Source organism: Anabas testudineus, chromosome 24 (assembly GCF_900324465.2).
Source record: "Anabas testudineus chromosome 24, fAnaTes1.2, whole genome shotgun sequence".
In the NCBI taxonomy this organism is placed as follows: Eukaryota; Metazoa; Chordata; class Actinopteri; order Anabantiformes; family Anabantidae; genus Anabas; species Anabas testudineus.
This window is the reverse complement of record NC_046632.1, coordinates 17811632-17925539: the sequence shown is the minus strand read 5'-3', so window position 1 is coordinate 17925539 and position 113908 is coordinate 17811632. Positions and strand designations below refer to the sequence as shown.

Here is a 113908-nt window from a genome sequence, read left to right as displayed (position 1 = left end):
TACACACTGGAAACTACGGTTTGGATTATGAATTGAAGCCAAATGAGCTCCTCACAATCCCATTATTTATTAGATATTTGTAATAAATTTCACCAAAAGCGAGAAATCGACAATAAACAATAGAGATGTGGTGTTTTCTCAAGTGCAAATCCAAAGAATTTAATTTAAATTGAAAAGTTTCCAGGTGAATTTTGAAAATATGAAGAACTGAGCGTTATTCTCTCAGATAATGTGAATTTTTCTAAACTTACAGCTACTTAGGTGGAAATAAAAGAGGAAACGCTTATGTTAACAGACTTAAATCCCCCACAAGGTTATTTTATTTTGATGCCTCAGCTCTTGTTGTTAAATCAACAAATCTACTGTAGTAGCTGTAACAGCACTTATAATAAAAAGTGTCGCCTAAACATTAAAACATCTCCTTTTGTGGACAAACAAAAGCTTCTTTGAGTGAGCGAGAAAAATAAAAGTGAAAAGCAGAAAACTTTTATTTGTAAAACTAAGAAAATCAACAAAGCAACAGGAGGTAAGTTGAGAAACGTACCATTAACATGCTGCTGAAAAGAGGCCGCGCTGCATTAAATGTCACTGCGTACATCTGCTTTCTGTGCTTCCAAATGACTATTGATTGTGAGCCTGACACATTCAGGCCCAAACTCCTTTATTTACAGGTTTTGGTTTTCAAGCTGTTTTTAGTGTGATAACGCTTCGAGTGCTGAGGACAAACAAAAGCTGAGCGGAGCCGTCGCTGCTGCTGCTGTTGGCTCGCCACTTGTTTTTGTGAATCCCTCCACAACAATCGCCGGTATCCGGGCAGATATGTACAGTCTCCCTGCCCGTCTCATTTCAATTGGCCTCCATCTGTTTTGTCTATCCATGAAAAGGTCTATTATGATCCTCTGCTCTTTGTACAAATGGACTACTAAGCGGATAGGGACCACCACCGCCACCCCCTCTCCATCAGCACCCCCTTCCTGAAACATTAGCCTTGGATTCCAAGGAGCTCGTCCTGCCACTGCTTTAATTATCCAGCAGCAGAGGGATCTTAATTGTAACGAGTTTTGAAATGCTCCGTCTCTAGATTTGCTGCAGAAAAGAAGCAGAGGGGTGGAGGGAGGGTTAGCTTGCTCTTTATTAACCCTACAGTGACTAGCTAATGTGATTGAAGTGGTACCACCTGGCAGGGGGAACTGTATAGTCAGCTGCCGCTGAAGACCGGCGAATGGGGAGGACCAGGTGCTGCGCTGCAGCCTCTTAATTGTTGCCATGTAATAGCTTGCTTCAGTGCACAGTACGGCTTGGGGCTAGGATTAAAAAAAGCTGTTGCTGCTAGCAAACACACAGAAGTCCGTTTTCTTTCAGTGCACCCCCCCACCCCCTCTTTGCCCCTCCCTTTACACTTCAACACACACAGGCAGACACTCCTTCAGTCCTAATGAAAGAAAAAGGGAAGGAGTCAGGGAGGAGGGGATGAAACAGGCCAGGAGGGCTGTTTTTATTTGGTTACGTGGCCGGAGGAGGTGATCTGAGGTGAACAGCCGTCCTGTTGTGGATTTGATGTGTGTCTGTCTGAGGGTGATGACGACGCTGGAGAGCTGCTGGAACGAAACCCAACGAACCGGACCGAACCAAACCGAACCAAACCAAACCAAACCGAACCAAACCAAACCAAACTGAACCAAACCGAACCAAACCAAACCAAACTGAACCAAACCAAACCAAACCAAACCGAACCAAACCAAACCAAACTGAACCGAACCCACTTTGCACTAGGTTGCACAGGATGCACTTTATGTGGCTAGGACAACTTAGCAGTCCTCAGCCCCATGTTTGTCTTGTTGCCGTTTTATGTAGCACCATGGTTCTGGAGAAACGTTGTCTCATTTCACTATGTACTGCTTCAGCTATATGTGGTTGGAACGACAATAAAGCTTCTTGACTTGACTTGACTTGACCAAACTAAACCAAACTGAACCAACCAAACCAAACCGAACGAACCAAACCGAACCAAACCGAACCAACCAAACCAAACCAAACTGAACCGAACTGAACCGAACTGAACCGAACCCAACAAAACTAAACGGAACCAAACCAAACCAAACCAAACTGAACCGAACTGAACCGAACTGAACCGAACCCAACAAAACTAAACGGAACCGAACCAAACCAAACCAAACTAAACCAAACCGAACCAAACCAAACCAAACCAACCAAACTGAACCGAACCCAACAAAACCAAACCGAACCAAACCAAACCAAACCAAACCGAACCAAACCCAACTGAACCAAACCAAACCAAACCCAACTGAACCAAACCAAACCGAACCAAACCAAACCAAACTGAACCAAACCAAACCAAACCGAACCAAACCAAACCAAACTGAACCAAACCAAACCAAACCAAACCGAACCAAACCAAACCAAACCGAACCAAACCAAACCAAACTGAACCAAACCAAACCAAACCAAACCAAACCAAACCAAACCAAACCAAACCAAACCGAACCAAACCAAACCAAACTGAACCAAACCAAACCTCTGAGGTTGTTCAGCTAAAGAAAGAAGTGAAGCTGCCACAGTAAAATATCATCAACACAAACTTTTTAAAGATTCCTGTTCCTGGATCCGACCCTGTTTTCAGACGTGCACTAGAACCTCGAGCTCATGTGAGAACTCAAAGCAGCCGGATCAGCTCCAGACGAGTCTGTGTAACATCTGATTGACCTGTGAATGTTTGACGTGTCGCAGCAACGTCTCCACCACCAGATCCTGTGACAGTCGGTACCGGTGCTGAACTGGATCTGCTCACTGACTCTGACCCCGTGAATCAGTAAAATCTCAGTGCTTCACTTTGGAAAATAGTGGAAACGTGAACAAGAAGAACAAAAGAACTGGAGCTCTCAAACACAGAATTCATGGTTTGAATCCACCAGAACTAATAAAAGTCTTTCAGTCAGTTTAGTTCAGCCTGTGGTCATGAGGTGTTGGTTCCCGTCTCCTGTTCAACCCACTTTGAACGTGAGAGTAGACTGAGAACTGAAGCAGGTCCTTGATACCACATTCTGGCTTCCACTGCTCGATAATAGATACCTGTACTAGATATATTTAATGTATACGTGGGCAGGATTTCTGATCTGCTGGTGATGTTTCGACAAAAGTGGAACATCAGCAGATGACAGAGAGCTGCTGGAGACTGAACCAGAACCAGGAGCAGTGAGAGGACAATCATCCAAAATGATATTTCTTCTAAATGGATCAACGTTCAGCTTGATATTGTGATTCTTCATCATTGTTTTGCAACATTTGGGTTTCTAGCATGTCTTCCTGTCCAGATTTAATGTGCACCTCCTCCACTAACGTTAAAACAAGTATTACCTCTACTTCTGATTAACTGAAATGCTGAATGCACAATTTAAGTATGTGAACAGTTTAGTCTGTGGACCACTGGGTGTTTTGAAGACTCAAGGTGCTTTCAGCCACTTTCATTTTGTCAAATTAGCTCTCAGAGGAAATGAGGCGGTGATTGTTCTGCAGCAGCAGCAGCACCTTGTGATTCACCGTTTCCCAGTTGGAGCTTTTGTCTTTTTGTATATTCGTGTTATTTTGTCACTTCCACTGTCGAAGCCAGAGCACATTTTCCTCTTTAACTTTTAATCCTACAGTCAGTGTTGTGACGGCTCAGATGTGACATAATCTCCCGGAGTGTGACGGTGGCCGCAGATGGAGCTAATGCAGAGAGGAGGATCAGTGGGAGGAGGCTGAGTGCTGTGTTCAGGGACCTTCAGCCTCCCCGCTGCACCGGCTGCCAGGTAACCGTCCACCGGGCCTGACCGCCTGATCTCCTCCGGGACACGGGGGTCGGGAGGAGCCGACAGGCAGCAGGAGCCCGGCTGGGACTGAAGCAGCAGCAGCAGAAGGATTATTCTACTTCCAGAACAACAGAACAACATGGTGAACCTGTGGGAGGGTCGAGAAGAGCTTTTCACTGTAAAAGAGTGTTTTCTACTTCATCATGCCCTAAATAGAAAAGTCAAAACACACTGGATTCATCTCAAGAGTGCAAAGTAATCAGTTACCTTCATATTCTGATTAGTAAGATTTTCAGTGTCTGTTCTAAAACATTGTAAAACTTGTTATTCAGCTTGAACTGTTGTCTGTTAAATAGACATAATAATGTGAATTATATTAAAACCAAAATAACAGCAAATTATCAAATTTGAGCCAGAAAATAACTAAATAACTTAATGATGAAAGTGATCAATTAAATCTGCTTAAAGGAACAGTACGTGATTTTAAAAGTAGTTTCTCAGTAGAAACAGGCTCCGTGGTTTATCTAAATGATGTTGAAGTGAGACGCTGCCTGTACGTCATGTTCTGACACTTTACACAGATGGATAAGACGGTTTTATCTGTTGGTATTTAACATGTTGTGTGGATTGATCTCAGACGTCGTGCTACAGCTACCTTGAATCCCAAAAGTTCCATATTGTAGCTTTAAATAACGAATGGTTTAAGGATTAAGTCACATTAAATTAATATATTATTAGTAAAAAGTAAAGCTGTCAATCACATTAGACAGTGGAAATGCAAATAAAATGCAATGCTTACATTTTAATATTATTATTAAAATTAAAGCTGCTGACTTGTGTGTTGTATCTTGACCGTGATCCAGTTTGGGTTTGGGTTTAAGCACTTGTTGCTCTGAAGTCAGTTCCACATAAATTCTCCTGTTAAATCACACAAACTATCTAAACTGGATAAATCTGTACAAAGAACCGGACCCAGGTTTGAACGTGGCTCCAAAAGAGCAACACAAAGATTCAATTCAAATATTCTTTGAGGAACTAAACACAGCTACATTTCACTGTGAATCCCTGTCTGAGATTTCCTGCAGCTCCCTTTCTAATAAACATTTGCAGATTTCCAATCTGCTGAAATTTTAAGTGCCCTCCAAAGCACTCCTGTCGTGTTGCGGAAAGTGTAATAAGGAATTCATTTCCTCGCCTTCTGTATGTGACACACATGAAAGCATTTAATCAGAGAGTGCAGGGAAAACCCAGGAGAGGGGAGAAAATAAAGAAACATCAACAAAGCACAATAACTAGAATGAAATTGAAACTTCAGATTCTCTCGTCCGACCTTTGAGGTGCCCGTCACTCATACACGTGCATGTTTACAAATGGGTGGATGGAACATTTGCAGCATTAATGCTCCCTGAGCCCGCTTCATCCTGCTGGTGCTCAGCTGCCTTTGAGGAGGATGTATCTATAAAATATCTCAGGGAGTCGTCTCTCCATTTGACAGCCCTTCGGGAGAACAAAGGCTCAGCACTAATGCAGCACGGATCAACCGCCTGCTTTTCTATTGAGCAAGGTGCCAAGATGCACAGGCTTTTAATGCCGGAGAGCTCGACGCTGGCCGCAAGGGACCGTCTTCAAAGCCTAATGCAAAGTGAGTCATCCACCACCCGTCTCATAATAGGTCCCCCTTTAATTCAGCCCCCTTTGGTTAATTATTTGCTATTGTGCTTTACCCATCTGAGCCTGTGTCAACAATCAAAAAATTTGTTTAAAAAGATCGGTTTAGTGAGCGGGGACGACCTAAAAGCACAGCAGCCCAGAAAAATGTGGGACGGTTTGGGGGTGGTGCAGCCATCTGTGACCCCTGCAGCTAGCAGGTTCCATATGGCCGCCCGGGTTCTGCCGGGTGTCACCCTCTTGTTGCTATTTTGTAGTTGTTATTTATTTACAGAAACAGTCAGATGAGATGAGTGAGGAGGGAGCGTCGCCTCGGGTGCCAGAAGCAGCCGGGGAGTCGACGGAGGAGAGGCTTTTTTGTGGAGATGATTTGGCACCGATGTGGCACCGAGCAGAAAGTCGGTCCAGCCAGTGGACAGAGGGAGAGCGGGGCCGGGGCCATCTGTGGGACAGACATGGTAGACGTCCCCCAGCTTGTCTGTTTCTGTCTCAAATGGTGCCAGAAAGTGATGGCACGGAGGCTGATTTTGATCTCAGCCAGATCCACGTTTAGTCACACGTTTGTTCGCACCTACTCATCATTAAAGAATCTCAGAGACCAGGAGACATCTCGCTCACCACCGTCTTAAACAAACAAGAATCTTCATTAGGTCCTTTGATTTAAGTGGATTGTTCCTTTTTGCCTTGTGCAGAGGGACAGTTTCTGTAGCTATTAGCTGCAAAGTTAAATAACTTTTTAGCTTTTTTCTGTTTTAATAAAACTTTTGGCCTCTTGGACGCAGAAAGCTGGAAACACATCAATGTAGTGAACTTGTCAACATGTTAACAAACACTTGCCAATTAACACATTCAGTAGACAGAGCAACGTTAGCATTTCTTCAACACTCCTCAGAGTATTATCTGACTCGTCAGCTGGTAAATTCTGCACGGTGTTCACCAGATTGAGCTTGTGGCTAAATCTATCTTCCATTTTGTGGTTCGCAGCCAGTGAACAGTTCACAGGACCTGGAAACAACACGGGCACCGAACCAAAATGAAATCATGTTAATTCGTCTTTAATGCCGAAACAAAAAGCTGAAAGACACTAGGTTTGCTCATTTATCTTTTTCTACCTTAATTTAAATTTGGAGATTTTGTGAATAGTTCATTGGCACATTTCATCATCTGGTGTCCTTTTTTAAGCTTTAGCTATTTTCCATTGAAATAAATGAGCAACATCTGGGCGGTTGCAGACATACAAAGTGCAGGACCATGAGTCTAGAGACCAGACTTCACCTCCCATGTCACTCCTGTGGTTAGGTTTAGACAACAAAAACACTGATTAAAGTTTTGGAAAGATAGTATTGGATAAATTTAGATGATGTTGATTGATAAGGTTCAGTTTCCTGTTGGAAGTCACAGTGACTGTTTCTGTATTAAATCAGACTTAAATCTGATTTTGATCTTTGCCAAAGTGCTTTTGTTGCCTAAAGAAAAACACAACATGTTGAATAAACCCGTTCAATGTGCAGAAAACAGCAAAGATCAGGACACAGATCTTCAAAATCAAGATGAGCCCCTCCCCATAAACAACACAGTGCCTTTGTCCCTGCACATTAAGCAGTCCCTGAGCAGCAGCAGCAGTATGAAACAGTGAGTAACTTTGGGAGAACAGAATGCTGATGTAGAGTGAGAGAATGTCCCCAAGGTTCAATTACCAAGCTGCCACAGGTCCTCTCAGCCTTCGTTAGCTGCCTGCTGGAGCACACACTCCTTCCACAGACCCAGTGTGGTTGCTGTAATGTTCCAAACCTCGGGGAGATGCCTTTCTCTCCTCTCTGCTCTCTAATGATCACACGGAAAGCTTTCTCAGAACTCGCTGCTGTGTGCTGTTATGTGGTTTGTTAATACAGTGGGGAGGGTCTCATCAGCCACCTCTGCGTCCTCCTGCCACCTCGGCACACACTGTTCCCGGCGTTCCCACCAGTACCATTAACTAGACGCCCGGGTGTTGGCATGCCCAGACAGGGTGGAGGATGATCAGCGCTCACACATGCACACTTTAGATTTTAGCTTCGGCCTTTGTTTCTGCAGAACGTAGTCCGTTCATTCCTGCTGGGTGTTACTTTGCAACTTTGAGAGTTTGTTGGCAACAGGGTGATGAAGAAAATGTATTGTGGTAGTATAGTAGTAGCTGAAATGACGTGATGTTATCAAGTGTGGAACTGTTCTTCAGTGTTTTTGTCTTGATGCTCAAGCCGATCTATAAAACTGTCTGTAGGCTTTGATCTGATCCAGAGCTGTGAGTCACTTTCTATACAAAACATATGATGACCGAACAGTGGAAGAGGATCAAACAGCCCCCAGCACGAGCACAGGGAAAATTGTGCTGGTGGTGAGTAGATGTTAAGATGTTAAGTGTCTAAACTTATGTTACACATTGTCATAAAATTACTTTATGAAGATGAGCTGCTGACGATCTACAAACACTAATATTATCAAATTAGTCTGTGTCTCAGCGGCTATAATTATATGCTGAAATTCAAGGCATCTACTGTTTTTGTAGAAGATGAAAAACTAGTGTTAAAATGGACAGTCTCAGAACGAGAAGAACAGTCCAGGGCAGATTTTCAGTCCCACTCCGCCCCCGGATACAAGTATAAAAGTTTTTGTTTATGTTTCAATAATAACTATAGTAGAATTACTAAACTGGAGTTGTATCTCTCAACCAAGTTGTAGTTTCCATGCATGTCTGCTTCTGTGGATGATTCTGTCAAATTTCAAGAAATCCCCTCAACAGGTTCCTGAGATGTCGCGTTTCTAAGAACGATACAGACAACTTATAATGATTCTATGAAATATAAAGTTCAAAACAAAGGACTCACTTTGTTCATCTATATCTTTGGTTATTAGAAAAGAATTTACAGGGAAATGTGAAATTTTCATTTACACTTTGTTCTTGAGGCTCAGCCAAAATTCATTATCTTCTCATTTTCAACTTTCAAAGATAGTTTCATCGTTGAACTCAGCTTTCCTTCAGAAGAATAATATAATGAAGCACTTTATGGAAAAGATTCCTAATTTTCACCATCACTGAATATCATCCATGAGAAACGTAGCACTGACAATCACATTTAGCAGCAATCAAGCCTCATCTCTGTAACAGCGCCATCTTAATTTCCTAAACCCTGGATGCAGATGAAAATTTAATCTGCTCACTTATTTGGGTAATGGAGATGGAAATTAGATTATGCCGTATCTCAGCGCCGAGCCATCTGGGACAAGACTAATGCCGCTGAGTTTTCTAGATGCAGGAGATTAAGAAAGATAAGAAACAGATTTTAAACCTTCACTATAGATCAAGTCCAGCTTGATGAGTGGCCATTTTCCTACTCACTGTGTGTTTACATCCAGATTTCTCACTGATATCCAGGTAGACTGACTCAGGCAGGAAGCGATGTGAGCTCTGCCTGTCGGTGGCTGTGCGCCTCCATAGCTGCATCACACTGAGCCCCCTGTGAATGGCTTCATATTTACAGGCCAATTATCTCTCCGAGGGAGGGTTGGTGTGACCGTGGGCCTCTCAAGCATGTTACAGGAAGGTCAGTACTGTTGATGGGGGCTAATTAAGCAACCGTTGCTCAAGAGGCAGTCGAGTGTGAGTCACCCAGTCCTTTGCCCATCAGAGGAATGTTTCATTCCTTCGACTCAAGGACGTATCTGTTTCTGAAAGCAGAGACAGTTTCCTGGAGCGTGCTTGACCCGGTTTGCAAACACTTCAAAATGCCCCTGGCGGAATCTCTTCCTTGTTTAGAATCAGTTCTTCTTATTCACGTTGGTGGTTAAAAGTGTGCTGGACAGAGTTCAGCATAATTCAAGGGTAAAGAAAACAGAAGCACGACTCCAGCCATCGGATGCTTGTCTCAAACACTGCTGCAGGATAATGACCTGTCAAAGACCAGGAGACATGGTGTCTTTACATCATCTTTGAGGTGGGGGACTTCTCGTCATGGTCTGCCATCGCAATAATCCTCTCGCCTGCAGCTCCATTAGGCAATGAAACAAGTTGTCCAACTGTGGTTGGGAGGGGGTTAATCCAGCAGAAGCTGCTCTGTAAAAGGCCTCAGCTGCCACCGCCCAAACCTTTTGAAACCTCTGTCAGTTTATGGGGACTTCAGACGACCAATTCTCTCTGACCCTTATTGATTCAGGTCTGCACTGCACCCTCTTCAACTCCTCAACCACCCACACACACACACAGATGCTGTCTCCAAAGAGCGCAGGCCCTCGAGCTACAGCACTGGGGTGCCATAATGTTTCAATTACTGATGCCTGCCATTGTCCTGACGTGGCAGGAGAGAAGCATTTGAACTGTGTGGCCAATTTTGAAGAGAAAAATCATTCATGAAGTCTTAAAGATTCCACCTACAATAATCAATATTTCTTTCAATACTGAACCAAATGATCCTGTGAAACGTGATCTTGCTGTTTCCATCCATCCATTAAGAAAAGTGAGACAATGGAAAGACATTTAGTGAATTCAGTACAAGAATATGACTGAAGAGATCTGTGTATTTCATGCATTAGTTGCTAAAATTAGTACTTTAGAATTAGTGTTGTGCTGTTTATTTTGATGAATCAATATTTACACCATGTGCATTAGTTCATATTTAATTTAGTACATTTTCTAGAAATGTGGTCACATTTACTGTGCAGTTCACATTTAAACGTTCAGCTCTCAACAGCCTTGCTGTGGCAGGACCTTTCTCATCAAATGTGTTCTGATAAACCTGCTGTAATTTACCTGCACAGCATCAGAGAGCTGACAGGCACAAATATAAACAAGCTAGTGAAGAAAAGACCGATGATGCTCTGTGTTTTTAGCACTGTTTCCCGCGGCCACACTGTGCGACACGGATCGAATAAACTGGGGTTTGACATCAGCTTTCATGTAAGTGGACAATGATGAACACCCACTGAGCTTAATATAAAAAAATAAAACGTCTTCACTTCAGCGTACATGATCCACTGCTTGATGAAGTGCCATAGGACTTTTTTAGGCCAGACTGGAAGTTATTGTCAGGATTTCGTCCAAATACGTTTTGTCAACAACGTTGTGAGTCCAGTGTTTGTAATGTTTTTTATGGTTGGGTTTAGGCTCCCACAGAACTGGGTTATGACCAGGGAAACTGTGGTCTGGCTTAACAGACAACATTTCTCTAACCTTAACCAAATTGCTTTTCCTGCCTAAACCCAATATCAACCTGGGTCTGTGGTTTGTCATTGTCTGCCCATCATACTGCCTTTGGGTGGGGTTACTTCTTCTTTTCCTACATACTGCATCAAAACAAAATACAATGGCAGTTGCAATTTAGTATATAGAATATAGTTATAATCATCATCATCCATCTAAGACAAACATGTCTCCACTCATCTCTGCAGAGCAGGTGGAGTTTCACTGTTTGCTCAACAACACTTGTCTGGACCTCAGATAGAAAATAAAAACAATTGGTCATGAGATCATTACCTTCACCGTCTCTTCACCTGCTCAAAATGGTCCATTCAAAAACTCAAAATATTGTGTGTGACTTGAATTTATCAGTCTCCGATCATTACTCGCCCACGGGCACGCTGCAGGTCTCCTGTAACTGACCGGCTGCTCATCCATCAGTGGCTCATATTTGTGAAACTGAATCTGAAAAGCTCCGTTCCTATGGTGATCGAGGACCTGGACTGGTCCTGGTGGTAGACAGAAAAAACAGCAGTTACATGCAGGCATTTGGCAAAATTGTTTTGCTAATTGAAGTCTATGTGTTGTTATTTTAAAAACAGATGGTTTAATACTGAAAATTGTACTTTCTTTTTTTAAGCAAAGCTCTTACGATGACTCAGAACATAAAAGTAATCCCATCATTTGTGCCTGTTTAATGCCAGCAATCATTTTGTTTAGAGTGGGTGTCAGTGTTTGAAAATGGTAGCAGGTAAAGTCCTCATTTAGGCTTTTTATATAATTGCCATTGAACACTGAGATACTGTACAGGGGGGGAGGGGAGGTTTTTGTGATGAGGCTGTGGTGCTGTAACAGCTGGACTGGTGATGCTCTGGTATCACTGAGAAATCCAAAGCCACAGACGACGAATCTGACTGAAGTGGGATTTTGTGTCTCTGAAGTGATGATATATTAGATTTACTCTGATGTTTAGAGTCATTGTCCTGCAGCTTCCCGAGCTTCTACTGTGGGATACCTTGATTCATTTTCCCTCCATGATGACAAACTGCAGCCCCAGATCAGGATGCTCCCTCCACCACGCTTCACATGTGGGTTTGCGGTTCCTGTTTTACACTCTACACAGTGTTCATCTCCAAAAATACATCGCAGTACATGTGAAGTTTCCTAAATTCCACTCTGACACTTCATGGTGCTGCTTGAGGACAGATGAAACCAAGGTTAAATAGTTTAAGGTTGAATAGTTTGCCACAGGGGGTAAAGTTAACATGAGACTAAAACTACAGCCCAGTAAACCTACAATGGACGTTAGGAGGAGCTCATCAGTGACAATGTGTTAAAGCATCTGCCTTTGTACATTTTGGTTTCATCATGTCCTGAAGTTGGGACCAACAGAACGTTTTGGACCCCGCCCTCAGCTCGGTGGCTCAGGTGTTCCACTGCGCGGCCTTGTGGAGGTTTCTTTCAGCGATTCGTCATGCCTCAGCCGGGCTGCTGCGTCAGCACGTGCCAGCTCACTGAAGACGGCCTGTCCTGCTCGCCAGACGGACGCTCGGCCCAACAGCCTGTCGCTGTCAGCAGGGGCCCAGGAGTCACCGTCAGCCTTGGCAACCAGTCCCCCAGCCCCGCCCCTCCAGAGACAAGAATAGGCAACGAACCTCCCCGCACCTCCTTCCTCTCTGCAGGCTTTTCATTAGCTGCAGTCATCAGGAGGTTAGAGCTGAATGAGACGAGTGGAGGGGCTTCAGCACACACACAAACAAACCTTCACCACAACCATCACAACGAAATGTCTAACCCCCACCCCAAACTGAAACCTAAATCCAGGTCCCAGCCCTCACACAGGTCCCTGAACGTCAAAATGTCTTCACAACTAAAATACCAAACTCAGATTTGTCCACACAGACAAGTGTCAAGTTGACAGAGAATATTATATTTCTACTTTGTTTTTGCTTCTTTTTTGCCTATTTTATATTAAATAAGTCAAAAAGTGACTCCGATGTTTTATTAATTATGGGATAAAAACTGAATGTTACAACATTACATACACTCCGTTATCGTTTTAGAGACTTTTTACTGTTGCTTTGAGATTTAGCAGGATGTGATCAAATGACGTCATGAAATCTTTTAAAGTCACAAAATGCTTAAATGAAACTGCAGCTATTATTATTGTTGTTGTTATCGTAGCAGATGTACTGGTGTTAGTTACCCTTGATGTTTTTTTATTAACTATTTATTATTTATTGTTGACAGATGAACAATGTGTGGTAAAATAAAAGAAACTGTGTGTGTCTGTGTGTGTCCAGCAGACTGGCGGCAGCAGCAGACGAGGTCCAGGTTAATTTGCATAATTAAAGCTCCTGTTTCCTGCAGTGGAGAGGAGCTGCTGTGACCCTCGATGACCTTTCTGACACTAAAACACCTTCACAGCCAAAAACTACAACCAGAGCAGCTAACAGTCCGGTGATTTGATTGTGCATGATGTCAGTAGAGCAGCACAGCAGTAGAAAAGTTCCTGCAGTAGAAGCTGACGTGTCCTAATATTAACTCTGTTTTAGGTCTTTACCAACTGTTTTAGCTGCTACACGTTAACTGATGAGGCAGAAAAGTGTTTTCACATCATTTGATATGTTTAATTAGTGGTTATGGCCACAGATTTTAAACCTTTAAATGTGAGAGCTGTGACTTTAATTTTAAAATTATTTTTTCAACAAATATTAAAACTGTTAAAATTCCTGTTTCTTTCTAAACATTTGTCCACCCCCCCACCCCCCTCAGTGTGGCTGCATCCTGCTCACCTGTAGTTTACCCAGTACTATCCATCTCTGCATCAATGCCAGACGAGCATGTTTGTTTCATGGGATTTCTGCTGAACCAGATTCAGGTTTCCAGTGGCGAGAGGCTTCAGAGTGCTCATTAGAAATTCATTCTGAACAGCTTGTTATTATCTTTGGCCTCTGGATGTGTGAATAGATTTACAAGCATTAGGGCCGGGGCATTGTGTGCTGCATGTGTGGAGGAGGTCCTGGCCCCTTTGTGTTTGGCAGGGCCCTCAAATCAGCTGTCCCCCTCCCCACCAAACACACATACAAAGCACATATCACCCCCCCTGCCCCACCCATTACCTCAACCCTCTGAACAAAAGCTTACAGAACACATTGATGTTTTGCAGGATTTTAGAAATTACAGAACAGACGTGTGCTTTCAGCCGCAGCAGATGTAAAAAGATGCTCCACAGCTTCCAGCACAGACCGAGTGGAAACACTGAACCTGCGTCGTTACAAACCCAACATCTAATAATGCAGCTGATCTCTTAACAAGTTAAACATGTACAGGCTCGCTAGGTGGGGTGGCTAGTTTTTGCATGGTACCTAAGGAAGTCAGCATATTACCAACTGCTGCAATAAAGACTTAATAATGTGATGGAGTAATATTATCTGTGGCATCAGTAAAGATGCACTGATTTAAACAGTTTACAGTCGACAGTAGTTGTGTTTATTTCCCATTCTACAAACACATGCTGCTTTTCTGAAGTTTCCACATTGAAAGTGCTGCTGACCTGTTTAGCTGCTTTTATCCAAAGCGACATACAAGGTACAAGGCAAAGGCAGGGTAGGCGTAAGGAGGTCTTAACTAAGGGCCCCTACTGTAGGTAGGTCACAGCCAGTTTCAGACCACGGCCTCCCACATGGAGGGCAGCGATGTTACTACACTATCCAGTCACTATGTGCAGAACAAAAAGGAGCAGCTGCTCAAACAGGCTTCAGCAGACTTGCTCACAGCAGAAATTTACTGGATAAAAGCAGTTTTCATTGAGGCTCAGCAGGAAAGTATCAGTCATGCTTTCATGTATGGATCCCAGAAAGCTCACAGTGACACTGGAAGTCAGATCAGTCCACAGAGAGCAGTAGGAGTGTTTGGACCACACAAAGAAAATAACGAAGGTTTATACGATATAGATAGCTGCACGTTGATGGAAAGGATGTGAGAAAGAATGGATCTAAAATACTTTCAGTGGGGACTGACCTCAGATAAAGGACATTTCATTTAATGTAAAGTTCCAGACAGGAACTTTACTCGCTCTGAATTGTTTTGGTTCTTCTGGGTTTACACAGAATTTGAACCATTTACGTTTTTAAACATCTTTTCTTTGATATATAACAGTAAAATGGAAACACAGTTCATTTTACAGCTACTGGAAATATAAACTACAATAAAAATCCTCAAAGGTTAAAATCCCCCCTTATCTCTCTGGGCTGCTGGGTAGAGTTAATTAGCTTTCCCACTTTGAGAGTCTTTAGTCAACAAGGCGATTAAGGTTTTACTTGAGCCCTGCTAATCAGAGGAGAGATGGGTATCACAGCCAGCTGTATCTTGGTCTGTAAAGCTGATCAGCACTCGTCTGTAGACCCTGACCTTGAAACTGATGCCACCAGCTGGATGTACTGACACTGTTGTCTGTGTTACACAGAATTGAAATGGTGCTATCAAGAGGAAACAGGACACGTTACATCACTCTTCAGATCTCTGCACTGGCTTCATGTAGCTGCTGCATCAGGTTCAAAGCTCTGACTCTTACCTACAGAGTGGTCAACTCAACAGCACCGGCCGACCTAAACTCCCTCATCCAGGTCTACAATCCCTCTCGCTCACTGCACTCTGTAAGCAAACGACGTCTTATGGTCCCCTGACCTTAAAGCTCCCAGGCAAAACTGTTCAGCTCAGTGGTTCCACGATGGTGGAACGACGGGCCCATCTCTGCAAGCTCAGCAACTTTACTCCCAAATTTCGAAGATCTGCTGAAAACAGAACTCTTCCACAACTTTCTCTAAAGCTAAATATTAAAACAACTTGCACTTCCACCTTGTGAAATAGAAACAGTTCTTCCTAGAGCACTTAAGCCACACCTTGGCTTAGAGAGTTTGCCTTGTACCTCACTTGTAAGTCGCTTTAGATAAAAGCATCTGATAAATGACTAAATGTAAATGTATTTGTGCCACTGACATCAGCATTGTCATCCCCATTTACGACAAAATTGGGCAATCTTAGAACCCCCCCTAAAGCCCATGCTTAAGGTTACTCAGGTCAGCGGTGATCAGTAACGGTCTCTCCCTTGATGCAGCTATGGATATATAATGAGTCTCAGGCAATTTCCAGTTCACGAGCAGCAGGACAGAGGAATGCAGCACCCTAAAAACACCCACTCTGTTCCCATTGGCAGGAGGTCTGTGGAGACTTTAGTGCAAAAACACTTCAACACTAAATGGCGAGAGTGAACTGTACAAGCACAAAGATTTACCACATGTGAACTGAACAAAAGTCAGCTCAGGCAGCAAACGCTCCACAAGCAGCAGCAGCTAAATCTGCACTTAAAACACACTCTTCCTGTGTTTGTGTTCGCCTCTCGCTGATTGTTTCTCTCCACTTGTTGACTCTCGATGCCACGCTCGCCTGCCTCTGACACCAACACCTGCCGTCCTGGAAAATGACTCCGAGGTTTGTTTGACTTACCTCAGCCTACGCACAGAGCCAACAAGGCCATGTTTGCTCTGTCTGCTCCTACTTCTCGCTTTCTTTTTTTCTCCTCTTTGTTTGAGGTTGCAGGAGATAAGAGGAGATGCGTGCAGGGAGGCAGCAGCTCAGAGAGGGCAGCCATGATAGAGGCAGAGCAGAGGAGGAGGTGGAAAGGTAAAAGGTGATGCAGGAGCAGACTTTATAACCTGAGGGAGCTGGTGTGATGTAATTCACCACAAACGCCTACTCATCAGGAATTTACATTTGAACTCATGCCTTTGTGTCTGTTCTGTGATAGTTACTAGATATGTTTGAATTATCTGTCAGAGAATGTTCCTCCTCTGTTCAGGTCTGATTTTGACCCTGATTGGACAGACCTCATTAATGATAAGCATTCTGGGAAAGATGGGTGGTGAGACAAACATTAGCATTGGTGGATGAATGATGTCTCAGTAAACGGACATTCTGATGATGGATAAATCAGTGCAAGGACAAGTTGATTAACAGAAGGATGAAAACCAAATGGAATTATTGTACTGTATGGATGACTGACAGAGTGGTGATGGGTGGATGAATAGTTTGAAAGGTGGGTGAGGTGTATGATGGGTGGGTGAAAAGATGATGGATGAATGAATTGACAAGTCAGTTATGGGTCATGGATGGATGAATGGATAGATTGATAAAGGTGGGTAGACTGGATGGATGGATTGTTTCTTGGCTGGTTGGCAGGTTGATTGGTTAGGTGGAGTGGCCGTTGGTGGGACGAGTGGATTAATGGTTGGCTGGTTAATGGATGCAAGGATGGGTCGTGAATGGATGAATGGGTGGTTGGTTGAATTAACAGTTGATGGTTTGTTGGCTCATTGATGGAGGGATTAGTAAATTGGTGATTATTTGTAGAGACTGAAGGTTGGATGAGTGAAATAATGTTGAGCAGATGGAGTCAGATTAATGGATGGTTGGTTGGTTGGTTGGTTGGATTGATAGATGGGAAGGAATGACTACAGCAGATGGAGAAAGAGATTTAAAAACAGCAAAGATGGGTGGATGACCTGGTGGCGGTACTGGTGGGATTTGTAGTCGTACTGCTGAGAATCATGAGCACCAACACTGTGACTCTGACAAAGTGTTAATGTCACCAGAGTAAAAACAGAAGCTTAAAGTCTACAAATGATGCTGCTTGTTCGTTTTCATGTATGTGGACATGTTGCAGATCAACACACACACAGAGGGTGAAACATAACTCCCTGTCCTGGACTAACAGCGTTACACAGCAGCGGCTGTGTGATTAAACCAGACAAATTGAATCACATCGTGTCACTTTCATGTCTGATAAGTCGTCGCGTGACGTGAACAAAACACACAGCAGCAAGAAGAAAGGAGCAAAACCAGCAACAGCACATCTGAAGATTGAGATCAGAGTAACAGTGAGTGACAGCAGAGCGTCACATGTGGTTAAAGAAATAATCTGAAACAGTCCTGTGAACACAAACGTCTGGTTTTCACTTTTGATCCAAGCTGTTTTTCATACAGTTGGGAAGACGAAGAACCTAAAATGAAATTTAATCCATCCTCAAAGAATCTAATCGTTCATCATTCAGCTCCAAACAGACCTGATCCCAATAATATTCTACACAGATTAAAACAACCATGTTCAATGATCCTCTGAGCTACAAACAACACGTTGTGTTACTGCTTTATTTTTGATTCACGAAGTTTAAGAGATTTGTGTTTTTTAATGAAAACTGCAGGTGTTGGAGTTTTATAAGCCGAGCGCCCTGCAGGATTCCTCACAAGCTGCACGGAGCCAATACAACATGGATAAATCCACAGTAAATTCCTGCCTCACAGTCTCCAACACTACGCCAACCAAAACATAATCACAGTTTAGTTTCATAGAAAGAGTATGTGCCAAACTGGGAGGACTTCCCTTAAGGTGTTGCTGTGATGTGTGACAGTGAACTCAGCGTGGAGCCTCTCCTATCTGGACGATGAAGTCGGACACTGTTTAGTGTTTTTTAAAAGAGTTGATTAAAATGAAACAAAAAGTAAAAACCAGGAGGAGAAATGTGTTTTGAAAAGTGAGGGAACCCCAGTGGAAACTACCCCTTCACTGCACATCACTAGTGTCTCACTTTTAAAACGTCATTTAACAGAAGCAGAGTATTTACCTGCTGTACTCGGCTGTAGCAGATGTGACAGCTGCTGCTTTCTGCTGTGTTCTCTGGAATAAAGTGCTGTGGTCCATTATGACAGAGTGCTGTGTGTGTTATCTGTAGCTGTTATCTACAGTCTGCTCCCCAGCTGGCTTACACCTGTCAGAGCCACACAAGGAGGCTGCTGGTGTGTGTGCAGCGAAAGCTAGAGACAAGGAGAAAGTGCCAGAGTGTGTGTCATGGTAGGGTTAATGAGAGGTGAGGTTTCCGTTCAGATGATCAGAACATTCTCAGCAGTCTTCCAAGAAATGAAAAAGGGATTCATGTATGAATCAGGAGTCAAAGTTCATTCATGAAGAAAACTGTCGGAGCAGCAGATTAGTTTGTCAGCAGCTTCAAAAACGAAGCAGAAGTGAAAGAGTAGTGGAGCTAGTGCCCTGAACATCCACCGACACTTCCACGAAGACCATGTGATACAAGCTCAGGTTGGCAGTTCTTCATTTTCAGCAGAGACACATGTCAAAGTGTCCCTGGACTAGACACTGAACCCTGCGTATCCAGAAGAATTTCCCCAAGAGGATAAATCAATAAATCTTTAATTAATTATAATCTATTTGAACATATCTTATTACATCTGATGAAGAACACTGTAAATGGATTGAAAGCAGCAGAAGGACACAGTCAGATGTTTTTATCGACTGGTTTTAAAAGTACTTACTGGTGCTAGTTTTAGTGTAAACAGACAAAATAATGGCATCTCTGTCTGAAAAGTTCCAGCGTCTACATCTGTTTATCCAGTAAAAGCTAAAGGGAAATTCAGGTTTGCTGAAAAAGTTTCTGTTTGAGTTTAAGTGACTAAATAAATTTGAGCATTAAGGTTTGAAACTTAAACAAAGCCTCTCTCTCGCATCTCTAACTGACTTTATGACCGTGAGCTTTTCACCGTTGACTGTAACGCACAGCAGAATGTGTGTGTGTGTGTGTGTGTGTGTGTGTGTGTGTGTGTGTGTGTGTGTGTTACAGTCAACTCGTTGCTGCCACACAGGAGAACTGTGCAGACGGCAGCTGGGTTCTAGGTTTTAGAAAAGCTGCAAGAGAAGAAATAGCTGGAGTCGTCAGAGGAGGGGTGGAGGTGCAGGAATGTCTTTCAAATGCAGAAATGTGTGTGTGTGTTGTCCTGCAGATGACCTCTGATCTCTGCGACACACAGTACCTCTATTAAACTGTTCGTGTACAGTTAGTGAGACATAAATAAAATATTAGTAAACTTTATTTATTAGTGTGAATACCTTCACATCTGTAGCTGCTGTTAAGGTTGTTTAACTGTCACTGAGCCTGAAGAAGTATTTAAATACTTAGTAAGTAGATAGAGTACCACCACAGTGTACCAGATACTCTGTACAGATACTCTGTTGAACTACAAGTTTATTATGAAGACACAGAAGCAAAGAGCAGAAAATTTTCAGCAGGATGAGAGAAGAGAATTCAAACTGTTTTTTCTTTTAATGATGCATCAAATTGTAATTTCTCAGACTTTTAGTGCTGTAGAAGAAAACAAAGAGAGATGAAATGGAAATGATCGAGTATGTAGAATTAGTTTGTACTGACTAAATGTACATGGTACATTCCATTGCATGCTAGTTTTTGGGGCTTGTTCTGGTTCTTTTTGATAATAACTTGGGACTGAAAGCTACATTAAACTCTTAAGACAGCATCTTTTAAGGAGATCAGATGTTAATTTTTCATATAATATTTGTATTATGCAGAAATAAAGATGGAAAACAAAACCCATGTCTCATTTTTGGTTTTTATTATATTTGGACATTTAGCAAAATACTGCAGAAACATCCAAAGCAGTATAAGAGCGAAGGTTTACAAAGAAACCAAAACATAAAGGAAACATTTAAATTATGATTGCATTGAGTTATTATTCAAGAGCGGCTGATAAAACTCATTGATTGCTATAATCACTTGAACACACCGTCCTCACACCGTTTCCAAATAAATTAAAAGGAAATAAAACCATTTTGGCTACATCATGAAAAAACACAGTAACAAATCACAGGTTTGACCACACAGAGCAATAATTTACACAAATAATTTAATAAATACATAAATAAATAGAAACAAATCAGCTGAATATACTGTATAGTGGTAATACAGAAGGCTCTGTAGAAAACAACAATCATATCATACCCAGCCAGTGATAAATAAGTGATCAAAAAACAATCAGATCAGTTTAAGGCAGTTTTACAGCAGGAGTTTCTAATCCAAAGGCATTACCGGCTACACTAGTTTTTACTCTTTTGTGTTTTTAGGCAACAGCTACTGATCCACAGATCCACGAGCTATGTTAAAGCTAATCAGAGTGATGAGATAAGGTCTGTTCAGGCCTGTGAAGTCTGGTTCTTAACGGCTACAGGTCGTCCCCTCTCTTAGGTCTAGAAGCTAATAGCACTTGTGCAGAGATGCTAGAAAAATAAATTAACAGTCTAACGCTTTTTAAGTGTTTCCAACATGACGTCAAAGATCCTTTTTAAGGGGAGGGGTTCAAACACACACACCCAGAACCTGCTGAAGTGTCCTCAAGCAAGGCACTGAATCCCGGCCTGCTGCAGGTGAGCGGCTGGCCTCTGATGGATGCATGTGAATCATTACATTTTCCTGTTTGCTGAAGGAGTGACACTGCAAAACATCCTTTATTTCCTGTTTTCACCTAAACGTTTCTCTTTTTGATGAGCCCACTGCACCTCCAGAATAAGACAGAATATCACAAGATGATGGTTGAGTAATTTAAACTTCAGTCTGAGAGTTACAGCCTCTCACCAAACTGCACTTTAACTTTAAATCTACTTTGACTTGATTTATTCAAGTTGGATTTCAGGAGCCCAAACTTTAAAGTTTTACTACTGTAGATAATTTTGCAGTGTGACCCTTCAGTCTTCTCAGAAACTGGACCGTGCATCTGGTCTAAAGTCCTGGATCAGCAGGCGGGGCGGAGCGGCATCTGCAGCAGGATCACCTGCCGGTTTTCGGACGGGTGGCATTTGTTGATGTGTCTGGTGAGTCCCGGTGAGCTGTAGAAGATGGCGGGGCAGTACTTGCACGGGTAGACCTGTGAGGAGTGCAGCAGGCGGACGTGCCGCTCCTGGCTGCCCCTGTTGCTAAAGTTCTCCCCGCAGATCGGACACAGGTGACAGTTGGAGGAGCTCAGGTTAAGCGGAGCTGCGCTCTGGTCGCAGGCCGGCGCGTCCTCCTCCTCCTCTGCCGGTTTCGGGGAGCCGTGCTGTGACGCCAGGTGCTTCCGCAGGTACGCTTGGCGTTTGAACTTTTTCCCACAGTGATTACAATCATACAGCCCTTCCTCTGAGCCGGACTCGGACGGTCCAGGGCTGGGTGTGTCCCTGTCACTAGAATCCTTCGCCTCGTCCGGAGCCGTTTTACCGGACGCGGACACCTTGTCGCTCTCCACATTTTGCGCACCGCTCTGTTGCTTCGGTTTGTGCCACCGCCGGTGAGAGGCGAGGTTGGCCGGGCAGCTGAACACCTTGTCACACTCAGGACACCTGTACTCAACCCGGACTATCCTGGAGCACTTGTGCTGCGCCAGAGCGAACGGGTCTGCGTACGCCTCCCGGCACAGCTGGCAGACGAACTCACCCAGCGGGTGGTTGTCCCCTCCGGTCGGTTGCGGTCTGGGAGGCTTCTGGTCCACCGGGGCCTCTTTAATCTTAAGCCCGAGAACTGGAGACGTGGTGACATCATCCTCAAAGTGCAGTTTCCGGATAGCTTTGGTTTTCTTGGATGGGGGTTTGCCTTTGCGCTCAGTGTCGCTCGAAGGCCGTTTGGTCCCGGCGGTGGGGAGCGTCCCGGTGGATGTGGCGCTGGTATCGGTGCGGCTGCTGTTACTGGAGCCGATTTTCAGGTCAACCGGGGCGAAGAGATGGTCCAAGGCGGTGAGTGCTGCTGGTGTGGGGAAAGACTCGGCGGAAATCGGGGATCCGAGGTTGAAGCGTCTCTCGAAGTAGGAGCGGTCGTGGTCCTGGCTGACGGGGCGGGTGGGGCTGTAGAGCGCCTGGTACACCGCCTCCGGGTTCCCGAATTGCACGGGTTTTGCGTCCTGTTCAGGAGCCGTGGCCACCGCCCCGCAGGTGGGCGTCGGCGTCTGTGCGCGCACTGGAACGGAGGCGAGCTGCGAGGAGGAGGACGGTGGTGGCGGCGGAGCATCAGCCGCTGTCTGCTCCGTTTCCACCTCGTCAGACCGAACCCGGTAAGACACCGGGTTGGCTTTCTTGTTCCTTTTCACCAAAAACCCTCTCGGCATGTTCGCGCTGGACGGAGAGCTGAAGGCACTTTAGACGCTGCTGCTGCTGCTGCGGGGAGAACAAATCCACTTTCAGCTGGTCGCGGACACAAACATCTGATGCGCCTTTTTTTGTTTGTTTCCTCCTGCTACTGATCCTCTGTTGTCGTCCCGAGGTGCTTTCCCCACAACATAGCTGCACTCTTTTTAAGGCGACATGATGACATTGTTCCCGTCCCCCCTTGTTGCCTCATCCCCGACCAATCAGAAGGCGCCGAGGACCCTGTGGATTTGGGGAGTGGGTGTGTGAGGATGGAGAGGCTGATGGAGAGAAGGAGGGAGGATTTGCAGATTGCAAAGCAGATGTACCTGAGGGTTTTATTGTGTTTCACCCCCATCCCACACACACACACACACACACACTCTCTCTCTCTCCTCCGCCTCCTCCTCGTCTCGACCCGGGCACACGCCAGGAGCCTCCTGCTTTTACGGTCTGATGAGTTTGTATAGAAATCTACACGTGCCTCGGCTTTCTGTGTCTCTGTCCTTTGGGCGGAGGGGGCTTTGATTTGTCCAAAAAGGAGACATCCGTCCACATAACGGTGTCAAGACGAGATGACAGCAAAAACCAACATTGATGACAAGTGTGAGTCAAGACTGAGCAGGTTGAGCTTATTTTGAGTTATAAACATTTAAACACGTTAAAATTAACAGTTTGTTCATTTAGGAGCCGTCACACGCACAAAAAAAAGTGAAAAAGAAGTTGGATTTATTTCAGATTTTCCTGGAGCACCAGCTCCAAACCGGAGTTTAAATCAAAAAGTGGTGACTGCCCAGTTTTCAGGCCGCAGCATGTGCGCTGGCGTGACAGTTAACTCCGGACATATGAATCCGTCATTTTACGCATACATAATTAATAGCGAGAGGAGGGTTTCCTGCTTTGCATCACAATGGCAGCGCTTGTGCAAGCTCTAGACCCGCGGTGATTGAAAAGGAAATTGCACAGTTGAAAAAAAAGTGGGGGAGAAGAAGTGGGGGCCCCCAGAAGCAATCTGGCCCCCAGATACTGTCGGCGCGTGCTGTGCGTAATCAGTGCGCTCTTTCTGTCTCGAAATGGGGCAAACCGAGATTATCTGCGAGTTAAAACACACCAAACCCAATTCCTGGAGGTCAGCTCTGACCCGGTCACTCGGATATGAGTCTGTCCTCCGCCCTGAGGGACAACGAGATGTCAGATGGGTCGGTGCTGAGCTCCAGGAGCCAAATTAAATAAGAATAATTAAGAAGCAGGGTGGAGGCTCTGTGCACTTGCAGAAGTCAGAGGGTGGAGGTTAGAGATGTTTGAAAAGCAGCAGGTTTCAGTTAATGTGCGGCCGAGCTCAGGATCAGATTTATCGATCTGGTCATTTCTGACTGATGATGTGAACTGAGAGCAGATATCTGATCAATAACCGTTTCAATGCGGCTCCTAACGGCCTCCAATATTATTTTCTTTCATCTGTCATGTGTTGGTGGATTAATGTCCATCCTGTCAGGTCCCTGTTGTCCATTATTTAGAATTTATTTTTCTTAAAACAAGTGAAAAGATCATTTTAGGAGTTTTTTTCTTGGTGTTATTTCTTGAAATTCAGGAAGTAAATTATAGAAAATTCCAGAAGCATGATATGTAAAAAATATAAATCACAATATATTAAAAGGATATGTCATTTGTTAAATAAAATGTTAGATAAACTGTTAAAATAGACAAAAACAATAACTGTGTTATTACTAAATAGTTTTGAAGCAGAAAGTGGAGAAAATGAAATGTGGTGCAGCTACAAAAGGTTAAACACAAAGAAACTCTCTGTCCTCATGTAAAGTGTTAAATATGCAACATATAAAAAGGAAAATGAAACAAAACATTATAAACCTACCAAGGACACGAGACAAAGCAACAACATAATAACGTTATAGAAAATGTGATTAAAATATCTGTACGTGCTGAATAACTACAAGTGAATGCAACTTATCACACATGAATCTGTACTTGGTGTTTTCTCAGCCTGTGGGTCGTCTGTAGGTGCGGACATATGCTGTTGTGTGCGGTTATTTTCCCTGCAGGCTTCAGCTCAGCCTCATTAGCATACAGCTGTAAAGTGACACTCTCCTCCCTCTCCTCCTCCTCCTCCTCCTCCTGCTGCTGCTGCTGCTCCTCCAACACATCCACTTTCATCTACAGCCCCTATACGGTCTGTGTGATTGGTCATGCTGCTGCAGAGTCACTGAGCAGAGAGTTCATGCTCACAGTTACAGTCAATTAGTTAAATAATCTATTTGTAGGTTAACATCTAGTTAGAGGAGATTCGTTGATTCAAAAGTCCATTAACTCTATGTTTGCATATAAAAATTAATAAATGTGTGAAAGACGGGTGAAGTTTAGCTCCTGGAAAGGTCCCTTAATTTCATCCAAAGACAAATCAAAATGATTTTAAAGAACTTTCCAATTAATTCATCAGAAATGTCTTAATTCAAAGAGTTGTTCAGTTCAGTTTACATAGTTGATTTATCATTAAACCTTCATGACTGTCAGATTCAAGATGGAAACTTTTAAATTAAGAATCAAATTGTTCCACAGACTAAAACCAGGCACTGGCTTCAACCACAATGCGACGTGTCCACCCGTATGTCATTTGGAGGTTTGAATGAAAGCTGAATGCTTTGTTCTCATTTGGTCTCTTACAGTGGGAGTTTCACACACCTGTGTCTTTGTACGATACACGTGGAACTACTAGTGGTGGTAACATGCAAAGAGGCATAGCAATAGAATAAGAGGGAAAGAAGACTGCTGGTAAGTACCGATGAAAATAACAAGAGACTGAAACAACTAAAGCACTGAAAATGTTTTATAAGGAATAAAATAGAACGACACACACAGTGGTGAAAACCACAAATGTCAATCTAACTTTGTTTTTACTCCACAGGGAACCTTTGGGTTTCAGTTAAACTTCACTTTGCAGTTTAATCACCTCGACTAACGTGTACTGAATGTGTACTGTACTGTGCTGACAGTAGTACGGTGAATACTTCCTAACTTGGTGATGTCACTTGTGCCACAGTTGTCCGGGGCAGGCGAACATGGGCAGCAGGTTTCGGTTATAGATCAGGTATTTCACAGCACTGCTTCTCAGAGCTGCTCGACTCTCAGCATCCTTCAGCGTGTCCTTTTCAGGGAGGACATCCGAGTTGTTGTCGTTGTCCATTTTGTCCTGCCTCGACTCATTGTCCTGTACAGAAATAGAAGTAGATAAGTACACAAAACATTTTGTTTATTCATTAATATTCAACAAAATAGGAAGAAATAAAGAACAAACCTTGAGATTAGTGGAGGTGATCTGAAGAAGCTCCTGCTCAAAGTCGGAGAATCTGTCGTGGTAAATGGCCAAACACCAGCGCTGTCTGAAGAAGCTGCAGGAGAACGACAGTCTGTTCTGCATTCATTCATCCAACTTCACCACAACCTGAATCCTACACAGCTTAAATCCACAGGAACTGTTTTCTTACAGCCAACACTTTTCCACTTTTCCAAACCTTTGACAACTCTTTAAGAACCTCACTTGTCTTTGTAGGAGGAGTACAAGATTTCAAACCGTTCTGCAGCCTCTCTTTCTTTGCTGAGTTTTCATTTCATCATATAAGAAAAACCTGAAAACTTAATTTAGATCGCCAAACACTGGTGAAGGTTCCCAGTATCCAGGTGTGGTTATATGTAGGTAGAGTTATGTCAACTGGACTTTCTCTAAGTCGTTGGCCTGTTTGTGGGTCCAGCCTGAAAATAACCATTATTTTGTGTTTATAATAATAATATAATATTCGCATGGTGATTTTCTATATTTTTGTTATTTTACCAAAACACAAAGAGTCACAGCGTTACGCTGGAAGCCACGTTTCTGTAATTTGGGTGAACTCAGCCTTTAAATAAAGCTGAGTATCAGTGCAACATTAAAATTAACCAAGCACACACACACAAAAGAAGCTGCACTAGCTGTGGGGGGGTTGCTGAATACCCCCCTTCTCCAGAAGCCACACGGTCAATCAATTATTTTAACGGCTCATGCTGCTCCGTCAGCACCAACAATGACTTTATGAGTCAGCTGAGTGAGCGGCGTGACCAGGAATCAGCCTCTGCAGCAGGGAGGCTTCTGGCTTTGTCTCGTATTCGACCGGCCACAAAGACAGATTGAGGAGCTGCATAAACAGATTAGGAGGCAGGGGACAATAGCCGGTCATGTCTGGGGGTCATTTGTGTTGAAACCTCAGAAGCAGGTCACCCACTGTTTGACTAACACACACACACACACACACACACACACAACACTACAAAGTCACACCAGCAAACACAGAAAGCTTGAGGACAAAAACCACTAAAGGCCCAAATCTCTCTGGCCTCTTACGTGTTACACTGACATGAGAGGTGATTAGTCAACAGATGAACGATGAGAAGCGTCACTATCTGAAGCTTCATGAAAACTTTTCCCTTCTCTGACGCAAAGAGGCTCAGAAACTGTTCAAGTGTTTTGTGTGTACAGAATTTGGTTATGAAAACAGCTACTTTTAAAAGTCCGACCGCCTGCTGTCTGTTTTGGCACCAAAATGAGACACGGTAAAACAGCAACATGTATTCTTGTGCAATGAGTGACAGTGCATAAATCCAATGATCCTCCCACATGGGCGAGACAAAATAACAGAAACATCGTACAAAACACATTAACGGTGCAGAAAATACCAGTTTGGTGAAGCTTTTTGTTGTCAAACTACAAGCTTCACCAAACTGCTTATTTCTGTGGCTCTATTGTGGTGCAAGTCATCATTTTGTTGTTTACCTCATGCGTAATTTGGATGCTAATAAGAGATATGTTTTCAAGTGTGAGACTGATTCAGCAGGTAGTTCTTCTAATGAAGAAGTGTAAATCATATTTATGACCTGATTCCACTGTGCTTGGAGATTTATTATGTTGTATGACAATTAAAGAATAATTCAGGCACATGTCAACTTATTTTCATAAGCTGCAGGTTGGAAAACAAACATCTTGATTAGACCAATGTATTTAGAAGGTAAATTATTATCCAGACTGACTTCCTGCTTCAAGTAGAACCCATGTTGAGCCAAATCCTCTGGCCCTGCACAAATCGTGATGTAATAGAGCTGATTTTGACGACTGTTAGATGCAGTATCTTTTGTTGTTTGATGTTTTTGACTGTGACATCTGTTGTCAGGGAAGCTAACAGCATATTTCTTATTTCTTTCTTAATCAGTTGATTTTAAAATGCCCATTACTGACTAATTCCTTTAGATGACCTAGTTAAATGATCAACTGTAGCTTTCTACCATCCTGTTTATGTGTCTGTGTCTGGGCTTTTGGTGTTTGACTAAAACCTCGACTCCTCTGTGTGGTTTGTAGTAAACTATTTATCTGTACTGCACTAGCAGTCTTGGTCCCACCTGTACAAGTCATGAATCAGGCCCTGGTGGTACCGGGTCAACAGCTGGCCCAGCAGCTGCTGGTGTTTCCCGAAGAGACTCAGATAATTAGAGACGGGGAGGGGCTTGAGGGAGAAGCAGGTGAGAGTCTCCACCAGTTCGTTTGAGTCGAGATGCAAACAGAAGTAGTTCCCCGTCTCCACTCGTCCGGTCGTGATCCCTCTGTCCTGCAACTTTACATGGACAAAGACACAATTTAGATTTTGTTTTCAGAATAAAATGGAATAAGAATAAAAATAAAGCTGCATTATTCTAGACTTTTTAGTGTAAAACATTAGCACAATTATGACAGTTCACAAATATTCTGTATGTAAATGTATATTTTTAAAAATGAATTGGGCAGCGACTAGAATGAGGTTTTTATCTATACCAATCACAAAGGAAAACATTTGTTTTGTTCATTTGCTTAAACACATTAGAAGAGTTAACAGTTAACTGATCGCACTAGTCAGTTTAAACTAAAACAGTCAGCATGTCACTATTTGAATTCAATTATTTTGTATTATATAACGAAAATGAACCCTGCTGTTTTCTGCACCTGTTGAAATACTGTAAAAAAAATTCTAGGAACATTTTCTTTATTAAATTTAATGTATTTTGTATTACAGTAAGCAGCTAGACTAGACACATTTCAACATCTTACATGGCGGCATTTCTGCTGTTTTCTTTCTTTCACCCAAAATCTGACTTTTTACTGTTTTGAATCAGATTGAGTTTCTATACATAACTACTGTAAATACTATTTTATATAGTTACTATATTATAGAGTAAAATACAAATTCACACTAAGCCAATTCATATTAAATCTATTTGATCCGTGTTTGCAAACAGCAATACAGAAAAATGCACTGATCTTTCTGTAAATATTTGTGAAACGTACGTATTTTACAGAAGGGCCTGTCAAGTTGGTAGCACAGGGTTTGGTAACATGCAGGTAGTTATATCCTCCAGGCAGCTTTCCACCTGAGGAGAGGTGGAAAAACAAATAGAGAAGGTTAAGATGTGACGTGGTTCATATAATTAACATTGCAGTAAAACCTGTCATTTAAAATATATAAACAAATCCTAATTTATGAAGAAAATGTTTCACTATTTTCTGACTTTTGTGGATTAAGTATTTTTTAGTTGCAAAACTGATGCACAGAAAATCTGAAGTTAATATAATATCTTAATACAAAGTCTAATCACGGGGTCAATGTTAAGAGAAGTTGCAGTTAGTGAAGTAAATATGCGCTAAAACTAAATCAGAAACAACAAAACATGGATTTCACTGTTAGAATCCACCTACAAGGGAAAACAGAGCTGAGACAATGAACTCAGGTAGCAGGCTGTGATATGGCATCTCTGCTCTCCCTGAACAATACAATCCCTCTGAAAAGTTCATGTATGTTTCATCTCTGTGAGAAGGCCGAAGCCGAGTGGCTGTTGTGTTTGTGTAACCTGTGGAGTGGCCTTGGTTGCTCTGTGAATACACTGCAGCACAATGCGGTATTGTTAAGCCCGGCTATGGTTTGAGTGTCGGCCACAATAACATCAGCAGTGGGCGGGTGGGTGAAAGATTGAAAAATATTTCAGAAAAGCATAATGAAAAAAATACTGGCAGTGTGAATTATCTGAGATAAAAGCAGCGAAAACACAGACGGACATGAAGGACACAGGAGAGGACTGAGATAACACTGAGAGCCAGAAAATGTATGGAAACCTGAGGTCTGCTGAGGAATGTGGAGGAATTTGGCAAAAAGAAAAATCTACTAAATGTTTAAAAGAAAGCTCACATGGTGGTGAAGCGGAAAGTTTTTTTTATACAGACAACTTCACTGTATGTGACTCACTTCACATCTTACAAATGAAACTAACTGAACTTGGTGCTGGAAAGTTTGATTCGTTTTTTGCTCATACTTTTACCAGACCTCTAAAAAGTACTAAAGAAAGTACTACTGTGTTACACACAGCTTTCAAAACAAAAGAGTTTACAACAGGACACCAAGTGGAAATGAAACAATACACATCATTACCTTAAATATTAAGGTACCAGCTACAAAATCCTAATAATTAATAAAAACATGGCGAGTTTCATCTTATTAACAAATTAGGACTCACATTTACAGGTATTTGTTGAAAATGAAGTCAGTAAATGAATTCCACATTATTAAAAGCAGTTCCTGTTGTAGAACTTATTAAGTATATTTTTACAGACTAAACCACAACATGAAATCAGACCTTGAATCCTGGCCTGTTTGTACAGCGGTACGAGACGATCCAGTTCAGGCAGAGGCTCGGCTGGGGGCTCCAGTGTTGGGTCAAAGAGGGGGAGCAAGATGGCCGCCAGTTCTTGGCCCACTTCCTTGGAGTTGAAGTTGGCGTGTGACCATTCGTCTGTGTGGTAACAGCGGGAGAATTTGGTGAGAGGCCCCGCACCGTAAATGGCTGAGTCGCTGGTGTGGAAAGTGGCGTTGATGACGAGTCTGCCATCGAAGACCAGGAAGGACTTGTTGATGCTCTTGAAGGCGTCATAGTCGACTCCTTTATTGGAGAGGTTAATAAACACCTAGAAGCAGAAAATGACCGTTGTTTTAAGATGCTCTTGAAAAGCTGTGAACCTGTTCTTTATTAGCTCATTTATTGACACACATAGGGGATTAAAAATGAAATGCTTAGTCTGTACAAGAAACAAGGCGTTTGAGAGTTTTACTTGTTTTTTTCATCTATAACTTTGTTTTTATACTTCAGTTTTGTACGGATTAAACATGTTAATTACGCCATAAAAAGCCTATGTCCTAAACTGTATACATTATTTAAATACAGACTAAGACATAACCAGATAGGAGAATCCATTACTGTCTGAAACAATGAAAATGGGAAACACACCAAAATCATTTTGTGCTTGACAAACACAGTTTGTTTCCAGTAGGTTAATTAACATCCAACCATCGAACAGTGACAAGCTGGTGAATTCAGCCAGTCAAGCCTTTACAGCTCCACCGGACACTCTTGCCAGTAAACCACCATTGTTGGAGAACATGTTTTGTAAAAACGAATAACTGGCTGTGTGGATGTAAGAAGACTTACTCCACACTGCAGATGGAGAGGTTCTGCGTCTGTGGTGAAAGACACTAATGTGAGAGGATCAGGGTTTTCACCATTGTTCATCTGGGCCAGCAGACAGTTGTGGTGGACCTTGACCTCAGCCTTCTCCATGACTGCTGCCACAGCTTTCTCCACAGTGGAGTCACTGAAGCAGGGGACACCTGGGTCGGGAGGTGGATGAACTAGGTGGATACGAGATCCTTGGACGCCAAGGCTGAGTAAAGTCTCCACTGTGGTGTAGACATCGATGCTGTTTCCATAGACAACAGCGTTATCTGGAGAAGAGGATGATAAGCGTTTTATAGTGTTTGAGTGCCTTTAATATTTACCTAAAATGTTAATGTTAACCTGATGATGCTGCTAAATGAAAAGTTGATGGACCATCTAAATCTCCTAAGTTCTGTATAACATCTAGAACTGACAAATGACCATCAACAGTGGCGATTAAATCAAAGTCATACATCTTACTTTTTAAATGGTGCTGCTCAAACAGCAGCAGCTGTTATACTGGTTGATAAATAACAGATGGGAAACATCCTGACTACAGAAGGATTTAGACTCTGTCATGCACTAAAAAGATAAGAAAAATATCCAGCACACTGATGACATGTTAGCTGAAAAGGATCAATTTTAGATTTGTCTTTCTCGGCGTCAGTACTTGTGATTGTCAGCACAGCAGATGTTTATCTCACATAATGACAAACACAAAACTCACAATTTGGAGGATCTGCACAGTGACTGACGCATTGCAACAAACAAACCAAAAGAGCTCTTGGTTTTCACCATACAGGCATTATTCGAATCATTTCCCATTCCTGATCAAAGATTTTCCAACAAACAACATCCCGAACCATGAAACAGAAATAAGAAATGTGTATGTGTAAATCTGAGCATGTTTTGATTGATACTGTTCAGAGAAGACTCACAGAACATACAGACTCTTGTATAATGAGTGACAGTATGTATTCATCACCTCTCACTGGTTATATTAAATTTAAAGAACAGTGCCATGAGCATCGTCCACGGGTCTGCTAGAAGAAGATAAACTGAGATTTAATATGGGCTTGAATTCATTCGTTCTGTTTTTTTTCTAATCGCAGGGACATGTTCATAATGGTTTTTAAAACAGATCATTTTATCTCTGTCTCACACTATCCTGCATAAACACATAAAGGTAGAAAAATCTGAATTTTTACTCACAATTTCTCTTAAAATATTCAGATTTAAAAATATTTATAGCAAATGTCAAATTTTATCCACAGTAATCTGAATTATGGGCATGGTCCCAGCTTAAAGGACAGCAGTAAGTCTTTTGGTAGTTTGGCACATATGGTAAATAAGTTTCAGAGAAAACTGACACCTGTGGCACACACCATTAATACTTTCATACATCGCTCAGTGAAAGCAATAACCAGAAATCCCGTCCTGGTACTGCCAACATAACGCCTGATACTACTGTAAGTTTTTTTAATTGATATTACAGAAATTCATGAAAGCAAAGCTAGAATACAGGTTAGATTTTCTGTCTACTGAGCTATAAAATATATAAATCTAAAATGCATTAATGCCTAATTCTAATGTAATTTTACTGTAATAAATAGCAATAAATAAAATCTAATTCAGGTAATGACTAAGACCTTATTGTTATGTACTGAACTTTAACTTAAATCACAGGGAATATTTTGCCTACTGTAAGACCTGAAAGCTGCTATAACGAAGTTGTACAATTAGGTGTAAACACACAAACTCAACATGTTTCTTTTTACACAAGAAACATTTATTATTAAATCAACATAATAAAATATGGTGAGTAGGTGATGACCAATTTTCTTCAACTGCTGTTCAGTGTCTCTGTCCATGGTCCTGAACAAGAGACTCACTGCTGCCACAGAACCATGATGACATAAAGATTTGATCAACAATGTAGTGAAGGTAAAGTAATAATTTAATTACTTCAAAGTAATGTGGCTTACATTTAATAACTTTTCCAAAGGCTTAAAAATATTTTTTTTAACCCAGTAGTGTACGTCTGTAACCAGGTTGCTTCATCTTTTTACTCCTACGGCTCCTGTTCCCACTAGAACTACCCATGGAATCATACTTGCAATGTTCACATAAAGAGAACAAAGTCACAAAAGGTAAAGTTTTATAATACTCCATAAAGGTGTTTTGTATAATTCTAAAATAGGCTCTGACAGAAATATGCCCTTAAACCATAAAACTGTATTTTTAGTTTGAAATGTTTAAATATGTAAGTGTATATTTTCCACGAAAGCTCCAAATCTGTTGTGTCATGAACTGTAAACTACACCGTCCAGCTGTTTTATATAATTACTGAACCTTTTAAGCTTAAGCTTTTTTAAAAGCCATTTTAAAGATTCACATCTTCAGTGGAAAGCAGTGCAGTTTAGCTGAGTAGTTAACTCAGGACGGTCTGAGGAATGAATGATTACTGGATTTTGTATTTTCATTTGTTGTCAGTCAGAAAAACATCATTTAAGCCCTTTGCTAAGAAACAGAAGCAGCTGCACTCAGCTTTTGCCTGATGTTAAAATTAACATTCACTTTCTATTTCCTTTTGGTGGTGTTATTAAAATATGGAAATAAACACGTATCTGCAGGAGTCTGCCATTGCAATTTGCATTTATTAATGGTTTTCCTTTATGATTAGAATCAACTAATTAGTATGTATAAAAGCTTCACTCTAGATCGCTGCACAATTCCTTCAGAGAGCAGATTAATTTTGCTTAATGACACTGTATTTTTTCCTGTTCTGAAAAGCCTGGCTCTCAGAAAGTGATATGATAATGGAAAATGGATGGAAGAGGCTGACCTGATTCACAGAGATGAAAGATTTCTCTGCAGCTAATTAGCTGCTAATTATACTGGGGCACTTCAGCGCTGACTGGCTGAGTAATGACATACTACTACAGATTAATTTTAGGTTCTGTGAGTGTGTATGGGGGAGGTGTTCACTTACCGTCCAGCTCCACAAAGTTGGCGCACAGCCAGAGGCGAGCGGTCAAGCAGTCATGGAGGTCGTTGAGGGTGAAGAGGTTGGAGGGGACAGGCCCAGTGTATCTGCGGGGAGAGGTCTGAGCCTGCAGCTGGCTGTTTGTGACAGGCTGGCTCAGATCCACACCAGTGGGGCATGGTACCTACAGCACCACGTGACACAGGCAGACCAGCTACATCAAATTTAATACACAGAGAACAGAGAGAGAACAACAACAAGCCACACCTGTCCATCAAGCTCCAGTTTACACACTAATGCTTGAACACCTGCTGCCTTTCCCCTCATTTATATCTCGAGTAAATCCTGTGCACCAGTAGCTACATGTTGGAAGTTATACATACATGCTGGACAAATAGGGCACAGAGGAATATTGATTGCGTGCCAATGACACTGTACATGACAGTGCATGTTCAAGTATTCTCCACGAGCGTAACATTAGGCACAATACGTACTGTATGTGCCCAGTGCTACCAGTGACACAGTTAAAGAACAAAACTGAATAATGGAGTGAAAGTGGATCTGAACACAGCTGTTGTGTTTCGTGCTGGTGTACTGTACATCAGTGTGAAGAGGCAGCCGTTCACTGTGTGCTATGCATCTGGTGCATGTGGAATCAGTTTAAGTGTGAATATTGACAGGAGCAAATTTGCTGTCCTCCAGCTTTTGGAGGGCTCTGGAGACAACATCTGGCACCTTGTTTACAAAGTGTGACACATTTGCATATTTCAAAAATGGTCGGTTAGGGCAGGGTACATCACAAACAAATGTTTTTCAGTCACCCAGGATTACAACTTAAATTGTGTTTTGAAAAAAGCCCATGTTCTCTGTCAGCAATATGTGAGCTTTTCTCACCTGGTACTGCAGGCCTGTACAGAGGATGAGGTGATCATAGGGCACCTTCCCAAAACCAGACACCAGGATGTGCTTGGCCTTCCTGTTGATGCCCACCATCTTCCCAGTCACCACATTGATGCAGGAATGCAGGGGCAGCTGGGCCAAGTCTCTGCTGCTGTATGCGTGACTGCAGGAAGCAGAGATGAAGACACCTGGATAAGCAACCACTTGTCTTTGTCATCTCTGAAGACCTTGTTCAAATGTTTCTGATGAGCACTTTGGTGTTTTAAGTTCTACACTATCATATGTTGCCTCTCTTAGTTTAATTTACAGAGTAGCTGAAATCACTTCACATGTGTAACATAATATTTCATAGTTTGTAAAGGAGGCAGAAGAGAAGTAAACCTGGTGTTTCACCTTATTTCAAAAGTACTTGCTCCAAAAATGGTTCTGACCATGAGCTGCAATTCTTTATTTAAACCTTGTTTAATTAAGACAACAAATTAACATATTTTGGTCCTAATATGTAGAAAAACATTTTATGTTTTTTCTTATTTTCACATTTTCACAATTGGATAAATACATTAAAAACAATGGGATCCTGTATAATGTCAATGTCAACATTATTTACATCACGTCTTTGGTGCATTGGGGTAAATGAATGTAGTAGTAATAATCACATTATTTGGATTTTTTTTTACAAACATTCTCATGGTAAGTATATATCTAAAATCAATGTCAGATGCCAAAACATGATTCCTTTTGTCACGTCTGACGCTGTCCCATTCGCTCACCTTGTGGACAGAAATCCGATGTCCTCGTGGTTGTAGTCACCAGGGAAACCATGTGTAGAGATGAGGGTCAGGTTGTTGAACCTCAGGTGAGGGCTATGAGAGAACAAACAACACTGCATGAGTGCTTTTCCACAGAATACAGTGAATACATACAGGACACAGTGTAAGAGGAATGTTTTCTGGGGAAGGACAACTTTCATTTCTGCAGTGATATTCTTCATCCAGAGATATGTAACAGCATTTAGAAAGCCTGAGCAATGTCAGCCATGTCAACAGAAGAATAGACAACACAGATGTATGTATCCTTTACAAAGATATGTACTGTCTATACAGTGACATTTCTGCAAAGATGTTTGGCCATGAAACATTATCTTTTACTAATGTTATCAGCGTTAGAATAAAAACAGAATATATGCTCATATAAAAACCTTAAGCGAGAAGCTTATTAAGACCAAGGATTGGTTCTTATCTACTCTTCATATGGGCACAACAAATGTCCTTCATGGAGAGGTGTTTAGCAGCTTTCCAAGTGTGAGTATGAGTTTAACCTTCTAAATGTGGCCTGGCCAAGTGTCTTGGTAACAAAAATGAACAAAACACAGTCAAACACAAAAGGTGAAAGGTCAGGGCCATAACAATTGTTAGTGACACAACAGTACAGATCTTAGGCAAAATGGATAACAGAGTTAGTCTCGTCATTGGCAAGTTTGAAAGCCCTGTACACCTGTTGCAGACCCACACGGGTGATATCACTCCTTGAGTTTGCGTGGATGTGTACAAACTGCTTGCTTGACATCTCCCTTGTTATGCTGTTAGCTCTTTGCCAAATTGATGGTTCTGAATTTGTTCTTAAATTTAAGTTAGTCACGCTCGTGATGGGCCTAGAGCCAAACACTTGCCAAACAACTGTCACGACTTGTTTACAGAGCACAGGCAGGTAGGATCCAAATGCAGGAAGGCAGGTGCAGCGAAGTAACTTTACTAATGAAAATGACAAGCAAACAGGCTGACAGGCACAAAAATACTGAATTGATAGGAGCAAAAGTGAGGATCAGGTGACTGGGAATCGAGGGAAGGTTCTGGTGGAATCTGGTGGTTGGATGGAGAATCAGAGGCAGAATGGCCAAAAGTAAACAGCAGCTGAAGACTGAGCTAAGGCAGAAATGCAATACACTGATGACCACAAGATCCTAGACAGTCAGAGCTGCTGTTCACACAGTATTAACAATTTATATTTTCATAATTCTACTGTGGTTAAGGAGTTATGTTAATAAGTTTTAAATTACTGTTAGCCTAGACAATCCATTCATTACATTTGCATTATATGGCCCCACATCTTATCCTAGTTAAGTAAGTAACCATGTACTCTACGTCTCAAATGTTGAATCCATGTTTAAAATCTTCTCAGGTAGAAGTTCTCCAGGCTGCTGATGTATCTGTGGTTCCTGAGTCGTCCTAACTCTTGTGCGTTTACTATGTACAATAACAAAAGCATTTGTTGTGATGCAAATGACTTCTTTTGTGGTGGCCCACAGGACATTACACAGCTGATAAGAGCAGCTCCGACAGCTTCTGTGTTCAGTGAATAGAAGAGTCTGTACCTCACAGTGTCCAGCTTTATCACTCTGACCTCTCTTATCACCTGCAGCTCTGTTCTTATCTCAGCTTCCTGCTAAATTAACGCCCACTGGCACTGATCTACAACAGCAGACACCAAATTATGGGCAAACTGACTGCATAGGTTGGATGATTGTTGTGTTAGATTACTTACTGAGAGAATCAGGCAACATATGAGCAAAATGCCATGAAATGATATAAATTTGTTTGGTCTGCTTATTCTGTTGTACAAATTGAACAATATAAATGTATTGATATGACAGTACAGAATTATATGCAGGAATATGATGTTGACGCAATAAGCTCAAATTATTATTATTTTTTCCAACACTAAAAAGACATTTAAATGCTTCATTTGGTAAAACTAAACTAATTATTCAATCATCATTTCTTAGCTATGCATCAGAGGGTCAAAGCGTGATTTCAGTGCGAACACACAAATTGTAATAATCAGAATCCTAATAAGAATCAGACAATGAGTGCAGTCAAACTTTCCTTGTTAATCTGTGCCAGAAGGTGGATTTATGTGCAGCACTGGGGCATTAAGGCCCATTATTGTTGTGTGAATGATACTGAATCAGGGGCTCTGGATTTTCTCTGTTATCAGCCGGTGACAGACGGCCGTGGTGACCCTGCAGCCTGACCACAGCAAGCAGAGGGCCGAGCTGCCACAGAGCTCTTTATCTGTCTGACCCCGTCCCAGCCTGTAATGGAGTTGGGAGGGTGCTGCTGGTGCTGCTGGGCTGGATTCAATGAGAAACTGTGTTGGGGTGGAGGACTTAATGGGGGGCTGGACGTTTGGGCAGGGCTGATAAGGGTGGACCCCAGCAGGCCGAAACTGACCCATGCTTCACCTTCTCAATGTGTTACTGCCTCACCATTAGTTCAGCAGACACTAACTGCCTCATTAGTCAACTCATTAGTGACAGCAAACACAGATCGCTGCAGCAGATCCCTGACGGGGGGAAACAGTGGAGTGGCTAATTAAAGGGGGGCCGGTGCTGAATGCCAGGCCTCAGACAGCTGCGTGCGCCCGCCCCAGCCCCGCCGCTGTGCCAGCCTCAACAGCTCCGTGAGCTGCGAGATCTCACTCGCACAAAACAACAACCCTGGTTGCCTGGCAGCTATCGCCTGGTTCTGAATCAGCAGCTCTGAGCTTCTTCTTATTTGCTGGAGCAGTTAATCTCACAAAGCGAGGGCGAAGGCAAACATGCAAGACGTCCGACCCAGAGTCAAGTGACATTTCCAGAGATTGGATTCCTGGAATAAAAGACGATAAATAACTGAAAGAGTAGAGAAGCTGCTTCGCTGCTCTTCTTAGGTTCAGGGGTTCTGGGAACACAGTGGAGTATTTCTCTGCAGACACAGAATCAGTGATAAACACAATCATGTGAATATTTTGTTATTGTAACAGCTGCCAGCCACATATTATGTTGCTGGAATCTTCTCTGTGCTCCTCATCCTTTGTGCTCACATAAACCTGTAAACCTACTCATCTGTGTTTATTGGCACTGATCGCCCTTCTGTTACCTGCCTATTTTAGACATAAAGACACTAACTGACAGATTCAGACCCACCGTACTGATGACAGAAGTTCTACCCATTTGTGTATTTATGTATAAATGAAGTTTGAATGTGTGTTCAGTTTCATTAACTCTATTGTGCTGCTCTGAATTCTCAGTGTCTGCACTCGGACTGACAGACTTTAGTTTTTGGTATTTAATTAAATTGCAGATTTGTTGAGAAAACTACCTTTACCTTTTACGTTTTTGAATTATATACCATAAAACATCAGAAGTAGCACATCTTTTCATCTTTCTTAGTGCAAGCAAAGTCAAATTATTTTACTGTTTCACATGGATGCTAGGAATATTTAACTGTAATTCTATGATTTTAGGATTTATACTGAGAATGTTTTAGGTATAGCTTTATAAAATACATTATTTTATTGTGTCATATTGTATGAAACAGTACCGTTTGCTTCTTTGGAACTTTGTGCTGTCCCCTTGTATTTTATAATTCTATGTGCTCAGGCACCACAATTTATGAAGACATAATGTAATTTTTTAAAAACTGAAACTGGAGAAAACAGTGAATTTATTGGAGGCTATATTGAGTGTAAGTGTTCATAGTAATGAAGGAACATGTCAGCGCATCAGTGTGGTTTGTTGATGTGCATTTAAGTCCTTTGGGACAATGATGGAGCTCTATGACACAGAGGAACTAGATATATCACACTGTGTTGAAACTATTAACACTCACTGAAAACCTTAGGACCCGATAGTTTATGTCTAGTTTAGTACTGATTCTTTCTTGGCAAATAACAACCTTGATATTTGGAGTCTGCTGTGTGCACTCTCCTTTGTGGGAACTTGATATGTTACATACACACTGCACAGATGGTAAGAGTTTTGCAGGAGTGGGGTTAATAGGGGATTGAGGGCACATTCTTGCCCCTGGGCCCCCTAACAGGTTAATCTGTCCCTGTTAAATGCAGCAGAGGAATCACTGTGACGTTATTAGTCACTGCTGCTACTAATTCAAACAAAAAGGCCACTATACACACAATTAGCTACATGTCTTGGGGGAAAAAATGACCAAGAGGATCTCATTTTAAATCAGACTCACCAGAAACAAAGCACCTCGAGGAAAGATAAACCCGTGTCTGATGCCCCCACCACCACTATCCTGGCATTGACGGTGACCTTTGGTTCCATGGTTAACTTTCTGCTGATCAGACTGAGAGCAAACGGTGCCTGAGAGAGAGAGAGAGAGACAGAGGACAGTCAGGCATAAACTGGTTTTATTGCATCAAATACATTTACTGTTAATAATTACCCCACTAAAAGCATTGCATAATGATGTGTCTAATTTTACTCTTTCAATTTCACAGAATAAAGCAGGACCCAGCATTTATCAATGCACTTAATGTGCATCCAGCCGTCAGACAAAAACATTTATAATCTGTAACATCTCAACAATCTGTGCACAGTGAAACTTACTGAATACCAACGACTATCTCTTTATAGGTGGCTGGACTTGTAGTCAGATTTGGGTTTTCCAGAAAGCAGAGGACTTTACAAAAGCTAGAAACGATCCACTGATGAAGCAAACACACTCAAGGGACCAGATTTGACTGTTTTACTTAGACAATACAGACAAAAGGAAATGAAGAATGACATCCAAACCAGGGACACACTGCGTCATAGGCCACGAGTGTGTGTTTTTTGAGTGAAAGAATTGAAATGGAATTAAAATCAAATCTCTGTGTCTGATTATCATACAGGTTTTGCAAGAGAATGGACTGGAGCACACTAAACGTTTAAACAAACTAACACTAAATAACACTTGGTTTGACTTGAAAATGTTTTCTCTGCTGTTTCACAGGGAAGAACTTCCACTAAACATACTCCAGACCTACTTTTCCTTCAAAATGTATTTGATAAAATAAATCACTACTATTTCATGTAACTTTAAAATTTTCAAAACACAATTTTACTGAATTAAAAAAGGCCATGAACTCTTTGTTGTCTCTGTGTAAGGCAGGTGTTACAGCATCATGAATTAGAGAAGCTTGGGTACTTGCTTTCATGGTTTTTTAATTATCTATGAGTCAAAAAATGTGTGCCTATTACTACATTTACTAAGTAGACATAGTACTAGGCACTTTTATTGTACACCTATCACACCAGGGTACTCTTCTACTTCGTTTTTGTAGCTCCAGTCCTGCCTGTGTAGTAATCAAGTGTTTACTCTACATTTACATGTTCTTAAACTAATAAACACAGCTAGCAAAAAAGACACTTGCAGTTACTGCAGCTGCAGATTCTAGTGAGATGGAAAAACAGGGATCAAACGTGTGACCTGAGAGTTAAGGAACACTTTTCAACAATAATTACAAAAGACTCCCATGGGAATTAGTAGAACACAGCGTCCTAATTTCCCAATTCTTCCATCGCCAAGCATCTCTGGTCCACGCATTGCGAATCCGAGGCAGCTAATGGCTCCTTCATCATCTATAATTAGGCAGATTGGCCCCACAATGCACCTTGTTGGATGAAAACAGCATTGAGTGAATAAGGGGGAAACCCAAGGGTGGAATTAACCTTTGTATAATATTCAAATAATTTCCACGAGGGCCTGTGTGCCAAACATCTGTTACATACAGAGAGAGTCTTTGGCTCTGGGTCACACTATAGCAGGAAAATAAAGGCGTCTATGGTTTCTATATGACAAATAATATATGTATGCACGCATCAGCAAAATAAATCATAAGCAACCTCATGTGTAGTTTCAATGCTAGGGAACAAATAAGTGAACAGAAGCCACTAACTACAGAACCACAAAACTTTACATTCAGCATTAAAACTAAATTTTCGCTGTCTAAACTTTTAAAAGTAACTTATAATGATTTAGGAAACGTTTTGGACAGATTTTTTTTGCCTGATGAGATACTGTACCTGGTATCTTCACTGGATCTGTAATGTTAGGGACATTTCAGTAAGTACCATTCATTTTCTGAACACAGAAAATGTAATAAATCTCAGGCTTGTGGCCTTTATAAACAGTAGGTTAGACATTAGCTACACCCAAAGAGCATTTTGCTAAGAGACCAATCACAGAACAAAGTGTGAGCTGTAGCTAAAGATTACATGAACTCCAAATAACCAGCAGATGAAGTTAAAAAATATATAGTTTTGTTAACAGAACAGCCCTAAAGGGAAAAGATAGACTTGATCACCACTAGGTATCTGCAGCCGAATCTGAACACCAGCAGACCCTGCAAAAGGTGTGTGGTGTAATGCAGTATTCTGCATTTTGAAATTTACTGAAAATGACTTAAATATCTAAAAACTGTACATCTGTTGGCAAATTAAATGCCTGCATGCATCCATCTGAATACTGCAGGAATTAAACAGATGAAGTAATCAGAGGAACAAAGCTCAAGGTCTCATCTGCATGTGCAGTGGAGCAGGTGCAGCAGCTCTTATCACGCAAGAGATGCCTCGTCTTTACCTACTCACACAATGGCCACAGCTCTGTGTAATATGATCCTGTATTGACAGAGAGGGAACAGGTGCTTTAGATTTGATTAATCATCCTGAGGCTAACATCAGGAGGGAGAGACAAAGCTCAGAGGCGAAGCTCTTATCTGCACGGTAGCCTGGAAATCATGACTGCCCTGTTACCCAGGCGAAGGGAGCAGACTGGGTTTGATGGAGTGAAATGAACATGTGAGTGTACACAGTGACGCCTCGGGTCTAAAGGTAAATATTTAAGGTACAGGACATTAAAATAAATCACGGTCACATTAAGATCAGCCATGCTCAAGAGATATAAGATAAAAAAATGTTACTAGTTCATATTACAGGTCATCTGAGCACGTTGGTGTTCATAGATGTTAGAAACTGCCCCGATGTGTTGCAGCAAGCCTGCTGTCATAGAGAGAAACACTTATCATTCAAATCATTGAAAGGAATAGTGGCCGATTCTTTGGGACAGTCTCTTCTTAAAGACATTTATGGAGTGAACTTATGGATTGCCATTGAGAACGATAAAGCTTCATGACCCTCTATTGTTACTCTTCATAGCAAATATGTGAAGAACAACACATGATTTCAAAATATGTGAAATTGTTGATTAAAACTACAAAATATCCAGATTTTCCGTGTAGGAGACGTGGTTTCTTGATGAGGACACAGTCGTCAGGGATACTCAGAGTTAAACAAACCATAATTCACACCTGAGTCAGACATATTCTTTCCTAAAACTCCTTTCATCAATTACTGTACATTTTACAGCACCTTGTTCAGTGCTTGATTTTCGTGTAGTTCAAATTCTTTCAGTACTACAACTTCAAGTCAATGTGAGGTACTTTAACTTTCTGTTACTGTCAAAAATAATTTTTAATAAAAGTACTAACATTTCAACACACTCATTCCATCATACTGGGTTTTACATGCTTCTGTGATGGAGTTTTCCATCCATACCTTTATGTGAACCACATTCTGTAGCTCTAAAGCTTTTATCTTTTGAAACAGCTCCGACTAGTGGTCATGTTGACACCCTGCTGCTGTGATCCTTCTATCAGCAGCTAGCATACAGTCCCTGGCAGGATGCTCCCTGTCAGCCAGCTGCTTCTGTACCCACCTGCTCCTCTGTGAGCCGCCTGGCCGGGGCGTTGATGCCAAGTTCCTCCAGCGGGTAGATGATCTGGCAACGGGGGCGAACAGGGACAGCGCAGTTGAGGACAAAATGCAGATGGTGGACGCAGGAATTCTGAGTGCAGAAGAAAAGGGCACAGTGTCAGTGAGCTCAGTGAGAGAAAATCTCCTATTATCAGTGAGAGGGCTCTGTAGGCAAAGCGATAATGAGCTCCGATGAACAGGTTAGATGATGCAAAGTTTACACCAGTGATATAAGCTGATTATGACTGGAAAACATCACCCAAAGCTTCACCTACTGCCTGAACAGAGCTAATTCTCTGGTTATCTTCTGCCATTATTCTATTTGCACATCATCATCTCCCAATCTGGTGCTTGTTTGTGGAAGGTAATTAGCAGAGGAAGTGGAGGCCTCTACACGTTGAGGAAATGTCTTATTATAGGCTGGAGAGGTGGAGCTGGCAGCACGGTCGGCACCTGCTGCCCCGACCCCGGGGACAGCAGTGTGCTGAGGGCCACACTCTGCAAAAGATGAGCTACTTAGACCTACATCATTTTTACATAAGCAAATCCATCTGTCGCATCTATGAACACAGCATCTGCAAACTCTGCTGCAGAGTTGTTCTCTTTGCACAATTAAAGGAAATCTTAAAAAAAAAAGAAAATTTGCTTTTCTAATAACCTCATTCATATTTCCATTCATACTGATTTTACTCAGCAGAACGAGAATTCAGCAGCACAGCTCACCTAAACTTTACATCACTGTCCATACACTTTAGCTAAACTGGACTTTAAAATATGTCCAGTTTAGTACCGTCTGTGCCTGTTAATCTGTCAAACATATAGCAACATGTAGCTCAGTTGGTAGAGCAGTTGTGTATAAATCCCAGGGTCAGTGGTTTGACTCCCAGTTCCTACTGGACACCCAACAGAGCTGTCATCTACTGCAGCTGTCCAAACAACATCTTCCCCAAGGGGATCAATAAAGTATATTATTATTATATAGGTGTTCTGAGAATCTCCAGTACAGTTCTTTAGGAAAAAAATGTGAAACTAATCTTTAACGTTAGTGAATAATCATTATTATTATCATCTTTGGCTATTAAATTATCATAAATTAAATGTTTCTTTCTTTTCTAAATACATGAATATGCCTCAATTGTCCCAAAATTTCCTGGAACAGTCACATCTGTCCTGATTGATTTTCAATTTCAGTGCCTTATGACTTATGACTGAGATTTTTTGCAGTGTATGGACTGAAGATCATTAGACTAATGACACTGTGTATCTGAGCAGACATGCTCACAGGCTGGAAGGTACCCAGTGATGAGGGCCACTAAGGGCCTGAAGGTCCCCCTACACCCACCTCCTGGCTATGGTAGGGTGGGTAGATTCTGTGGTAGAGGCAGGATCTGTGAGCCAGCCGGAGGACCTCTTTAAACAAGTGTTTGGTGAAGTGCTGGAAGGATGGTTTGAGGACAAAGTGGCGAATCTGAGCGTGCTCTTCGTGGCGGTGATGGCTGAAATAGATGAAGTTCTCAATGTTGTAGTGGGCGCGGATGTACTCGATGTCCTGACAAAGACAGATTCACGTCAGTAGTGAACTCCACAACAGAAACATTTTTTATTTTCCTATTTTCATTTAATTTTGTAAAAAAGACCTGTTTTTTTGTTTGTTTTTTTTAATAAGGAGTGAAACTAGGGGCATTTTCAAACCTGTAGCTTATCTGACCGCATCCAGGTTTGTGTTTTGGTCCATACCCTCTATCAACAGTGTTCACACCTGCCCAACCACGAAGATTGAACCAGAATTCGGCCAAGCCAGACTAAACAGAGCAGGTTTTATAACATTTTAAGATGCCAACACAAGGTTCTTTAACTAAAATAAAGCTCATAAGACCCTCTCAAACACACTGAACTTTATCTAAACTTTTCTCAAGGCCCCAATGTTTGTATGTGTCAGGCTGAAAAATGAAGTATAATGTTAAAGATTGGATGCTGAACAAGACAACGCCGAAATATTTAGGATTTAAACGTTTAAAAAGGGAAATTAATTAAACTTTAATTGTGCAGTGAGAGGTTTTTGTGGTGTTATTCTCCTTAGAAGTCTTTGGACTTTTAGAGTCCAAATTGTTTCGACTGTACCACACTGCTCTAAGATTCTCCTGAGGACTAGAGAACTGCACATACCTGCTCATCTCTGATGATCAGTATCCCGACAATCTGGCTGTTCACCTGAGCCACGAAGGCCTGCAGTGGCACCCCGCCCTGAAAAACAAGAAAGTGAACAAACTTTGTATGATTTTACATGTGTGTATTCAAGTGAAAACCAGCTCAATGCACCTTCTTGAGTCCAGTGCCATGAATTCACATGAAGTGGCTGCATTCTCATTTCAGAAGTAATTATCAGTTTTGGAGCTGAGGCAGTGACAGCTGGGGTGTCGGTCAGAGAGGAAAATCCGTTCAACTGAATTCTCACCAATCTGTTCCCTGGCATACGTGTGATATTCCTCACTATTCCAAGACAGTCGTCACACCAGCTCAAGTCACACTTGATGGTCCAAATCAATCATTATTCTTTCTCAAAGTTAAAGGGGGGGTCAATATGAAATTCAATATTTCAGTTTTCTATTTATGCTAATTAAAATGATACTTTTTGTTTTTTAGAAATGGTAGCAAATTTATGTGTAAGTCTAAGCAGTAGTGAAAAGAAGTAAGAAATAATAAAGACGTTTGAACAAGCACAAATTCTATAAAGCCACTTAAATATTCAAAAGAAGGTTGAGGAAATCAAACAACATCAATGACACATTAATCCTGTATTTGTATCATTATTAAAAAGAGCACTGCCCTTCACTGATGCATGTTCAGCCTGAGTGTCTTTTAAGATATTAACATCAAATCAAATTATAAGTAACAAAAAACTCTAAGTAAAAGTGGCAGTCTTTTTATTAACCCTGAATAACAGAGCATTTCTCTCCATTGGGCTCAACAGCTTGTGTGTATCTCAACGTGTTGTTGGTATCAGCTTGAGTTGACTGACCAGGTCTCTGCGGGTCTTGTAGAAGTGATCCAGGTCCTGCAACAAGCATTCATTTAGTCTCAGACCCTTCACCAGGTCAGAGACAGCCAACTGATCTGCAGCCTTTGCCGGCCTAACCTCCATAGACCTGCAAGAAAAACACTGGACTATAAACATATTAAATGAATAAATGATTAATTGTTTGCACATTATAATAAATAAAGTGAATCTTCATCATTTGCAGGGAAACCACCCTGTTTGCTGTTTAACAGCAAAACTAAAAAAACACAACTGGGTGGCAGCTGACCCGAGCCCAGAAGGTTTGAAAATGTAGAGCTCGTGAAGTAGTTGTCTGTCTGCACGGGGCGGCACCCTGAGGAAGCTCTGCAGCAGGGGAATCTCAGGGGACAGAGTCGGTGCTGTAATCATGCAGAAATCCAGCTCCTGACAAAGAAAAGAACAACATAAACACTTCACTGAGAAGATATGTTCAGTAGATTTCTAAATTTCTGAAGAACTTTGTGTTATTTGCCTTGATTACTTTACTTGTCATGTGTAAAGGAGTACAGTTGTTTTGCTAATTACATGCACGTTTAGTTCTTTACCATTTCTTTACTCGTTATTCCTGGGACATAGACACATATATCAGTCAGTGTCTTAAATTTAAATATGACATGCATACTCACAGGGAAGTGTTTAATTAGATATGGAATAAAGTCCACTGATCTGGAAGAGAAGGGGAAGAAGGGGAAGTTAAGTGAAAATATGTGTGGGCCAATTTCAGAATCAAAGCCAAGTTGGTAATCACTGTGGCGGAACAACTGGCCGACCAATCTGCCCGCTGCTTCCAGCTCAACTTCTCGCCTTCAACTCGCTGTCACTTTAAGCACAGCTCTCATTAATAACGTGCTCACTCTCGGCAGGAAGCGACTCGGCTCCATATTCAGTAACAGCTGGGAGGTAAGGCGGTGGTGAGAGGAGCTCAGCAGGAGCCAACTAACAGTCACTCTCCCTGCTTTAACACAGCATATGACTGATGTAACACTGGACGGCTGCCACCAGTGCTGCAGGAACACCCCGTCAAACATTTTAAAGAGTGAGAACAACTGAAAACGTTAAAAATACACAGTCATTAAAAACTGATTAGTGGTATCTGACTTTATATATTTATATATCTTAAATATCTAGTGCTTCATTGTCATATTTAATCTATAGGAGACAAACCTTATTGTCTTCATTGCCTTTTACGCTGTTTAGCTCTATATTAAATACAACAGTCTCATTGAATGTTATAACATTTATTAAACAAGTTTTGTTTTAATTTTGGTTTAAAGCATCTGTGCACCCCAACATAAAAGACCCAACCCACAAAAATTGGATGGATCTTTGCTAAAATTGTGAAAAGACCAAATTCAACAATGTTTTAGTTCATCTTCTCTACTCAGATTACAAAAGATAAACATCTTTTAAAATATGGCACTAATACAGAACATTGTTTAATTTTTAGAAAATGCTACAACAGCTGGTCAATGTACTTGTTAATGGAAGGTCTAAGGATTCAAGATTCAAAAAACTTTATAATCCCAGAGGGAAATTGTTATTCAATATTTCAGTTTTCTGTGAGTAGTGTGATTGTATAAGTGAGTATTTGTTGGTATTTGTCTTTTCATAGGACTTTATCCTTTAATCTTACCTCATTTCATAATCTTTCCTGATAAAAAAGAACTGAATACAGAAAACATTAGGTTTCTTTGGAAACACTCCTGCTCCGGTTGACTGTGGCTCTTCCTGTTGAGATGAGAGCGACAGGAACAACAAACGCTTCACAACGGAGAAGTTGAAAACTAAAAACTGCACAGTTTACTACACTGCTGCATTACTGGAGAGGAGGATAACATGGCCACTCTCCACCGCAGAGTCTTCCATTTAAATTACAAATTGTTCTACAGCATAAGTACACAATCTAAAAATTCAATTATTAATTTTTCTGAACACCACGTGAAATTTGAGCTAGTGGGTGTTTAGAGAAGTGCTGATCAATTACCTGCTGTGAGGTAGAAGTTTGGACTGCTCCCAGTTCTTCTCCTTCTTCTCTTCCATCAGTAGTAGCAGCAGGTTCATCATGTTTCGTTTCCTGCACTTTGTACAAATCATTAAATTCACTGAGCTCAAAGCTGCTGTGCAGCTGCTTTAAATCAATATCAGCAGTAACGCTGATGAAGCCAACAACCACACCGTCAATCTGTGGAGAAAAAACATCAGTCACGCTTAAGTGTCTCATAGTACTTATCATCAGCGATACTGATGAGACACTTCGCTAACATCTACAAAGACTCAAACTGAATCCAAGGAGGAACGTTTTACAGTACCAACACTATTTGAGTGACAGGTGACCTCTGGAACATATAGTTTAACAGCACCAGAAGTTTTGTGTGTAGTTCAGGGAAAACATTTCTTCTGTAATATTCTTTCTTGACCTATGAAACAGCATTTGCCAAAACATTCTCACTTCAACTGGCATTTAGAAGCCAATTTAAAGCTTTTGATTATATCACATGATTTTCTTTACAAGATTGTCGTGAAATTCTACATATTCAGATCTCGGTTCTTCTCTGCAGGTGTGTTTTTGGTCTGTGTATGTTGTTTAGAAAGTTGACACATTTTTAGCTTTTTCTTATTTTTTAGAACTGATCTGTCTGTAAAAGATCATTTTCCAGAAGAAGACCACACCAGAAACATTTCAAATCATATATAGCATAAAAACCTCATGGCACTCAGCAGACTGGACAGCCCAGCCCTCTGTGGCTATGTAGCACTGTTTGTTCTCTGAGTGCTGAACATATTCAGACAAAAAGCCCAAAATGTTTCAGATGTCTGGACACAATATGTTCACTGAGAGCATGTCTTGGCCAAGTATCAGCTCGTATCTGCCATATGCTGCCATGAACACATGTCAGCCCGACAGGCGGGGAGGGGAGAGAAGATCTGTCGTCTCCCAGGTACCCGAGGGAATTTGTCCCAGCAGGGTTTCCCCACAATCAGTCAAAGCTTCATCATAGAGCTGCTACTGCATTAATTTTATACTGGACCAGTAGATCAGAATTGACTGGGACATCGACTGAAACAAGGGAGATTACCCGAAAAAAAAAAACCTAACAAAAAAAACAAAAAAAACATAAAAAGTCTGTGTTGACAGTGTGTAAGATTTAGTGACATCTAGCTGTAAGGTTGGAAACTGCCAGCATCTAAATATGTATCCCACACCCCTGCCTTTCCTACAGTAGCCAGTAGCCATCAGGTTTCATGTCATGTCATTGTCTATGACTTCATCAGTTTACCAATTTATGACGTGATGATGTTACTTTAGATAGTTATAGTCTTCTGCTTTCTTCTTCTTTTCCGTCTTCAAGGTGGTGCTATAGCATCACTAAAGTCAAGCTGAGATTTTAAAATGAAAATGTGAGGTTCTACTGTGGGGCCAGTGTCCCTTATGGTCTACTGTTGAAACATGGTAACGCAACATGGTGACCTCTGTGAAAAAAGACCTGCTTCCTGTGCACATATTAAAGGCTCATTCCAAGCTTAGGAAAGTGCAATGATGCTTGCTTTCAGGTAATTACACACTAATGAAAACTGTATTCCATTTCTGGATAGATCCCTCTAAATCTGAGAGAGAGAACAAACCTCACAAACAGCACTGTGATGTTTCTCATTCTGAACTTCAATAAGCTGTGCCAGGAAGTATGGTTGCTCCATGAGTGGTGGTAGCTTTGTCTGTTCTTTAAATATATATAGAACGTCATCATGATCTTCAACCCTGTAATATACAAAAAAAAGAGTAGCAGGAGTAGCAGTGGCACACTGAATCAAATAACTCTCTATAATATAAATATTCCTTAATTATCATTATGTTTACTTTTTAATCTACAGCTGAGGAAAATATTTACTTGACCATCCTGCGTGTTATCAACCAGATAAAATGTCGTGTGGTGGAGGAATCAGCTGAAATTACCTGGCTTGGCGGATATGGAGCCTTGGACAGTTATTATATCTGTGGCAGATTAATGCTAAGCACGGTGGGTCAGGGTCAGTCAGGCGTTGCAGTGGTTCAAACATCTCAGTCAGCGCCGGCTCTGTATACAAACATGCCACAATTTTTGTCTCTTGAAATGAAAAGCAGACCATAACCATGAATTTGAATCAGTTCTTCACCTAAATCACTGATGTGCGGGGTGACCAGGCAGATGTATTCAAGTTCTGCAATGGCATTAAAGACAGCCCTGTAAAAAGATGCAGAATAACAAAGGGATTATAGTTGAGCAGACATTCCATTGTCCTATATAGATCTACATTCTTTGGTTAAAATGAACTGTAGAAGACTCAACTCTTCAGTGGACTTTTTTCATACCTTATTATCTCCTTTACACTTCCAGTGGCAAAATTGAGCTGTGCCACAAAAAGGTGAAGGAACAGTGTGTTGAAAGGCTGAAGGGTGAGAAAAAGTTCAGTCTTCAGTTCAGGGCAAACGTCAGTTCAATTTCAATAGAAGTAGTTTCACTTAAACATTTCAAACATCAGCTCTTTTGCAGTATCATCTGAAATTCTAACAAGATCACCACACTCCTTTGAGTGTTTGAATCTTGGCTGTGGCCTACCTGCAGTAGGGGTCCTTAAGCAAGACCTCATTATGCTTACCCTGCCTGCCAACCCTTGTCTAACTTGTAAGTTGCTTTGGATAAAAGCATCTGATAAATGACTAAAATAAAATGTAAATGTGATACAGACTGTGCATTTATGAGTGTTGGAAAGTTTCTGCAGGAATGGTTGCCAGTTAGCTGGATCCACCAAATCTCCAACAGGATGATCAAAGAAGGAAGCGTGGGCTAAGATTTCATCCTTTTCATTGGCCAGGGTCACAGCCAGGTTGGCTTTCTCTCTGATTGGTAAAGAAGAGCAGTCAAAAACGAAAGTGAGAACTGTGTTTTGTTTGATGCTGAAAGTCTTGCTTTTACTTTTTACATTAAGAAGCTGGAAGAACACTATGATTACTTGTAGTACAGCTGGTAGTCATTCTCTATATGTCTGCAAGATTTCACAGTAGAGAAATGCATCTCAAACTACTCGTAGCATAAATGATTTACCTCTCCACTATCTACCCATATGTATGGTATCTTTCTATACTGATTTAGCAAAAATGATTAAATACATCACTGTCATAACTCTTTACAATGGAAGGAGTAAATCAATTAAATATGAATGAACAATAATACAACAATAGTGTACTTTGTACAACTTTGTACAGTATAAAAATAAGATTATGGCTTCTTGTTGGCTGAACACACCTGATCCAGGTAATCATAGGGGAGGCCTGAAGACTGGGTTTGGGAAGCTGGTGTAAATAATCATACTGTTGTTATGGCTGGTGTTAGGTGTATAGTGACTATGTTTCTATTTAGTATCTGAATACAGCTATATTTATAAAAATATAAATGTTTTTCTTACAGAAGGTGAATAACATTGACCCTTCCAAACACGGCCTCAGTGGAGGGGCTGATGAGTTTGTCAATGCCCTCAGCATCCGCTGATTCACTTCTTCTCACAGTCACAGTCTCCTCTTCACCGCTGGCTGAAGTTAAAGTTCTCATCTTCACTTCTTTTAATGGAGACGTGTTATTATGCATTAACATGTCAACATGTCAACAAGGACAGAAACAACAGCATCAGTAACAATGACGGTAACAAGATGATTAGTTACAATAAAAAGCCACTGAAGTTATTTCTCAATATTAATCAAAACAACTACTACTCACCTCCTCCGCATTTGTTTTTAAAACTATTAAACTGAGCTTATAGGCTAACTTACAATTAACTGTAGATGAATTATAAACAGAATAAAAGGCAACGTTAGAGGTTTTGTTACAGCTAACTAGGCTAGCTAACGCAAACTCTGTTACCATAGTAACATAACGCTGCACAGAGGTATCATGGGAATTTGCAGGGCATGCTGGGTACTGTTATGGCGGCTGATGTCGGATGCGACTGAAACGTTACGTTTTTTGTAATAGTTTTTGTTTTTGTCGAAGTATTTTAACAAAGTTTTGTAAAGAAATCCTCTTTAAAACCTGCTGTCAAAATGGCTTCTACCGCGGCAGGGAAACAGCGGATACCGAAAGTGGCGAAGGTAAGAAAACAAAACAATCTAAGAACCATGAGCTGAGGTTAGGCTAGGCTAACGTTAGCTAGTGCTAACGGACAGCGGTAACGTTGAGCGGTACAAACCTTAACGTTAAAGCTAGACAGCACTTCTGTTGACTTTTAATCACACAGTCCAGTTCATACGTAAATGTGTAAATATAGATGAAAATAATTTTACTTTAAAGCATTTACAAGTTTATTGGACACTGCAGACGAACACTGCATGAGTTCGAATAACACTGTAGGCTAACTAGCTAACGTTAACGCTATCACCTGTTATCTTTGTTTTTATTTTCTATGACAGGAACTATTCCTGTTTACGAGTAAAGTACTGGTAGATGTTAAAGCAGCTTTGATTTTTTTGAGGATTATTTGAACAAGTTTGATAGTCTTTTAAAGACCTACTTTACACAGACATGAATAAAGTATTTCATTGTCATTATTATGAATGTTTTATGTAATCGGTGGATTCTGCTGTCTTTTAAGTGTATATCCAATAATTCAGTGAAAGTGATAGGAGCCAAAATGAGCAGTTCCTGGGATGGGGCTTTAACAGTTATACGACTTTGTACACATTATGATCCCCACAGTGCAGCTATCGATGACTGTTCGATTTAAAGTTTGCTTCCCATATTAAAGGAAGTTGTTTTGTTCTTTCAGGTGAAAAATAAAGCACCGGCAGAGGTACAGATCACTGCTGAGCAGCTGCTGAGGGAAGCCAAAGAGAGGGAGCTCGAACTTCTGCCACCACCACCCAAACAGAAGATCACAGATGAGGAGGAGTTGAATGATTACAAGCTGCGGAAGAGGAAGGTGAGTGCTTATAATTAATCAAATCTCTGGAGCATTGCTGCATTTTCTGTTCAAGAGTGTGATCATCAACGCATATCACTGAAATCAGCTAGTTATTCCTAAAAGTCTGTTGACTTCATAGTCTCCCTAGTATTTTTAGTACAATTAGTGTTATATGACTGGTATGTGTGTTTAATCCTTAATAAACCTAGAAGTAGGAACAAAAGAGGACTTAACTTTCGTGTCTTTCAGGGGTTTGAGGACAACATCAGAAAAAATCGTACTGTAATCAGTAACTGGATTAAATACGCACAATGGGAGGAAAGCCTAAAGGAGATCCAGAGGTATTGTCTATATTTATGATATTAGAAAATATTGAGTCATTATTTTTCCGTGTTGTCTCTGCTGTACTCTTTTCACTAAATGCTGCTTCCTCTGGTTTCAGGGCTCGTTCCATATACGAGCGAGCGCTGGACGTCGACCACCGCAACATTGCACTGTGGCTGAAGTATGCCGAGATGGAGATGAAGAGCCGCCAGGTGAACCATGCCCGCAACATCTGGGACAGAGCCATCACCATCCTCCCACGAGTCAACCAGTTCTGGTAGGAATTACACTGATCTATTATATTGCAATGTGAGCCCTGATGGCAGATTGAGGTTTTTGAAAAGGTGTTTAATTACAGAGAAAATACCGAACAAAATCCTAAAAGTAACGTTGGCGTTGTTCAAAAGTTGTTAACCACTGTGTAAAGTTAGGTATGCACCTTATTGGCAGTGGGGGAAACAACTCTCGAAAGTTTTAATGTAAATTTGAGATTACATAAAGGTCCTTGAATGACTTGCATTTGAGAATCTGCAGTGTTGCTGCTATTGCTGACAAAATGACTCCGTTAATGAGTTATGAAGATTGACACTGGTTGTTATAAGTGGAATTTAAATCTATTCTGCTTTTTCATGATTGATTATTTGTCATTCCAACAGGTACAAGTACACCTACATGGAGGAGATGCTGGGGAATGTGGCTGGCTGCAGGCAGGTGTTTGAGCGCTGGATGGAGTGGGAGCCTGAGGAGCAGGCCTGGCACTCTTACATCAATTTTGAGCTGCGCTATAAGGAGGTGGACAAAGCCCGCACCATTTATGAGCAATATATCCTTTTGTTGGTGTTGTCATGTGCTGTGTTCTGAGGAATTATCTTAATTAAGCAACATTTACAACTATAGAATGTTATTTAAAATCATCTTAACTCCGCTGCACTTGTCATCGTTCACCCCGAAGTGAAGAACTGGATCAAGTATGCTCGGTTTGAAGAGAAGCACGGTTACATCGCTCACAGCAGAAAGGTTTATGAGCGGGCAGTGGAGTTCTTTGGAGAAGAACATGTGGATGAAAACCTTTTTGTGGCCTTTGCCAAGTTTGAGGAGACACAGAAAGAGGTTTGTGCATTCTGTTAACAAAATCATTCTTATTACCGAAGAACATAGGTATTTGACTAAAATACTAAAATATCTTTTACTTTAGATTGTGAAAGTGTTTTTTGCCTTATAAACTATTCGTTCTTATATAATTAAAATTTTGGTCTTCCTTCACAGTTTGAACGTGTTCGGGTGATCTACAAGTACGCTTTGGACAGAATCCCTAAAAGTCAGGCGCAGGAGCTCTTTAAGAACTACACAATGTTCGAGAAGAAGTTTGGAGACCGGAGAGGAATCGAGGACGTAATTGTCAGCAAAAGGAGGTTCCAGTACGAGGAGGAAGTCAAGGTTTATATCACGAACCAACCATCAGTGGCTTTAAAGAATCAGGCCTGGCTATGTGTGGAAAATTATTATAGGCAATATAAGAGAAACTTTAAAGTCTGTGCTTCTAAATTTTATTCAGATGAAAACTTGTGGCTTAAACGAATGATAAATTCTTCATTTGTTCTGTTTGTATGTAGGCAAACCCACACAACTACGACGCATGGTTTGATTATCTTCGTCTGGTGGAGAGTGACGCAGACTCTGACACTGTGAGAGAAATTTATGAGAGAGCCATCGCCAACATCCCCCCCATCCAGGAAAAGAGACACTGGAGACGATACATCTACCTGTGGATCAACTACGCGCTGTACGAAGAGCTGGAGGTCAAGGTCAGTCCCAGAACAATCCTCAGATACGTTTGCTGTATGTTGGTTGAACTAGATGCAGCTTGTGTTTACCGCTAATAGAGGATTAGTGATGCAGCATGACAGAAGGGTTCAGGGAGAGACAAAGTTTAACTGGAGGTGATATGAACAAATACAGAGCTCGAACTGTGTCTTTAAAAACTTGTTATTAAGAGTATTTCAGATATTTTCAAATGTTTTCATCAGGTCCAATCAGCCTGAAATTTGTCTAACACAGCTTTAAGGCTCTTCTGAGAGTCAGTTCAGTCATCATGCCGAATAAACAAGCACCAAGGTTTCAGGGTTTTTAAAGCTTGCAAGCAGCTTTGAGTGTATTAAAGTACTCAGGGCCATGTGTGAAAATGTAACTAATGATCCATTAAAAAGGAAGCGGTGTGTGAAATTCATCATTTTCAATGCATTTCTCAACACTCATTTAAAAACCAGGACATTCAAGGTTGAAATTTCTGAGGCAGATTAAAACACTGTGGTTTGATTGAATACTGCTGATGTCGTTCTACAGCTGAACAAAAGACTGTCTGCATTTTAAATAGTCATTCACATGTCCACTACCATCCCTGACTATGCTGTAGATGTTAAAGTGTGCAGCGTTGTTAAAAGATTGGACATGAAAGGAGGAGTTATCTTTTAACGGCAGACAAACCAGGACTATTTAAGAAAAGCATTATATAACTGTATTATAAATTCAAGTCCCATGTGTTCATCTTTTGCTCATGTGTCAGAATATCATGCTTGAAACCTCCAGTAATTAGTGTGTCTTTTATTTATAACATTTCTAACATTCATTAGTGACAAATGGCACATTCAGAGGTTTGAAGTTTCCATAATTAGAGGAAGGCAAGGATTGATTTTTGATTTAACGCTGTGATTGATGAAGCCAAAGAGAATGTTCAACATAACAGACAAAACATTTCCTCATTGTCTAACTAACCTTATTTCATAATCACTGAATTAATTAATTCTCTACACTACATTTGTTTTCATGTTTTTCTTCCAGGACCCAGAGAGAACACGACAGGTGTACCAGGCCTGTCTGGACCTCATCCCTCACAAAAAGGTAATGATTCAATTTCTTGGAATGAGTCACTGTTGTTCTTCTAGTAGCTACGTACTGTATCTGTGTCTTCCTGTGTGTGATTGTCGTAATCTAATGTTGTCATTTCAGTTCACATTTGCTAAGATTTGGCTGCTCTACGGCCAGTTTGAGATACGAGAGAAGAACCTGCAGGGAGCCAGAAAGGTCATGGTAAGATTCTACAGAAACTAGTTTTTGGGTTTTACTAAGTAGAACAACACTGAGATCAAAATGTATTTAATAAAATCACAAATAAGACTCATGGGATGTCAGCTGACCTACAGTCAAGAGCAATTGAATAGTTCTCATATGCTTCTGTTCTTTAAAACAATTTTCAATTGTAAAGACATGGAATTTGGCATAGAGAGAGTTTATTAAGTGTAGATTAAGATCACTCACCGTTAGCTGATGAACAATCCTGTGAAACAACCAGTGAACTTTGGAGAGTAGCATCAAACAGTGGTCAGACGTGGACTCAGGACTCCTGGATTACATCCGAAATTAAAACGAAGCACAAATAACAAGTTGAAACAACGGTTACATTCTCTAATTTAGAAAACAAATGTATCGCTGTTTAATATTAAGATAAGAACAGGGAACTCACCGTCTCACTGTTGTTACCTCAGGGCACAGCGATCGGTAAATGCCCAAAAAACAAACTGCTGAAGGGTTACATCGAGCTGGAGCTTCAGCTCCGAGAGTTCGACCGCTGCAGGAAGCTGTATGAGAAGTACCTGGAGTTCAGTCCGGAAAACTGCACAACCTGGATCAAGTTTGCAGAGCTGGAGACGATCCTGGGAGACATCGAGAGAGCCCGCGCTATCTTTGAACTCGCCATTGGACAGCCGCGACTCGACATGCCCGAGGTTTTTAATACAGTCCTTTTATATCTTCTGTAACTGCTTATTCATTAAATCAAGAAAGTGAAATAGATTCTGAGGGTCATTAGTTTTCATTCTGACCAATTAGATTTCATAAAAAGGGCACAGCTTTGTCTGCAGCTTTACTTTCCCTTCATTGCACTTCAATGTATTTGTGTGTTTTCAGGTGCTGTGGAAGTCCTACATCGACTTTGAGATCGAGCAGGAAGAGTTTGGAAACACCAGAAACCTTTATAAGCGGCTGCTGCAGCGAACCCAGCACGTCAAGGTGAGAACTGCACTTAGCCAAATAGCTCAGTTGAAGCTTTGATGTTACTAGATGTGTGAAGTAGACATGAAACTGTGTCTCACTTGGTGTCTGTAGCCCTGACTGAACCATTTTTACAAGTAGCCACAGATCATTTAGCACAGACAAGTTTACTGGGAAAAAAGTTTTAACAATCTAGTTGAATGATTTAAAAAAATTATCATCGTCCTCTTCCTCTCCTGCAGGTTTGGATCAGCTACGCTAAGTTCGAGCTGTCGATCGACAGCCCCGAGCGGCTGCAGAAGTGCCGGCAGATCTACGAGGAGGCCAACAAGAGCATGAGGAACTGTGAGGAGAAGGAGGAGCGACTCATGCTGCTTGAGTCCTGGAGGGACTTTGAGAAGGAGTTTGGCTCCGACAGCACCAGGGAGAGAGTCAGAAAACTGCTGCCAGAGAAGGTGAAGAAGAGGAGGAAGCTGACGGCCGAGGACGGGGTAAGGATACATACAAATTATGTCATTCAGAGGAATTCTCCATCTGGAGACAGATGTATTTTAATATAGTGAAGGCATAAAACTAGAACCACAGGGAGCAAGATGAAGTCCTCCCCATAAGGAAAACCTTAATGTTGGATTGTAAATAAATACAGATTTTAGGCTGTTTTAGCAAATCTTTACCTTAACAACAAATGTATTCAAAGAAAACAACGACCTGGCCTTAGTTTTTAAATATGATCGGTCACTTTTCATTCTGTAGATCACTAAACTAAATATATGACTTAAACTATCTCAGTTTTAATATTGGATTAGATTCTTTAGGTTTTTACATATTTTAGAAACAGCTCTAGACTAATTGAGGATTAAAAAGTCATTAGTTGCAGCTCCAGGTATTTATCACGGTCTCTTCCCTTCCATCTTTAGTCGGATGCAGGCTGGGAGGAGTACTACGACTACATCTTCCCAGAGGATGCCGCCAACCAGCCCAACCTCAAGTTGCTGGCCATGGCCAAAATGTGGAAGAAACAGCAGGTCGACGGCAATGGCGAGAACGTTCCAGAAAAAGATCCAGCGGCTGAAGAGCAGACAGCGCCGGTCTCAGAGGAACCTACAGCTTCTCCTGAAAACCAAAACGAGTCCGACAGAAACGTGACTGAAACCGAACAGGAGAACGTGGATGACGACCGAGACGACGACAACGAGAGCAGCAGCAGCAGCAGCAGCAGCGAGAGTGACAGTGACAGTGAAGATGATGATGATGATGGAAAGAAAAAAGAGAAAGAGAACAGGAGCAGTGAAGAAGACAAAGATTAGACTCCACATTCAGGGACACGGGAGAGTGAACGTTCATCCGGGATTAACTTTTCTACTGCTCGTGAGCACTGTTTATTATGTAACCATGTTTTCTTTACAGCTGTGCCATTACACATAAATCAATTCAAACTGGCCTGTTGCATTATTTCTTACAACAAATTATGCAGAACTTTTATGATTTATAATATAGAAAATTCAAATTTGTACAATTAGTGGCTCTCTGACTATTAAGCACGGAAAAAGGGATCAGCTGCTTCTGATGGTTTAACTATGTACAGCCTAACTGAGGATGGGGTGAAAGGAGCAGCAGGTCAGAGAGCCACAGTCTACTGTTATTCGATGTCTTCAGGTCTGACTGGATGTGGCAGCGGGATGATAGACTTCTTCTCTGTGTCTCTAGACAGAGCCTTCCTCATATCTGCAGAGAAAGAGTGAGAAGTTCAATCAGAGTCTGAGTTTCTTCACATCTGTTTATTCTGAACGAATGGCACCATCTTCTGGTGGTGTGGTATATAGCGCAGTCATTTTCTACAGTTAATACAGAAACAAAGTCACAGGAAGAAATATTCTGAACTTAATAGCTCGACTCACCATAAGCGTCTTCATCAGGTTCTCCGTTGCTAGCTGAGTAATACTCTATCACCGTCCTGTAGACGCTGTAGCCCAGACGTTTATACATGTTCACTGCCACTTGATTGGAGACTCGCACAAACAGATCCACAAAGAATCCACCTTTCCTACAAGGGAACACATCAAACCTCAACAGCTGTAAAGTTTTCTATGTCGAGCTCATCATCAAAAGAAAAATGTCTGTTACAGTAAAAAGTCTGAATATCTCATTAGATTTTAGCAGTTTTATTCTTCATAATCCACAATTTAAAAAATGTGTACTGGGTAAAATATTAATTTTAGCATCTATGCAGCGTCTGTAGTATGAAACAATACGTCTCTGCATATAGCAGATATACAGATTATATAATCTGGTGGAGTTGGTCAACTAAGACTACAGCCTCCAGGATACGAGCAATAAGAAGACGAGAAGGTTACCATTCATATTCAACATATACTTTGCCAGAATAAAACCATGGATGGATTTTTGAACACAGGGCTGTGTCAAAAGATGCTAAATGACCCCAAGACACATGACAAGCAAAAATATCAGAGACATAATAGTGATGAAAAAGATACTGAATACAAACTGATCACCAAACAGACACAAAATCACCACAAGCAGTTGCAAATTGACCAAACAAAAAAAGAACAGAAATCAAACTCAAAGAGAAAAAAAGAAATGACCACAGTTGAAATATGACCAAATTAAAATGATGAAAAACTCATGACTGGAACCGTAGGAAGCAAGAGGCTTCATCAGTGAAGTGGCCCGAAGCATTTCTTAAGATAGTGAGATGCTCCACCATCTTCTCTGGTAACAACAACATCACATTAACTTTACGCTCTTCTCATGGTTTGGGTATAAAGTTACAAACCTCTCTGAGATTTCCTCAAGCATCTCCATGAGTTTGGCTGCGAGGCCGAGTCTTCTGAACTCCGGAGCGACGGACAGAGCGGTGACGTGACCGTGCCACTCCTCACGAGCTACAGATCCCTCCGCCTTCCCCATGACTGTAAGCAAAGCAACAAGATGAACATGAGCTCAGTGAGAATGTATTTTAAGAACCCTAAAACATAAATGTGTGGTGATATGATCAAATCTGTGGCTCCTGTGACAGCTGACGCACAGACAAACATTGAAGTTAACCTGCATTCTTAGGATATCACATTTTCTCTGTTCTCTGTACCTACTGTGACTTAATCTTCTCGACTGTCAGGATCAGATCGAGTTTTATTCTGAACATGTTTTCATTTCCTGTACATTTTTTTTTTTTTTTTATACTGGACATCATGTGATGGGTGATATTAATAAATGAAGACTAGTCCTTCCTCATGTTGACTGGAATAAGTGATAAAAACAGTTAATAAACAGATGAACAGGTGTTGAAAAGGATTTCACTGAAAATCTTAATTAAACTTACTGTAGCCCATCAGTTCACCACCAGGAGCCTCCGCAACTATGAAGTACTCCGGCCAGTGAGCAAGGTACTGGAGGTAAAATGGGATCCCATACTGGAGGTCAAAGGTTAAAGAAAACTGCATTCTACTTTGTGGTGAAACACTTTGGCACTAATTTATACCAACAGGTGAATATTAACACCTGTCTGTACATCTCAACTGATATCAAGTCAAAATTGAGCATAAAGCTCAATCAGCACCTATCAAACTGAAAACTGGGAGATTATTAACAAGATGAATTAAAATATCTCAGATTATCATCTTGGCTGAGCTAACGGGGTTAGCTTCAAATGTCAAGGATACAGTTTCTGTCAAAGGATCCAAGTTGCTATTGGACAAAAAACAGATATTAGTTAGTCTGAAAATGTTTTTTATATGGTTCATGATCAGTTAATCACAAGTACTTCACAAGAATGTTATAATTTAAGAAATTACAAACCCAAGCTCCATAGAATAATTTTACGATTCATTGTTAAACGTGTATGATATCTGCGATCATTTAAGTTAAGAACTTGGATTAAAGTTACTTAAAGTTGCTGCTATTTATAGATCATTTCGGTATACTCGTCCTGATAAAAATAATTCAGCATAGAAAAATAAGCATTAACAAAATATTGCTTACTGCAGAATGAGACTAGCTAAATAATGCTAGATGGCATTGTGAGGCAACTGTGTCTAAATGTTACTAAAAGAACTGGTTTGTGACTTACTAAATATACGCCGTGTTTTTAAATAAGATCATATGATTCACACCGTGTTTAGACCGTGTGTTAAATCGTGTCTCTAACTACCAACAAAAACAAAATCTCCAAATGCTGCGTTTTTTTCTATGGAGTTCTTTCCGTTAGCAACTTGTCACACTGCTTAGCCTGCTAACGTTGCTACACACCACAACATCAGCTCTACAGAGACCGGTGTCACATAAACACCAGACATCTGAAGACAAATAAATGTTAAACCCAACTCAGGTGGTAAAAGTGACTTCACTCACATATTGTTGAATTTAAACAGATCATCGCAGGTGAACGGTCGTAATGTTGTCATCTCGGCTGCTGCTCGGTGACCTTTCACCTCGGACGTCGGCTGAGAGTAGCGCCCCCTGTGGAACAGGAGGTGAATTACAACGTGTTGATGTTTACAGTCTTATATAGTTTAATCATTTTAATTACACTGCTGTTGAATTAATGTCTTCTTAAAACCACAGTACAAGTCTTTTACTTTATAAAAAATAAAATAAAATCAGTTCATAACAATCTTAATGTAGGTTTTTTTCTTATTTCATTCTCAGGAATTAAGAGGATATGAACATGTAACATGCAGCTGTGAGCCAGGTAAAGGTCCTCATGTCAGCAGTAACACATCTTTATTAGGAGTCATAGCAAATTACATCACAGGCACATTTTCTTCTTTCACAGGATCAGTGGAAACGTCCTGGGCGTGGACACACCCAGTCAGAGCCTCCTTGATGGGATTCAGGTAAACCTACACAGGCAGGTCTGTATGAGGAGGGGGGGGGGGGTGTGGTCTGCAGGTACGAAGACAACAGGAAAACTCACCTGCTGCCAGCGGAGCGAGATTCATTCAGGCTAATGGAGCACCTCCAGGTGTGGGGATTCTTCTGCGTCGTCGTTCTTGCGGCTGCTCAGAACACCACACACAGGTAATGGGTCAGGTACAGGGTCGGGTACAGGGTTGGGTACAGGGTCAGGTACAGGGTCGGGTACAGGGTCGGGTACAGGGTCAGGTACAGGATCAGGTACAGGGTCGGGTACAGGATCAGGTACAGGGTCGGGTACAGGATCAGGTACAGGATCAGGTACAGGATCAGGTACAGGGTCAGGTACAGGGTCAGGTACAGGGTCAGGTACAGGGTCGGGTACAGGGTCGGGTACAGGATCAGGTACAGGGTCGGGTACAGGATCAGGTACAGGGTCAGGTACAGGGTCGGGTACAGGGTCGGGTACAGGGTCAGGTACAGGATCAGGTACAGGATCAGGTACAGGGTCGGGTACAGGGTCAGGTAACGGGTCAGGTACAGGATCAGGTAACGGGTCGGGTACAGGGTCAGGTACAGGGTCAGGTACAGGGTCAGGTACAGGGTCAGGTACAGGGTCAGGTACAGGATCTGGACAACCTAAGGTCCTGTCTGATATTTAGTCAATAGAAAAAATCATGATTCATGTGTTTTTGTCTGATTACTTGATCTTTCTTATATCAACATTCAGCAGTTCTGTACTTCAGAACTATCAGTTTAACTTATAAAGACGTTGTTGTATTGTTGCTAAACGTGCGTTTCTACTTTTCAGTTGTGTGTATGGATATCATTATTTAAAAATGATTAAAATATGTCAACTGCTACGTAGAAGATCAAGACATTGAGCTTCATCTACCAAAGATTAATGACGTGGTCTCAGACCTTTGGACGTCACTGTGTCTGTTTCTGATCTTATTCACACATTTTAGTTATATTAATATTTATATATTGATATAATGATGTATTATATTATTATATATACTAGTTATATGTATGTTTCTTCATCTTTCTTTTAGCTGTGCTGTATTCAGCTGAACATGTTTAACTTGTAAACCTCATTCTGATTTTTATGATTTCTGAGGGTTTCTGGGGACTTTTGGTTTGGTTTTTTCAGCCCTGACCCTCCTCCACCCTCCTACCTGCTGCTGGCTCCCAGAGTCCTTCGACCTGGAGTCCCTCTGTCAGTATCCGTCACCATCCTCACCGCCTCACCCGTTGCTGTGTCTGCTCACATTTTTAATGGAAAACAGACGTTGGCCTCAAATTCTGTAACAATTAAAGGAGGTAAATGATCAGTTTGTCCTCAGTAATAGATCCTAAATACTGAGAACGTCCAATTATTGATTCTGCTTTGAACTTCTCTGTTTAAAGGTTCAACTAAACTGCTGACTTTGCCACCTGTAAGTAAGATATATATGTAAATCCTAATCTTTCTGGCTTTGTAGTAGATTCTCTAAGTTTTTTTTTTTAATTCTTTGGATCTAGATTTCCATCATAAATCTACAGGCCCCAGCTGCTCCTCCTGTACAGGAGCTCAGTAGTAGAACACAGTGTTATTCAAAGTAAAATGAATCATTACCTGAGTAAAGAGCAAAATTAGTTTTGCTATCAAAAGCCACTGTGCTTCTGTTAATGGGATGAATTTAGAGAATCAAAAACATCTGTAGCACAAGTGATGTTTGACTCCTTTGTTTCCTGAATCCCGGTTGCTCATCATTAAAAAGATTAGATCATGTGATTAGTTCATATTTCAGCCCCGTGTGTGATGTATCGAACAACCTTTGACCTCCAGTCAGTTAAGAAAACACTAAACATCAAAACAAACTATTTTATAGGAAAAAAACAACAAGGAAGATAAAGTTTTTGGTGAAAGTAAGATAAAGTAGGAAACTTCCACTGTTGCACCAGCACAGGGCAGAAATAAGAACAGATAAATGGAGAAGGTACAAAAGTAAATACGTTAAAGCAGCTGCTTACTTCCTGCTAAAGGACCTGAATGTTTGTGTGCGTCTGGATGCTGTTGGTTATATTTTCTATTATCAGTTCTGAAAAGTTTCTTGCTGAATGAGCCAAGAACACAGATGGTTTCACAGCAGAACGAGTGTGAACTGAAGCTTTTGTATAAAAACAGACACATGTTGAGCAGATTTAGATTCAGAGCTTCACTGGAGTTATAAGTTACACTTCAACATGTGGTCAGGAGGAGCTGGGAACCAAACCCCCGGTCCCCTGGGTTGGTAGAGAACTGGTCTACTAAAGGAACCACAGGCCCAACAACTGCATTTAGTCCATTGTTTAGTTCCGGCTTTCTGCAGAACCTGAATTACTTCCATTCAACACTGACTCTCCATGTCAAACACCTGCAGACACACGAGAACAACTCCAACTACTTGTACCTGTACATCCTGGAGGTCAAAGGTTATGTGGGCAAAGTCCAACTTTTCTCCAACTTAACGGAGCTGGAATTTTACTCCAAAGGCCACTCCACCTTCCTTCAGACAGACAAACTTCACTATGTCCCGGGGCAGGTGGTGAAGATCAGAGCTGTGTCCATTGACCCCAAAGGGAAACCCTACATCAGTCCAGTGGATATTATCATCAAAGTGAGTCTGACATCAACCTGCACATAGATCAGAGTTCAGAACTCTTTCCAACAAAACATGTTGCTGAAACCCTAAAACCCAAATATAATAACTTCTTAAAAGACGAAATGGAACCACCTTCGTCTGGTGCCACTGGACAATGATTTCAATTTTCCATGTTCTGCCTGATCCAGGATCCCAGGGGGAACCTGCTCCGACAGTGGCTGGCTGCAGACAGCAACCTTGGAGTTGTGTCCAAAGAGTTTCAGCTGTCTGAAAACCCTCCTCTGGGTGAATGGACCATTGTCGCTACATCCAATGTAAGTTGATGTCACATGTACTTTACCGAGCTAATGCAACGACATCTGTGGATGTTATGGATGAAACTTGTAAAAAAAAGTCTTAAGGTGTCAGTGAACATATCATGTTGTCATATTAATCTGTTTTGCAGAATGTAAATAGTGAGAAGCGTTTCAACGTGGCTCATTATGGTATGTACGTTTTCTCTATGAGCAATGAAAGCTTATTGATGATAACACTACCTCTAACTTCAGTCTGGAATCCATTAAATCCATTAAACACAATCACTTCATGTTTATTATCAGTATGTTTTGCAGATATAAGCCTTTAAATTCTTTGTGTCTGGTTGCAGTGTTGCCCAAATTTGAAGTTGTGATAAATGCTCCGGATGTCTCGTACTATAAAGACACTCTGTCGGGCTTCGTCACAGCAAAGTGAGGTTCTGTTCCATTCACTGAGGCTTTGTTCGGTTCATGTTTGTGTTGTGGTGTTGTTACTGTGTTTTCATCCACAGGTACTCGTACGGGAAACCTGTTCAAGGACACATGAACATCACATTCCTTTATCACTCTCGTGGTGCCGTGGAGGTTTACGATGAAGACAGAGAGGTGTGTACTGCTTTTCAAAGCTACGTTTTGCAGGATATACTGAGCTGCCAGTTGATTAGGTAGTTTATTGAGGTGGCTAAAACAAGGCTGCATTAAATCCTCCTTCACTTGATAGTGGTCTCTGGTCTTTACGAGACCAGTAAAGGTCAATTCTTATTAGCTGTTCAGTGGATTTATATCCACACTACATGCACACACTGATGAACTGGTGATGATGAGACACTAAACAGCAGGTGACAGGAACAGAGATGGAAACAACAACAGCAGATGGAGCTGAGGAGGCAGGACAGCACTTTGACATTATATTGATTGATTAACACAGTAATGTTTTATGAAACATATCCATAATGACCTAAGTGTTGTCCTGATTCAGATCGACGGGACTGAAGTTTTGGAGTTTGAAGTTCCTGATTACCCGATAAACACAAGATCTCTGGATATGATCTTTTACGATGGAGACATGAACGACGAGTCTGTAGTGATTTCAATTAATGTGACTGAACACATCACAGGTAATTTACACGGCTGTAGAAGGTTTATATATAGATGTCAATTAGAACTCATTGATACTGATTTTGGTTTGTATATTATTAACATATTACTGACGTGTGCTCGGACTCAACTGTTAATGCTTCTCATCTTCCAGGTCTCACATATGGAAGTACCAAAAAGGTGTCACTTGCAAAACAAAGATATAAACTTTCCTTTGATGACTATCCCAGAATATTGAGGCCCTCTGCAGACTTCACTGTCAGGGTAAATTTTTATATTATTATTATTATTATTTTGATAACTCTGTGTCCAGAGGAACTGGAACCGTTAAGTTAGTTCATTTGTTTTTTCTGTGAACTTCACATTTGATTTGTTGTCATTACACCTTCATACAGCAACAAACAACAGAACACAGTGTGTTGGATTAAAATGATAAGTGGTATCATTTTAGTACTGGGACATGTGATTGACAGAAAGTCAATCACCTGCTGCCCAGGTGCGTCCTGGGACACTGATTTGAACCAATAGCTAGCTCTAAATGGCTACTCGTGGTTTTAGCCTTGGGTTTTATTTGTGACATTTTATTGTAAAAGAAATTTATTTATATCTGCAAAAGGAGGGAAACTCAATCAAAGACAATGCACAACCTCCACACAGTAGGGAGAAGGTGACAGAGAGGTAACAGTTAACAGACCAAACCACACGAAACCAGTGAAGTTGAACTTTCCAGAAAAGTACAAAAATGAGGCCAAAGTTCTGGAACAAAAATGTTTTGACTAATGAGACCAAGATTAACATCTGCTTAACTTATGTGAAAACCAAAGTGTGAAGGAAGAACAGAGCTGCTCCTGATCTGAACCATACAAGCAGTGAAACACTGCAGCTTCTGGAACAGGTTCACTGATCTGTACTGATGATGGTAGCTTGATTAAAGATTATTAAAGATTAATAAATAAAAATAAAATGCACCAGAACTAACTGTGGGAGGTGTCACCATACAGACAGACAACGATCCAAAACAGTCAATTCAACATCAGGGGGAAAAAGTAATTCACCAGATTTTACCCATCATCAGGACTTAAACCAATCTGAGGCCACAGCTGTTCTGGTTAGGAGGCGTTTTAGGTATTAGGTTCTATTTGTGCCGTGACTATTTGTAAAATGTACATATTGATTATTAGAAATATTTTCTTGCAATTATCATTCAGTTTAAAATCACATTGATAATTTTTTTTTATTTTGCAGCTGAAATTATCTACATACAACGATCAGCCACTGTCCACGGAGGATCAGCAAAAAACTGTTCAAGTATCAGTGACTCAGCAGAAGTCAGATCTGTGGGGATGGACGATGCCCCCTCTAAGATTAAACGTGTCACTTCCAGATATGATGGCACCTCAGGAAATGCAGCTTCCTGTCCCTGCAGATGGAGTCATACCCTTCAACATCTTTGTAATGAATGAAACTGAAACACTCACTATTGATGTAAGTAACCAAACAGATTGTTTCTATACTTTTTAATGTCAGCATGCAGGATTTTATATCCTAGCTTCATGTCAACTTGTAAAACTGATAATGCTTCATTTTATATAAATATACAGAGTATATAATAATCTAATACAGATGTATAACATAGAGTCACAGTTGCCATAGTTTGATTTGTGGTTTTGGTCCTTTGTTTTATTTAAGTACATAATCTAAACGCTAACTTATTTTACACAGGTAATATTTAATGCAAGTTTCATCTTCAGTGGATGAAGGAATTCACTGAAATGTAAAGTGTTGTATCATCGGCGTAGAAGGGAAACAAAAAGCCAGATTTGGAGTTTGGAAGTCCTTATGGTCGTCTTTAAAAAAACATTTATATTGAATAATTAGTTTATTGTTATTGTTCATAGTTTAACTAATTTCATGTTCAGCAACATTAGATTAACAGGATATAGTAACAACAGTGCTCCTCAATATTACACCAAACAAAGGCAAAGGGACGCTAACTGACTATGATGCCTCATTACTGATTCATAGGAATTTAACTGAACCTAATGTGTAGTGAAATAGATCAACTGAAAAGACATTGTAATACTTAAGTCAGCTGTAGATTCCAAACACAGCTTTCTTTTTTTTTTTCAGGCTTCCTTTGAGGACAGCCAAGACACTCTACAGCTGCAGAGAAGCTACACACCCCCAAGTCAATACTACCTGCAAATCGAGAAACCATCCACACCTGCTCAGGTAAACCTAAAGAACAAAATGAACAAGGATAGTAATGCTGTTAAAGACTAGTAAAAACTGGATGTATGATGGGTTCAGTGATGTACTTACACTAACATACCTGCTCCACCACTCCTACTGTGGTGAAATAACATCTCTGACTTCTCTTCCTTCAGGTTGGTTCAACCCTGGTGTTGAACATTCAAATGAATCTTCCAAAACCTGTGCTTCACTACGTAGTAAGAAATGTTTAATACTTAAAGCACATTTAATTTATTTATTATACTGCATTCTTCTTTGCATCTGTAGAATAAATGTACCTGATCTACATTAGAGAGTTCACATTTCCAGTTTTTTCAATTTGCACTTTAAAATGAAAGAAGTGAAATAACACTGTGACAAACAAAAACTAGAATATAGTTTGCACTTTGAAAAATAACTTACACCTGTTTTCTGTGTGCAGGTGAAATCCAGAGGTCAGTTAGTTTCTGCTGGCAAAGTCTCGAGTGTTTTAACTCTGGTCCCAGAGTTCTCCTGGTCTCCTCTGGCCTGCATCATCGTCTTCACTGTGTTGTCCAACGGGGAGATCATCAACGACATGATCGAGCTACCCGTTACCCAAACTTTACAAAACCAGGTGCTTTATTGTTTGTGGCTGTGTCAACATGGTTAAATCCTGTGGATTTTAGTGGAGTTAGATTATTAGCTTTATTTACAGCAGCAACTTTAGTAGATTTTCCTGTATTAAGTGGAAACAGGCAACAAGTGGTACTAATTAAAAAGAAAGTAAACCAACATCAATTAGTATCTAATTTGATTTTAAAAGACCATCAGAATCCGTCAAACCCTTCAGACCTGTGCTTTTCAGGTGTCTCTTAGCTGGAGCAGCATCTTAAAGAGGCCAGCTGATGAGGTTACCCTGAGGGTCTCTGTGGCGGAGCCTGGCTCTCTGGTCGGGATCCTGGTGGTTGACAAGGTCACGCAGTGGATGGGGTCACAGAACGACATCACCAAGGAGAAGGTGAGAACAAAGCCAGTCACTGCCTTTCACATACTGAAATTTATTCTATTGTCCAATATTTGTCAGACTCCAAAATATATGTACATGTTCCCCTCACTTGGATCTAAACCTCAAAAAAAATTGTTAGTAGACTGGGTTGGATTTTTTTCGCGCTGACTTCAATTTGACCCTTGAGTCCCATTTTCTTTTTAGGATAGTTGTTGGTCCAGTAACTTTGTCACTGACAATAACCCACCATGTGATCTGTGAATACCATCCCTAGGGCCCCTGGGGTTATATCTCACAGGAATATTTCTCCAGCCCCCTTTGATTCTGTGTAACACCAATGAAACTCAATCTGCTGCTTTCACCCCAGTATCATTTCACTGTGAAGCACCATGAACTGTCTTATTCCAGTTTTGTCAGACTGAGTTTTAACAATAAATGCTTTTTGTTGTTTGTAACAGTCGTTTCTCTGAAAATGTTGATGTTCATTCACAGGTGCTGCAGGAAATGAAAGAGTACAGCGTTTCCACCAATGGTCCCTCCTCTTATACCATGACAATGGGAGATCCATACTCCATCTTTGAGGTTAGCCTCCTCAGAAAAGTATATACACACCACATACAGCAGTTTATGTTGATTCAGTATTAGGAAACATGACTCCTGTTAACAATTAGCTCTAAGCTTCTCCTAAAGTTGAGCGTTTTAATCTTCTACATCTGGTAATTGCAGGATAATTGCTAAATGCTAAAATTGTGTTGAGTTTTCTGGCTGATTTATGTTGGGTGTTGTTATAAGTGAGTGTGCACTGAGTTTTTCTGATGTATTTTCTTTAACACAGTGTACATCCAGAAATGGATGTAGCTTAATTAAATAAATGTTGGAGACAAGACAAAAGATAAACAGTCTGTTAAACTTTCTAAAGAAACACTGTTCGTATGTCTTTGTCAGTCGAGTGATCTTGTGGCACTGACTGATGCCAGTTTGCACAAGATGACGCCACCATGGTTTGACATGGGTAAGTGTTAAACAGCAGTCTCGATCCAGAGCTTTGCATTTACCATGACTTAACGTTATTGTCTATTGCCACTGACACTCATCCTCTAAGTAACAGGGTTTGATAAACATCCTTTTGAGCGTATGGATCAACAACAGGAGCCACGAGAGCGCTGGAACTTTCCAGAGACCTGGATCTGGACGGACATCAACACAGGGTGTTTCAGAAAAAATAATTTCAATTTCTGCTGCTGAATTTAAATTAGACTGTTTTTGCTTTGTGTTAGATGAGATAAAAACATTTTTAGTTTATTAAATGTATATTTACATGGACTCGAGAGAACAAGAATAAGAACCATTTCTAGTTAATGACTTCCTTTTCATGATAAAACTTTTAGATGCATTACAAAATCCATCTGTATGCAGATGATGTCACCCTATTCTAGTACAACCTAACAAGTAAACACTGATGTCTATAGCTCCATTTATAAAATGAGCTGACTTTAATATTATATCCAAGCCAATTTGAATATTTTTGAACCATTTTAATATTAACATTTCTTTTTGTTTCACAGTCTTTCAAATGAGGCAGCAATAACTCTAACTGTGCCAGACAGCATCACAACATGGACAGCCACTGCTTTTGTCATGTCTGAGAAACTCGGACTCGGTGTCATAGAGAAGCCAGCAGAGGTATTTAGTACATCGTTTCAGATATTTTTTTGATTTAAAGATAAAAATAATACTCATAAGAAACCTTCTATATTTTTAATTTATTGTTTTGTTTGGTGTTGTTTCAGTTGTTAAACTGTTTAAACTCATTCCATTGTGTTTTTATAGTAACAGTAGTGATAATCTGAACTCAGTAAACAAACGTAATTGTTCTGCTTTAAACTTGTATTGTTTGCATTGTAGCCTGTCCTGCTTGTGTAGTCAATCCCTGATGAAACAGTACAACAGTTTGAATTTAATCTTCCTGCAGCTCACAGTATTCCAGGACTTTTTCCTGTCCTTGAATCTGCCAACCTACGTCATCCGAGGAGAGGAGCTGCTGCTGGAGGTCGTCCTGTTCAACTACCTCCCAATGCACCTGGAGGTCAGTCTGCTCCTCATCTCACAGCTTTGGGACAGTCGGGACGTCCTGACATACAAATCCAGGTGTAAGGTTTAAGGCAAGGTCAGGTACAGGTAGCAATGTAGGCAGGTCAGGAACATTGCTGGAGCGTGGTTTGTAAGTGGAAACAGCACAATGTGGCAGAGAACTGAGGGCTGAAAGGAGCTTATAAAGCAGAGGGTGAACTGTGGGTCACTGTAGATACACTGTAGAAAGGATGTTGGATATTGTGTTTTATTGACTCATACAACTGTTCTGTTACCTCTTGAAATCACAAAGGGAGAGTCAGTGTACTAAGAGATGTTCTTCTAACAACAGCAGGCGTCTTCTCTTTCCTTCCACTCTTTGTGTTTTGTTTAACGTGATCTGGGTGGATCCTTTCTGTCTCTGTTTTCAGGTCACGGTGACGGTAATACCGAGCGACGCCTTTGAATTTGTCTTTCCAGAATATGAGGAGCCCCTCATGCCTGGCGTCCGTCAGGTGTCTGTGAAAAGTGAGAGAGGAACGTCTGTCCTCATTCCCATCAAGCCGCTAATCCTCGGAGAGGTCCCCATCTCTGTGAAAGCCCAGTCGATAACAGCATCCGACTTGGTCCACGAGACAGTGCTTGTGAAGGTGCTGTGAGAAAAATCATGAACAGAGAGATTTAAATCATGGGGGTGGGACGGGGCCACTCGAGAATTAGACACATGAGAGCGATTCAGTTACATCTGGAACTACGACGCACAAAGGTTTAGTCAAGTCAGCTTCATTCACACAGCATCAGACACAATTTAAGGTATTTTACATCAGCATAAAACAACTTGATCAGTGGTTTGAAGAGTATTCATAAATAAAAAATTTGAAAAACTAGCTACATATTACTGTATATCATATGTAAAGGTGCCTCAGTGGGCTTCATAATGTGCTCCAGAACAACACTGTTTACTTCAGCAGCCACATCCTTCGAAGCTCTGACTCTACAAAGGCAGCAGAGCACACAGAAGAATCCTGGCTGACCCACATCAGCGGCTTTATAGCTTTGTCTGTTGTTCTGTGTTGTTTGTCTGGTTTTCATTGGTGTTACAGGCTGAAGGACTGGAGCAGTCGTTCTCCACCTCGCTGCTGTTCGAGGTTTCTCCGTCACAGTGGAGACTTTCCAAAAACGTCTCGTTCACCTTCCCGGCAGATGTTGTGGAGGGAAGCAGGAGAGTGTCCGTGACAGCTGTCGGTATGTAAACACACTGATGAGAACCAACTCTGAGTTATGGAGCTGCCAGGAGACAGATTCCTAACTAACATGTTCAGTAACACAGATCAGCACCGTTTCATTCGGTGATACCTCCGTGTGTTCATGATTCGTGGTTTCCATGGTAATGCAGGTGACCTCCTCGGCCCGTCCATCAGCGGCCTGGACTCTCTGATTCAGATGCCGTACGGCTGCGGCGAACAGAACATGATCAACTTTGCACCAAGCATCTACATCCTCCAGTATCTACGAGCTACTAAACAGGCGGACGCAGAGACCACAGCGAGGGCCATAGACTACATGATGAAAGGTAGAACCAGGTAGAACCAGGTAGAAGCAGGAACTAAGTTCTGGCTCATATTCATAACTAGCTGTGAGATGATCTGTTTACTGTATATAACACTCAGTTTAAAGTGTGAACTCACAGGATAACCTGAGTTTGTATAGTTTTTGTGCAGTGACGGGGACCCCTAGTGTTCTGCCGAGAGCATGTCATCACAGGTTTAATTAGCATCAGTGACTCAGGAGAGAACTGATTTGATTTTCTAACAAGTATGAAGCCAGCTGATGACTTGGCATCTCTACTGTCCTCCTCAGGTTATGAGCGCGAGCTCTCCTACCAGAGAGCAGACGGCTCCTTCAGTGCATTCGGAGACCAAGACTCATCTGGAAGCACCTGGTGTGTTATAAAACAGCTCATGCAATGGTTTTAAAATGTGAACAGAAAACATCAGCAGCACGTTTCAGCTTCTTAGAAACACTGATAAAGTGAATTCCACCTCCGCAGGCTGACTGCTTTCGTGCTGAGGTGTTTCCTGCAGGCGCGAACGTTTATAAGCATCGACGCAGTTGTGCTGCACAAAGCGTCTGCCTGGTTAGCAGCCCAGCAGGGGGCCGAGGGGAATTTTGTGGAGCCCGGCCGAGTCATCCACACAGAGCTCCAGGGAGGTCTGGATGGGCCGGTGTCCCTCACAGCCTACGTCCTCATCGCTCTGCTGCAAGACAGCGATATCAGGGTTAGAGTCAATAAATCACGTAGCATGTAGCACTGATAGATAAAAAAAGTCACGAAAAGACCCAAAGCCAGAACTGTACAGTACAGATTAGGTTTTGGACGAGGACACGTGCCAAGGTTTCTCTCCAAAAGACTCGCACTCTCCAACCACATGGAGGAAACACATCCAGTTGTTTGACGGTTTTCTAGCTCTCTGGACTCTTTTGTAGATATCTGTTTCCCTGCAGAGATCAATAAAGCTTGATCTTAATGAGCTGTCCGTAAAAACTTGAAAGTGAAATCTGGACTAACTAACTAACAAGACAAACATTTTCAGTTCCAAAGCTGTTGCCTCATCAGATTGCATCTTTATGATCTCATAAATGCCATTGAGCTGAGCTGATGAAAACCACACTGCTGCCCCGTTCTCTGTCTGTCAGGTTCAGTATCAGAGCCAGGTGTCTTCAGCTCTGATCTTCCTGGAGACCCGTTTGGCTCTGGGAGTGTCCAGTAACTACAGCCTCGGTCTGCTCACCTACGCTCTGGCTCTGTTTCCCAGTTCCAGCGCCAACTGGGCGCTCAGCGATCTGATTGGACGAGCAGAGATGAGAGGTAAGATAACAGGTGGCAGTTCTACCTTAGATCTCTTTCCTGTACCTGGAGATGAGAGCTCATGTGCCATTTTTTACCTGAAGCAAAGGTTTTTCAGATTTTCATTAACAATCTTTTTTACAATCTCAGCCTCCACTAGTCGATGGAGTCTGATAAGTAGTTTCCACACTCATCAAGTTTGTGTCTCTTCTTTTGGTCGTCTGTGAGTAGATGGAGTGCCGATGTGGTCTTCCCCAGACGGTGGGCTGTCGTCGTCATGGCAGCCTCGCACTGCAGACATCGAGCTGGCGTCCTACGTGCTGCTCTCTGCGCACCAACTGAACCACATCACGGAGGGCCTTGGCCTGATGAAGTGGCTCAGTCAACAGCGAAACCACGGTGGAGGATTCGGAAGCACTCAGGTGAGAATTCAAAAACAGAATCGAGTACAGGGCAAATCAAGCTGATAAAGAAAGATTTTTATTTTGACAAACTGGATTCATGGGAAATCAGAAATTCCCCTCAGAGGCTGTGTCACCTCCGTATGTATGTTTGCATCATAAGGTTTCACCTGTGCACAAACACTGCTGTCATAAATACTGCTACTACTCAGCGGCTTGAGCTACAGTTCATTGGATAAGGATTTTCTCCTGTATTGATCTGCAAACACACACATGCAACACGGCAGATACAGCACGAAACAACACTCACATCCAGCTGTAAACTGGAAATCAGCAGCGAATATCAAAGCTAAAGCTCATGGACGAGTGAAGTGTAAGACGATATTTTAGAACAAATGTGTGAGGTTGGATCAGATGCACAGATGTGATGTGCAATCAATCTCATTTCCCGTCTCTCAGGACACAATCGTGGCTCTGCAGGCTTTGTCCACATTCGCAGGTCTTGGGCAATCTCACGACTTTGACCTCATGCTGACGGTGAACATCTCTTCTATCACCGTCGCCGCCTTCCACATCCAGCAGGACAACTACCTGCTTCACCAGAGTCAGCAGGTAACCGATACATAAACATGAGGTTGTGTGAGCTGGTGTGATTCAAAGACCATGAACGAGCTATGACCTGCCCAAAATAAAAGATCAAGTTTCTCCTGAGACGTCATTAAAATGTAAAGATTCATCCTCTGGGTGCAGTTTGGCTTAAAGTGTTTCATGTTGGATCCAAACATATTTGGCTTGTGCCCCATAAGTGAAGTAATTTATCAGACCAGAAAATAGGAATTTAAGTCAGGAAAGAAATGTGTGGAAGAGAAGAGAAGGAATTCCTTTCATCATCATCAGTCTAATAAAAGATTCAACACTTGTCATATATCTACAAAGAAAATCAGACAGATCCAAATAATCCACATTCTGGAGGCTGCAGCTTATTTCTTCTTTGTTGTGTTGTTTCAGCTGGAGCCCAGCGAGGAGCTGCAGCTTCAGGTGACCGCAGAGGGCCGAGGACTCGCTGTGTTTCAGGTACCGTGACGATGAAAAGAGGCTAATTCACAGATTGACTGACATGAGCTAATGGACTTCAGTAACTATTACAATGAGCTGACAGTCATCTGTAAAACAAAGCAGAGAATTTATCCTTCGTTCTTCTCGTCCCTCAGCTCAACGTGTTTTACAACATCAGGAATAAGGAGCTGATGAGGAGGAGACGAGACGCCGGCGAACGCGAAGCATTTAATCTGAAAATCGAGCTGTATGACGCAGAAATGAACTCAGCACATCTGTTTATCTGCAGCAGGTGAGCTGCTCACACTCATCCACATAGAGATGCGGCGAGATGCAGCATGATCAGCAGTAGCTCAACAACAATAAAACCGGAGACTAACGTATTAAAAACCAATAATAAAAATAATAATAATAATAATAATAATAATAATAATAATAATAATAATCGTGCATTTTCTTCTGATTATTTTAATAAATCTACTTATTTCTTTAATTGAACTGCTCTCTGCAGTTTGTCTGAGGATCTGGGTCTGACAGCGACAGGTATGACTATCATGGAGGTTGGTCTGCTGAGCGGCTTCAGTCTGTCACCGGACGGCATCAAGACGGACAACGTGGTGAAGAAGGTGGAGACCCAGCCGGGGAAAGTGATCCTGTACCTGGACTCTGTGAGTCTCACATTATGTTGTGTCTGGCTGCTGTTTCTGTGCGTGAAGAGAAAGATTGAAATATAAATATTTCCAGGTGACGACGAGCGAGATGTGTTTGCTGATTCCTCTGGTCCTGGAGTACAAGGTCGCCAAAGTCCAGGAAGCAGCTGTTGTCATCTATGATTATTATGAACCAAGTGAGTCCATGGACCTAATGCAAGTGCTGCAACAGGCCCCGGGCGCATGTAAAAGCTGCAGCTTTAACTTTCTTTATGGTCATTTGGTCCCTCGTTTAGCTGTTTCCTGTCTCTATACTCTCTCTTTCCATCTTTCTTAGTCTCTTTATGATCATTCTGATTAACTTCTTTTGATTTTGTGTCTCCTTTAGTGTGGTTCTTTAGTCCCTAGTCGTTTTGTGTCTCTGGTTTCTGGTTTTCTGTGCTAATTTGTCAAAATGTCAAAAGGTTCACATACCTTTTCTTGCCACTGTATGTTCAGTATTTGAGTCTCCACTACTGGTCTTTTATAATAAATGTTGAGATGTTTCACACATTTCACTTGTTTTCCACCTGCTGAACCTTTGACTTGCCCTCTCAGGACGAAGGACAGTGAGGACGTATGAATCCAAGTGGAGGAGTTCCATTTCCACCTGCTCCTTCTGTGGCGTCGACTGCAGCCAGTGTAAAGCAGGTATCACTGATGAGATCAGTGTTGCGTCTCAGAGCACCCAGACCTTTCTGCTGACCAGTTTAATACCGGCTCTGCTCACCAGTGTCTTCAGCATGTAAATAAAATGTTCAGCTCTAGATGTATAAATTTGTCAGGTTCAGCTGTAACGTTTCTGTAAAGTGGGTCTGTTTTTTAGGATTCCTCTAAATAATAGTGTCCTTCATTATGTCTGTTATAATAATAATAAAGGTGCAAATTCTTAACACAGTGAAACTCAATCTATGTTTGATTTTCTTTTGTTCTTCACCTATGTTACATGAGTTCCTCCTGAACCCACCCTGTGTCCCATTTTAAGACTTTCTGTCTTAAAATGGGGTCAGGGCCCCTCCGCCGGGTCCTGACCCCAGGTTTCAAACCAGCTGTGGCACAGGACACCAGCAGCCTCCTGGTGTTTCCTGCACCGATTGATCAACCTGAAAGATTTACTCTCGTGGATCTGCATACTTAGCCAGGCGCCTCGTGGTGTAAGAGCACAATAAATCCCTGTGACAATCAAAGTGATGGAGGCATAAACGTTAACGACACAGCGTCATAACTTCAAAGCCGCTGTGATGATGAACAGCTTGAACCGTCCAGTGGAGAGTTGAGAAACAGCGAGCAGAGAATATTTGACCCACATGTGGATCACAGCAGCAGGTGGAGTTTATCATCTAGCTGACACCCTGCAGGTCACCTTTCCTCAGACAAAAAGTCAGCACGAGTAGTGCGATTACTAGTTTAAATCTTTAAATCTGCATCAGACAACTCAATATTGAGTTTATATAGAACAGAAATCAAACGCACTTTACATAGAGATACAAGTATTTGCCATAATAACATATGGTTTGGGTTTGTGGTTATTAGAAGCGGTTCCCTTCATCTCAATTGTGCCATAAAGTCGAAACACAAACATCAACCAAGCAGCAATTCAAGCTCGAAAAACAAGCAGGAAGAACTCCCACTTTGACTATAACAGAGAAACACGTCTGGGTCGTTTTGGATGCCACAGCCAACACAGATCAAAACCACCAAACGGGACTCGACCCTGAGAGCACACTTCAGATCTCGTTACAATATAAACACAACGCGGAGGCTAAATATTTCCTCCAAAGAGCAGAGCTGCACTACGTGTCCGGGACACTCGGTGGACACGTGCACTGCAGAGCGCTTCCATATATAAGAGAGCGCTTTGGACTAAAGAGATGAGTCAGAGTGAAGCAGCTGCAGCCATGTGGGTTCACTCAGCAGCCGGACCAGAGGAGCTGAGAAGAATGTGACAATGCAGAGAATCAGAGGAGAATCAGGGAAAGAGACGTGAGGAGACTTAATTTTTTGCTGAGTGTCTGATAAAAATGAGGTTGTTGGACTGATAATCTGACAAATTACCCTCAGATTTCCACTAATCATTCCAAAACCGCCTTAATGTTAGTAAATGGACTTCACATTTTTCTCCAGTCCACCTTAAACAACCTTTTAACTGCATATTTTGCAGTACAGTCCTACATTTAGACAGCCAGGAACGTCTCAGTAGACGGCTTTAGTAAATCTGCTCCACAGGTGTTTTCGCTTTCTGTCTGATTAGACTTCTCCTCTGTGGGTGGGAGCATGTGTTGGACTGATTATCATCATCATCATCATTAACCTTTGCCTCTTGTTAGTTTTGATCACCTGATCTGTTGCAGTTATCATATTATTCCCAATTCAAAACTGTGCACAAGTGAAAGTGTTCATGGTGCAGGATTTAAAGAGTCTCCATCAGTCCACGTACTGATAAATCGCATGTTTAGGATCAAACTATTAGCATGTTGCTGTTAGCATTCAGCTCAGCTCTAGCCTCACAGTCTTGTTAGAGTGGATTTACTGTGGATTTAATGTTTTAATTAACTAAGTCATTAAAGTCACATAAGAGAAATGCTACAGATGTAAAAGCCGATCTGAGGAAACTGTAACTTAGACTTTCTCTGCAGTCAAACTCATTTTCATGGAGCAGAGACTGAGGAACATGCTTCCAGTTTAAAATCATTCACACATGTAGCTGAGACAGACGAGCAGCCGGAGAGGAAGAAACTCTGTGGTCAGAGGGAGAAGGTCCTGAAACGTAACTACATGTGCGACCAGTCGGTCACACGCGGCCTGGACCGGGCTTCAAACACAGAACAGGAACTACAGTCATACGATGAAACCTGGTCCAAAGGATCCAGATACTGACTTTTTCTGTTTTCATCAAGTGTCAGATCGTACCGTCTGACTAATAATGGCTTATTTACTATGACGAACCCAGAGCTGGAGACAATCTGCAAAACAGGATGGAACTCATTCCTCAAAGGTCGACAGCAGTAGTTTTGGGTCAGTGGACGAAACCTCCTCACAAACCTGTGCTGTTTTCTCTGCCACACACACTTTTTAATGTCCCACAAACACACAGTAAGTATAACTGTGGGGGGGGGAACTGTTACACATGTTGTTCCTACTTGATCTGAAACATGACGATGCAGAAGTTCGTCTGTTCGACTGACATTCTGCACATTACAGTAGAATTACTGTTAAAATCTTAAACTTAAAACATATAGCAGTGACTCTACGTGTCTAATACATGTTATTGTCTAAACAAACATTAAAAGTAATGAACTGAACTAAATGAAGACACTTTACCAGCTCTTTCCTTCCAAATTAAGTACTAATCTTGCTTTTTCCACTCAGCTGCACGGACTGTTCCCACCTTCATCTGCAGGTGGCACACTTGCTTTAGGAAACAGAAACCCAGTTTTAACCCCTGTCAAATGACAACTTTCCATGACACAAAGGTAACAACGGGAAACTTTTTATAGAGGCTTTCACATGAGCTGCGTAAGGCTGTGTGAGAGTCGAGCCTCTCTGGCTGCCACCGTTAATGGGACGCAGATGGACCTGGCCTGCGCTATGCAAACTGATGAGCAAATATGGAATCAGTGGAGGTTTCACACAAGAAGGCAGGCTGGATGCTGATTGTATATTTTGTGGTGTTGCTGTCAAACAGAGAGAAGGAGCTGAGCCAGTTATTCCTCTCAGAATAATGCGGCTTGACATTTAGCGACTGTGAAAAAAAAGGTCGGGCACTCGTGTTGGAGAATAGAACTTGAACATGTCATGAATCTGCAGAACATTAAAAGGTGATAATCTTACTTTTGAGCACCACGGGCTCATCGTCAGAACCTTTTGTATATTTCCAAGAAGCGTAGCCCTCACATGGTCCAGTTCTCAGCAAACAGAACGACTTTTTTAGAGTGTGAATGTGGATTTAACTGAGCCACATTCAAAAAGGCAGAGCTCCATAAAGCAGCCCCAAGAGAGGATGAGGTCAAAACTCAGAAACTCGTTACATAAGGCTGAAAGATTGATGGACTGAGATGACAGAAGACGACACAGAGAAAGTCTCTCTCTTCAGGCTGCACAGACACACACACACACACACCTGGGTTTAAGCATTTCACGTTTCAACTGACGTGAAAGACAGAGGACTCTCACTAATGCTCCTTTTAACCACACAAGCAGCAGAGCTGAGGACGGAGGAAACCTGCTGACTCACAGTAACTCACAACTAATGACATTCACATCAGCTCAGTTGTACCTGCTAACATTAGCAGGTTTTAACACGTTTAAACCTTTCCCCAGGTTTCTGCTGTGTTATCACTTCTTTTATCTTTGTTCAACTTTTACAGCCCACAACTCATTCACTAATTCACGTTCAGTCCAGGCAGCATTGTGCACATACATGGGCCCACATGAGGTTGGTGGAGGCCAAAAACAGAGCTAAAAGAGAGGGATGTGAAGGATGTGCTACTTTACTAATTACTCACAGAGGAAAGTTCTGCATCTTCAAGCCCGTTTGTATTTTCTCCTCATGCCTGTGTGAGTTCTTTCTGGTTCTCTGGTTTCCTCCTACACTCCAAAGACATGTAGATTAATCGCCCCATGTGCAGACCTGCAGTACACAGGCGGCCTGTCCAGGGCGTACAGTGCCTCGTACCCTGTGTTATCTGGCTCTGATCAGTGATAAAGTTAATGGATAGATTGGTGGGCCTAACTTGAAAGTACTTATTGTGAAGAAGAGTTAATTTCCTAGTTTGCATGACTCCTCAGTGAGTTCCCAAACCTGTGATCCAACTGTGGAGTCAGTCTCCAAATGTGGCCTTGTTTATCATTTCTGCCACAGACAGAAGAAGCCTGTGAGGCCAAGCTGTCACTGATGATCAGTCCTGCTGACAGTCATGTGTTTGTAAGTCTTGGCTTCTTGTTAAGGACTCAATCTGTAAGTTCAAACCTCAGGAGGCTCTTTACTCTCAGTCTTGTGTTTCAGTCTTGAACTTCAGCAGCTGTGATGTCATTTCAGAGGGACGGCCAGCGGATCAGCTCTGTGCAACGGTCTGGTGGCAGGGGTTTGAATAAGACCTGGATCTGGCCAACACTCTGATTATTCTCAGTGTGTGATCACCGCTACAGTTTGTTTAATTTGGTATAAATCAGTTGAATCGGTGAAAGTAGAAGCTTATAACTCAAAAAGAAAACTCAAATTCATTGGACACGGGTTTGGTACCACGTCATCCTGCCTGGTTAGAGTTTTTGGCGGTTTGATAGAGTAAAAAATTATTTGATTGCTGTCACAAAGATGGACCTGATTGTTGTAATTTATCTTGGTGAATGGATTTTGCTCTGATTACTAGCTCTACAGGGGCATTTGTTTAGCATTTGGACGGCTGGATGAGAATAGCACCTACTCGTAGTATTGAATGCTCAGTGAATGTTACTGTGTTTTGGATTTGCAGTTAAAAGAAACTGTATGACTGACAATTCAGGACGTTTCATGTGAGGTCAACGGTGTAATTTAATAGAAGGGAACATGCTTCCCCGACTTTTTAAAATCTTCACACACATCTCCTGTTGTTAAAGTTCACATCAGAGACGAGAGGAGCTAAACCACACTCAGTTTTTACTGTGTACTCAAAGCAGTTTAACTGGAAGACTTACTGCTCTTCCAGCTTAACTGTAATTTGCTAATATTTACACATTTAGAGTCTGATGCCTGCAAGACACTCAAAAAAAGTGTGGTTATGTGTCATGCACTGTAAACTATTAGCTAACAAGGCTCTCTTTAATAACCCTTTTAATAGTTTTGCAAATGGAATATTTGCCCATTCTGACCAGATACAAGACTTCAGTGGTCGCTGTCGTCTGATTCCCTCCTTCGATGTTTTTCTGTGTTGTAGCACATGCAGAATGAGACCTGGCATTGTCCTGCATACATTTCCATATAAATTACCATTGAAAAAGACGTTGCAGCATTTGTTTCTCTAAAATCCCAATATACGCCTCAGAGTCAATGATACCGATGCAGCTTTATACCATCACTGCTCATATGGTTGAACAGTCAATCTTTGGCACAGACACTCAAACATCTGTTTTGCTCAATAACAACCTTATACATGCACTCATCTGACCACGGACCAGGATTCCACTGTCTTTCAGTCGACTGGCGGTGTTTCTGCACAGAACTAATGTTTGGCTTGGGCTGATTATCAGTATTTCCTGCATGTAAACCACTTTCTATCAACTACTTCAGACAACATTGATGCACTGAAAGCCTTTCTTTTGTTATTAGGTCAAATCTAAACTGGCCCTTACACTTGTAGCATCATTATTACGTCATTATTCGTGTCACAGTAATGTAAAGTACTACATGTTACAGCCGCCCTCTTCACTGAGACTGCAGGAAACATTCATGCTCTTGCAGTGACTCTTGAATGTTTTTTACATAAAAACACTGCTAAAGTTCTTTTCCTGCACTTTGCTGAGACCATTCGACCAAAGTGCACAATGAGTTTGACATGTGGCAGCAGAGATTTAACATCTTTGTCAAGATGTGTTCCAAAGAAAAGAGGTTTAGGATAGAGAACAAGTAAACATCAGAGAAATGGTTCAATATGCTGGAGCTCAAACTGGCTGGATGGAGAGTGACTAATGATTTATATGGTGAAGGTACTGACTGGAAATGATTAAAGTGCATTAAGTTGCATAATGCTGCTAGTGGTGGATTCCTGTTTACCTACAGGTTGCAGCAGATTGAACCCTAAAATGCAATGATTCATAAACTAGCCCAGCAAACTGAGGAAACTGAGCAACTCAGCAGATGCTACAAACCTCACAAGAATCTCTTCAACGTGACCTCAGGTTTGAGGGCACAGGGAAAAGTTAAGCTGGATGAACCTCGGAGTCAGCTTCAGTTTTTGTGCATTTTAATGGATAAAATTACCTGTAATAATATCATATGCCAACAAAAGCCAGATCAAAAGAAAATGTAAAAGTGTAAAAATCATTTTAAAGTAATGACAGCTACCAAACCTGCAATAGACCTCACATGGAAAGATCTTTGTTTTGGCAGGAGACGAGGTGTAATGTCACGAGTACAAACCACCCATCATGGCTGAACGCTGGCTGGTTGGATGCTGGTCTGATCTGGCAGGAAGCGTTCATCATGAGGTGTCATGGAAAAGTCTGCTGTGCTGTTGTCCCAACTGCACCACTACAATTTGTTTCCACTACATTGTCCTGTATTGTACTGTACCATTTGTCTGGTGAAGTACTGAAATACTTCGTCTTAGGCTACCAGACCAGCATTCAGGTAAGTACAAGCAGTAAAACACATCAAGTATTTAGTATTTAATAAAACAGGAAGTAATCTGCAATTGTATTTTTTAATTTTAATTCTTTACAATAATTCGTTTACTGGGATGTCAGTTGACAAATCTCTGCAATCCTACAGTTCCTATCATGCAACAACAGCAAACTGAACTTTATGTGAAAAAATTTAAAGTATGTTTATATGTTTTTACAATTCATGTTGCTAAAGGTTTTATTATAATATGACAGGTATATCTGGTTTTCTATGACCATGAATAGTCATTACAGTGGTTGTATTTTGTCAGTGTGTCATAGGAGTCATCAGAATAACCAATATAAAATAATACCCAAACATTAAACAGAAAAAAATGTTACTTGATATTACAGTAAATAAGTTATATCTTAATCAGACCATCTGATGAAAGAAGATCTAAAGATTGAACCACTTGTTGTATAAATGATGATGGTAGATTGTGCCTAAAGTAAAAGAAAGCAGGACAGCATATGGCCTCAGATCTGTTGTTGCTGCTGGGAAAAGCTGCAGATTCTTGATTTGCACTCAGATGTGTTTATCAGAGTTTACTCCGAGAACTGCACAACACAATCAGCTTCCCTGTTTACCGTACAAAGTGACTGGAACCTTTAAATCCTGCTGTGCTACTGAAGTGGTAAAATTACAAGTTGCATGGATACGTTACTTGAATGGACTTAAGACAATTAGGTGAAGTCAAGTCAGTTTATACTGTCTGCAAAAAAAGACTGATCTCAAACTGATTTCAACTTGCTACTTGATAGAGGACGAACTAACACACACTGTGTTTTTGTTCTTTCAGCGAGACGTTCTCTCTTTAGAGAATCAGTTTCAGGACTCAAACAGGTTTGAGAAAAACATTTGTTTTGTCAGATTAAATAGTCGGCTACAGTAATTTTCTGGATAAACTGACTCTCATCTGTTCATCAGACAGTCAACTGTTTGTGGAAGTCGAAGTAATAAAGCACAGATCAAGACTGGAGACAGAAAAATCCTGACCAGGTCCTCCCTACTTACTTATTATCCAGTCTAGCAGAGCCTCTGTGTTAAGTATAGATACCTTTTATTTATATAGCTCAGATTAACAATCATTTGTCTCAATAGGATTTACAGTGATTATCTAAAGTACAGTAGATGCACATTGAATATGTTTAGAGAGGATGTCAAGCAACTTCAAGTCAAACAGGTGATGCACAAGACGCCCACAAAAAGCAAAACCAGAGCACCCAAAGCACATATCTGAAGAAGAGGACAGAGACAGGACAGCAAGAAATAAAATAAAGGAAAACAGGAAGAAGCTAAGGCTCCTGGAGGACAAAGATCCACATCTATCCGGTATGAGGCACTGACAGTCAGTAGAAGGAGGGAGGGCCCAGTGCAGCACAGAGAGTTTGAGTGGAAAAGAGGGAGAGGAGATGGAGCCTGGACTGAGCCTGAGAGACAAAACCGAGGGTCAGAAAAAAGCATCAGTTTTCTAAAAGTTAATAATCTCCCTGCAGGAGTCACATTCTCCGGTTGAACGTTGTGTCAGCAGATAATTCTCCCTGTTAAATTTGTAGTTCTGTGTTGTTCTGATCAGTTTTTAATGGACATGTTGTGACGGTGTACCAGCAACATGTGTACCTGTGCCTGTGTGTAAAGTACAACCTACATTTCAGGATGAATAGTAAAATAAATAAATAAACCATTTCCGTTTCCTCCAAATTTCCCTTCATTTGTTATAAAATGACAAAGGAGTGTTACATCACATCCTGTGCTCCAGGGACAAGTTAAATTGTGTTTATGACATTATTTCAGGATGGATTATCTCTACTATTCGTCAACGTCTCGGTCGCTGCCAGACAATGGAAACTGCTGGAGAGCTTCAGTCAAAGCCAGATTCCTATTAGCGGAAGAGCTGCTGTTGATATTCAGCCTGAGCGCAGCATGTGTTTGTATGCAGTCAGCTGGCATCGACTTAATAATCACCAATTAAGATTAATGAGAAGCAGGCAGAGATGTTTATTCTCGGAGTCACGTGTCACCAGGAGACATGTGAGTGTGAAAACAAATGGACCAACATGGAAAAAGTGAATGGTGCAAATTCTGCTCAATTAAGCTCATCTCTTCTAGAGTGTCACTAAAACACTTGAGACATAATGTGGAGAAAGTAAGAGAGAAAATCAGCGGATTAAAGCCGATGACTGGACCAGTAAGAGCTAAACAGCTGCAGACAGGCCTGAATCTGAGCACACATTAATCTCCAGGATCAATAAATATACAGGGTTTCACCTTGATGACACAGTAGCAGCTACTGGTTTCCCAGAACCAGTATTAAATATAAATATTTCCATTCGACTGGAGGAGTGCCTCATGCAGTGTGCTGAGTCATTTGAACAGAAAGGTTTGATTCTCTACCTAATGATGACCACACAAACTGAAGGCAATAAATCACACTGACTGTGGTTCTATTATGTTGAAAACACTCCCTGCTCTCTTTGTGCACAAGGGGAATATCTTAGCGAACATTAAAAGTGACAGAAAGTGGGAGATAAGAAGAAATAAACCAAACATTTTAGTCAGAGGCGACACAGCTTACAAAATATGTTCCTCCACAGACTTAAATAGGGCGGAAAGACGTAACAGCCAATCAGGAGACAGGTGATGGGAGAGAAGGTGCTTTCAATGAGCTCATCAACCAGTTGTTGGAAAACTCATTTCTGTGGACAGCAAAAAGTGAGGCTGATATTTCACTGTATATTGATCAGTGTGTTTAAACAGCCTCCTCCCATCATTAAACAACTTCTCTTACATTGTGGTTCAAACTTCTTCTTGGCAACACCTTCTGTTTTTTGTTGGCTATTTTCAACCTGTTATTCCCTGAAGGAAAGTGTGCATTAATTTAAAATGTGCCAAAACACTCAATGATTCACTGCTAATGTTTTGATTGTATGTTTTCCAACTCTGTCTCCTAAAAAATATGTTTGTGTGCAACTAAACTGCAAACACGATCACATTTTGTGGGGAACATAATGTTCTGGATGGTTTATGTTATGGTGCAACATAATCTCAGAACTGTCCACCAGAAGTCTGAATTTATCTACACAGTGCCGTGTATGGTTGGGTTTAGGAAAGAAAAGAAGAAACTGTCAAGAAGAAGAAACAAACTAGTTATTTGTAGATTGAAGTGTATTCAATGTAATATAATGGTGAAAACCTTAAGAGCTGTGCAGAGAGTAAAGATGGATAAAAGGCTCTATGTGACCGACTTTGGGTTTAAAGCTATGGAGTGAAACACATTTTACTGACGCTGTTGTCTGGATTTTTGGATAATAAACTGTAAAACCTGATATTTATACATTTTGATTAATTATCAACAAATTAGTGACAAAACATTTACACGACTGTCAACATCTCATCATTGTACTAATAGAAAACTGGGTTGCAGTTTAGTTGTACAGAAATGCAAAACGAATTATCCACAGACTGAAAGTATCCTCTAACATAATCAGTGCTGTGGTTGCATGAACATCAAACATAAATGATTTGTTCTATCACCGTACAGATAAAATACAGTTTTCTATGAGGTAGTTTTATTGTTTCGTGTAACTTGAGCTTTGTGGCCTTCTGACCATTCGCTGCTGCCAGAAACAGAAATCCAATATTTGACGACTGCAGTCACAGTAAATGTCCATGTTTAACTCCTGAATGATAAACCTCTGGCAATGATTGTTCCATAAAATATACAGCAATGTGGAAACGAGCTCCTCCTTTGAACAGACCTGCACTAAAACCAATTAGCTTTCAATGGGCATGTGTGACCTTTTAAAAACTAATGAAAACACTTTCAGCAAATGGTATCAATGAGTACACACGTGTTTTTTGTAGTTTGTTTGTTTAAGAGGTTGGGCACCGGAGGAAGAAGAACTCAAATGTCCTGAAGTACCGACACCATGCAGAGCTACAAACAGTCAGATCATGAAGGCAACATGAGGCAACGCAACAGTCGGCCTCCATCGCTGCTGGTTCTTTGATGCCAGCTTGATGTGTTTCTCAATCCCATTTAGTGGAGTATCGCCACTAGCTGCTCTGTGAGGCTCAATACTAATCACACTAACATGTTCACAATGCTAACATGCTGATGTCAGGTAATGTCGCTCAGCTTCTTAAAGGGTTTTAGTATGTGCAAATGTTTGGATTTACTAAGTATCACTAAAACTGGGTTGACTTCTGGGAACATTTTGCAGGTATTTGTTTACACAAGTATTTAATGAAAAGAAGAGTGAGGGAGGAAGTGGTGGATTAGAGTGATTACGGAGCTCTGTCCTCTACAAATGACTAAAACGCAAGCTCAGCAGATTAAAGTGGTTGGAGGTGGATCATAAGCTGAGCAGGAGGAAGTTGAAACTGTGCTAAACATCTAAACATCTGCTTGATTAAGTTACTTATTATCCACCAATACCAACCTCGTTATCATCACTAGATGAAAAGTCTAGTGATGCTAAGGTTACCAAGGTGAGCTTGATTTATCTACAGGATCCACTGGGAACCATGAATTTCATCTCCCAACATGCAAATATTGAAGTAACAAACCTTGAAACTGTCTGATCTAGAGGAAAAGATCTAATATTACCATCAAAAGAAGTTAGTTTAGTAGATAAGCTAACGCAGCGATGTCAGATTAGGACGTCCACTCACTGCAGGGTTGACAGTTTTATTCCTGGTTCCTCAAATCAGTCTGTCCTTGGGCAAGACACTGAATCTCAAGATGCTCCTGCAACTCAGTTGGGATCGATGTGACTGCCTTATTATTAAAAGTAAATGAATACATCCAACTTGTCTCCTGTAAATCTGAGTCAACATCGCTGCACTTTCCCTCCTCAAACTGAAAAACGATCATCAATGTGCTGAGTGAGCTTTATAACCACTGGAGCCACAAAGCTGATCTAAAAAAGGCCAGCGGTGTAATTTAAAAAGCACACACACGCTGTGTGCTCCGAGTCCTTCTAACCTTCCCCTTGAAGAAGCTGCTTTCTGCACATGCACTACATGTCTATCTGCAGTGATCTGAGAAATACTGTATCCACATGGTCAACGCTCCAGCCAACAACAGTTCAAGTAAACCTCATGGATTTGATGACACTAAAGGAAAGCAGGAACCTAAAAGCTTCACGTGGGCCTGCATGTGACTTGGCATTCCTGTGTTTAAATTTTCAAAGAACAGAGTGACATTAATCAGGTGGATTAAGAGTAAGTGCTGCTGTTTGTCATCTAGGACAACTATGATTTCATGAACTCTTCAGATAATTTATGATCACGAACACTGTCAGGTCTTCTTCCCATTGTTCTTTATCCTTACCTAAAATCAGATAAGAGAAAACTTTCCAAAAACATCTATAATAAAGCAACATAGATTTATATTCTGTATTTTTCTCATTGACTGTACATCACCAGCGGTGCGAGTCCCGGCTGCTGAAATGAGTTTGTGCTAAAACAACAAGCACGACATCAGGTTGTCCTGACAAAATCCGACAGAGAAAATTCTGTGCTCGTGCCACCACCTGGTTGGGTACTGATACGCCAGCAGATTGATTTACACACTCCAGAACGGGTTTGGGAAGAAAAGTCTGGACAGAGAGAGAAATATTCGTTTACAGATTTGCCCAGCTGATTGTAGACATGGTCTAAAAGCAGTTTCAGCAAAAACTGAACCTCATCACCGTCATGACAGATTTACTGCAGGAACTTCATTTTAGACCGTTTTAAGAAGAGTTCTAAGAGTAAATCATGGGACACGTTGCTTCATACTGAACATTACTACAGTAGAATCTGAGCAGTCACGCTCACTTTGTATTTATGGACAAGTTAGGATGATTTGTGGCGTCTAGATGGATCCTTAAACACCCACCAGCTGCCCCCTTTGGCTCGGGGCGAGGTTATCGACAGAAATCCTCAAAGACAGAAAGTTGGACCCGTTTATTTTCCAAGCAGGTTTGCATCGTTACACGAGGTGGCACACGAAGCAGGATTCCAATTTGACAGAATTATGTTCTCTGAGGAATTTCCATTTGATGGCTCACTTCAAACACACGACAGGTGGTGTCTGCAGAGGTGGACCCTGAAAGCACAACAGTATCTGACTCGATGCAGAAGAAATTAAAACTGCATATGGACTTAAGCAAATTACATCTGAAGACTTGTTGCTGTCGAGTATTTAAATCTAACTTTCCAGCGCTTTAAACGTCACTTGACTTTCACCACTGATTTGTTTTCTACAACAACATTGGTCGCCTCGTGATCATCTATTTTGTGTTTTAAACTACTGCAGTACACAGTGTGGTAACCTCAAATATTCCACATGTAAGCACTTTTTTTTTCTAGCACTAGTTTGGGTACTTGTACATCACATTAACTGCCCTCCAGCTCCATGTCGTCATTCTTTGCCTGTGGTGATTTTAAAGCTTTAATATCTGTTTTTATGACTCTTACGACAGTTATTATTGATTCTTTGTCATTTGTGGTTGTCTGGCCTTAATTGTGGTGTTCTTCTAAACTGTTGTCTGAACATGAAAGCTTCTGTTTTATAAATGGGAAGACTGGGAATATCATATGTCTCTGGTGTTATATAACACTACTGGTAAAGCTTATCAGGGCTAAAATAGTTGCACTGCACTGTCTCTGTAACCTGAAGATGAAATCATTTGTCACTACTTTTGTTGATAATTGCTTGTGTTTACTGTGTTTACTGCAGATCCTGCTGTTTAGACACAACACATGGCTGGAAAGAAGTCGGCATGCTCCAGTTATTCACAGGATACACATCACAAATGCTCCAGTCTCTGGAAGACTTTAAGAACACGTAAACATGTGTTAGAAAACCGGCCAAATCCTCTAATATTTGGTTGTACTCTAATGTTCTTGCTGGTTGTGCTGTTAAGAGCAAAAAGAGAAATAAAAATAAATATAAAAAGGTAAAGTTTTAAGAGTCTGTTGAGGTTTTGAGATGATGGATGAGGCTGCAAGTTTTTCCAGACTTTTATTTAAACACTCTGCCTGTAAATGAGGGTTCAACCTTTTCTTGCAGATTAAGTCAGACTCCGGTCTCAGTGAGTCAGTTTTCAAGACAAGAGGTCAAACAGTGAGAGACAATTATAAAAAAACGCCAAGTGCTAACAACTATGGCATGATAAACTGTCATCACCTACAGTGGCTGGTCAGGAATGAGAAATCACAGGCCTGATTTCTGGTTTGCGTAACCTCTTGTTGGCCGGTCATCGCTCTTGTCAACAGCAGACATTTGTGCTGCTGGCGGCTGATGGCAGCCAACATCATTCTGCAGCAGCAGCGAGCTCAGTGATTCACGCCTGTGAGCTCTAAATGCAGTGTGTCGTCTCAAACATGCATCACTTCAGTGACTCAGACATTGATCACCTTCATTATGAGAAATATGTGCTCGCCAGAGGGAAGGCAGTCTTTTTCTGCTACACATGAAGGGGAAAAGATCATTGTCAGGTGGGCATTAAGTAAAAATGTGACTTACTGCACAAAGTGAGTAAGCCTGAAGGGTAAGTCGTGCTTTGGAAAAGGGGGTGAACCCAGTATATTACAGTTGATGTTGGGGTTGTCACTTTTTCCTTAAAATTTGAATTCTGTGTGTTTAAATGTCCCTGCAGTAAATTAGGCTTTTGCTCTTTTTTGCCAATGGAAAATGGAAAAAAATAGTGAGAAATGCACCATGCTGCTGACAGTGGACCATGAGAGAAGTGATTTGTTTCCACAAAATGGAGCACAAATAACAGAATTTACAAAGAATCTGCAAAGGACGATTCAAATGAAAACCTGTTTCCATCCACTGCTGCAGCTGGTTCTTGTAATTCTCCAGTGGAATGCTTCAACCACTGAAGAACACAATGAGACAGCAGAGTATAGATAGATAGAATTATAATTAATGATATTTAACCTTTACCACTCAAGACCATACCTGATTTTTAAAAAAGTTTTTTCTTAATAAACACTGGTTACTAACAAACGAGACGACAGAAAAATGCAACATCATCACAGCAATTATCTCGAACTCGACTGTCTCTGAAACAAAAGGACATGACGCCAAACGATTTCAACCATGAACACTTCTACTCTGCTAAATGAAATAACAAACTGTAAGCTGGCTTCAGTGTATCAGACTCGTTAAACAGCTTCTAAATGTTTTAGAGCGAGCTTTGTGCTTCTAACCAAGCAGGGAAGATCAGGTATTTAGGTAAAGACTAATACCTGAAGATCTGTGGAGAGTAGAGAGGATGGATTTATCATGCTACCACTACCTTGATACCTAAAAGATGCATATTGTTAATTTGCTTCTTAGCGTTTTTTATTTTGTGCCGTGGACTGAATCTGCACTTTAGCTGTGGTTCTTGGTTTTGTGCACATGGGAGCAAGTGTATTTCATTACAAGTTCAAATATACATGTCAGGTGTTTTTGTCGTTACTGCAGAGAACCAGGTTTTAAAGTTTGATAGTCATGAGATAATCCTCTATTTCCAACCAAGCAGCAAACGTGACCTCATGCATCTGTCTGTTAAAAGGATTAAATGCGGTCATGTTATTTGGCAGCTGTTAGTGCACAGCATACCTGCTGCACATGTAAAACTAATTGAATTTTAGTGTCATACTTGTTCTTTTATATCGAGACTTTTACAGGTCGTGATGCAATGTGACGGTTCATAAACACACAAACCAGGCTGACATGATGTAACTTATTTCATAAAAGGATGTGACTGATGTAGTCATTCTCGGAAATCTGTTCTCCAAAACGTCTTCACATAAATTCTCGACTGCTACTCCCTCTTCAGACCCTGTTATTAACATCGACCCATCAGCGTCAACACAGGGAAAAGAACAACAGTGTTGTAGAGGGAACATCGTCCAGCATGTTAACAAAAAAGCTCATAGTGTTCTTAATGTACAGATAGCATGAATATATTCCCACTGTAGTATTCTTTTAATTATAACTACAATGCAGTAGTTTGCAGTACAGTTTTTTGTTAGTGTACTGTGTGAAAACCCTAAATTATAATGTCAGTATTAGTGCTTATGAGTACTATCGATGGAGAAGTACACTTCTAACATATATTAACGGCACTCGATGTGTAGAGTAAACCAACCAAAAGACTGACAAAGAAAAGTTCCACAATAATGAATTTAAGATTTTCACATATGAAGATATGAAAGACAAATTGATAACTGCTTCATTTGTTGGCTGCAAAGTACAATGGATCCTCAGATCTATTGCATACGGTGCTATGGTTGAACTGTAATAGGGTTCTCATCGTAGCCGAGTTAAGAGAACATAATCTTTATCTTGAGAAGTTGTACAAACAGTAGTACAATGTTTAAATGATCCACATACTGTATTTAAATGTCATATCTTATATATTTCTTTCCTTTCTTTAGACAATTACTGGTGAGTTTCTAATGAAAGATGTGTTTGTTTGTCCATTTCTAGTTTGAATTCACACTGATAATAACAGGTCGATCTCCCCGTGGAAGAATTAACTGTGGATTCTTTTGGTTTAGTGTAAAAATCTAATAACATCTGGTTCTTGCCACTGCAGCACTAACACCTGTACATAGGGCTTAACCTAAAACTTCATCAGTCGCTGTCATATCAGACCAGCAGATCACTGTGAGTGTCCACATGCCTACGTGAGGTAAAACAAACATTTTCCTAACTGCAGCACCATTAAGTTTGACGCCAGCTATTTTTATTAACACTGGGATTTTCCAATCGCCTGAGGTGTTGGAATATTTTCCAGTCCAGGTCCATTATCGCTGCTCTGTGCTTAATCCCCACTTGATAAGCTTGTTGAAGTGTTGAGAAATTGCATTTAGCACAGCAGTGTGCTGCTTCTCAAGTTTTTACCAAGTCCTGGTAAATAATCACTGTACTGTATCACAAATTAGAGGAAGGGTACATTTACTTTAAATGACTCACTATCATAAACCAACTGTATTAGTGCCAGTTTCCCAGAATCCATTTCTGCAGTGATCACACTTTTCTGTTTCCTCTTAGTTTTTTTATGCATAAATAAAGAACATGCTGGGTCCAACTGTAATGTTTGTATTTAACAACAATATACAATAAACCAGCGTACTTTACAGAAATATTTCCTTCTCTTTACTGTTTCTAAACATCTGCAAGAGCCTGAGCATAAACCTTCAGATACCAGGCTCATAAATGAATTATATATTTATGACCATTAATAACTCCGGTGACGCAGCATCCACACGTTTTTATTTTCCCAACATGTCGTGAAAATGTTGCTTTCCAAACATTTTCATGAAACGTTTTCGAGCACCACCCACAAACCACACATGGGAGAAATTTGGGTTGAATAGCGGCCTATACAACCATCATCTGTGTGCTATTAATTAACCAAAAAAACATCCAATAATCAATATATCAAGATGAAGATTTATGGAGGCCTGAAGTTACCCAGTGGGATCGTAGCCTTTAATGTCAACCACCTTAGACGGTGACATAACCATAAAAGCAGTCTAAACTGGTTTTTATTTTGGAAACTTGAGGAGACGTACTTTGGAGGCAGCTGCTAGATGTTACAGTTTCTTAACCAGCTATTGTAATTCTGTGTATCTGCTGGTTGGTGCTGTGCCGGTGGTGCACAATGGGTTTTTAGCACCAAGACTAAATGAAAACAGTTGTGGGCTGTGGAACCAAAACAATGAGCTAAACAAGACAAAACAGCCGGTAAACATAAGAAGAACCGTCGAGTCTGCTGAAGCTTTTCTGTGGGCTTCACTGCAAACAGGCACTTAGTATATGTCATCCATTGATCACAAGATTATAATAATAAGTGCAGCTTTAAACATTTCTTTCTACCTTTACCAAGATGCCACATGGAATTTCCACATGCTGGCAAACTCAGCATCCATGGTAGATGTTAGCTTTAAATCTTTAAAGTTAGCTGCAGCTACATTTAAAAGCATGTTACTTTGTTAAGAAACTACAAAACTCCAGTTTGTAGCGTAGTGTATTTTACTTTATCATCACATAGAGCCTTCACAACAAGAATAACTGACAAAATCGGAGTAAAAAATGATAAGTTATTAAAATATTTACTGTGTAAATATGTTTTTATCTCTGCGTGATGGATTTCTATCTCTCACTAGTTGTTTATCAGGCTTCTCTTCAGGATATTTAGAGCTAAATGTTATTAATTATCTAAGAATACATCAAGTTGTGATCGAACATTAAAGACTTTAAAAAGCTTCTAGATGCTTCCCTGTGCAGAACATTTTTATGCATTCAAATGATTTGCTATGTTTGCTTTGCAAAGCCATTCTTATTCACACTAAAGACCCATTCATTGCAACTAATATTTTCCAGATTGCCTTCTGTCGTTGCTTTTTAAGAGCTGCTAATCCATCTGTTCCAATAAGATTTTTAATGTCCCACAATGTTACATAATCGTTTTCTGGAACTTTTTAAACTCATAAAGACACGTTTTAGAGGAAACATAACGAATACTTGGAACCTGCAGCTAGAAAAGGTACAAGTTGACAATGGATTAGTCCTTAGATATAGTGGAATATCTAATAGTTTCTAGCGCTTGAAGGAGCTTTCTTGGCCTGCCTTGCAGAGAAGGGATCCAGGCTGCAGACTCACGATGAGTGCAGCTCTCTGCACAGCAGACAAATATAAAAGCAGGAATATCTGACCTTGCAGGTGGTCGGAGGTCTTCTCACTAGCTGCAGACTGAAACCCATAAATCTTTAGTAACTGGAACTATTTTCTTCTCCTGACATTTTAGAGGTGAATGTGTGATTAGTGCAGAAAGTGCTCCTAGCTGCCGTTATGACTTTCCAGACTCTGGCTCAGTGCTATAGATTAATGTTAGATATTTAACAGGTGCATCTTTAACATCACTTTGGGATTAAAGAAAAAAAACAAGTAAAATCTTTAACTGCAATTAAATCAAGTTTCTTTGATTTGTGATCAACCTCAGTTCAGTTCTGGGACAGACGCCATGTGGACAAGTGTCAAACTACAAAAAAAAAAAAAAACTGTTGCTTAATCACATTTGTCATATTTTTGCTGATTTGGTGAGTTTGTGCCTCCAGGGGCTGAAAGATCATTTCCCCAAGTTAGAAAATACAGACGAGCACAGCTGTCACTTTGACTCTGTTTTTCTAAAAGTCTCGAGAAGCTGAACGTTTTGACGTCTTTAGGATTCATCTGACAGCAGCCAACGAGCAACAGAACCAGGATGATGCGACTAATGAGTTCAGTCTATTATCTGTCCAACAGATATTGTAGATTATATCTCACATCAACACAGCTTTCAACACACTGTAAAATATAGTCTGATCTTTTTATTAGATTTAAATCTGCATCTGCTTGGTAGGAATGAAAGGATCCGGGTCTCAATGGAGAGAAGTTCTTTTTATCATTTTCTCATTGATCAGTGAAATCCAGCCAGTCACAAATGGGAGAAGTCGTCAAGCTAGATTTGTTCTGTGTGCAAACACACAATTCAAAGTAGTTTTCTTTTAAACAGCTTTTGGAGACAGAACTATATGTTCTGTATAATCCATCACTAGGATAAAGGACGTTTAGTGGACACACTCTTCTATTAACATTAATGGAACATAAAGTTATTAATTCATCAACTGAATGTTCACAGATAACTGATTTATTGGATTTGATAACTGATTAACTGCAAATGCAAAAATGATTATAGCTAAGCAATCAGTGTAGATATAAATGGAAATACTATATAACACATTTTAAATGTGTCAATGTTTTATTGTGGATTCAGTGGTTTATATTGATCTGCTAACTGCTAACTGCTACTTCAACCATTTAAAATGAAATGAAATTTAGGCCTCAACATTACAACAGAGCTGACACACTGTCTGTAATAGCTCACCACACATGGAATGATATTATGGATCATTTCATATCATAAAACAGACATTTTTACAGTGCAGAAAAGAAGACGCTTGGGAACGATCAAAGTGTAAACACAAGGGAGAGCAGGCCGGAGTCTGGAGTCAGGGTTTGTGGCCGATCAGAGTCTGCACGCTGCAGGAATTCCTGCCCTCAAGTCGTCACGTTATATAAACTAGAGAAGGTTGAGAGGAGGAGAGAAGATGCCCTGCAGGAACGTTCTGTCATTTATGAGCTGTCATGCTTCATGTTGAAATATGTGTGGTCCATGAACAGTCACCGTAAGGTCTGTGTCTGAAGTGATTAATAGCAAGAGATTAAGTCTCAATTAACATAATCTTTGTCTTTTATTGAGAAAACCACATTAGTAGTGGGGTTTTCAATGAAAACATGCTGTAATGATACAACTATAAATCTCAGTTTAAGTGCAAAGTCAGTTTATTTAGCCAACTTTATGTGTTATTGTTGGGGCCTATATATTTCTGTGTGTAACTGCGCTTGCAGGATTTACCACCTGCAAACTGTGGATGTGAACAAACATTATATCTACTGTATATTCTTTACCTCTGAATCTTCATTCTTCTGAACTGTTGGATTTTGTTAAATGTCCACAGTGCATGTATAAAGTACTGTCTTCATCTTTACATTTCCTGCAGGCCACAACCTGTCTGGATCACTAATACCAATGTACAGTAAAAATATGAACCGTAGGTTCCCTGATCTGCCCTGTGGATCCACTGAGAGGTGCTTAAAGCAAATACATCAGCAGCTTTAGACAACGTGGCTACTCCAGGAGATTTCTGTGTGTGTTTGCTTTTGGTCAGAACATTTTAAATCATTCATGTAAGAAACACATTTATGGAAGTTTGTTACGCCGCCACAACTGAAAAACAATTCAGGCAATGACTGGATCGGACCAGAACAATGTCCACCACCAAATCCCAACGTTTCTGTTTAATGTACAGACAGAACAAAATCCTACACCTCATTAGCTCTTTTTACACTTTACTACTGCCGCTTTTTGCCACCACATTACTCTGTTTAAAAGTTATGAACTTACAGAGGAGCCAATAAACTTCTGCATCTCTTTCAGAAGAGCCGGTGGTGTGATGCTTAACCCTAACCCTAACCAGACGTGTCTACTGACAGTGTGCAGCTCTGAGTCACGGTGTTTTGATGGTGGAGAACAGGCTGTGTGACTCACTATAATAGTCAATATTACAATATTCAGACTCTCTGTGTGTTTTTGCTGGACTCACTCGAACGAGAAAGACGAGAAGTGAAACATCTTGAAGAACTTTGTGAAAGTGGATAAAACTGCCATAGGTCAAAAGATGAATGTATTAAAGATGAACTGTTGTGGGAGCGTGATCTGGGGGTTATGTTTAGTCCAGAACAGTGGGGCAATATCTCTACTGGAATATTTCCAAAATGTGCTCAACAACACTTTTTATTTTCCTCCTAACACAGCTGTTCATCTCCAGAGGTTTCACACTATCTCCTCTTTGTCAGACAGCGCCTTTAATGCAGGTATGGATTGTGTTGAGGGTTTTTTCTCTGCACGATCCTATGTCCGAAATATCTATATATATGTCTCCTCCTCTAGAAGATTATTTCTAGAGACTCTTGAAGCCTGAAGTAGCTTTGTCTTTATTTGCCAATTTCTTATTTCATTGAACACATGTCCTAATCTTCATTTGAACATTGCAGCATCTGTTTGTGGGTTCTAGGTGTCAACGGTCAGTGTTTTCACTTCAGACACATGAGAACATTTTGTTTTGTGGTTCTGTGATAAACTCAGCTGAGTCGGAGGACGAACAGTCCCTCACCACACCCACACACACAGAGGAATGTGGAGAATGCTTGGAAACAAAACCTTTAAATGAACCGATGGCGTCACTGCACAGAGCAGCAGCGTGGAGGGAAACCTGTAGGTGAGATAACACATCACCATCTCTGTTTATTAGTTCGAGCCTTTTTGGGATTTGTTTTGATGGAAAGGACATTTTTCGCTTATGCGTATTTTCCACTTGTGTACATTTTCCCATGGCTGTATTTTAGTGATGCTGAGTTGTTTTTATTCCCACCACTGCTGTACACGTTATATTTTATTGCCAAGAAAAAGGTTGAAGGACTTGACTCTGTGACCTTTTTAGATTCAAGACGTATGATTCAAAATACTTTATTAATCCCAGGGGAAAGTTGATTTTCTGTTCTCTGCTCAAAAATAAATAAAAGTATAAAGAACCACCTCAATGTAAATAAAAATAACTGAACATGTGATAATTGGAATGACTTTTTTTGTACTTATTTAGAAATGGCTCCAACTGAACTAAATATTAAAATTTACTGTTTCAAGTCAAGAATTTTAAAAACAACAGAGAAATTTAGTATATGAATATTAAAAAAACATGTTGTAGCCATGAGCTCTGCAGACTTTTCTAAATTAACATCTTAACATTTTCATATAAAGCATAAAGATGTTATATTTGTCTTTAAATGAGAAAAAATAAAAATGAAACAACCAAATCAAATATAGGATGTGACCCGTCACTGAGATGTGGTATCTAATTGCTAGTTGTCAGTTGCAGAGATATTTGGTTTTCGAGCGGTCCTCCTAACCGGTTCACCGACACCTCAACTCTGCAGTGTCAAAGAGTTGATAAGATGCTTTCCAGCCCTGGAGGTGGAAATATGAGGCTACATTCAAAAAGACATGTGTCCGACGTTAAAACAACGCAGGGGGCTGCACTTGGTTTTCGTTTCCAGTGAGACGATGAAACACGATCTGGGACGTCCAGTTGGAGGAACAGATTTATGTGTTTAAAGTAAGACTGATCTGAGCAGCAACCACGATGAATGCAACACTTTACCAGATGACGTTATCCATTCAAATGGCTTAATGACTCATAACACCTGTAATATGTTGGTGGTGTGAGAAAGTAAATAAGATTTAACCTTCATAGACAGACATCTCTTCTTCTTTTCAGATTATCCACCCGACTACTTAATGTACTTTAAATTAGTAATTACTCTCCTGAGAGAATCTATGTCTGATTCGTGATATGTTCTCAAACACCTTGTAAGTTAAAAGTGTGTTCCTCTTTAGGTGTACACCCCACTGCAGCACTGTGTGCACTGTAGGGTTGGGTATCTCTGCTGTTACACAATATGTTTTAGAGATACATATGCAGCAACTACTGATGTAATACGATTCACACCGCAATCACGATGTAGTTCGATTCAACACAATCTAATTCCACACAGTGCCATTCAGTGAGATGCCATACGACTGGATGCTATGCTAATTCATTGACTTTCACTGTTCACTTATCAAATAAAACTAACTTCACACACAGGACACGGTTTCACAGGTTCTGCTCAAGAACTCTGTTCAACAACATACACAACAAACATGGATGGGATGCTATTACTCATCCAGTGAATGCTATGAGTGGAGAACGACATAAACGACTAGTGAAGTAAGAAAAGTTGATGGATTTCTTTAATAAATGACTCATTAACGTCAGTAACTCAGAAATGTCAGTACCCTATTTTTATCAGAGAATCTGTTTTCATATCAACCATCCATCACAACAGCTTCATGCTTTATCGTTTGTTCTTGTAAGAAAGTAAATAAACCAAGGACCATTTGCCAGATTTCTTATTGATTTTGGACGTGATTAAAACCCTTTAAACGATAGACTAGTGATATTCTGCTTTCTTCCTATTGTGTGTGTGAGTTTGTAACTAAGAGTCAAATACAGAGTAGACAGAAAAGGTTTTTAAAAAAAATACTGCAAAACAAAACTTTTCATGGGATTTGTTGACAATAAGTAAAACACTGACTAACTCCAGAACAATCCCTAGAGTAAACACACACTGCTCTATATTTACTAGGTCTACTTCAAATTATTATATCATTTCCTCCACCCATGTTTCCAACTGCAAAATTTACCACAGCAGTGCTTTGGTAAATAAGGAGAAACAAACAAAACATTCTGCAAATGCTTAGTACCAAGTTCTTCTAAATTGTAAATTTTAACTGAACTGTCTGTAAAACATTAGGATTTTCAAAATGCCATGGATCAGTTTTAAACTGGATTTGCTTTAAGTTCTTGAAGACATTTCACCGTTCATTCTGTGAGACTGATTGTTCGAACAGAAGGGGCGAAGGGAAAAAACAAGTCACTGTGAATCTGAGTTACTAAGTACAACAGTTTTAAAAACGTCCTGAAACAAAAAGAAGAAACAAACCACTGGTGTACTGAGTAACATACAAAGAACAAGTCCACCCAGGAAATCCAGAGCTACAGGTGACAGTGTACAGAAACATTTTGTCTGCTGATTCACTGAGAAATGCAGCAAAACTAATTGGCAGGAGGTTCATCATGCAGCAAGACATTGATCCAAAACTTTATACCAACACAACAAAGGAATTTATCAGAAGGAAAAAGTGGAACTTGCTGGAGAGAAGACTAACATGAATCCCCAAAAACAACTGAAGGAGCCTTAAAAGGCTTAAAGGTGAATTTACTCTTCCTAGATTTTAAGGTGTGCAAAGTAACGTTTAATTGATTAATTCTGTTTTATGCAACTTTATACTTCAACTCCACTTTATTTGTGAGTTAACAGACATTTGTTTTACTCTACAGAGACAGCCTTTTAACATCAATGTATAATCACCAAAAACATTTGAATGTTTCTGGGACAGTTTTGACAACAACCATTATTGGTTTAAATACTTAAACTTTAACACATTCACTAAACTTAAATTTCAAATGTAGAACAGATGAGAGCACACAGCGTTCTGTCTGCAGCCGCCTTTAGGGGTCAGCAGAGCTCTCTACAGAGTGAGCGACCGGGATTTGGTGGTGGGTAGTGGTCCACGGTGATATCATTTCCATCAGCTCCTCTACCCCCCTCGCTGCACCGACAGGCAGCAGAAGAACAGATGAGGTGAGGTGGAGGAGGAGGAGATTTTTCCACTACCACATTTCACCTCCGGGCGACCGCGTCTGGAAAGACAATACCTCTAAAAAAAAAAAAGAGGTCAGAATGAACAACATGCAGTCTGCAGACGGTGCCAGTGATTCCAGTCTGGAGAGCACAGGAGGAGACCTAGAACATGCACGTTTTAACCAGCATGGAGGAAAGTGGATGGGCTTACACCGAGTAAAACGTCAAACGACCCCCATGAATCCCCACAATGACACATAACTCCCACTTATCTGGGTCTTAGATTATTACACAAGCTGAAATTGTTGATCGGTGACGAAACTACTCTCAATTTCCCTTAATGCAGAAATGTTTCTGCTGGTTGTCAGGATGAAAATTTTAAATGCGTCACTGGTCTGTGGTTGAGAGAGCGGAGCTGCCAAACAGACGTCCCAGCATCTGCTCTGACACAACCTCACAACATCACCAAGCTGCTGCAGGAACTAAACAGGTTTCTGTGACCTACAAATTCAGATTCAGACTGTTTTCCATCAAATGAACACGACAGTCTGACGTATGTTACATAACTGACAGGTGCTGAGAGCCAGACGGAGCTTCCACCAGGGTTTAGTGGTATTTCAATTCACTTCAGATTTACAGTTCATGCAAAGAAGAAAAGAGAAAACTGAGTTAGCATACCGGAAAGATGGAGACGCCATGTAGAGAGATAAAGTAAGTGTCCACAAACATTTTAAAATTACCCAGAAATAGACAAATAAAACGGCACTTTACAGTCCCCACACCTGGAGATATACTGATGCTTAGGATCTTTAATCAACTAACTTGTTGGCCTCCTATTTTAAACTTTATTTACACTGCAGCAGGTGATAGTAAGTAATTGTTCAAAGGCCCTAAGGGCACCACAGTCGAAGCCTTCGAGTCACAAGCTCACCTCTCTAACTGGGACCACTCCCCTGTTTAGGTTTGTGCTTAAATTTATTTCTATAATGTCCAGTTTTTTTAATTTATCATGTGACGGTCCATTCAGTCAATGTGACTGTGATCACTACTTAGATTTAGATACATCTTATTGAATAATTAGTAATTAATATAAAATATAAATTAAAATCTAAATGCTAAACAACAACCACACAACCAGTTTTAAATAGGAACATTCTGGTTTCTGTGGAATCCCAGTGAACGACACTGGAGCTCCGTGTCTCCCACCTTACACCTTTTTGTTATTCACAGTTTTTCACCCTCTTCCATCCGCTCTGACCTCTTAGTGATTTAGTTTATTCACGCTGCACCATGACTTCCAAACTCTCCATCAGTGTCGGCTACTTCTGTTTGGACCTGTGCTGACAAATGAAACTCATTATCTTCATTTTCCACAGCTGTGGGGCACAGAGCAGACAACAGGAGAGACATAATGAGCCCACCGGCTAGAAAGAAAAGGTGAGAAACAAAGAGGCTTGACAGAAGCTGAAAAGTTCAGGATTTTTCTGTTGTGGAGGCTCTGAAGCTTTTTAAATGCTTATTTGGAACTTGCACGTCACAAACAAATGAAATCAGACTCAAAACTAATTCTCACATCGTGTCTGAGAAACATGCTCTGGAGAAAGGCTCTCCCAGCTTTACAAACTGGGTATTTGTGTCTATTTTGACCAGTATTGGTCATAACTTGGTCCTTTCAGAACGCCTCGGGGGACGTCTATGGAATGCTTTTGGTTATTACTTGTTTATTTCAAGCATCCTGGATAAAAGCAGAAACAAACCATGTTCTATGTCTTATAAGGCACAGATGGCACAAACAATTTGAGGGGGGCTGGAGAGAAGGGGGAGGTGAAACTGTCTTAAATAGACTTTGAAAGATACCAAGTCATGAAAGTTTCTACAGTCTCTACAGTCTGCTAGTCTCTACTCTACATTCATGAAGTACAATTACGTTGATCAGTACATTTGTTTTCTTTATACATTTGTCAGATAAATAAAGATTAGAGTGAATTAAAAAGTCAAAAGTGCATCAATATTTATTTTAGACAGAGGTCTGTCTAGTTTTCTCCATCGTCTTTAAATGCAAGACACTTTTTATGGAATATAATGTAGAGCTGAAGCTGAAAATCAATGAGCAGCTTGTAATAGTATAGCTACATCTTTCTGCTAAAACAGCTTGATCTGTGGTGCTTACATGTACGATTTGATTTCCTACTAATAGGATATCGGTCTGTCAAGTGACTGATGGAATAGACCCTTTAATACCAGAATCGAAAGATAATGACTCTGAGTTGAAGTTTTATCTCATCATAGCTGCTACTACCAGTCAAAATTATGAAGACAACTGTGGTTTATTGAAAGAGCTGAACAGAGGCAATGATCAAAGTCAGAAATCAGCTTTCGTTGTTTTGTATACTTAGACAAAAATGTTAAATTCTCCTGTATTTGCTCAGTCTGGTATTTATTGGAATCTACAGTACACTGTGCTCTGCACCTTCCCTGCTAATAGATGAGTAAACTGTCTTCAGTGAGTTATCTTTTAACAGATTTGAATCCCAACTGACTCGAATAGTGTTTTGTGAGTTTGGAAAACAAACACGAGCTTGTAAAGATTGAGACACTCTGTTCAAACATGAAAACTGTTTGTGGCATCACTGGCGAACATAAGAGCTGCTGACAAATGTTACACAAGAATCTGCATCTGTAAAACTGTCTGCTGTGGTGGAGCTGTCACTGTTGGCATCAATCCTCTTTTGTTCTATTAATTCATAACAAATGACTGATGAGACACAGGACATGCTGATACACTGAACCAGAAGGGACACATGTGGCCAGAAAATATTACTAGAAAACATTAGTGAAGTGATCCAATAGATCCAATGTGTAGTCCCATTGTGTTCTTGTTAAATACCCCTCTTCTAGAAAAGATGGGACATCTTCTAAAATGCAATAAATTCTAAAAACTGTGATTTGTTCAAATTTGACTGGAGAACGTTAAAGAAATTGGGGCAGTTTACTACTGTGTTACGTCCCCTTACTTTTAATTTTACAATTAATATAGAAATATAGAAAAGTGCTCCTCTTTGTTGTCCAACCGTCCACCCTGACCTCCTCCCTATGAAAATACTATGTGACTGTCAAGGTCACTACAGCTGCTCGATGTTGCCCAATGCTAATACGTCTCTTTTAGTTTTTTTTTCTGACAAATAATTTAATTTTTTTGTAGAAAGGACAGTCTCACCCTGGCTTAATCCTTCACACACAGTTAATTAATTATAGTCTGATATAAGGTGAGATGAGATCAAACCATGTGGGCCATGCTACTTTATCATTTTAAGTGTAGTTTGTAAGTGTGGTACTGTCTATTCATCCAGTGTTGTTTTGTTCTAGTGTTTGTTACATGTGGAGTTCGACAATGGAAATTTGGCTTTTCTTGTGTTTTTGTCCTCCATGACTATAACTCTTAGTCTAATGCTCATAAACCAAAGTACTGGATAAAAAAAACTCTTGTTTCGGTGATGGCGCTAACAACAAGGTTGAGGGTCAGAATGACAGTCTTCCCTGAGGAAAAACACTAATCTGAATGTTTCAACAGCTTCTTACAATCGTCCTTCACCGTTCATATATCAGCGGGTTTAGTTAACAGAGAACAATGAAGATACATGTGTATTCTGTGCAGCACAGACAAGATTTAAAGATGTAATACAGTATTTGCACTAATAGTAGTAGTGATAGAACTACAAACCAAACAAGCACATGTGCAACTCTGCTTTGCATCAAGCATATCCTCATCTCTACAGTACAGTAATATTCAAAAAACACCCACATCTATCTGCAAAATTAATACGATTTTTCAGACAGCTTCCTCTTCTCTAGTTTTGTTATTAATTCTCTTCTCATTGCAGACCCAGCTCCTTCCCTCCTGTCCTACTTTCCTGCCAAAGCCATGATTTCACCATATGCCTACATTTCTGTTTCCTTCCTAAACCTGCTTGTAAGACCTTCTACTCGTCTGTTCAGTTAAATTGTGTGCACAGTAAACTGTGAACTGCATCCAGCTTCCTGGAGTCAGTCTAGCTTCCAATGGTACAGCTATGCTACTCATAGAGCTGTGGTTACAATACGTAACCACTGTTGAACGTGTTATTTAAGAACTGAATGTGAATTATTCATAATGCACATTTAACACAGCTGGTTTGTTACAATGTGCCTCAGAAAAAGAATCAAAATAAAAACAAATGTAGAAATACACGATACAACAATAGGCTATTATAAATGTGTTTTCCTGTTCGCCGCTCATAACTCGTAACTCCATCAGTTTATTATTACTTTTACCATGTTTCATTTCTCACACAAACTAAAATATAGATCATTCAAATTGAATAGTGCTGTAACAAACTTTCACTAGAGCCAACATCACACAAAATTGCACACGATATTGCTTGTTCCCAAACCAATAGAGGCCCTAATTGCATCTCTACTTGGGTGAGACCAATCTGTAAAAGATCCTGAGCATAGTCACTTGTGGTTGTGTTGATTATACACTTTCTGGTAAGTACATCAACCGCACTGTTTCCATATTTGACATGATTCACAGACAAAATGTTCCCATACTTGACCTGATCTCATTTAGTTGTCTAATTATTAAAATCTGTCGTCAACAAGTTATTTTCCTTAAAAGCGCAACTGTTTATAGCAAAAAAAACAGTTTATAGCTTTTCGTTGATGGACAATTTCTCAATTCTACCAGCGTATTTGAAACATACAGGCAAATGAAAGAGGAATAAACACAAAAAAAAGTCTGTTAGTCATGTGTTTTTCAACCACAAGGGATGAACACCTTCCAAACCAGAAGATATTCCTTCATTTGGTGTTTGGATGATGGTGGTGAAGAACTGTGTTCTTCCAAAATCTCCTCAGGGTCTTGAGTTGAGATCTGGTATTTATCAACTTCTTCATGCTCATCGAACCATTCAGTGAGCATTCATGCCCTGTATGGAGGAATTGTCATCAAGGAAAATACAATTCATATGGAAATGTGTAGTTTCTCCATGTGTCTGTTATGTAAGAATGACACGATGGCCATTGATGCAGTATTTGACCTTGTTTATTCTCTTTGCCTGAGGTGGATAAATGAGTTGTATCAGATGTGCGTAGATTTGTTTTAAGAGGTTATAACTACTCCTCGGCAGAGCCAAAATGTCATCAAAATGCAGATTCCTCCACTGAAGGTAATTTCACTGCTTTGGCACAGGAACACCTGATTACTGACAGGGTGGAAAAGTTCATTCAGATAATAAATTATCCGATTCGGGTGATTTTAGCATCAACATGCAGTATATTATTATAGCAAAAAAAGTAAATGAGATTGATTGAGACTGTTACTTTGGAGGCCCCATAGGGAATTAGATAAAGTCAGAATATAAACTAAACATAGGTAATTGTCCTGTTGACTACCTCATTTCTCTCCAGTTTACTCAGACTATCCCCATTAGTTTTAGTTTCCTGCATTATTCAGTATTTTATGTTAGAACTGGCAGTAATGTCCAAACATAAATTACCAGTATTTCTCCTTTTTGATAAGAAGCATGACAACATTAATTTTCTTTTGTGGATTTAGCATTCCCAATCAATCATCCTGTTTCCCCTTTCCTTGTATTAATTAATTGTGTTTCTTTAAATTTACACTGGATTACAAAGGTCTGTGTAACAGTTCTGCTATTAAAACAAATAGGATCCAGAACATGAAAAATGGGATTTATCAAAACCTGATTCATAAAATGAGTTCTATCTTTAATGCACAGCTGGATCTCTTCTACAGCCACAAGAAAAACAATATGATTTATTGTGATGGAATTTATCACAGCTTTATAAAAAGGTTGGATCCACCGAGTTTGATTTGTTGATGCTAATAAAGATGTCAGCTATAAAATAAAGCTTCCATTTACATCAGTTAAAGAAACTAGAATTACCGTCTCACGGTTGTACAACTGTCAACCACTCAAGGTGCAGTTTACATTCACTACTGATATCTGTTCACCAACAAGTCCAAGTGGACGTTTGTGCCAAATGTGAAGAAATTTCCTTAAGGCATTCCTGAGGTATTGTGTTCACAAGAAGGGGACACAACAAACTCAAAGACCTAATGCCTGCAATCATGTCTTTGTTTCAGACAGTGAAGACTTCAGCATATTTGCAACTGTTCAAACTCATAGGACATCTTAGGCGCCATTCTACAATGTCAGACTTAACTACACACTGACTCCTGAATTCAGCAGACATTTACCTGAATATGTCTATGTGTGGTTTTATCTGAACGTACAGGGTTCGAGTGAACACCTCGCATCAAATCAACCAAACGAGGGCAGAAACTTTAAGAGTGGCAGGTAACAATGAGAGATTCCAAGGAAACTTGGCAGGACACAAATCAGGCTCTCAATCAGATGTGCCAGCCTCAGGGGCTGCATGTCTGTTCTTTAACACTTTGCATCCTGGTACTTGTTGCATCTGTGCTGCAGCACAAACAAGCCCTGAGACCCAACCCTGATGGTTTTATAAGAGACGTGATCACTGGATAGATAGATTAAGTTCCAATCCAACATATGTGTGCTTAGAGTTAGGCAACAAAAGCACTTAAGGTCAAGTTTAGAAAAAGGTTGTGGTTTTGTTTAAAAGTATGAAAACACTTTGTGTTTGAAATCACTCTATTAAGCAAGACCACAAACATGCTGTGACACAACCATAACAAGTTGAGTTAATTCGTAATCACCAATCGTGTATCAGGTTGCTGCCAGATTGTACTGCATTTGAAGGTTTATTATATAGACTTACAATTTGTAAAACTGGGCTGGATTGCTGTGTATCATGTAAAGGTTTTCAATGCTAGTTCAGTGTCATTTCAGACTTCAGACAAGCTGAGCTTCATAACATGAGAACAACTTTGTTGTTGTTGACAGTGATGCTCTAGTCAGAAACTCATAATTGTCCTACACTGATTCTAGTATCAAATTACATTTGTATTTACGTATTCTTTTCCACTTGTGTCATCGTGAGAACAAGCTTTTATTTGCCCCAAAGCAACACAAAGTTCTCTCATATTTTTAAAGATACATTTTTGCTTTCAGCTGTTGGCTAAAGATCATTACATCTTCATGAGGCCGCTTGTGTGGCTGAAAACACGCTAGGTCATTGATTGTGATTTACCACCTTTTTTTCCAGCTGTTTCCACTCTAATGTCAACAGAGACCTTTGATCTGATATCTGTAATTGGAAAAAGATGCTGAGGATGACAGAACTGGATTAAGCAGAGTCTACTATGGCTATAAATACAATGTGGCACACAACGTTGGACAAAAAAGAGCTGTAGATTTCCCAGAATTTGTCACAGTGGCATTTCCACAGCTGTGGCCTGGACAATTTATTTACGGACATATGATACAAACAGTATTTAAGCAGTGCAAAGTGACAGGGCATGATGACAGATGGTAAACTGTGACATTCTGCAGTCGCAGCTGGATCCATCATGGAGGTAAAGTATGGGGAATGAAATTCAGGCAAGAAAAAGGAGGGGATGTCAGAGAATGCAGATTCTCCAGTAGCCAGTGGCTCCCAGTTCTTGGTTGCAGGTTGCTACCAGGCCACGGAACAATATTTTGCAAATTTTACTTAATATGAATAAGACTTTGTATAAAAATGGTGATTAAATCACGTCCACTCATTCACCTTGACTAATTGGACAACTGTCCTGCATTTCATCTTCATGTCAAAGGTTAATTTTATTTAGTGAAGACAGCGAAGGGTGAGTGTGGAAATCTGGGTGTAAACCGGAAGGGGTTGCTGACAAGAACAGGGGGTGTGACGTCACGGCCAAGATGGCCGACAACCAGAGAGCACGTGGAGCAGACAAAGGCAGATGGAGACGGGGAATGCCGGGAATGACGACTGGCAACATAAGAATGAGTTCAGAAGAGCATAGGTACAATAAATGACAGTTTAACAACCTAACACAGATGATGATAATGATGATGATGGTAATGGTAAAATACAAAGTCCAATGAGCAGTTATGCTAGTACATTCTGGAGTTATGTCCAAGAGCAGTTCAGATAATAATCTAGGAGACTAATATCCGTGGTCAGGGGTTTCCAGGTCATACACAATAAGGCAGTACAAAAACAAGTCCGGCAGTCAAAATCCACAACAGAAAAGACAGTCCAGGTCAAAACACGTAGGAGGTCCAAACAAAGTTCGAGCAGGAAAGAGGACAAAGAAAGGAGAGAACAAGTCAGTGGAAAACACGGTAGCTGAGGGGTAGGCTGAAGGCGGGTTCAGGTCAGGCAGGTCTGATGAGGGGAATCATGCAAGGACAGGGCAGAAGGAGTACAGGTCCAGGAAAGGGGATCAGACAGAGACAGGATCAGGTTCGGTACTGTGAGCAGGGGACGGAGGACGAGGAGAACGTGGATCAGGAGGGATAAACTCACAGTACCAGAGGGTCAGGCAAAAGGCACGATCCGTGGCAGAGTCCAGGGCAGGCAGAGTCCATATAATCAAAATGGCAGTCCAAGTGAAATGCTGGATAGTTATTCAGGGGTTGAGAATAGACTATCTGGCAGCAGGTAAAGGCAAACAGATCTGTTTATGTAGGGGAGAAGAGACCAGGTGCAGCCAATGAGTCAATGAGTGTAATCGGACTGGTAGGAGGAAACAGGAAGTTGACCAAATAAGAGCACGAGGGGAAGGCAGGCAACAACGAGGCTGGAGTCATGACATCTTTCTTCTTACATTACAATTACAAAACTAAAACTTGGTAACAGTTTAGATGTAATTTTATGCAAGGTGCCAAAAATAAAACAATCTTACAGAAAATACACAATTCACTTGTTTTATCAGCCAAACCATGTTGGTGACCTGAAAAATAGCACATATGTTTAGATTTCCAAGTTGAGTCAAACCCATGAAAGCAGTGTTTTATCTACCTAAAAGACCGGACAAAAGAGGAGCAGTAAAGCACTGCAGTGCCGTCACTGGAAGGACAAAGGATAATGTAAGGACAAAAAGTTACACATTTTACAGCCCTATAGTAGAAAATCAAGACCACTTCACACATGCACCAGGAAGGCCACAGTTAATGAGTCACTTTATGGCGGTAAGAGGGGCTGTAAGAGGTGTGAATATTAAATCTACTCACACATACCTTGCCTTTGTCCACATAAGTAGCTGAGAAATTACACCAAGCTGGAGGATAAATTTGAGGACTCCTACCAACTTTCCTCGGACTGAAGAACCTACTTAAATGAGTAGTGAAATGTTTCGAGTCAAGCCCAGTGGCCATGACTTAACTTTCAGATGACCTCACCTGGAATCTCTGCCGACATTTTAATTATTATGTCTCTTTTGAGCCGAGGGTCAAATTACAAAACAAATAACACAAGTATGATAATTGTCACAAGCCAGCATTGGTATTTCCTCTTTACTAAAAGCTGGAAGCAAGTGAGGAAAAACAAGAGCTCCATTTTAGTTTCTTTGTGCCAGAATTTGCAAAAACATCTTAAACTTCAGAAGCACAAAGATCCAGGTCACAAAGGAAAGTAGGTAAGGATGTGTTTTTACTACTGTTGGTCACTACCAGAGACACGTTCAGTTATTTTGTGCATTATGTAGAGATACAGTGGCTGCAGATGTTCAACAGCTTCTCACACACTTAAGTTATCAGCAGCCTCAGTGCAGCAGGAAGTTAGAGGAAACGGACATTTCCTGAACCATGATGTAACTATTAAACCAATTAACCTGTTCAGTAAGACACTCTACCTTTACCTCAACATGATGAGGAAGTGATTACACCAGAAAAACAGCAGCTGCCTCTCAAACACACACATATTAAGGTCCTCCTATTACGTCTCCTTGACCTGCAGAGACTGTGTTGTCCTGTGTTAAAGCTTGACATGAAAGATTCTTCCTGTCGCACTGATGGTTCAATAATGAACAAGACTGTTTTCAGTCAGGAGTCAAGGCTTTGTAAAGATTCTGGAAACTGTTTCCACCTTGAGACAGATTTTTTTCAGCATTAAAGAAAATCAGGAAGCCACATGTTCTTGTGTCCACATGTCAATGTCAAAGCAGTTATCATATTTGCATATTTCTGCACGTGTGTGTTGCTCCCTCTTAGCTTGACACCTTTTAGAAAGGTGTACTTCTACGGAGCAACATCAAATCAGAGCAAGTGGCAGATGGGAAACAACGAGGCTGCGCTTTGAGTTTGTTTTCAGTCACCATCTGTGTGTCTTTTCTGTGACAACATATTCGTGTTTAGTGGTTTCTAGCTGGAATCTTTTCCAGATGTCATGAATCACCGGTGGCATTTTTGTTTGGTGATTTTTGGCTTCTGCATTTCTGCAAGATTAACTAACATTCTTTCTGTTTTTCACCTTTACCCAATTGTTCAATGGTACCTCGGCAGTGGAAGGTGGCTCTGAGCAAAGGACAAGTGCTGTACTTTGTTATTCTGTTGATGAAGTCATCAAACTGGCAAATGACCCATTAACAAGCATTGGTTAGACATTTTTACACCATCTATTCGAGGCAGGATTAAGGCAGAATAAGTACAAACAAAGACTATAGTGACGCAGCATTATAGCACCAAAGTGTTATAATGGAAAACTGCTAAATCGACATCAGTGTTGAGTTTTTTCAGAACAACACAACAATAAATCATATGAAAAGTGAATTAAAGCCAACACAAATATAACATTGCAAGTGATGTGAATGTGCTTGTACTTTCTCTAAACACTACAACACACTGCAAAAATGGAATCCACATCAACAGATGATGACCTGGTAGTCACTGCTCATCATCACTTGTACCGCATTCACTTTTGAAACTGGCTTGTTGAAGCAGAGCTATTTCAGCGAGCCGACTGCTCCAGGTTAAATATATATACATCAATAGCTGCCAGGTAAAGTGTTGCTAAAATCAACCTCAGTGTGAAATGACTCATTGACAAGTTTTTAGTTAGAAAAATATTACTGGAAATTTGCCTCCAGTGTGTAAAGACCCTAAAAGTGAATATGGGGCTGTCAGAAGTGGTCTGACATTTTTATGACTTGGTATTTCTGTGACACACCCAGCACTGAGCCGGACTTCTTAACAAGCTTGTCAAGTCTCTTCTTATCTCAAACCACTGCATGAAAGGTGATGATCCACACACCCTAACATCCAGCAGCATCCTCATGTGCAAGATCTATATTCAGTCTATATTTAAGGTGAACCCCTAGATACTTCTATGACTGGACCATCTCAGTGAGGGATCCACCACCTTGTGCTTGGTTTTACTGATGTTGACATCATTATTAATTATTATTAATTATTCCTCATTTTTAATTTATTAGCTTGCATTAGTGTCTCCTGTATCTCTTTGAGGGTTAGAAAA

At 40.8% G+C, this 113908-nt stretch overlaps 5 protein-coding genes across 6 annotated transcripts; 2 read left to right on the top strand and 3 right to left on the bottom strand.

Moving 5' to 3' along the window:
* Window positions 1-20153: 20153 nt before the first annotated feature.
* On the bottom strand, window positions 20154-22819 carry insm1a (insulinoma-associated 1a). The gene has a single exon (XM_026340864.1). The coding sequence runs from the start codon at window positions 22675-22677 to the stop codon at window positions 21337-21339; it is 1341 nt and encodes a 446-aa protein (XP_026196649.1). The 5' UTR covers window positions 22678-22819; the 3' UTR covers window positions 20154-21336.
* Window positions 22820-25531: 2712 nt separating this feature from the next.
* Window positions 25532-52664, bottom strand: cfap61 (cilia and flagella associated protein 61). 2 transcript variants are annotated; one of them, XM_026340805.1, is made up of 25 exons: window positions 52572-52664; window positions 52211-52361; window positions 51494-51644; window positions 51117-51193; window positions 50921-50988; window positions 50721-50841; window positions 50393-50525; window positions 48753-48950; window positions 48402-48496; window positions 47395-47434; window positions 47016-47152; window positions 46730-46856; window positions 45877-45954; window positions 45053-45259; window positions 43673-43801; window positions 40151-40278; window positions 35906-35998; window positions 35130-35298; window positions 34242-34419; window positions 31244-31536; window positions 30395-30722; window positions 29055-29137; window positions 28136-28347; window positions 26007-26100; window positions 25532-25919 (listed from the first exon to the last, which is right to left on the bottom strand). In XM_026340805.1, the coding sequence occupies exons 2-25, from the start codon at window positions 52351-52353 to the stop codon at window positions 25737-25739; spliced, it is 3465 nt and encodes a 1154-aa protein (XP_026196590.1). In that variant the 5' UTR covers window positions 52354-52361; window positions 52572-52664; the 3' UTR covers window positions 25532-25736. The 2 variants fall into 2 exon arrangements, with proteins under 2 accessions (XP_026196590.1, XP_026196591.1); XM_026340806.1 differs by having other exon boundaries at window positions 52519-52654.
* A 53-nt stretch (window positions 52665-52717) lies between these two features.
* crnkl1 (crooked neck pre-mRNA splicing factor 1) lies at window positions 52718-59508 on the top strand. The gene is made up of 14 exons (XM_026341726.1): window positions 52718-52889; window positions 53564-53716; window positions 53948-54039; window positions 54141-54299; window positions 54679-54845; window positions 54954-55132; window positions 55289-55459; window positions 55636-55827; window positions 56861-56920; window positions 57029-57109; window positions 57565-57804; window positions 57986-58087; window positions 58312-58560; window positions 58987-59508. The coding sequence occupies exons 1-14, from the start codon at window positions 52842-52844 to the stop codon at window positions 59374-59376; spliced, it is 2283 nt and encodes a 760-aa protein (XP_026197511.1). The 5' UTR covers window positions 52718-52841; the 3' UTR covers window positions 59377-59508.
* On the bottom strand, window positions 59420-62547 carry naa20 (N-alpha-acetyltransferase 20, NatB catalytic subunit). Its single transcript, XM_026341727.1, has 6 exons — window positions 62438-62547; window positions 61750-61774; window positions 61410-61500; window positions 60864-60999; window positions 59968-60113; window positions 59420-59794 (listed from the first exon to the last, which is right to left on the bottom strand). Exons 1-6 carry the CDS (start codon window positions 62488-62490, stop codon window positions 59709-59711), a joined length of 537 nt encoding a protein of 178 aa, XP_026197512.1. The 5' UTR covers window positions 62491-62547; the 3' UTR covers window positions 59420-59708.
* Window positions 62548-63035: 488 nt separating this feature from the next.
* cd109 (CD109 molecule) lies at window positions 63036-77995 on the top strand. The gene is made up of 33 exons (XM_026341870.1): window positions 63036-63106; window positions 64095-64264; window positions 64352-64380; window positions 65347-65583; window positions 65757-65882; window positions 66014-66053; window positions 66215-66296; window positions 66377-66470; window positions 66844-66982; window positions 67117-67226; window positions 68208-68447; window positions 69093-69194; window positions 69350-69412; window positions 69637-69810; window positions 70042-70194; window positions 70675-70764; window positions 71128-71194; window positions 71285-71390; window positions 71748-71865; window positions 72155-72268; window positions 72684-72902; window positions 73356-73497; window positions 73649-73825; window positions 74113-74194; window positions 74303-74531; window positions 74950-75121; window positions 75332-75522; window positions 75961-76113; window positions 76510-76575; window positions 76713-76849; window positions 77069-77225; window positions 77302-77404; window positions 77805-77995. The coding sequence occupies exons 1-33, from the start codon at window positions 63036-63038 to the stop codon at window positions 77993-77995; spliced, it is 4344 nt and encodes a 1447-aa protein (XP_026197655.1).
* The last annotated feature ends 35913 nt before the right edge of the window (window positions 77996-113908 follow it).

Bases quoted from the DNA above. Each gene is read 5' to 3' on its own strand.
- cfap61 (XM_026340805.1), bottom strand. From the start codon at position 52,353: ATGAGAACTTTAACTTCAGCCAGCGGTGAAGAGGAGACTGTGACTGTG. The intron at 51,194-51,493 runs GTCTGTATCACA...CTCACCCTTCAG, and splicing joins CCAACACTCATAAATGCACA to CCTTTCAACACACTGTTCCT. The intron at 29,138-30,394 runs GTCTGATTTCAT...ACCTCTCCTCAG, and splicing joins CAAACAGGCCAGGATTCAAG to GTGGAAAGCTGCCTGGAGGA.
- naa20 (XM_026341727.1), bottom strand. From the start codon at position 62,490: ATGACAACATTACGACCGTTCACCTGCGATGATCTGTTTAAATTCAAC. The intron at 61,501-61,749 runs GTATCCTTGACA...TTTGACCTCCAG, and splicing joins TGGATCCTTTGACAGAAACT to TATGGGATCCCATTTTACCT. The intron at 59,795-59,967 runs GTGAGTCGAGCT...CTTTCTCTGCAG, and splicing joins ACCTGATGAAGACGCTTATG to ATATGAGGAAGGCTCTGTCT.
- crnkl1 (XM_026341726.1), top strand. From the start codon at position 52,842: ATGGCTTCTACCGCGGCAGGGAAACAGCGGATACCGAAAGTGGCGAAG. The intron at 52,890-53,563 runs GTAAGAAAACAA...TTGTTCTTTCAG, and splicing joins GGATACCGAAAGTGGCGAAG to GTGAAAAATAAAGCACCGGC. The intron at 56,921-57,028 runs GTAATGATTCAA...TTGTCATTTCAG, and splicing joins ACCTCATCCCTCACAAAAAG to TTCACATTTGCTAAGATTTG.
- cd109 (XM_026341870.1), top strand. From the start codon at position 63,036: ATGGAGCACCTCCAGGTGTGGGGATTCTTCTGCGTCGTCGTTCTTGCG. The intron at 69,195-69,349 runs GTAAACCTAAAG...CTCTTCCTTCAG, and splicing joins AACCATCCACACCTGCTCAG to GTTGGTTCAACCCTGGTGTT. The intron at 77,405-77,804 runs GTGAGTCCATGG...TTGCCCTCTCAG, and splicing joins CTATGATTATTATGAACCAA to GACGAAGGACAGTGAGGACG.
- insm1a (XM_026340864.1), bottom strand. From the start codon at position 22,677: ATGCCGAGAGGGTTTTTGGTGAAAAGGAACAAGAAAGCCAACCCGGTG.